The sequence below is a fragment of the Pyrus communis genome, chromosome 8, assembly GCF_041283825.1.
Source record: "Pyrus communis isolate YQ-2024b chromosome 8, ASM4128382v1, whole genome shotgun sequence".
NCBI lineage: Eukaryota > Viridiplantae > Streptophyta > Magnoliopsida > Rosales > Rosaceae > Pyrus > Pyrus communis.
Window position 1 is genome coordinate 4,521,577 of NC_142572.1, and position 144,179 is coordinate 4,665,755.

The window sequence follows — 144,179 nt, forward strand, 5'->3', positions numbered from 1 at the left end:
TGGCTTTCCTATCTTACTTGTGATTTTCTCGTATAATCGGTGATACCACGTAACAACTATTTAACAAGTGATGTTTGTATTATTTACATACATGTCAATCATCTGTGTCATCTATGGTGCTACCCGAACAACATATTAATTGTATGACAGTTTCTCTCCTGATTCTTGCCCATGGGTTCACTAAACAGTGACATCCTCAGGGGATCAAATGGCCTTCAAATAGATCCTAGCATATCAGAATTTTCAAGGGCCGTTCGATGAGTTTGATCAGACAGATTTGCCAACTCGAGGAACATAGGCCTTTTTAGATGCATGATTTGTAATAGACAGGGAGGGAATTTTCAAATCAATACTCCTCTAGAATTCTTTTTAAATATTTCCCTACCTCTACTTCTTCTTTAGAGCAAGCCCAGCGTGGGCAGTTGCTTGGGGGACGGGGGAGAGAACAGGGGCCCGAGGCCCAGTGGACCGGCTCCAGTGTGGGCAAGCCCGAGCAAAGGTGGAGGCCCAAGCTCTGGGCCCGTGGAGAATTGTCAGCCCGAGAGCCTGAGGCCCTGTGACGTCAGCGCTGACGTCAGCCTGGCGTTAGGCATTATTAAATTTTTTTTGTGTTAGGCGCGTCCACCTCACTCGCGCGTGGGGGCGCGTCGCCGACACAAAATCAGAAAAAAAAAATTTACTTTTGCAGTTACCGTTGGGAAGCCACGTGGCTTCCCATGGTCCATTCGATCTCAATGGATATTTAATTTGGACCGTTCGATCTCAACGGAAAAAAAAAAAGTCTTATTTAATATCCACCGTTCGATCTGAGATCAACGGTGGATATTAATATGCTTTATAAATAAAAAAATAAAAGAAAAAATAGTTTTAAAATTAAGAAAAGTTACCGTTGTGACACGTGGCACAATCTGGAGTGTTGGAATTCAAATTTTTTTATATCCAACGGCAGAGATTAATTAATTGAATAAAAATTTTAAAAAAAAATTGTAAAAAATTCAAAAAAATTCAAAAAAAAAATCTGAAATTTTTTTTAAAAAAATTGTTTTTACTTTTCTATAAATACCTTCTTATTATCATCTACCTTACACAACAATTTCATATTTTCTCAACTACTTTCAATCACATTCCTTTCTTTGTCTCAAAGTTTGAATCCATTTTTTTTCAACAAAATGACCACTGGTGAAGGTACGAATTGGTCGCTTCTTGAAGATGTTGCGTTGTGTACTAGCTGGGTTGAAGTTACTCATAGTTCGCTTACGGGTAATGATATGCAATTGCGAGAAATGTGGAGTCTTATTCATACCAATTATCTTGAGAAAATTGGTGGGAAAAGAACTAAAGAATCGATGTCCAGTCGTTGGAAATTACTTAGCCAATCGTTTAGTACGTGGAGAGACGCCTTGGCACAAGTTAGTAGTAATATTCGAAGTGGGGAAAATTACTCGGATCAGGTAACAATATATTATTTATTTGATACCCAAATTTACATTATAATTATTTGTTTGTATTATTTATTTGTTACCTACATAATTTATTATTTATTTGTTACCTACATAATTTATTATTTATTGTTTGTATTATTTATTTGTTACCTACTTACATTATAATTATGTTGTTTGTATTATTTATTTGTTACTTATTTTCATTATAATTATTTCTTCTCTCGCATTGTGTAGGAACTTCAAGCGTAAGCTTGGTACGCTGCCAAAACCAAAAGCAAAAATAAATCATTCAACCGGTGGGAATGTTGGAATATTGTCAAAGATTGTCCTAAATTTAGAGTTGTGCCAGTCGGTCCAGAAGTGCACATGAACAACACCCCTCTTCACTCTACACCCGATCATGTTTCACATGTTCATGAAGATGATGCAGAAGAAGTGCCCGAAACGCCCCTCCCTGAACAAGTGTCGGGTTTGACCCGTCATCCAATTAGGCCTCAAGGTAAGAAGGCTTCAAAGAGAAAAGGGAGTGCTTCCAAGAATGATTATGCAAAGTTCGTGGAAGAACTTACTCACCGAGGTGAATTGACTTTGACGAGGGAACTGGCAAAATATGAGGCTGATAAGGCTAGAGAGGACGCAAAAGTTGTAGCTATTGAGAGAGAATTTCAGGCTAATGAGAGAGAAAGAGAGCTACTTAGGCAAGAAAGGGAACATGTTAAAGAAGAAAGACGGGCTCAACAAGATCGTGAGATTATGAACACGCCTTTAGAAGGGAAGTCTCCAAATTCTAAATTTTTTTGGAAGTCAGAGAAAGCGGACGTGGTGCGAATGAGGCGTGCAAGAGACCCATAGCACCAAAAGCATCTTTCTTTTGCACAAAGTAAGAATCATGGTTGCAAACAACAATCATGATTTTGTTGAACAAATGTCGTTCCATTCTAAAACGACGTCTAAAGTACGTATCAGGGAATGCACTATTAGGAACAAAATAATCATCCAAGAGTTTCATACCTCGTCGTTGCCTGCTTCTATCGAGGTTTCCAGAACGGTTGGGCCTGCAGATCTGAGCCATAGCTTGGATGACTCGACAAGAATGTGAGGCTCTGCCCATTCTTACTTCGTCATCTCTCCTTCTACGCTCCTCATCCTCTTCCCTCTCATTTTTTGACCCTGGTGATTGAACATTGCTTCTGATTGGTTAAACAATTCTTCCTCTTCCTGATTGAGTTCCCACATCATCCTTGAGGAAGAAGAAGACATTGTAAGAAAGAAACAGAAACTATGAATAATGATACAAATTTTTATGAAGAATGAAGCAGAAACTATGAATAATGATAGAGATCTTGAGAAAATTGGTGTGAGATTTGTGAGGATGGATGGTGGATTATATGAAGGATTCAGAAAGGATTAGGTTGTACATAATGCCACGTGGCATGCTGTCATTCGTTAAAAATCTGATGGAAATCTATCCTTAAAGATTGTGAACAGATTATGACACGTGGCATGCCGTCATTCGTTAAAAACTTGATGGAAATCTATCCTCAAAGATTGTGAACAGATTATGACACGTGGTGCGACATGATTAGTTAATAATCTTATCAGAAATCCATCACCAATAATTGTATTTTCGGATAATGACACGTGACATAACGAGTACGATTAAAAAATTTATTAGAAATCCATCCCTAATAATTGTCTTTTCAGATTTTATGACAAGTGACGCAACGACAACGATTAAAAATCTTATCCGAAATTACAAATAAAATTATTTTGTATTATTTAATAATACTTCAGATAATGACACGTGGCGCAACGAGAACGATTAAAAATCTTATCCGATATTACAATTAAAATTATTTTGTGTTATTTTATAAATAAAAAAAATACTAATATTTTATTGCCTATTGCCAGGGTTATTGAAGTGTAACAATGGAGATGCAAATGCTATTGCCAAGGCTATTACTATTCATTAAGGGCAGTTACTGTTCATTAGGTGGATTGAATAGTGCATAGCCTGGGGGGAGGGCTCCAACGCTGAAGTTACTCTTAGGATCTTTCTGATACGAGCGATGGGTAACGTGCCACATGGACGAGAAATCTTTTGTGTCGTCCAGATATATCTACTTGTATATACACCCTTTGATTTACTCTTCCATTCAATAAATATATACATGATAGCAAAACTTTTACTATATTACGATATGTGACATGTATCGTAGCAATTAATAATTATAATGTAAAATCTAACGAATAAGAATTAACCAATACATCTGACGAATAAAAATTGAACAACCAGAAATTCCGATGCAGTCCCCTACATTATAGAGAAGGAAAATCCACAACCCTCTTAAAAGCTAAAGTGAGTGGTGTGGTCATCTTCCATCAAATTGACCCTTGAAAGATGATCAAAAGATCCATGGAAAGAAATTTGAGTTTCTTTTTTGAAAATTTTTCATGGTGGAACCCAATTTGGTCATGAATCGTGATCATTAAATCTATAAGCAATATTAATTAATTTATATGATGAAGAGAAGCATGGGTTAAAGAAACCTACAAATTAAAGGTCGGAAGCTTTTAAGCATTTTTCAAGTGTTTAAGCTTGAGAAATCTCAATAATTCATTGTCCACTATTTCACAAACTAATAAAAAGTTTTTGCCAAATAAGTGTCCAACTTTAGAAAAGCATGATTATAAATGTAATTAAAGAATTTAGAAGAAGCATGCATTAAATAAACATTATAAAAAAAGAAGTTTCAGGTTGAGCAAAAAGAAGCTCAACTTTCTTTTGGTATAGTTTAAAAAAAAAGATATTAAAATGGGAGGTGATTTTCATATTATTTTTTACTATCCTTATTTAATTTTTATTGTCAGATTCAATAAATTATACATAATCAACGGACATAATTAAACAAAGGGGTGTGATAAAAAAAGGTGTGCGCTTTAAAATTAACAAGTTTATTAACTTATTATGCCCTATGTACTTGTGGATAGGCCTGACAATTCTTGCCTCACCTGTTAATCCAACACAAAATGAAATGAAAATAATAGGTTCTGGGTTAATTTGTTAACGAATTGGGTCGTTATCCGGTCTTCCGTTAAGGACTCGTTAAGATAATGGTATGAAACGTAAACAACTTGACCCATTTACTAGGTCTAGATATTAGGCATGACAATAATTTGCATGACCCGTTAACCAGTTCCGGGTCAACTAGTTAACAAGTCGAGCCATTATCGAGTCACTATTAAGAACCCATTAAGATAATGGGTTTGACACGACTCAATATGCTAAGATAACGGATATGACACAGAAAAGGAGACAACCAAGACAAACATGATCCGTTGCCAAGTCTACTAGTGAATGTCAAACGAAAATTTGTTAGCCAATTATGAAAACAGTACAACTTTTTGATCCACTAACAAAAGCAATTTCTATCTTTGCATGTGACAAAGTGTCACACTTCGAACTCCTACTACACAACTGCTGCCCGAAGGAAGGGTGGTAGTGTTCAATGATGGCCACCACATCTAAACCTCGACAAACCTTTGTGAGGAGACAATAGAAAAGTTGAAACTCTCTCACAGATTCCGTCGCTGCGCATGCTCGCCTTATCCTACAAATTTTCTACATAAGACAGCTTACAGTTCCGGTAATTCCAATGACAGCGACAATTTACCCTACACTTAAGCTCGAACCTACTCTTTCCCTTTCAGCCTCCTTTATCTGAAAAACAAGGGTCTACCAACCATTCAGAACTTAGATACCCTTCCTGCATCCCATCCCACGATCGCCCTTTTAATTTTCATATAACAGGAACAAAAAGTTGAGCTGCGGCTTAAACTGATCCAGAATTTACATGTAGTGCTTTGAATAAGGCGCTAGACGAAAGAATATCAGGAGAGGAAACATGAACTTTAGCTACGACTGGGAGATATAGGGAATACTACGACCCTAGCACAAAAGGGTTTATCTGAAGAACATAAACTCAGCTGTTTCTTCCAATAATATTCATTATTACATGGAAAGATTACAAATGTTCGGGTGGTTGTTTTGACACTGCCTGCCTGCCAAAGCAATGCCATTATATCACAGATTTTGACATCACTTTCCATATTGACCCGTAACAAATGTATTTCACTAAAAAGGGGAAGTGGTATACTAGAGCACAGTATGGCAGTGCAAAAAGATTCAATTGCATGTGGATTTTGAATCGTACATGACAACTGACAAGCTATGCACCGTGTGCCAAACATTTATGTTGGTTGCCAATATAAGGAGAACAATAATGAACTAACAGGGCAAGTAATTATGTAGTATACAATACCCTGAATGATGGAACTTCACGATGAAGATGCTGAAAGTACTTGTCAGGGCGCCAACCGCTCAATTTTCCACACTTGTTGTCCATTGATCTCTTCAGGAGAATATCGTAACCTATTAAGAAAAAATACGTTGAGACGTTTGAGCAAAATATGTTATGTTCCTTTCAGTTGCACATCCATATAGTTAACTCTTATTCCATCACATCATTGTTCAAAACACAACTAAGAAAAATTCTTTTATTAACAGACTAAAAAACCAATAGTTGCTAGTACCAAGTCAATCCGTCAACCAAACTTATATCTGAGCTAAAGTTCATATCCAAGCCAGTGGAAGGAAAATAGTACAGATTTCTACACAGTTATACGTGTCCAGGATCCAGAACCAATTTTTTTTTAATTTTTCCTTTTTCAGCCCATATCTGCTCCATGCACTTGTTACAGGCTATCTGTCGACACTCAAGCAAAAGAAATGGAAGAACGAGCCATCATAAAGGGGATAGAAACCACCTGTCATGCAAACGAGATTTTTGGCCTTGCCAAAATTCAAACATCTCTGGCTTAAGTCTGTATCCTCCCCAGTTTTTAGGTTTTGGAATTAAACTTCTGCACCAAGAAAAAACAAATGGAATCTAATTTCAGAGTACATAAATAGAATGCAAGTTAGTTTCCAATCTATTTTAAGGTTGTTCGGAGAAGACTGTAAACTTATTGCAAACAGCTGCACCTATGATCCATGCGGCATATAAGATGGTTATAGGGATTGGGGCAAGGACAATTATCTGTGAATATTTGCATAAAGCTCTTAGATATCCATATTACTTACCCATCAGAGAACTTTTCTTCTAGGTCTTTGTATTGGTCATACAGAACATGCCTTCCGGGAACAACAGTGCTCTGGGTAAGAATATACCAATTATTTAGATTCCTTAGAGAAAATTTATACTATCGGTAAAATAGAGAAAGAAAATGGAATAGTAGTACAAATGATAATCAAACTGTAAATCTTTCACCTTTTACTTCCCATAAATTGTATAAACTTTTTCTACTTTTCAAGTGATTTTACAATTTAGTCTAGCTCGTAGTTTAAGATTCCACCAAACAACTAATCTACCACTGGCCATGCAGTTACACTAATTTGGTTTGATAATATAGGTAAATTTATATTGGAAAATGGAAAGCAAAAAATGAAGAAACCTACAGTGAAAGAAGTTACTTATCAAAAATTATTTCCTCACACCCCTTTTCTCCTTATGCACACCCATGTTTATTTATGTCCCTTGACTCACCCTTAATCTATTCAATCCAAAGACCAGAAATATACAGGGTATGCAGGGGGTGACAATAGGTGCAAGGAAATTACTTCCCATATTATAACTTCCACTGATTCTGGAGGAAAATTTGCGAGCCTTCAAATTCTATACAAAATTTATGCGGCAATCGAGAAAGAACGTGTGTCCTATCAAGGGTAGTGAATTCATTAACTATAAGAGAAGATAGAGGTGAAACAAACCTGCTTGCTAACTATTGCTCCAATCTGACTGCCTCGAGGACGGCTATGGAAGTATTGATCAGATTCCTCATCAGAAACTTTCTGCACAGACCCTTCTACTCTTACCTATAAACCAAAGATGATGTTATGAGACGATCTTCATACATGAAGATCATCAAAACAGAAGCCCCTCATCTAGTTTTTCTGATGTCAGAAGCTAAAATATTTATTAGGAAGCCACCAAGTACAAACCAATGTAAGGCCAAAAAAAAGTAGGTTAACCTAGGCACACAAGCACTATAGGCTAATTCTAAAAGCATTAGCCTCAAAGTGAAAAAATAAAAAAAAAAAATTTACCTGCCGATTAAGACTATCCCAGTAGAAAAGAAGAGATGCATGAGGATTTTCAGACAATTCATGTGCCTTTCGACTTTCATAGTTTGTGTACCTGTACAAATTAATACCATTGAATTGAGAATATTATAAGCATTTTCATTAATAACATCATATCTTCCTTGTTGATATATGTACAGCCTCAATAATAACAGTCAGATACTAACCAGACAAAACCGTTCTTATCAAATCCTTTGAGCAATACCATTCGTGACGAGCTGTAGAAGAAACTAATTTATGTTGAGTAAACTATTAACAGGTTATAATACATGTATGAGAAAAATCATTTTAATATCCAAAACGAAAAATGCAAAGAACGAAACTTAAGGACCTATGGTGAAAGCTATAAAATAGTCATGTCCAACATGTAAGAACATATGAAACTTAAGTTACTGTTGATAAAAGATACATAGTAACAAAGGAAACAGATATCACATTTTTCCGTTCTTGGCAGCCGTTGACAATGCCATAGCATTTGGTTCCCTCAAACCAGCAGCCACTACATCGTCGAACCATTTGCGGAACTGTAAAATAATTAAAGGCTTACTGTAAAAAATGAGGGACACCTTTTGCAACTAAATCTGACATAATTGAAACCAGCTAGACTTGGACATTGAATCTGTACCTGATCAAAGGGGTCAGCCTCCACCTGTTCCTCAAGAAACTCAGGCGAAATATAGTTCTCTCTTAGAGCTGATATATCAACTTGTGGAGACCTTCCAATACGGACACACATAGAAGTGCCTGGATATGGTGGAAGGCGAAGCTTATATTTATCGGCAATAGATGGTGGGACAAATCTACCACCCAGAAAATGGTGTGGACCAAAAAATTTCTTCGCACACAACTTTGGAGCAGTCAGAGAAACCTGGAAAGTAGCAAGTTTGCATCAACAGGATGGCTTATTGTATATAAAGAAATACACATGTACATATAAATAGATGTAAATTTAAAAAACGAATCACAAAGCGCAATTATTTGTAGCCAAGACTACATTGAGAGTTATTACAACATACCAACATGTCAGGCTTAATGCCTTCAACACCACCATCCCCTTCGACATGCCACCCAGATGGAATATCTATGGAAACAATGACAGACGACTTTTCGCAAGTTTGGTCATATTTATTTACACAAACAAGCTTTTGGATCAGGTTATCAAAAGGAGGCCTTGGGGAACCTAAAGTATTACAAAAGTATTGCAGTTAGATATATCATATAACCCAACGAAAAATAAACCACAATCATCAACAAGTTAAGAAACTCTAATCAGGATGATAATTATTAAGTGGTTTGATGTCAGGGTCCTGCACATATAAAAAGGAGAAAAGACTGATAAATCAATTGTTGAGTTAAGATTGTGTTGAAGGCCTATAACTTATCTGAGAAAATTGAGCAGTCAGATTTAATCCTAACATTTTCAGAAATTTTAATGGACCCCATCATGAAAACCACAACTAACTTTTGCACTGAATTCTTATAAAGTTGTCATAATTGTGGCAACATGTGATTTGAACATGAATGAACTAAAGAAGTGGGAATTGACTATGACCAATAAATTCATAGAAAAGAACCTAGTCTGTTCTTGGTCGGAGAAAAGTACTTATGTTTGATTCCAATATAATGATCCAATAGCAACATAACTGAGATGCCATCAAGCTGAACGGCCATAGAATGGTATAGTTTATCCTACTGGATGAGGTCTGTTAAGTCTTCCTATCCAGTTGAGCAAATTTGATATTGACACTTTATGAGAGAAATAACAACCCAGACATTCCTTTGACAGACAACAGAGCAAAGTAATCTTAGGTGCCACTATTCATATGTTTAGGATGTAAATTATTTCCGACTTACCATGTCAGTTTCCTATACTTGGGACAACAATTGAAGGAGAATCAGAATGATTGTGTCAACAAATTTGTATTGGCATGCTTTCTAATTACAGAAAAATCGATTTGCCCAGAACGAAATAAGTAATAATTACCATGGAATGAGAAACCAAACATTGCATCTACAATAATGTCAAAGTCCTTTGACAAGTCCAACGGCAGATCTTCCACTGAGATGAAAGGGACTGAGAGTGATTCCAGCTGCAAAATTATGCCATCATATAAGAACATCTTCCAAAATAATGATTATGAGACGAATCCAACAGCCCCCATACATCTGTATGTATAATATAACCCCGCATTCAAGAGTTTTCAACTTTAAGTTGTATTCCATACTTGCGTAACAAGACCAGCATAAAGAGGCTTGGCAGTACGCCTTGGATAACAAACAGACGGCTTATATCCAAAGTGATGCAGGTGACGAGCAGCCACAAGACCATCACCACCGTTGTTTCCAGGGCCACAAATTGCGAGGACACGGTTATACTCACTCGGTTTATAGACCTGTCAAATAAAATATATAGAAACAAATATAAACCATCATGTAACCCGACTGCAGTTCCTCAGCACTCCACTAAATGAACATTTTTAACACCTAGAAGCATCATGAAATAGTCGATGAAATAAAAAAAAACAAGTGGGATACTTATATCCGAAAAAAAATGAGTTCAATTCAATTGGTAGTACATGTGCATGATCATCGTCAAGAACAGCAACAATCAAAAAATGTAACAAACAAGAAGACAAGTGGGATGCGAATATCCGAAACCCGAAAACAATTAGTTCATTCAATTGGTCACACAATACATAGCAAACTGTAAAGAAAGAGAAAAGCATTTACCTCTGCGATGGAAGTGGCGACGCTCAAACCAGCCAATTCCTACAAAATTGAACAAAAACCCAGAAATGAGATCGTCAACAATTCACTATTAACCGAACCCATCATACAAAAATTACGAAAAAAAAAAGGAAAAAGAAGAGTGACTGACCATTAACTGGTCGACGCTGAAGCCGAGAGGACCCATGAGAACCTCATCGATCTCAGCAGCTTCACGCTGCGTCAGGTACGATATATCCTCCGGATACTGCATGCTGGGTGCTGTGTGTACTGACCCAACTCCCGCTGCACCGCTGGGGTTCGAACAAAACGCACGAATTGCAGGGCTCCGAACTGGTTGAAGAAATGCCTGGAAATTTAACGATACAACATATAAATTCACTGAATTTCTGGTTCGAGAGAGACAGAGAGAGTTGGAAGCTTACAGAGGTAGAAAGACTGGAGGGAGGGATGTGGAAAGAGGTGTAAGCGTTGTAAATGGTGGGTTTGGGAATGGGATTGGACGAGAGTGATTGGGTCAGGATGAGGAGACGTGTCATTTTTCTGGTTTTTCGTGCCAATGACCACATTGGTCTGCGACTGCGAGCAGAGCTTGCTTTCTTTGCATCACTGATTCGCCTCTTCTTCTTCTTCTTCTTATTCTTCTTCAAGTTGTGTGTGAGGTTGTGACGATTGGCAAAGATCGGGTAGCCGGCAAAGTTCACATTAGTGTCAACTGAATGTGACACAGTGAAGAACTACTGTCGCTAATGATACATTTCCAGTAAAAAAAAAAAAAACACTACATAAACTATGTGTCAAGCATTTATCAGACGAGTAGTGCATTTTTTAGAGACGGGTCGAATGCGTTTTTCCAACAACATTAATATTGTCATCAACTTGTCAATCATCACATGCACAATACTTTAGGTATGAAGTTTTATCATAAAATGTCTCACTGTTCGTTAAAGTGGAATTAGGATATTTAAACTATTACTTATCTTTTTATTACAACCGATGTGAGATTCAACATGTGGTACATCCACAACTTCCAAGGTTTAGTGTTTGTGAGCATAAAATTTTCAGGTTGGTTGGATTTCGGTCATCCGTCGCTAAAGAATTGTGTCATATTGCTGGCAAGTTTGTAATTAAAATTGTAGTGTATCAGCGATTGTAGCCTCAATTGAGTTCTGTATGAATATTGAGTTCAAACTTAATTATCGAGTCAAAACATAATACAATTCTCCACTAATTTTTCTTGTTAAAAACATTTGACACAATTTAGAAACTAAATTGGCTTTTAAATCACGCCAATATTATAATATCAACAAAAATAAATACGACGTCGTTTAAATTGAACACGTATCCGCTAGTGTTGGTCTTTCTCTGCCAATATCTTTTGAATCTTGTCAATGAAGCTCATCATCGTCTCTAAACCCTTTTCGTCAAGTCTCGGAACAGTGTGGCCTTTCGGATGATGAATCACCGAAGCATCTTCACAATGTTCCAACAGTTCAAGCCCGTACGGTTTCAAGAAGTCCATCTCTCCTGCAACACATACATAACACACTGGTAAATAATCAAGTCCAATGCATAACATGCCTAATTGGGATATGAATTTGAAGTCACTCCAACACCAACGATTCTGAACTGCTAACTGAAATGAGTCGTGAAATATGTAATCCACGAACGAACATCTCAAGGCCGTAGATGATTCTGGATATTAACAAGGTTTAACAATGCGGAACTCTCGAGTGGAAGGTAGACCATCAACACTAATAGATGATTTTGTATCGTTGATTAGAACAAGTCATTGTCCTCCTGTGTTGAACCAATTAAGCAAAGATCTACTCCTTTTGCAGTTTGACTAAACAATGGAAACGGAAAATGCAACCAACCAAATACTTAAATCCACTTAATAACAATACAAATTTGACCAGGATTGCAATAATATGGCTTGCAGCTTGCAGATTACGCATGCTAATTGTTAGGTAAGGAAATAATGCGTCACACTAAGTCAACAACCGAGCTCTAAAGTATCAGAATTATGACATGTAAGAATTGACAATCACCCACACTTGAACGACTGTTAATCGTTAATTGAATGAGTCCTATAACATATAAGAATTGACAAATGAATATAGTTCCGACTCCAAATCCACACACCTACCCGGTTCTATATGATTAAGAACTCAGTTGGTGACTTGGTGTGGGTGTGATGAAATCATAATAGAATGACTAATTGATGTTTAACGTTCAAAATCAGGGACCACATTTATTGATTTTCGTTGTTAGGGACCAAAATAAGACGTTAGGTCAATTTCAAGAACCATTTTGACTAAAAAAACCTATACTTAATGTCCTACAATATAAAACTCGTTGAACCAAAAGACTTGAACAACTTTGAATCGTCGATTGATTGTGCACCTAACAAAGTTATTTTGTGCATTTGGAAATTGACCAAAGAAAGGAAACGGAAAATACCTAAAAAGTGAAGGGAGGGGCACTGAATGGAAGAGGAATAAGCATCGTCAGCCACTGCCTGTGACTTGAATTTTGCTCCTCCAATTATTATCAAGAATTTAATTTTGGGAACTTTGGTCAATGCCGCACCCTGCAAGCAAACCGAAACGACCGCACTTCAATTCCATCGTCACCTTTCATTTCATTAAATTAAATTATACTAAACACTTGAAATATCTGCTCTTTTCTTTGTACCTTCGCTTGCAGCCCCGGCAGCCCCGCCGATATTATTGCTCCCTGCATTCATCAAAACCATATTAAGGGATAAAAGAAATTATAATTGCTTATAGAACAGGTGGTTAAACACATTCCGCAGTAAATTATTGTAAATTATAAGCGACTTATAACTCAAACAGCTAAAAACGTTTTGCTTTTGATTAAAACACGAAAAAATGTTATATTTACTCACAACGGACGAGAATGCAGAACGTTAGTTATATTACGTGTTACTAACACATAAAGAACGAAAAGTAATGCAAACCTCAATTTCATGGATTTCCGAAACGAAAATGACATCTCAAATTTCACTACAATAGTTACAAATTTTTGTGACCGTTCAGAGGATTAAAGTGGTAAGGTAAAATAAATACCTGGGAAAAACCAACAAGGCCATCGAACGGTCCCTGTTTAATCATGTAATCCTCTATGTATTCCAGACACTTATCAAAGTTTGTGTACTCTGTAAATTCCTGTGGGAAAAAAAAAATACAGTCCACGAAAAAGTAAAAAAAAACCCAAAAAGCAAGAACAGATTCTGGGATTTGGTTTTGTTTTTGTTTTTGTTTTTTCACCTTGTTGAATTGGAACCACTCGTAATAAGGAGGATCAAAAATGCCTTCAACTTCGGATTTACCTTGGGCCGGAAAGGGCGCATCGAGATAAACCATGTCGAAATTCTCCAGCACCGATTCCGGCCACTTTCCCACTTGTTTCCTCATGATTTCTCCGTTCGTCCGGAACCCATGGAGGCACAGAAACTTGGGTTTCCTCGAACACCCGCCGCCGCCTCCTTCGCTTCCTTGGCTTCCCATGTTCTCTTTTTCTCCTGTTTTTCGGAGATAATAAGGAGAATAAGAATATTCCGATCGGTCGACGAGGTTGTTCTTCTTCTTCTCGGGAGCTCCGGTAGTGTGGGAGGAGCGATGGAATGCGTGTGGAATTTGGTTGGATTTAACAGGTGCAAGTTTGAGGGCGAGTTTGGCCTTGACGACGTCGTGTGGGGCTCTCCCTCGTTCCATGTGAATAACGGTGTTTGAGGCGAGGGATGACGTCATCGTCAGGGAAATTTGAGAACGCAAGCTTTGACCCCGCATGTGTTCTCTCCATGTGCGCGCCATTGAAAAAATGGATCGATTTAAATTATAAATTGGTCCTTAACATTTGGTTGGATTTCTATTAAAGTACCCATTTAATAAAATTTATTTTTACAATTTGACCCCTATAGTTGTCCAATGTTTGCAATCCGGTCTAATGATTGAACAACGAGGAAGAACGCTGCATGTGCTTATGAAAGATTGTGCTACTCTCTATATTGCCAATTAATTTTATAGTGGAACCTCAACTTTCTTCATGGTATCAAAACAAGTTATCTCATGTGTGAAACTTAAGGATCACATATGATTCACGTCACCCAATTTATGTTGTATACGTGAAAGACTTGAAAATGAATCTCATATCTAGGAAAGAAATGATCCACATAGAATAAAAAGAGTTCTTTCTTTTTTGACAAAAAAAAAAAAAAAAAAAGGGCACTTTCTGAATTTTTGGCTATTACATTCAGGTTATGTAAATAAATAAAAAGGTGAGCTTAGTGGTATTAATCCTTTTAACTTTGATAGAGTAAATGATTCCATGTGGTTTGAAGAACCCCAACATCCAAACGATCAAAGGGTTTTTGTCTAGCGTTTTTTCCTAAGATATTCCCAGAATATCCTCACAAGCGTTTTTTCCAAACTCCGGAAGGTCTTGAGACCACCCAAGTTCCTGTCTAGATCTGCTTACTTCTAAAAAGATGACTAAAAGAGATGGACCACAAGGATGGCTCCGAAAGAGATACCACAAAGATGCAATGTTGTTTGCCTCCATAATCTGGACAAGAAAATGTACCGCGTTGGCTTCCAAAAGTTGGACCAAAAAAGGTTCCAAGTTGGCTTCAAAATAGCCATCTAGCAAACCACGGTCGGTCAACAAGATCATCTAAGTCTCAGCCGTATTAGATCTGAACACAATTTGGAGCCGCCCAAACACTAGGTTTACAGCCACAACAATCGATATTGGGGAATTCACATGTTAAATCTTTACAAACCTTGTTCATGTCTTTGCCACGATATGTAGTGTATTTTAAGGTCCTTCTTTTAATCCATTATGGTCTATTTGTAGACTATTGTTTCAGTTAAGGTTTTTCAGCCAAAATGATCAAATTGGCAATTTTTCATTTTGGTTCCTGAGTTTGAAATTGATAAGTGGTCTCTAAATTTGTCCATCATCAACCATTCAAAATGATTTGACAAAAGTTTAACGTATTTTTTGTTATTTTATCCTTATTTAATGAAGATTTTCATGAAAGACCAAAATAATTGAAGTAGGACAAACTCAGAGATCATTCCTATTAATTTTAAATTTTAAGGACTAAAATAAATAAGAGTGCCAATTTCATGAATTATTTTAACTTCAAAGCCACCAATTAATTATTTAAACCACATGTCATGTTGTGATTCGTAGACATGCGTAAGCAGCCAAACACTATTCTATTCGAAAAGATTTGGATCCTCTCTGGAGCAGGGGTCCGAATCCTCCTGACCAGATAACATGGATTGTTGGATTTTAATCCAACAGTTACAATTATTATAACTTTTAAAAGGATTCTCTATTTGTAACCGTTGAATCAAAATTCAACTATCTATGCTATCTGGTCAAGAGAATTCGGACCATTTACTCATGAGGATCCAAATCCTATTCGAAATGCTATTACCAATAAAAAAAGAAAAAGAAAGGGAAATACCCAAATGGTTTCCAGACTCGTTCCTCGAAATAACAGCTTGTATACTTGGTCCGACGCGAGGTTGCCGATTTTTCCATTTCTCTGGCTCCTCCAACTTGTCCAGGAACCTCTTTGCTATCATCATTCGCCGCCAGCGTGTCTAATCGCCGACGAAGGTACTGCCATTCCCCTCTTTTCCTTCGTTTCTTCTGTAAATTATGTCATTTTTCTTTCTCCGTCAGATTCCATTGCCAGTTTCCCAATTTGAATTTCATTTGTGATTAGTTACAAATTATGTTGCAATTTCGGTAGTAATTTTGGTTAGGAATTGTTGGTGGGGGGGGGGGGAGGAGGGGAGATTTGATTGAAACAGAGCTCTAGTTTTTTGGGGGTTTTGATCAGCCTTTGTTTGGGTAATAAGTCTGATTAGCGTTTCCGATGGGAGATTTGTTGTGGAGGTATTGGGTTCAGTCATCCAAATTGGGGGTTTTCTGGTTCAGTCAAATTATCATTATGTTATATAAGAAATTATGTGACTTACCTCTTAACCTAATGGTTTTGTTATTGGGTAATTTAAATTGGTACCCTGTTTAGAGATTAATTCTAATGATGGAATTTAGGTGCAAACTCCGGGCTGGATTCCGGTTGACCTGGACCTTGCGATTTATGCACATCATGGTTTTTATGCACACTTAAATACTTCTTGAATTTTATCTACAATTTTGTAGTTGAAGCTTCATTGTTCATGATATTATCAGAGAGATTTTGGGGAAATTCTTTTTTTTGGCGTATTATAAATCTCTTAAAGATGAAAGTAACATGTATTTTGAGGCAGTCCATCTTCCTAAAATTATGGTTTATAACAAAAATCCTTGTGTGTCAGATATTGAAGACTCAAAATCTAACAGTGGGCAATCATCAAGACAACATATTTACCCATTGAATTTGAAATAAAAGACGATTGCTTACGCGAGCTCACCAAACACAAACTCTAGGGTTTCTAATGGCAGGCTATGGAAATGCTGTCCCCTACAGATCAAGGTATTAATTTCACACAGGTTTCCTATTTTGTCTGAATTTGTTCAGTGTAAATGTATTAATGATGATTCTTCAGGGAGGGTCTTAACCCAAGACCAGCGGCTAACATGGACGAAATCCAATTGAGGATTGATCCAATGCATGCTGACTTGGATGAAGACATCAACGGCCTCCACAACCAAGTGAGAAGATTGAGAAATGTACGCACTCCAAATTTCTTTTTACTTTTGAGTATTTTGTTTGGGCATTTGAATTCATGTTGGCGCACCTTGGAAATGTTAATATATATTGGTTTGGTCCGTCATTGTTATATATTGGCATTCCTGCTATGTGGAACAGATTCATGTATCTTTCTTAATGGTCTAGGACAGGTCTGAATTTAAATACTTGCACTTAACCTTTTACCACGGTTTGGCTCTTACTTTCAGTCTTTGTTGCTATTAGCTGAAGGATGTAATGTTGGGCCATATGTTTCTCATTTGGATTTTTAGTCGCAATTATTCACTTGCATTGCACCTGTTATCATGGTCATAAATTAATTGGTGCTTGCTGAATGATAGCTATGATATGGTAGATCCAATGACCTGGTTATTGATTTTTTTACTTATTTGGAATCAATGTTTTAAAAAACTAGCCTCGGGGTGTGCCTAGGGCGCCTTTGAGGCTGGGCGCTAAGGCTAACGCCTCTGTTTTACTGGAGTGGGCGAAAGGCTTCGCCGGAGACGCCGAGGCAGTGGAGGCGCGCCTCAAGGCATCCCAGGCGCCTTGTCTGCCCTTTTTTTAAAAAAAGAAAAAAAACCACCCCAATCCAAAATGACGCCGTTTGGGTAAGGGTTTTTAGTCTAGATTCCACTTTTAATCCACATTCCACCATACCTTCGATCCTTTGCCTTCTTCACCCACTTCTCCCGTGTGCCAGAACACACAGCCACTGTCACCCCAGTCGATCGTCCTTTCCCAGTCGCCACACTGCCGTCATCACCCTGCCACCGTCAGCAAGCCTACAAATCCCCAATTTTAAAGGTTAAGGTTTCTGAAATTCTGAAAAAGTTAGGGATTTGATTTTTTGATTTTTTTTTTTTTTTTTTTAAACTGGTGAACTGTGGAGCATTCTGGGATAGGGCTGGGTGCGATATAAATCTGGAGCAGTGGACTAGGGAAGCTTTTCTGGAGTAGGAAATAAATCTGGGCGATAAACTTTTCTGGGGAAAGCAGAAAAACAGAGAGGAGGGAGGAGGCTAAAGGCTCAAGGGGATGAGAGAAGGATACCTATTTAATGTGGGTTTGATATTGGAATGTGGGACCCGAGTCGGGACTTGTTTGGAAAGTTGTCTAATGAGGGAGAGGAGATGAAACTGACAAATGAGGTTGCCTATTTAATGGAAAATGGGATATAGGTCTTTTCGTTTCAGATTTATAGTAAGGTTTCCAATTTTAAATTTGGATGATATTACCTTTGAATGATGAATTTAGATGATATTATCTTTTGAATGACTGTGGATTTGAATGATAAAATTGAGAATGGATGTTTATTTTACGTAGTATTATTTTTTATACACTTATATGTATAATATATAAAACATATATATATAAAAAAATTTAATCCTATAAGGCTTCACCTCACGCCTCACCCTCACGCCTAGGCCGGGCTTCGCCTCCGACGCCTCGTCCATGCCTCACGTTTTTAATACATTGCTTATTACATAATTCCTCTATTCTGAGGAGGGCTTCAGTGCAGTGCATTCCTTTTCTCAATCTGGAATCTGGTCTATGGTTTCAGCGACCGGTGTTAGATTTGTGACAGCCTTAAAATTATTATAGAAGTATTTATGGAACCTTGTTAAAGTATCTATTGTGTATAGTGTTGTGTCCTCTATTTTGATTTTTAGAGGATGGTTTTCATGCGGGGTGGGCTTGTAATCTACTTCTTTGCTTGGTTATAGATATCTAATTTAGTGGTTGAAGCCTGTTCAATATCGGCGTCTGATTAAACTAACTGAGTTTTGCATAAATTCGAATGCCTTCATGTTTGGCCTCTGTACATTTGTTTGTTTCATAATTCATCTTATAGGCTAATTGTGGTGCATCATGACTTTTAAAATTGATTTCAGCAGTTCGATTGCAATAGAAATCTACGTAGAATAAAGAAATGTTCTCTTATCTTGGTGCAGGTAGCTCAAGTTATAGGTACGGAAGCTAAATTCCAGAATGAATTTCTGGATCAGCTGGTATGCCATCATACTCTAGACATTGTTGCTTGCATATTTCACTTTATTTTGAATTGCAAAATTTCTGAATAATAACGAAATCTAATGGCAGTATGATGGGTGGTACGTGCACAGCTTTCTGAAACATATCTTTGTCTCTTTTGTTACAGCATATGACGTTGTTGAAAGGTCAAGCAGGGCTGAAGAACAATGTCAGGAGATTGAACAGAAGCATCGTCCGGAGTGGATCAAACCATGTTGTCCACGTAGTGGCTTTTGGACTACTTTGTTTCTTTGTGGTATACTTTTGGTCCAAACTGTTCAGATGAAGATCAGATACTTCGGATACTTCATGCCTTACAGACATCTGTGTTTTAAGGCTAAAAGAGGTTTCATCGACAACACAAATACTTGTTTCATTGTAAAGCTATCGTCGTGTTCATGTTCACTAAACAAGTTGAACATCTTAACAATCTTGGTTCGAGTTTCTCAAAGGATTGTGCTTAGAGCGTCATTGTGCAACAACCCCACTAATCATGTAAGCAGTATGTGGCATTTTTTTTTTATCTTGGTCTCTCTATACCATATTCAATTTTTGTGTGGAGAATGAAACGATGCGATTCTTCTCGTCAAAAGTTTGTTACAGATTATATGGTTACAAAATAGTGAAATCTTTCGGCTTGTTTATTGGTAAATATCTGATTCAGCCAGCTAGCATTGGCAAACATTTGAATTTCTCTGCAAACTCTCAATGTCTCGTTTTAGCTTGCTTGTTCGTACTTGTTCGAGGACATTTCTTGCCCAGTCTGCAAAGAAGGTTTCATTGTGACCGACTTTCCCATCTTTGTAAAACAGAAAGCATTCCAGTTCTTTTTTAGGGTCCGGGCATTCTTTTTCGGCATAGGGATCCCACCAAGCACCCCGGTGCTTCATACCGGACAGGTCGGCCATCCAGTGATTAGCATACTGACCTACCCCTGCAAGCTCCAGCCATCCTTTGGGGAAGAACTCCATTACGCTACTGTTTCTATCCATGAAGAGCATGTTTGTTAGCTGCGCTCCATGTGGGGATGCAAGGATATCTGTGTTTGTCATCAGTCTAACCTGTTCAAGAACACCAAGTTTGGTACGTTAAGCCACAAAGTTTGACTAGGAAGTGCGTCGAATTGGATATGGGCGAATGTCGCTCTCTTAACATGTCATGCACTTACACACGATTGATTAACGCTAACACTCTTCTAACTTGAAATATAGAATTCTCACTTATAACAGTATATGTAATTACAACAAGTAATCTTAGTCAAACCTAATCTTGAAATAGCTGTCATCTATCCCATCTAAGTTCACCTAATTCTTGCCAACGCAACACGTTTGACCCTAGAACTTCGGCTCTTCAGAATAAAGAAAAGAAAAAAAGAAAGAAAAGGAAGCAAACCTGATCACAGAAGTTTAGATCTTCAGACTGAACCACCTCTAATGTGCACCCATCCACCATTGCACACTCCCTTGAGAACACATTAATCACAGCCGTCGGATTCTTGAACGATCTTGATCCATTCCTCATTAGCAATGTCAACGTTATGCTTGGCTCCCCTCTCAGATTGACCTCTCTGCCTCTGCCATTAGGGTTAATGCCACAATACTGTCTTGCTTTACATCTCAACAAGTCAGACACTTGAAGCTTCTTCTGCTTCCCCATTTTCCCAACATTATGCCTCATCACAACCGCCTTCTCGAAGCAATAAGGCCCTTCTCCTTTCTCGAATTCTTCGACCGGAACTTGCCCGAAATTCGCTTGCATCACGTTCTGAATCCACAGCCCCATGTTCTCTCTAACTCTAAGCTCTCCCCAATGGAAAAGCACCAACCTTGCCGGCTTTGCGCATCCGTTTTTCATAGACCAACCGACAAAAGGCATCATGGCCGTTAACCCGTGCCACAAGTTTCCGTAGTCATAGAATGTGTCGGACACGAACGCGAGACCCTTCAAGAATGTGGTGGAGTTTGGTAGGCCTTCAGGATATGCCAAGGCATATGAGTTTCTGGTGCCGTCGCTTATGTCATTCCCTTTGATGCACAATAGCCTTCCGTTGGACGCCTCCGAAGGGAAATAAAGGTATTCGGATTCATTTTCTTCATATGTGTCGCTCAAGGACCTCATAAACCAAGTGTTTTCCTTCATTGCAGTGTTGGCAAACCTTGTGTCTTTGAGAGGAAGAAATGTAACCGAGTTTCGGAGTTTCAAGGCGGGAGAGAAGGAAGGAGAGGGTTGTGCAAGATATAGGATAAGAATCAGAAAGAGTGAAGAGATGCAAATGGCGATGAGAACGGTTGAGTGAGAAAAGCTCTTCTTTTTGTTTAATAGCTTGGCCTTGCTTTCCACTTCCATGGTTTCTTTTCTTGTGTTCAAAGCGAATGACCAGAAAGGGGCACATTTAGAGGAGTTAAATAACAATTGGATCTAGAGATTGAGATTTTGGTATTGATTTATATTTAAATAGAAAGACAAGCAACAAATGACTGCCATTATATTATTTGGGGCCAATGGTGGAGATGCATACAATCATGTGGTTGTACTTAATGGTTGAGTCAAAGAACTGCCCGAAACTTCTTGTGAGTTGATAAATTGTCTCAGGCTTAACATGGTCAACCACTAACATCAATTAGATCGTTGAAATTGTTCCAACTTATATTAGTTGGGTTTTATCACAAAAGGTTTTGATGATGTTAGTGGTAGAATCGCCTATGTATTAATTATATATTTTGACATATGGTTGATGTGGGATCCTATTCTCCAACACGCTCCTCATGAGTGACCTCACATAGGGTTATAAGGGAAACGGATTCCCACATAAGGAATTGGTCAAGTTATTATATCGAATCTAACACCAATCTTTTTGAGAGCTTAGTCTGTCAGTATTTTCAGTCACTAGAGCCAACGCTAATATTTTCGAAAGCCTCATTCAATACCTTAAGTTGGAGCTAGCACATCTTTATGAAAACCCAACTTAAGGAAGCAGATTCAAGCTAAATAAGTCAGACTAGAACATGTTGGGAGAATAACCTACTATAATATCATGATAAACTTTTTTAGGCCCATCATGGTCCATCACCAACATCACTGATATTCTCTTACTTGATTAACTATTACTAGGTGTTGGATTTTATCACCAAATGTCTTGGGGATATTAGGTGGAATCTCCCATATATTAACTGTATATTATTTTATCCTCCAATAATGAATCTATAAATGAAGATTTCAAAGCAATAGTTATGACCTATAAAATGCTTACCCACCTTGATGTTTCTAGTTTATTGACTGAAAAAAGCTCAGAGGCACCCATAAAAAGATCTCTCTCTCCTTTCTTTATCCTAAAGCTCTATCTTAACAAAACCCTAGCCGGCTACCTCCATCATCGTCGGCCTCTAGCTATGGCTGGTTGCCAATGGCAGCTTCTCCCTTTCTCCTCATAGCCCTTCCTCCCTTCCTCTTTTCCCTTCTTCCCTATCCCAACCTTTTTTTCTCTCACCATACATGACCTCTTTCCTTCCTAACCTTACGCTGACCACTCATTCCTGGCTTTTACCTACCTTATCTCCCCTTTCGTGCTTTTCTCCCATCATTTTATGAGCAGCTTCCATGAGTTTATGCCTTATACCCTGATCCAGGCCATGCTTTTTCAAGATTTTTTTGATTTGGAGCTCATTTATCTTGGTGTGGGGTTGGATTCATGCTGCAGATGGGTTGAATCCACCTTCGCCAACTCGTTCCCATGGTGGTGTCACCTTTCTCACCTGGTTCTTGTGGCTGCATTGACATATACACTGAGATCTAGCGGCTCGGTGCAGCTCGGCTTGATCTGGCGATTCGAATTGTGCGTCTTGGACCTAGCGGCTTCGCTGCCTATTGTAGCTAGCTTTTATGGTGTTCAATGTGGATGCCAGTACCTCATTGTCCAGTGAACAATTAGGTGGCCTTGGCCTAAATGCCTCGTCCTCTACTATGAAAAGTTGACCAACGAATCCCTTATCGGAGTAGTGTAGTTATGTTTCACTAGCTTTACGTGCACCGTGGTGGCACTGTTGTTTTAGCTAGATTGGTCTTCGCCTTTGTGCAATGCGTTATATAGTCTCATCTATCAACGATGACTTGATATGGTCTTGTTCTATATGTGGCCTCACTAGTGACCATTGTGGTTGCCCATATTTCTTTGTTGCATCTATCGTTTATTGTGACAAATCTATACTGGTGGCACTTGTGCGCTTGGCGATTATGTGTTTGTGCTTGTGGTAGTTTATTAGGGGTTATTTGTCTGTTTGTGCAAATTCACTCCAGATCAATTTATTGGTCACTAGAGCTATGTACCCAATGGCACTCTTGTAATTGTTTGTGTTGATTAATAAAATACCATGTTATCGCTTCTTGTTAAAAAAAACAAAAAGTTTATTGACTGATCGATGTTTTAACAACATTGGACAATATGGACATTGGTTCAAACTCTTTCAGTTATCTTTGCCGGTTACAATGATACAAGGCTAAAATATGTGCATAAAGGTTGCCCTCAATTACAAAAAGCTTAAAATATGGGATAACTTGTTGAGGGATTACAACATTGCGCTTTGGTTTGCATTATTATTACAATTTGCATCATTTTGTGCTTGGCTTACTCTTCGGGCTGGATCTTGGATCTGGTCCCTCGCACAGCTCTCCAGGGCTCTTGCTTTTTCTTGCCTGTCGGGCAAGATGTGTTGCAATACAAGTTTACCGTTAGTTTGAAAGGTGCCTTTGTAGGGCTTTTATTTAGGCCTTGAGCCACAATCAAAGCTAACATAAATCTGAGCGTGCCACTGTTATCTTTGTATAACATATTGTTGTACAAGTGTAAATTAAGTTGAGTACTTGCGTCCCAAGTTATTTAGACTTCTTGTTTATCAATGGATTGTCATAGATCGGTTAAGTCTGTATAAGGTTCTTTTCTTCCCTTGTAAACAAGGACTTTTACTCATGATATTGTATGTCCAAAATGAAGGGAGTTCAAGGCCCTTCTAACTATTTCCTTGATCAAAGTTTGCTTTAATGAAAACAGGTTCATTAACTTATCCAGATTTGATTACAAATGAGATTTTTGAGTGGAGAAATAGTCGAAAATGAATTAAAACATGATGGAAAATGCATTAAACAACATATCTACTATATGTAAGTACAAACAAAAGAGACTCGAGCAAAATATAACCTTGTCAGGCAAGGTTCAACTTCTTGCAACCACTTCTCTTTGTGTTTTACAAAGGTTGTAGTCATTGGGGAATGAAAAGTAAATAAGTTTCACTAGAGTGAATCGATACTACAACACCAGGAGAAGGTAGAAAAGCTTCTAAACTAGACAAATAGGGCTTTCTATGAGGATTCTACAACTAAAGGGGAAATCGGGAAAAAATGCAACTTTTTGGGTACGAACTTGTCTGAGAGCAAAGTTTGGATGTCTTTTGATTGATTGGTTGAGTGTCCTTGTCTTTGGTGTCCCTCTCTACTTTTATAAATAATTTGGCCTGACTGTCCAAGCTTTGCTTTTACCTGATGGCTTTCAGAGGGCAGTGAGTCATCACTTATTTATTCATCCATGCCCTTGAAAACTGCTTTTCGCTAATGGTGAGGTGCCATTTGTTACCCATCACTTCAAACATAGGCAAGTGGCCTATACCTTACTGAAATGACTTCCAATCCCTTTCGGGCCTATCGACTTATCCGAGCCCAGCCTTCTTTTTGCCTTTGTATTTTTGGGCCTCCATTGTTACAAAGCCCGGTGTCAAATATAAGCCCAAACACCTACTTTAAGAGCAATGCTCATAGACTGTATAGACCGGCACAACCTGTTGTACACTTCTAATTCCAAGAAAAAAATGTTGGAGCGAAATTAGGGCTATCAATAACTCGCATGAAGAATAGTTTTTCATCTGAGCAATAGAATTTTATGTTTTTGCCAACATATTGAGGCTGGCCAAGAAGAATAGCCCCACTGTACATCAATTACTTAAATTGAAGTCACAATATAGATCGGATAATGGTGATTTTTTAATATGTTATAGAAGAGATGATAAGCAATACACTAAAATTTAGTTGTGATAAACAAATCATAATCTCAATAGACAACACCAACACATTCGAAGGGCTAACAGTTGCCAAATTATACCTAAATAAAGAAATGATCATATTTTACTACTACTAACTTAAGATACAACAGAAACATAAACCTGATACAAAACTAGCTATATTTTCAAATAACTGGACATCCTTTAACCACAATACCAGGTGCAGTAGGGCATGTTGCAAGAGGACAATGGTCAAGTTCAGAGCCCCACCAGTTAATACTTTTGTGTCGATTCTCAAAGGCAAAGAAGATTAGGATACCCATGAAAGCTGTGCCAGCATCTAATGCTGCAGATAGAATATAATTGTACTTCTGCCACCAGCGTTTACGATATCTGAACACAAAATAGTTGAAGATGGTTCCAGTGACAAGCCAACTTGCTATATTTGTAGGAGTAGCTGGCGGCATCCCAGCACAACCATAAGTAATGACCGGGATATTTATCAATGAAATCCACTTCTTTTCTGGGAATCTTTTGGTCAATATCCAAATGGGAACTGGCAAAATAGCTCCAACAAGAAATAACCATAACAAGTTTCTGTACAATCCTCCAGGTCCAAATAGTCGCCTTGGTCCAATAAGGCCCCATAGAATAGAAACACTAAAGGTGAATTTGTGTTTCGGGCAAGTCCATGGGCTGTTAGGATTAAGCCCTTCAATGTCGCATATGTTCTCGATACCTTCCATCATCCACCATGCAACTGCAAGGTTGACAGTACCAGCAACTAGAGTTCCCACTAGCTGGAGAATTCCATGCATTAGTTTAGTTCTACTACACTGGAAAAAGACCTTGTTTAACATAATAGATAAAATGTGAACTAACTTGAGCTATGAACATGGAGCGAGGTGGAATCTTCATGTAGTGCCCAAGTTTAAGGTCAGCTAAGAAAGATAGAGCTTGGACAGTGGTGATTCGTCCATAGAATTTGAAAACTATGTTTGCAATGGGTTTTCCTGGTAGCATATACCCCATAATGAATTGAAATATGATGTCAAATCCAGGTTGCTGCACAAAAAAAAAAGCCTTAAGAATTTGAAATATGATGTAAAATTAATTTAGACATGCAAACGTCACAATGCATGATATTTTTTTGCAAATAAATTGTTGTGCACCCTCTCACAAGTACCAAATGGAGATGAAAGAACCATCGAGAAGATAGAAAACTACATACTTGGTTGGTGGTTGCTAGAATGACACCAATTGGGAGGGTGATAACAAAAGACAAGGCAAAGCCAAATAGCATCCCCCACCAAGGCAGCTGCACAACATCTTTCCATATAAAAGCCGTTAATAGGGACAATGCAACACTCACTATAAACAAAACGAGGAACCACCATTGAGGTACTTTTTTGTAACGTTTCATCAGTTTTTCATGGATATCCACTTTCACATTCTTCATCGCCGATCTGCTTCGTGCTAACACAGCACTAGGAAAAGAAAATCAATGGTCACTTTGTTAGCATGTAACTTCTCGTTTTCAATTTGTAGGTTCAAATTTTAAGTGTCATTGCTATGTAAAATTGAAAGTATGTACCCGCCATGAAATAGTGCCACATGACTAAGGGTTGCTGTGAATCTTGCAAATCCTATTCCGAGGGATAAAGCGAAAAGAGGGCTAAGATAGAGCTTGCCATAATTGTTGTAGGCATCAATGTTAAGATCGTACTGGGGTGTCAGTACCCGTTCAGTATCATATTTTTGCCCACTGGAGGTGAAGAGATCATTGGAAAATATGGGGAATTTTCTAGCATTGAATGTGTTAAACCTCCAATAACAAATAGGGACAATGACATAGATGAACAAGACAAATCCGATGCCAGTGTTGAGAATGGAAGACCAAGGTGCAATGAGGGGGCTGCCGTGATAAGCTGAAATCCCAGCCCAGTCAAAGGAGAAGGTGCCAAGTCCGAGTCCATGGTAACCTGAGCCGATCTGTTGAGCCGTGACATTGTGCGGCCAAGCCCAACACACCCAAGAGAAGAATGTCAATATCCGGAACAGATAACCAGGGAGTGCGTAATAGGTGAAGCTCGCTGCCAAGGCTATGAGGAAAAACTTCATCCGTGTAAGGCCTTTGGATCCGTGGTCCTTTTCATGCAGTGCTCTGGAACACCAACAACAAACAATTTTAGAAAATCATAAAATCCATAATTATAGTTAGCATATTATACGTTATGACGGAATTAATCACTCCATTTGGTTGGAAAATAAATGTACTTATTCGTAGAAGAACAAAAAAATTAGATAAACAAAGTATAGTAAGCAGTGAAATGTTATTTGTTGTCTTTTTGTTTGGAAATGTTTTGACTAGTTTTGTGAGTGTATTTTTTTAACCAAAAAATGTCAACGTATATATCATTTTTTTTTTCAACGTCAACGTATATATTATAGAAAGTAAAATCAATTAAAATCTGAATTAAATGTAAAGATGCGTAATATGGGTTGGAATAAAATTTTCTATATATTACTTGTATGTGTTGTCAAGAATCTCAACATGGGAAACCTTAAACTGAACTAAAAGCAAAATACCTGAACAGAGAAACCTGAGCGAGGTTGGAAGGCCACCACATCTCCATAGGGTCAACCAGGTATTTCCTAAGTATTCCGGCCCACCCATATCCCAATATCTGCAATTAAAATCGAGAAAATCCAGAAATTAAGATAAATGAAAACCCTTGTAATATTTACGCACACACAAAAATACACACACAGAAGACAACCTTTATGGTTAATTCCATGAAGAGGGCGCAAAGAAAAGTCACGCTCTGCTTGTAATACAATTTCATAGCAGTAATGGCTCCGATAGGATAGGCGTCACCTCCACCGGGAGAAAACCCGCAGTTGGCGAAGATGGTGGCGATTACGTGCTCCTTCATGTTGAACGGCCCAGGATTCAGGGTGAACTTCCAATTCAGGAGGGGGAGGTTGTACTCCCGCGTCGGGAGAGTGGAAGCCATCAACTTTCCCAAGGGTAAAATGATGATTTGCATTAAGATGGGGGCGATGGTCAGTGGCTGCGTACGGAATGTGAAGAATGTGTTGAGAACGATCAATAGAGTGCATGTCGATATGCCGAGGAAAACCGCCCGGAATGTCATCACCGGTAGGGTTGGGTCGTCAGTTTCCGGCACCACCAACGCCACCTCTTCTATAGCGGTTGGGCAAACTTCTTCTTCTTGTTCCGACAAAGTCCCATGAGCAATTTTCTCGGGATCCATGACGACTAGGTTCTTCAAAAACAGACAGTGACAGAAGTGGTGGCGGCGGCCAGCTTTTAAACGCACAAAACTATACAAATTTAGTGCGCATGTGGCAATTACTGCCGTCGAGCGGCTCTGCGCACAAATGCGAGTGCCTTGCTTGTGCTTATGGTCCCGACTGGCAAAATATGGACGACTAATTTCAGGGTGCATTACCAAGTAGGATTAATGCCATGGCCACGTCAATAAATAATGTAATTTCACAGGGTCATTACACGTTCAAAGTCCATATATAGCAGGATTAAAGTGCGTGAGCTGCACGATTAACACGCTTATTGCACAATTAGCACTAATATTTTTTTATTTCTCAATGGCCACTACGCACCAGTAGTAACCTCTTTTAGGAAACTATTTACTGTAGTCTCATAGGAAATACGTATTTACTTTTTTTATTTATGGAATATACATATTTACTAAAACAATCTTTTTTACCTTGTTTGGATTAGAGGTGCAATTTGAATTAGGTCAATCCGAATTTGTCTATTTCCAACTTGAATTTAAATTTTAACAAGCGGGTTTTTTTTTTTTAGAGTTATAATGCGGTCAAACCCAACCCAACTTTAACTTGATCATATATTGAATTGGGTTGGATTGATCTGTTGTCTGTCCATGCCCAACCTGATTTACCAACCCACTCTAACATGATCATAACCCAAATGAACTAATGCACATATTATACCCAGGTCATACAACCAACAACCTTTATAATATTTGGTACAATTTCATTTATATGTATAGTTGATAGTCAATTTTATAATAGGACAATACCTCCGCCATAGTCTAAATTTTATAAATAGAACAATTCCCTAGCCATAATCTAAAACTTTATAAAAGGACGATCCACTTTGACTTACTCTTTAGACATCACAAAGAGGTGAACATGTACAAATACACAAACACAGTACTATATGGTGTGAATATCCTACGAAAACCCGAATACATTTAGCCGAAAACAAATCTCCCAAACCGGTTTGGGCAACCAAAATCTTACCCTTGATATGTCTTAGAGTCAAAAGATCCAGTTCCATCAGAACAAAAATCAAATTTTAACAAGTTATATAGAAAGAGAAAAAAAAAAACAAAAAAAATAAAATAAAATAAAGAAACAGAGCGAAGATTTACACATTGCTTAATCATCAATTACAAATAATAGATTACATAGTATTACCAACAAAATATATGAAACTGCAAAACTATTATGCTTCGTTTCGAAATCCATTGTCTAACCAAAGCAATAAGTGATAGAACTCATACAGTCAACCTCACTTAGTACGATATGGCTTGGTTGTTGTTGTAAGCTCAATCAGTTTGATGGGGTTTTATGATAAAAACACAAGCCAAATTTCAAACTTTGATTAAGCTCATTAAACACAGGTCTTATTATAATCCACCAGTCCGAACCACCAAGTTACAATATACAAAATGAACATAAACTGAATCAAAGTTTTGACATCGTAAGAAAACCAAGTGATCAAAAATATGTAAATAAAAAAAAAACAATAGCGTTGCTCCTCTAGTCCGTACCTGGTAATAGAGAATAATCTGAAGGAAATGGTAGAAGAAAGAATGTGAGAGAAACCTTGAATGCTTGAGCTTCTTACTCCAATTATATATATACACACACACATGTGTGTGTGTGTGTGAATATATATCTTGTGTGAGAGTCTTTGTTTTTCCGAGCAAAAGCGAGGAATTAAAGTGTGATGTGAACGGAAAGCTAAGTGCTTTCCTGGGAAGAGAGACTTCAAGAGTATTTGTAGAAATTCTTGCAAAAAGATAAAAGCTACATTATTGGTCTGCTGAGCTGCAAAGCAGAGAGAGGAAAGAAAAAGCCAACGACTGGGACAAATCTTGTCCGTGTACATGTGATCCATTTATTATGAAAGCAACTATATCGAACGAGTTCATCGTCACCGTTACAATGGCATTCAAAGAGTTCATTGTTATTGTCATTGCGGTGGTATACAATTCAAATAATAAACCAATAATATGTATGTCTTTTTACACATATGACACCTTATAATTAGATCAAAAATAGTAAATTCCTTGCGTATAAGCTGAATGACAGTTTTAGAGACAAATTAATTACATTAAATCTTCTCTATTTAAAATGAGTGTGGCCTTTCTGTAGCTCGAATAAATTTTACATTATTGCCAACATAAAAAACCAGTGTCAGATTTTTATTTATTTTTTAAAAAGTATAAAAAAAATAAAAATGATATCGCTATCATGGGCAGTACTGACGCGACATTTGAGCAACTCCAGCGTTACAAAGTCCTCCTAGGGCAACTCACTATTGAATAGCCTCCAGTGAACAGTAATTGCCTTTTGCATCTCCACCCCTAAACTGAATAGCCATGGCAATAAGCAATAAAATATTAGTATTTTTTATTTTATAAAATAATAAAAAATATTTTAATTGTAATTTTAGATATAATTTTTAATCGGTATCGTTATACCATGTGTTATTATATAAGAAATTACAATCCAAAGTATTTGAGAAAATATAAAATTATGGTGTAAGTTGGAAGATAATGATAACATATTTATAGAAAAATTGAATCTTTCTTTTTTTTAATTTTTAATTTTTTTTCGGATTTTTTTATTAATTTTTTACATTTTTTTTATTAATATTTTACATTTTTATTAATTTTATATTGTGGCTAACATCACATTGTCGTCAACCATTCATCACTTGGGCCTCAGGCTCTCGAGCGATGGATTCCAGCCTGGCCTATCCACCGGGCCTCCCCCGAGCCCCATTGCCTATATGGGCTGGAGCCAATTGTTGGAGCAATTGGGTGATTGGAATCACTGGTCCATCGGGCTAAAGAGCACGCTGGACTTGCTCTTATCCTGCACAAGAGTGAAGCCCCTAGTTTTTTACTAGTTTACTGTTAGACGCGTATCTTGTTTTGGATAACAACTCATGCCTAACGAATTTACTATTTTTGATCTAATAATAAGATGTTTAGGGAACTATTATTAGCATATCAAAAATCTTATCCTACACTCCTCACAAGTGTATTGTTCTTTCTAATTATAAAAATTTGGAGTGGAGAGCGAGATTTTTGGAGTGCCAGTAACAATTCCCTTATTTTATCCTATAAAATTGATTTTGTCCCGCTTTGCCCTATGAAACTGTCGTATCTGTCATATTTGGTCTTAGTTCACTTAATTCTCGTCCATTTCATCGAATGAATAAACGTCAAGTTAAAGTGTGCAAATTTTCTTTGCTTTCAAATTTTATGTTAAAACAATCCCAATTCTATTTTCGATAACTAATTCAAACTCGTTTGGCTCTATTGTGGAGGAGTGTGCAGCTAGAGTTGTAGCCATTTGCAAAAGAAAATAATGGTTTGTGTTTCAAAATCTAATTCAACACACTCATTGATCCAACGACTGCAAGTACAGCTACGCATCAATCCGCAAGTGACACAGATAGAGGTTTGGGTTATCAAAAATGGAATTGAGATTGTTTTAGCAAGTAAGTTGGAGACAAAAAATTGTGTCAAAATAAAATGTGGTGAATTGAGACTACATGAGACGAAAATGACAATTTTATTGTACAAAGTGAGACAACCATTTTAGATATAAGTGAGATTTTTTTTTTTTTAATCAGATATATAAGTGAGATTAAATGACACTTCTAGGGCAAATCAATTAGCCATAGTGTAAATTATTCGTTTACAATGAGAGAGAATCGAATCCTCTGCATGTTTTTTACGTACAAGACTATACACGCGTTGTCATATCGTTTAAAATAATCCAAAGGTTATAAATGTGCCACGTATTTAGTGTTTCAGTTTTATAACTTTTTTTCTCAGCTTTAATGATAGAGTAATTAGGAAGACCAAATTTTTTAAACTAAATTGCAAACAAAATGATGTGTTACTAATAAGAAACGACCACGTTAATCGACATTTAATTAATAATCCAATCATCTCCAACCACATCATTCAGTTTGCAAATTTGGTTTAAAAAATTTGGACTCTCTAACATTACTCTTAATGATAACCTTTCCCAGCCCAAGCCCCTGGCTTCTCTGAGGTGCGACAAGATCGCGTATGGCTGTCGCCGCCTCCACCGACCCCTTCTTCCCTCCTCCGTCGTCAATCGTCACTCACACCACCATTCCTGTTGCTCCTCATCCTTCAAACCCATGTGATTGACCCAGCTTGGTAACAAATTAACAATACTTTGAACTTTCCGTCATGGTTGTGCGATTGATTTATCCATGGATGACTCATAAATTTCTTCAATAACTATACATGAAGTAGGGATGGAGGAAAGATGAGGAAGGAGGGGTGGGAATCAAAATTGGAATATTAAATACGTTGCACATTGATAACCTTTCGATTCTTTTGGACAGTGTGGATTATAAGTCACTAGCCTTTAAGCACGCGCTCAAGAGCGTGCATAAGATATTTTTTGAATCACGGCATGCTATGCGTGACTTACACGTTTTAAATGTATTTCTATGCGTAAAATTGACAAAAGAAAAGTCAAATATTCGAAGTAAATGAATAATCTTAGATTATGCTAGAAGAAACCCCTCATAAACCAATCAAAGTAGCTGAATTCATATAATAAAATCGGTCTCTATTGAATTTACATTAAAAATAGAGAAAATAATATTTAATAAACAACTGATTGAATCACATTATTGTTAGCCCATTGTAAGGCTAAGCCTACCCCCTCCCCCTTAGTGTAGATAATATCGTTTGTTAAAAAAAAAAAAAAATAATCATTTGACAACTAATTTAATCATATTATTATGTGCATGCGAAAGACCTTTTTTATAACCAGCATTACACGCCTCTTAAGATGTTTTGAACTTGTTCAAAAATAGAGAAATTAATATTTAATGAACAACTGATTGAATTACATTGCTGCTAGTTTATTGTGAAGTACTAATTATAATAAAAATAAAATAATAAAAAAGTTGTACAAAAAAATTAATTATTAAAAAAACACTATTAAAACAACGAAAATACCACTGCCACATTTGATGCATTATTTTGGGCTGCTTTTGAAGTTTTTTGTTTGAGGGGCATTTATGTCCACTTATTTTTTGGTGAAGCTTGTGACCCCAAAAGGGGTTGTGTGGCTTTATATGGAAATATGTATAGTCTTCTAGGTAAAACATGCAGAGGGATCCAAATTCATTGAGTCAACTCATATATGTTGGGGACGAATTTCAAGTCTGTATTTCACGCAGCACGTCCTAGTTCAATTTCTGACTTTGATGAATCGCACGATGATGCCTAGAGGAGGTTGAAATGCCTTTGTAAATTTTTCAGCTCTCAAACTAGTAGACTGTCACAATAAAGTCACCAATAGATTTAAAAAAAAAAATGTATGTTGAATATTGTAGTGTTTGCTTTGGTCCATTATAAAATCTTATTTATTTCTGTTAGTGGACAAAAATTCTCGCACAATGATCAAAATGATGTAGGCCTAATTTACTGAATCATATAAAGGACAGAGAGAAACCGAGGGTACGACAATAGTAGAGAGAAAGAGAGAGATGTGTAATTGTGAGGTGTGTGTTATCTCACCTCATTGTGCCTTTATTTATAGTAGTATGGAAGGTTAATTCCTTACCCTAATAGGATTACAACTTTAATGGGATAATATCTAACCCTAGAGAATATTCCAAGATATCCCTGATACACTAGGATTTACACAATCACATTCCTAATCTAATAGGATTGCAACAATCCTCCTTGAGTGTGTAAATACTCAAACAAATGGCGCATCAGGTCTTCAGCGATGAAGTAAGTACAGTTGATGAAGTCGTTGACACAATGAGCGAATGCGAGTCTCAAAACAACGGAAATAATGCATAAAAGGTAAAACTTATAAAACCTCGTTATGGTAAAACACAAGGTGGGAGAAAAACCCATAGGCTAAGGAGAAAAGTGAGAAGTTGCATTAAGTCAAAACTATACATCTTCTGGATGCAAGTAGAAGAACTTACAAGGGTATGATTAGCCCAAGATGGGTGCCTCGTCGAAACCTAGTTAGGTAGCAGAAACCCAGTGGGAAAAATGCTCCTAATCGTAGGGAAAAATAGTACATTAAGATCAAGTAAGTACACTTCTGGATACTCCCCCTGAGTTTGACAGAACTTCCAAATGAGAACTACAAGCATTGCATATGAATAGTTAGGCATAACAATTCCTCGAACAAGCTTCTGGAAGGTTGACTTCGGCAGTGACGTCATGTAAAGATCGGCAAGGTTGTCTGGGATCGACTTGCATGACTTTAATCTCTTTATGCTTTGCTAATGTAGATGTTGACACAATATGTCTTGGTGTTGACTTCGTTGATGTATCATGTCTTGGTCAGGTTGATACATGCAGCATAGTCTTCATGGATCGTCATCGGGACTTAACGATGGATGAAAACACAGCAAGTACTTCGAATATACTCAACAAGAACTCCTAACCATGTCTCATGTGTGGCGTAGTGAAGTGAGGTGAGTCTTGGAATGATTCAAAGATTTCGCAACTAAGGTCATATCGTGGACCTCCAAGATATTGCGATATCCCTAATGGTAAAGACATAACCATTCGGGGATTTTGCCTTGTGCGGGTTTGATAAGTAACCAATGTCAGCATAACAATAAAGTAAGCATCACTTCGAGGATCATAAGGGTCGGATCAGCTCGAGATGTGTTAGGATTAGCCTAAATTCGTAGTACCTTCAGGAAACGTCTTTAATACCAATGCAGTGGTTACATGTAGGAGCGGTGCTACATCTTTACCAATAGATCAATAGCAAAGGAGGTGTCTTGTCTAATATAATGAGCTAAATACAACGAAGCGCAAAGTTGAACTCAGACAACGGCGGGAAGACTGTCTCATTGAAGTGACAACCTGCAAATAAGCAATAAAGAGATCACATGCAAGGGCTCTAAGAGAACTAGTGTGAAGGAGAATCGTAATCGACAAAGATTCACATCTTTCTTTGAGAACCCATATTGGTACATTGCGGTGGTGTAACTTAGCACATGGAATCCACACCCAAATGCGTAAATACGAAGCATCAGGTTCGTCCCCAGTAACCAACTGTAATGTTGAATAGGTTGGGTGGCAATAGGCCTCAAGGCAGACCAATTAACTACGTACAAGATTGCATAGCCCTAGGCAGAAATTGAAAACTTGGTACGTTCACCAAGGTCCTGGTGATCATTTAAATTTCGCTTTATGATCACTATGTGAGGCTTGGGGTGAACATGGGAATTCGATGTTCCATTATAACCCACAAGACATACAATACTTTATCGAAAATCATCGATATAAACTCTCCGACATTATCCAGTATTCCAGACTTTAAGGGATAAGTAGGGTGGTGAACCCTTAAAATCGGCTAGGAGGTTTAGCACCATTGTGTATGGACAAACATGTGACTAGTTTGTCGATTCATTAACCAAAACCATAAGTATTTATATAGTCCGCATTTTGGTTGGATTAGTTCATATATATTCCCGTGAATCCATTGTGAAAAAGGGTGATTTTGTATCTTTGTGAGCGATGATTTAGAAAATCAATTTCCCCAATGAGCAGGCTTGGCAAAGTGTGCTTGTATGCATTAAATCCTTACTTCGGGTAAAGAGATGCGTCGTTGCGTCATAGCCTCATTGTTCAACCTAAGTGTCTTAAATGGCCATGCCAAGGCAAGTAAACTACTCAATCTTTGACATGGTAATTTAGTACCATTCATACAACGAGGAGCGTGCCAATGCTCTTAATCAAGTTGGATAGATCTGAAGTCGTTGCTAGAGATGTGATTTAGGTGTAAAGTTAGTGTGCGTTGTATCGCATTCATCCATACAACTAACCTTCCTACATTCCTACCTAATCACGTCTTTAATTGAATTCGGTCACATGTATACAAGAAACATGATTCAATTAACTCATATTCAAGGAAAATGTCACTAAGATTATCCATAACAAAAAACAAACACCAAACTTGAATCCCAGAACATGGAAAAATGTTCACAAAGTAAATGGTTTACTAAGGGGATTCGGCCAACAAGTCTATCCATGTCAAAATTCTACTCTTCTAATGATGTTTGGTGGAGCAAAATTAGTTTCACATATTGACTACTAAAATGGTATTCATCAACAACAATGGTAGGGGCACGAACAGGTGCATAACCAATGATCTTTTCCATCGAAACAGAAGTAGGTTTTGTAAGGTAAAGGTTCGGGAACATTATCCCTTATTCTTGAAGTTTTAGGTCTTAGGTGCCAAGGATCATGTGTCGGGCATGATGCCTTACCTTGGCAGGCCCTGATTCTACCATATGTTGTAAAAATAAACTCGAAATTGGATTATGAGAGACAAACCCAAAATTGGATTCGGTAGGCTCTAACCGAATGAGGGGTTTATTTGCTAGGCTTTTTCCGAAGCAAATCAATACCATTTGATGCATCCCTGCCAAAGTAGGGCATTACCATTCGATAGGCTTTGACCGAATTAGGTTAATCCATTCGATAAACTCCAGCTGAACTAGATATATACCATTCGATAGATTCCAGCCGAACTTGGGTCTATACCTTTTTCTCATGTTTGTGGTATTAATCAGAATCCAGAATTTAGTAAACTTCCGTTTTCCACACTGCTGCTTCAGAAGCGAGTTAAAAACATGGAAAGACGAGAAAAGTATTCTCCTGTCAAAATTCAATCGGATTTATAAACTTCAGAATCGTACTTATTCATGGACGTAATCATGGTGTGCTTTAGGCAATGTCTTTCATGAATAGACAGTTTGTAGGAGCGAGCCATAGAGCCATGAAATCCTTGTTCAGGAGCTACTTCTGTTTGTAATGCTTCGGGTATAAGTCTTCAAATAAAGAACATAGTGAGGGGTTATTCAGCTCTTTCATGCCATTGTTGGCTTCAATGGTTTCTCAGCTTCTTGATAGTCAATTGGAGATTCACATCTTGTACCCACATAAAGTGATTTCTTTTAGAAACAACCAAATTAGTGAGATTAAACTTGTGATCGTTCGACAATCCACTGAATTGGAGGGAACAAGATTTTGATTTGTGTTATAAGAATGAATGATCCATAAGCATCAAAGTTAGAACATTCGAGTTCTAAGTCATGGTTTTCATGAAAAACGTCGGGTTTTCATGGATGTATTTGTTTTATGCAAAACTTCGGGTTTCAAAGGCACTAAATTCGAAACTATAAGTTCAATTTAGTTTATGAATGGTTAGTTCATAAAAGAGAAGTTCTTGCAAGAACACATAATATAATATGCTGATTTAAGTGTAGTGGATTTGAGTTGCTTCAGGAACTCAAGTGTGAGCGCTTCGGGACTACGAAAGGGTGTCAATGGTTCAAAGAAAAGAAATAAATTATTGAATCGTTAATGTCCAAAAGTGATCTCCAGGTCAATAATTTTGGATGTCTTGTCAGATTAATGGATTGCTGGTCACTTTTAATTAATTCAATAGATCGGGACCATTTAGGGTCGATCGTGAAAGCAAAATAATGACATGCGGGTCATATTAGCTTTAATTGTCGGGGACCAAGTGATAAGTGAATTATACTTTTTTAGCGTTAACCAAAAACGTCCCAAAATATTTGGGTATGGTTAAGAAGCAGAGGATGCCAAAAATTAACATTGGGTTGAAAAAACAACGCATCCTGGCTTGATTGGGTTGGTTGCAGTGCACGGGGCAAGGCCTTGTAACATGGCTACAGACCTTTAGGGGCCATGGGAGGGCTGCAAGTCTTTGGGCCATGGGTTGGGATAAGCCCAGCAGCATGGGCTGCTGGTTTGGGCCAAAACAAGGCACGATGGTAGAGGCCTAGCAAAGGGTTGGCCTGGGTGTGAAGGGAAGCCCAGTTGAAGCTGGCTTTTGATTTTTAGACCGCGGTGGGAGGGGGGAATGCAAGCTTATAAACATAGGTTGCTGGCAAGTTAGGCCAAAGGCTTGGGTGAAGCCCTACAAGCTTTTAGCTTACTGCAGGCAGGTTTGAGAACGAAGGCCCAACAACATAAGGCTATTGGTTGTTAGGCCACGGACACGGTAGGACAGATCTAAGAGAGTTGTAGGCATCTTTAAAGTTGGGTTGGCTTGGGCTGGAGGCCTAAGGAAACCCTACAAGGCCGAAGGCCTAGTGTGTCTTGCATGCGCAGCAAAGCCCAAAGGGCTTCTGCCGTGTGGTCCAAACGTTAAACGACATTGTCCCAAGGTCCTTCATACGGCTAGATTGCAGGCCAACTGATAGGAGCATATTCATGCGACTTAAATAGCTTGTTCTCGTACATTTACGTTATGTTTCTTTAGTTATTTTAGTACTTTAAGCTATTTTCGTGTGTTTGTAGGTCCAAAGGGCTAAAGGAGCAAAAAGATGCATTTTGGAGACTTTTGGAGCACTTTTGGGCTAAGGACGGATAGCTTATGCTTGAAGCCAAAGTGTTGGACGAAATTGAAGACCTAATTGGAGCCAAAGTGTTGGAACCTTGTTCTCTTTAGTTTTAGGACATTTAAACCTTTCCTAATCCCAATCATGCCATGCATAACACACATCCATTCTAACACATTGTCATTGAACATGCATTTCCTTCATTAGTTAACCCACATGCACTTATCACTTATCATCACCACATATCATATCACTTAATCACTTATCACTTATCATCACCACTTAACCACTTATCATATCATAACCACATATCATATCACTTATCACTTATCACTTAACACAACATCCACCCACTTCACCTACAACATCCACCTACTTCACCTACAAATGACATAGCCATATGTTCCCTCCACTACTCCTATAAATACCCTTGCATTCATTCATTCATGAACATCTCATTTCATACACAACACACCACAAACACATCCCTTTCTCTCTTAGCCGTGAGTCTCCCTTAGAATCCAAAAACCATCTTTCCATTTCCATCACTCCTCACTCCATTCCACACTTCCATTCCCCCAAACCAACTATCCTTAGACCTTATGCTACAATAAAGAGGAAGAGAAGAGGGCCTAAACGTTCATACAATTCAAGTTTGAGTTGTTGGAATGTTTAGGTGTTTCTTTGATTTCAATGTTTAATTTTAATTCTCTTTGTTTTGTATGAGGAACTAAACCCCCCTTTAGCTAGGGGGTGATTCGAAATATATGTTTATGCTTGCATTTTGATTTGATTACTTCTAATTACGTTTCATAAGTTGTGAATTCAATTTGTTTAACTGTTTTATTGATAACCTATTTATGTATGTTTATTGAGAGTGCACACTTAATTTTCATGCATGAATTTGACGCTAGAATATAAGTGAATTTCACCTAATCGTTATGAACTTATATTCACAAGTAGTGGAGGTTGCTTATAAACAATCGCGTTAAACGAATTCTTGGCATAAGTTTCATGTGTATTCCATAGTAACGAATGTCTCGTCAAAACTTATAATCTTCATAGAGCGTAATGATTCTTGCTTGTATCTCTATTATGCAATCATGTAGGGGACTTGTGGGGAATGTTTTGGGTTGTCGTATGCAATCATCCAATTCAATAACGTTAGGAAGATTTGAAGGTTAATTTAAGCGGATCTAATTAACTTGGAGTGTTGAGAATTAATGATTTATTGAAATGCAATTGGAAATCATTTTATTATGCAAGTGTAACATGTGTGGAGATGAACCCCTTGGCTAGCATCCATTCATCCATACTTTCATCATATTCATATTTACATTCTGTCTAGTTTATTAACTTGTTTCGTTATTTCAATTTTTGTCAAGTCCTAAACCCCCCTCTACTTTCTTGTTCTTTAATGCTTAGAATCTGTTTAGTTTATGTTTTAAAGTATTTTTGAATTCTTTGAGTCTAGTATAGTGTTTTATATTGTGTTTTTACATTTTTGAGTCAAATCCAAGTGATTAACAATCCCTCCTAATCCCCGGTCCAGAACGATCCCTACTTATATACTTACTACAATTTGACGAAAAGAGGGTTTAATTTGTGTGCGTATAAATCACGCATCACCAACAGTGAGACTCGACTTGGTGGTGCTAGCGGCGATGAGCCTGGCCTCTGCTATAAAAATCCCTTCTTTTTTTTTCGACTTTTGCTAGGGTTTGAAAAACCCTAATTGTTTCTTTGACTCACAAATTCCACATAGCAAAAAAAAAAATTTGTAATGCATTAACGTCTATATATATGTATGTTTATATATGTATGTCTATATATATATATGTGTGTGTGTATATATATGTATATATATATATATATATGTATATGACAAATACATGAAACATATACAATATATATATCTCGAAAGGTAAATATAAATGTAGAAGGTTCATGTATCATGGGGAATGTTTCATGCTTCATGGTCATTTCAAATATCTTCCTTTATTTTAAGCGTACCTGATAGACAAAAAACAACAAAAGCCTTTGTAAAAGGTCCTTCTCGGAAAGCCAGAATTGCATCTCCAATGCGTTGTATCACGTTCAACACAGAAAAATTAAATTGAATCAATAACATGTAGATTGATTCAATAAAATAATAAATTAATTATAAAAAAGAATGATTTAAACGTAATATTCCCCTAATTGAATAATAAACTCTCTTTAGCGCAACGTCAAGAGCGTGCTGATAACGTGTTGTAAGCCTAATTTACTAAATAATATAAAGGACAGAGAGAGGGTGCGGCAATAGTAGAGAGAAAGAGAGAGATGTGTAATTGTAAGGTGTGTTATCTCATCCCATTATGCATTTATTTATAGTAGTAGAGAAGGTTAATTCCTTACTCTAATAGGATTATAACTCTAATATTATAATTCTAACCCTAGAGAATATTCCAAGATATCCTTAGATACACTAAGATTTACACAATCAAATTTCTAATCTAATAGAACTGCAACACAAAATACTTTTTTTCTCCATTTTTTTGGTATGATTGGAAATACCACCAACTACTAAAGTATGTGCCCATATCGTGCTGCCATGATGTTAGAGATTGGAGGACAACCGATTGGACTCCTCTCCAAACCCAATTTGTAGGCCGAACTGTGAGAAGCCTAATTCGGCAGTCACATGGAGTCGCGCAATAATGAAACGGATATGGGGGTTTCGGGTAGCCTCCAACCTAATGCATGTCTCAAGCTGGTTAGTGATGCTGCTTGTTCGGTACCAAACTTCATATTTTTTGTAGGTTACAATTTCAAAATACCCTTCTGCTTGGTAGGCCTCGATACCTTATTTCCAGGTCAAGATTATCAATGAAAAGGGGGTCGCCTATGTACGTTCAGAGATTGAACCAACGACAAACAAAAATCTCAAGTTATAAACATGGAAACATAATAAACATGCATGTGGCCTAATGTTCTAATGGACAGGGTGTTGGGTTTTCAACCATGTATTTCATATTCGAAACTCCCCTCTTCTTTAAATTATTATAATAGTTTCGAACTCTACTCCTTTTCCCAATAATAATAATAAAACTTTTCAAAATGAAAAAAAAGGGAAAATGTCTAAGTATCAAAAATTAATATAGGCAAGTGATTTCCATAAAAACGAAACCAAATCATTCAACTTAGTTGTGATGTGGATCAGTTCCATGTGATGCCTGTAGGATTGGTTTAGCCTATTGAGAAAGACAAGTCCATAGCTAATGGCAACTTAGTTGGATAGTGGGACATCATCGGTGCGGAGTCTCCCAATCGTTTTGAGTATTCACCATGTGTTTATACCCCAATTTACAAATTCCTGTCCAACAAATTATAAGTTATGATTGATCTAGCGGTCCAAATCAAGGTGAACAAGATATCACATAAAATCATATCTACGATTTGAGTGATCCAAAACATTTTTGGTGTTTATTTTTTTTCAACCGTTAAGCGTTTTGGTGTTCATGTGGACGCGAATTCTCTTAATAATTAAGTGTTCACCATGTGTTTGTAACTGAATTTACAAATTCTGGTTTAATTAATCATAAACTATAATCTAACTGTCCAAATTAAAGTGAAAAAGACATCACATAAAATTATACCTACAATTTAAGTGATTCAAAATATTTTGTGTTTTAACTTTTTCTAAATGATAAGTGCGTTTGGTGTTTATTTGGTCACTAATGCTATACCCAAAAAAACATATCCCTATAATCCTAAAACCATGAATTCACGTTATTTTGTGAACGGTTAATCGAAAATAATCAGCCACTCAGTACTACGGTCTGGTGATATTCTTTTTCACTTAAAAGTAAGAGATCTTAGGTTCAAATCTTGTGGATGACGATTTCAATGCTAAATTATGTTGCCCATTATGTGGCTTAGCTGAACTCCCCTTTTTTTAGTGTAAAAATATCGATGTACTAAAAAAAGTCGAAAATAATCAAATAGTCATAAGATATATTTTGTAATTGGATAGATGTAACATATATGCCTTTAGTTATAAATAGGGGTATTAATATGTAGGTCCAAAAAATTGACATACTATTGGCTTTAGTCCAAGTTTTTGAAATTTATGATTCAGGCCCATTAACTATTTTTAAAACCTATTTTACCCTTTGTTTTTAAATTTTGAATATTTAAACATCTGCAATCTACTAAATATTTAAAAAACCTTTCAATTCTTTACCTTCTAAGAAAATAAAAAAATATTTTTACCATATGTTAATTTGCAAAAATATACAACCTAACTAAAGCACTAGTACATAAACAAAGAAAATTTATCTAATCAAACCAACTGAAAGGTACAAATACAAAATTTACTTACTTATAAGCAAGATCCTAATAATATTTGGTACAATTTCATTTATATGTATAGTTGATACCCGTGTCATACTCAATTTTATAAATAGGACAACACCTCTGCCATAGTCTAAATTTTATAAATAGAACAATCCCCTAGCCATAATCTAAAACTTTATAATAGGACGATCCACTTTGGCTTACTCTTTAGACACCACAAAGAGGTGAACATGTTCAGAGAAGATTTTTTATGCCTACGCAATCTTTCATTTCAAGAAACAAATTTATAATCCTAAGGACCCGTGAGGTCTTTTTTAAATGAGTCTTAAGATTAATCTTATGGTAAATTAAGTTATCAATTTAAATAATTTTTGTTACATCGAAATACAATATTTTTGTAAAATGATTAAATTGAAAAATATTATCGCATGAAACCTTTCGTCTTATTTTCCTACCATCTCTCTCCTCCACATCCCCTTCTTCTCTCCAACTCTCTCTCTCTCTCTCTCTCTCTCTCTCTCTCTCTCTCTCTCTCTCTCTCTCTCTCTCTCTCTCTCTCTCTCTCTCTCTCTCTCTCCCTCCTTTTTTCCTTCACATTTTTTTTTGTTTTTTCTTTCGCGTATGGAAAAGGGAGAGGGCCATGTTTCAAAATCTTCATCGTTGTCGAAAAGTTTTATATAAAAAAGGGTTCACTCATTTAAGAAGAAAGAAATCCCAATTTTTTACACCACACAATCTCAATTTTTTTGGTGCTTTGTAACTAACTGGGTTAGAATTATTATTTATAAAAGATGGGATGGAATTGGATGTGTAAAGCTTATAGGGTTTTATACAATTGAATTTGTTTCGACATGACGCAAAACCTCTTCTCTTTTTTTTTTCTTTTTTTATTATTATTAGTTAGTATTTTATTTCCGTGTAACAAGGATTATTTAAGTTAATAACTTAATTTTCTATAAGATTAATTTGAGAGATCATATAAAAAAGGTCCTCACAGGTCCTCAAAATGAGGACCTTAGGAGAGCAGCTCTGTCCTAAAGAAACCTTTCATCTAAGGAAATTTTTTTCATTTTAAGAATATTCCTGAAACCAATAATGTCTCTAACTTGTACACCCACACAATTCCAAAATATCGTCTCGCATATGCAATGTGTGCTAAGTAAGTTGGTTAGGTGTAGAGCCGGTGTTGTTGCAATGTAAAAAATAAAACATTAACATGAAATTAAATATTTCTCTAAAGTTATTCAGGAAATGATTTATTCTTTAAAGTTGATGTCATGTCTTTCAACTTGCGAGTATGGAATAACTTATCAATATGGACACCTTGCTGCTAAAGCTTAGCCAAATTGTTTCGGAACATGTTTACAGCTTCTTGTATAGAAACTTTTGGCATTAAAGAGAGAATTACATACATACGCATGCACTAGCTATTGGACATTGACATGCTCCACTAATAATGTCGTTCTTTTTATGCATCCTACTATGTTACAGGTGCTGGGTCCTCTGTTCGTGAAGGATCCTTGTAGAAATTTGGAGCAAGGATAATGTTCCCCTGATTTATTTTGTTCCGAATCCACGACTTCAAAGTGTAGCAGATCTTGAGAATGTGAAGAGGTTTTAATAAAAAATACAAGGAAGTATGAAATTTTCCAATGTTCGACCGGGAAGAATATTTTAAATTTACTTATGTGAAGCTTGGAAGTGATGTTCGGTAGATATCTCGTCTTACTTTTCCTTCTACCTTGCACACCGTCGGTGCCTTTATTTCATAACCGCACCCAGACGTCAAAAATATTGAGTGAGATAAGCGCACTAGCATCTAGTCGCACCAAGTGTTTGACTACAGAGCGGAGCAAGCCCCTACCCGTCTACTCATAGAACCTGGGCCCGAGTCTACTAACGAGGATTATTGAACTTTCATGAGGATAACTAAATCAAAAAATAATTTTTTTAATTATCCCTCTACTTGGTAATAACCTCCTTCTAGTAATAAAATTAGTTTGGTCCCAATACTATTATCATATTGACACATGCCGACCCAGAATGTCCACTAGAATTTCAAATCGAGCTGTGCTGGCCGACACCTGAAAGGTGACGAAGCCATAAAGTGTAGTGATGTGGAAAATGTGAATAAATTTAAACCTAAAAGTACCATTGGAGGTAGTCTCTAATACCATATTTGCTAAGAATCCTCGTCGATACGAAGGTTCAGTTGTTAAGCCTAGAAGGGCGAAAAAACAAAGGTGAGTGGGCATTTGTTTTCAGATATATATATATATATATATATATATATATATATATATTTATATATTTTATAGTTTCCAAATGCTTTTGGATTGATTGATGCCTATTATGTCATGATTTAATAATATTATAAGAAATGTTGTACTATTGTGAAATGCTAAAATAATACTACGGGATGCGCATGTAAGTTTACTATGTTGATTAGAATTATTGAATCGTTATGGCATGATTGTATTTATGTAGTCTGTTCATCATTGCTGCACCCCGATGTTAGTACTAGCCCAGGGCCAGGGCCAATCTTTCACGTGTATGTTCACATCTACACCGCACGCTCACCTTGGATCCAAGTAGGTGCCAATCCTGTCGTACAGGTTGCAATAGGCAACTCTGACTCATATGTGACAGCGAATAGTGCCAGTCTTCACGTGATTGTAGCACTAGAGCACATATTATTGTTATACCCAGTCCTGTTCATGTCAGAATACCTTTGCATGAACTCGTGTGTCAACATGTGTCGATGAGCACCCAATATGATATGTTTGCTTAGGCAAGATTATGTGTTATTGGTTGTTATATGTTCATTTACGCAATGTTGCTACGTATGGCATTCTTGTGATTTTGCAGGCTATGGTAGGTATTTTCATACCATGCGTAGTATGTATATTTTGGAAACTATACTTATGTTATGGCCAGGAGTTATAACGCTTTCAAAAAGATTTTTATAAAACTTTATTGAATATTCCAGTAATATTCCTCTGGGGTTGAGTCAACGCGGGTCAATGGATCCAGGGTTTGGGTCACGGGCTGGGGTTTGGGTCTAGTGGATTTTTGGGGTCGATGGGTTGAGCTGAAGGTTCGTGGGTAGTTTAATAGGGCGAAGACCTGTGTCAGTAAGGCCTAACAGTCTGGGGTCTTAAGGGTTTAAACTAGGGCTTAGGTTGCCCAAATGGGCTAGGTTACTTGGGCTGGCTTTTGGCTCGTTTGTTAGATGGGTCATCAGAACCAAAGAGAAAGAAGACAGGTTTTCGGCCGGGAAAGGTTTAAACTAGGGCTTAGGCTGCCCAAATGGGCTAGGCTACTTGGGCTAGCTTTTGGCTTATTTGTTAGATGGGTCGCCGGAACCAAAGAAAGAGAAGCAGGTTTTCGGCCGGGAAATTCCGGAGCTCAAAACTTAACCAAAACATGTCATTCCATATACCAAAATGAAGCCCAGAAAATAAGGAATCAAACCATACCTTTGGTTTCCACAAACGTGGTCGGAGTTGGCCGGAAAATGGCTCAAAGCCATCGGATATTCGCTGGAAAATATGGAGAAAGCTCCCCAAGCAGTTTTCACGTTTAAACCTTCACCAAAAACTATTTTTAACAACCACTAAGCCTTCTAGACTACTAAGAAGGAAGATTGAAGAATGGTTTGACTTACCTTCGTTGAAGACGACGGTAACTCGTAGGGAAGATGCTTGCATAATGATGAGGAGAAGTAAGAGGTCCATTCCAAGTGGTAGGTGTTGGTGTGATCGTGGTGATGGCTACCTGTGTGTAAGTCTGTAAAGGTGTGTGTGTGTGTGTTTGGTGCTCGGGGGAAGAGGGAGGTTGCAGCGAGGGAGAGGGAGAGAGTTGTGAGGGGAGACCGAGAGAAAGAGAGAGAGAGAGAGAGAGGCAACCGGGAGAAGTGAGGGAGAGAGAGATGTTGGGCCCGGGGACAAAGAAATCAGGGGTGGGCCCCTTGGCACTCCCATTAAGACCCAAAAACAATTTTTAAAAGAAAAATATCCCACACTAAGTGAAATTACAAAAACGCCCTTTCGTTCTGTAAATTACGGAACGGGTTGTTACAATGTATTGTCTATATATCTAACTTGTGATTTCAATACAATTACACAATTTAATGTTAGCCTTATATGGTTATATAATTAAAACACAAACAAAGTAGTGGCAAACATGATTCCCGTGGTAACCATGGTAGTCTAGTTGAGCAAGGAAGATGAAGGCTGCGGTAACACCAAAGTTAATTATTCCTCCCTAAAATCATGTCAAAATTACTAGCAAATAAGATTTTTTTTTCTTAAATTTAAATTGTATGAAATTTGATAACAGTTTTTACGTGTTAAAAATAAATATTTTAGTTTATTTTTTAACATGGGTACATTATAGATGAAAATTTTGGTATATTTCATATATAACAAAGTGGTACATTTATATATATAATTGTACATTGTATATTTTACATAAAAAGTTGGTACGTTGCACATTTTACCTAAAAAAAGGGTATATTAGTACTTAAAAGAAATTGGTACATTTTATAATAAAAACCTGGTACATTGGTACATAATACATTCAATAAAAATTGGTACATTTTGTTGTGTATTTTTACATTGTACAATATATAATGGTACATTGTGCATATTAACAGAACATTTCCAATAAGATAATTAATAGTTACAATTTTTATTGCCATAACTATATATTGTGGAATATCAACCCAACCAATATAATTATAGATTTTACGGATAACCAATTTTTTATGTAATGCACAATGTACCAATGTACATTGCACAATGGACAAATACACAATACACAATATAATATATCTTCTTTTTTTGTATGAATGTACCAATGTACAATGTACCAAATTTTTTTATGTACAATGTACAATATACTAACTTTTTATGCAAATTGTACAATGTACAATTTTTTAGTATAAAATGTACCAATTTTTTATGTATCATACTACGTAAAATGTACCAATTTTTAATGTGAAAATGTACCAATTTTTTAATGTAAAATGTACCCATTGATTTAATGCGGAACCACCACTTTTTTTATATTTTTTAATCTATAATTTACTCATATTCAAAAATAAAAATAAACTTTCAACACTGGCATTGGATTTGTCTTGTTAGATTATGCTACAGATAGAATATAGTTGTACTTCTACCACCAGTGCTTACGATATATGAACACGATAGTTGAAGATGGTTCCAGTGACAAGCCAACTCGCTATGCTAGTAGGAGTAGTTGGGGGTATTCCTGCATAACCATAAGTAATGACCAGGATATTTATCAATGAAATCCACTTCTTTTCTAGAAATCTTTTGGTCAATATCCAAATGGGAACTAGCAAAATAGTCCAACAAGAAATAACCATATCAAGTTTCGGTACAATCCTTAAGATCCAAATAGTCCCCTTGTTTCAACAAGGCCCCATAATACAGAAACACTAAAGTTGAATTTGTGTTTCAGGCAAGTCCATGGGCTATTAGGATGATGCCCTCCATCATCTACCACGGAATTGCAAGGTTGACAGGACCAGCAACCAAACTTCCCACAAGCTGGAAAATTCAGCATGCATTAGTTTAGTTTTACTACACTGTAAAAATATCTTGTTTAACAAAATAACATAATATGTGAACCAACCTGAGCTATGAACATGGAGCGAGGTGGAATCTTCATGTAGTGGCCAAGTTTAAGGTTAGCTAAGAAAGAAAGAGCTTAGACAGTGGTGATTGGTCCATGGAATTTGAAAACTATGTTTGCAATGGGTTTTCCTGGTAGCATATACCTCATAATGAATTGAAATATGATGTCAAATCCAGGTTGCTGCATAGAAAAAAGCCATAAGAATTTGAAACATGATGTAAAATTAATTTAGATGTACGAATGTCAAAATGCAGGAGGAGGATTTTCTCCCCTCCTAATCCCTCTCTCCTTCCTTCCCCTCCTACTTGAACGGTTACGATTAAACCACGTCAACATCTTATACTAATTTTTATAGAGACAATAAGACAAATGGCAAAGTGTGAAAGGATGGGAGGGAAGGGGATGGAAATAGGAAGGGAGAGAATCCTACTCCCACAACACATGATATTGTTTTGCAAATAAATTTTTGTGCACCCTCATAAGTACTAAATCAAGATGAAGAAAGAACAATTGAGAAGATAGAAAACTACATACTTGGTTGATGGTTGGTAGAATGACACCAATTGGGAGGTGATAATGAAGGACAAGGCAAAGCCTAATAGCATCCCCCACTGAGGCAACTACAGAGCGTCTTTCGATATAAAAGCTGTTAATAAAAACAGTGCAACATTCATTATAAACACAATGAGGAACCACCACTGAGTCATTTTTTGGTAACGTTTCATAGTTTTTCATGGATATCCATTTTCACATTGTTCATCGTCGATCTGGTTCGCGCTAACACAGCACTAGGAAAAGAAAATCAATGATCACTTTGTCAATATGTAACTCACTCCTAGTTTTCAATTTGTAAGTTCAAATTTTAAGTGTCATTGCTATGTAAAATTAAAAGTACGTACTTGTCATGAAATAGTGCCACGTGACTAAGGGTTGATGTGAACCTTGCAAATCCTATTCCGAGGGATAAAGCGAAAAAGGTAGACCTAGCATTCATGTCGTATTTCTTGTTTTTGTGTCATACCCGATAGCTTAACGGGTTGTGTTGTGTAATATCCGTTAAAGTAAACGGGTAATATGACCCAACCCATTACCCGTTAAGAAAAATATATTTTAAATCAATAAAAATGAAAACAAAAAACATAATTTGACCCAAAAAAATGTAAAACATAATACTAAATTAGTATATACATACCAAATTTCGGAGTTGACCCCTTCATGAAAGTTGTAAAGCTTTTCATTATGAGTGATTACATTTTTCACACTTCTACAATAATTATTATTAATTTTATTAATTTTGAACTCAAATAAAAAACATTGTTCAATAGATTTGGAGGGTTTTAAAAATTTAAACGACCATGTAACCATTGTCTAAGTGTTGAGGATGCAATTATGAACATTTATTATGCTTTCACATCTTTCAGACTTATAAATTAATGATTATAAATTTTGTTTATTTTGAACTCCCTTAAAAATATTATTCATAAGAGTTTTTATGGTTTTAAAAATTCAAATGATCATATACCCATCCTCAAAGAGTAGAGGATGCGACTACGAGTGATTGCAAATTTTTTTCATATTTTTCGTACATGTAAATTAATTACTATAATTTTTTTTAATGTGTTTGGGATTTTTAAATTTCTTGATATTTTTATTTTTAATGTGTTTTATGATTTTTAATCTTAACCTTTGACTGTAATATACTAGAAAAATAAATAAATAAATAAAATTTAAATTTTAAATTTATATAGAATAATAATTAATAAACAATATATACATATTCATTATATCTATTGTATTTTATAGTAAGTTTTTTTTAGTATTTTAAAAAATTAATGTGACATCCCGTCCCGGAGATATCGAAACGCACGTGTGAAATTACCTTATTGCCCCTAGTTCATTTTCGTCACGTGTGTTGGTTGTTTTGTGTGTTGTGGCAGGTGTTGGGCCACACACACACACCTGCACACTCTCTGTCCTCCCCTTTCCCTCTGTCTTTCTCTCCCGTGTCTCTCTCTCCCCCGAGCTCCCATTTCCACTGTAAACGTACGGACACACACCAAGGACCATTATACCGTAGCAGATCGAGGAAACCAAGGGTGCAGTCGTGATCGTGAGGTCGAGGGGAGCACGAATATATCATTTCAGGTAGGAACCTCGACGTTTTCACGTCGAATTCACAAGCTCCGATTTGTGTACTGTTCATGCAAAATTTATACATTGAGTTTTTGAGATTTCTAAGCTCGTAGGTAGCTTGGTGGTGTCACGAGGAGCCCATGAGTGTTTCGTTGGAAGTGTTTTGACGTCGGGAAGGCTTGGTTCGAAGTTGGCCGAGTTTTGAGTTTTGAGACAGGTATGATCGCGTGGTTTTTAGCTTTTAAAAGTTGTATAATGTGATTCTACTAGTTTAGGGCTTTCTTTTGGTCCAAGAATCATAGAAAATGGTTGAGAAACGAAGGAGAATAGTGAGTTTAAACCTTTCCCAGTTTTCCGGTGACCGGAGTCCGGCGAGGGTAGGCCGGAGAAGAAACTAGAATATTCCGTTAAGTTTAACGGAATATTCCTAACGGCAGTAACGGTATCCGGTTAAGTTTAACGGAATATTCCTGACGGCGTCAACTGACGCCGTCAGTGTGCAGGGCACGTGGCCGCGCATGGGGGCGCGTAGGTCCGTGCCTATTTTGGCGCGTGGGGGCGCGTGAGGGGTCCAAAAATTATTTTAAAAATATGGTTGTGATCCTGAGGTTGTGTAGAGCACGTTGGTATATTCATTTGTCCATTTTGAGCAATGTATGAGAAGTTATTACGAGAAGTTGGTAATGTGCTTTAAAGTTAACGTTTTTATAGCTATTTCGCATATAGGTGACACGTACCCCGAGGACGAGCGTGCACACGCGAGGCAGGGGGCTACGACCCTTCTACATACCAGTGAGTGGGCTTTTGTTTTCCGTATATACCTATATACAATTATATTCCCAGAAATTGATTTAAAAAGGGTTAATTATGTTATGCCATGCACCATTTATTTTCGTTTATGCATAATCACATGCATTAGTAGTGGCATACGTATACATATGCATATTGGGTGCTGTGGACGCACAGGTAAGTGCCAGGTAAGCGTTATTCACGTTTATGTTTCAGTAGTGGTTAGAGATGCTTAGAGAGCTCATAACCTGCACCCCCGGTGTTAGTGCTCCCGCCCAGAGTAGGGCACAGTCCTTCACGTGATGTTCACCTCCCGCACCACACGCTCAGCTTGGATCCAAGTTAGGTGCATAGGCCTGTCGTACAGACCACATTAGGTGGTTCCGACTCGTAGGTGACCCGCGATTATTCGCACAGTCTTCACGTGATCGTAGCACTAGAGCGTATATATATATATATATATATATTACACCCAGGCCTGTCGTACAGACCACTTTAGGTGGTTCCGACTCGTGGGCAGGTTCAGTTATTGAGTTTGAGATTTGAGCTCTATATGCAGCCGTACAGGTCACGTTAGGTGACTCCGGCTGCCAGATGTTATGCTATTGATATGATTCATACCTGAGCACATACATTTCATTATGAGGCTTTGACATGGCATATATTGAGCATGATTGACATACCCTTGAGCATGTTTGGCATATTTATACATACGTATATATGTTTATTTTTTTTCTGGGAAGTATACAGGTTTTACGGCGAGGGGTTAGAATGTATTTTGCTAAATGGTTTTCAAAGAGCTTTGTTTTTGCCCACTCACGCTTTTGTTTTGCGCCCCTCCAGGTTCTAGTTGCTTAGCCGTTGCGGTGGTTTCCCATGAGGGCTTTCCGGCGTTTCTGATAGACCCTCCCCATTGTAGGGTCGCCTTCGGGCGTACTACTATTATCGTTTTCGTTTGGGCTGCTATAGACCTGCTCTGAAATTGTATCTCACTTACTAGCACTTGTTTTAGTACTTTGTATGCTAGTTTTTAATTATTCATACCTTTTTATTATTACTTTATTAGCTTCCGCACGTGCACATGGCTACGTCACCTTCGTGTAACGGCCAGCACGCTCCGATCTCGGTCGGGGTGTGTCAATTAAGATCATCAAAATAACTTTTTTCTTATCGTGTATAAAACTGGGTAATTTCTTTTATTTTTTAAAAATAAATATATTTATTTTATTCTTAAATATGGGTACGTTATAGATTAAAAAGGGGAAGAAATTTAAAATTAAAAAAAATGTATACATTGCACATAAAAAATATTGCACGTAAAAAATTTGGTACATTTTATATATATCGAAGTTGTACATTTCATATAAACAAAATTGTACATTGCATGTTTTACATAAAAAGTTGTTACATTTTACATTTTATATAAAAAAATTTGGTACATTGTATTGTGTAGTCGTACCATTGTACTTTATACATTGTGACATCCCACATCGCCCAGGGGAATGATCCTTAAATGTATATTCTTATCCCTACCTAGCACGAGGCCTTTTGGGAGCTCACTGGCTTCGGGTTCCATAGGAACTCCGAAGTTAAGCGAGAAGGGGGCTAGAGCAATCCCATGATGGGTGACCCACTGGGAAGTTGCTCGTGAGTTCCCAAAAACAAAACCGTGAGGGAATGGTAAGCCCAAAGCGGACAATATCGTGCTACGGTGGTGGAGCGGGCCTGGGAAGTGGTCCCCCCCTGGCCGGGATGTGACATACATTGTATAATGATAGATTGTGCATATTAGTAGAACATTTCCAACAAGATAATTATTAGTTACAATTTTAATGGCTATAGTTATATTTTGTGGAATATCAACTCTACGAATATATTTATATGTCTTATGGATAACCAATTTTTTATGTAAATGTACAATGTATCAATGTACAATTCACATTGCACAAATACACAATATACAATATAATGTACCATTGTTTTGTGAATGTACCAATGTTTTTGTGAATGTACCAATGTACAATGTACCAATTTTTTTTGTAAAATGTATCAATGTTCCAATTTTTTACGTAAAATGTACAGTACCATTTTTTTTTTTTAATGTAAAATGTACAATGTACCAACTTTTTATGCAAATTGTACAATGTACAATATTTTTATGTAAAATATACCATGTTTTTATGTACCGTGTTGTTATAGGTAAATCTACCTATTTTTTTTATGTGAAAATGTACCAATTTTTTTTATGTAAAATGTACCTTTTTTTTAATGAGAATCCACAACTTTTTTTATCCATAATATATCCATAAAAATAAAAGATTTTATTTATATAAAAAAAATTAAAAAAAAAAACCCAGAAACCACCACTTTTTGATAACGTTTAATTAGTTTTTCAATGGATATCCACTTTCACTTTCTTTATTGTCGGTCTGCTTCGCACTAACAAAGCACTAGGACAATAAAATCAATGTCACTTTGTCAGCATGTATGAACATTTACTCCTAGTTTCAATTTGTAAGTTCAAATTTTAAGTGCCATTGCTACATAAAATTGAAAGTACATACCCGCAATGAAATAGTGCCATATGACTAAGGGTTGCTATGAATCTTTCAAATCATATTCCCAGGGATAAAGCGTAAAGAGGGCTAAGATAGAGTTTTTCATAACTATTGTAGGCTTCAATGTTAAGGTCATGTTGGGGTGTCAAGACTCGTTCAATATCATATTTTTGTCCGCTGGAGGTGAAAATATCGTTGGAAAATATGGGGAATTTTCTAGCATTGAAAGTGTTAAACCTCCATTAACAAATAGGGACAATGACATAGATGAACATAACAAATCTGATGCCAGTGTTGAGAACGGAAGGCCTAGGTGCAATGAGCTGAAATCCCAGCCCAGTTAAACGAGAAGGTGCCAACTCCAGTCCATGATATCCTGAGCCGATTTGTTGATCAGTGACACTATGCGGCCAAGCCCAACAGACCCAGAAGAAGAATGTCAATATTGGGAACAGATAGCTAGGAGAAGTGCATAATATATATAGGTGAAGCTCACTGCCAAGGCCATGAGAAAAAACTTCATTTGTGTAAAGTCATCTCCAATAGAGAGGGTTGAAGGTCCAAAAGCCAAAAAATGGCCTGCTTTGTCAAAAAATTCATCTTCAACCGATGACTAAGCTATAATTCTATAGAGCCCACATGCCATTATTTGGCCAAAGGGGCGCTAGACTAGCCAAATGTAGCCCCCTTCTTAGCCTTTTTTTTTTTTTGGGCCTAGCTTCTCAGTTGCAATGATTGATTCAAATCTAATGGCTACATTTGAAAACATCCAAATGTAGTTTAACCAAAATAACCAATAAATTTAAGGGAACTTTAACGAAAAGCTTCAGATACTGTTCACTTTAATGAAAAACCACATTTTTATACTAAAAACTCAATCCTGGTACTATTCACTTTACCCTTTATTTCGTCCTTATCGTTAAAACTCAATTTTTAAGCTCTTTTCATTAGTTTTCCTTAAATTTAAAGTATAAACTTAAAATTAATGAGTATGATTTAACATTGTTTATTTGAAAATAATTTTTTGTAGGGCTCTAATTCTGGACGTGACTATTTAGCCCTTTCGATGACAGATGACCTAAATTTTTTGGATCTAGATGCTCTAGTTAAGTGGCGTAGTATTCAATATTCTAGAACCGTTGTACGCATCACCCCATATATACACCTCTATCAGAGACGTGGTTAATGAACATTGTACAAATAGCACTATTCTACTTTTATATACTTGCCGTAACGTGGGAAATATATAAGGCCAGGATGGTGGGATACCGATCCCAGCTGGATTCTACAACAACTGCCACTATGAGTGGCAGCATAAAGTTGAAGCCGATCCAGTTGTTGACCGTCTTGGCAGCAGCAGAATAAATTGTCATCTGCATAACCATCGTTAAGTTGATGATTGATGAATCATGGCCGGGGCATATGTGACGATAAATTCATTGAAAACTTTAATAAGTCTTACTCTAACCTAGTGTGATCATCATAACTAACTATTTTTGTCATCTCCAATTACACAAAACTTAATTTTGGTCGATTAAAGCCCCACAAAATGGTCATATAATGCCCGACAAATAATAGGTTTGCACTTTGCATTGATCTTCACAAGTCCATATTCCCGACGAAAACAAAAAGACGACTAAACCCACAACTTATCTCCTCTTTAATAACATATTAAACGAAGAAATGCAAATTTAAGATGTAAAAGTTATATTTACATCTTTGTTTTTTCTAGTCGAAGCATTATATTTATATCTTATTTATATTTCCTCAAAAATGTAATTAAATGGGAGGTTTATTCAAACGGAGGAAATGTAAACTTTGGGGTTCAGTTATATGTTTCTATTTCTCTCTTTAACTGAATGGACTCACTTGAAGATGTAAATTTGTAGTTTTATAACATTTCCGGCAAAAATGAGTATATTTATCATGTTTTGGTTCAAGACAAACTTGTAAGTTAATATGTATAATCCTGCTCTTATACGCATAATAACATACAAACTTGTCATTAAAGAATAAGCTTTAATGCTGCGTTCTGTGTATATATCACCCGGCTTGATAAAGAGTACGTACGTAGGTTATACTATTTTTCTACAACAAAAAACTCTCGTCAATTAGACCAAAAGAAAGTAATGCCATGTCCACGTTGCTTTTGAAGTATTGTTGTAATCAATCTGTGGACTGTATGGTGCTCCTTTCCCAAAGTTGGTCTCCAAAACCTTTTGTCATAGGTTCCCGACATATTTCCAACTTGGATGTTCCATCCACTGATCGGCACCAGTCATAATTTAGCTGCAACAAACATTTTTTTGTTTTTCTTTCTGTTACAACGAGATAATGTTGAGAAGATGTGATCAGGGCTAAAGCGCTTGTCTAGCTCAAAAACGATAGTCTAATTAATATATCTTAAACTATAGAAGAGAAATTCAAACTTGAGTGCATAAGAATGACATGTAACGTAATGCTCTACCTAAAGTTATAAAAGACGATAGGCGCTAGTCTGGTGGTAAGTTGAGGTCTAGCGCCTATGCGGTTAGGCAAAGCCTAGGTGGGGGCCTAAGCAGACTAGGCAGATTTAAGTAAGTTTATTAGATATTTTATAAATAAGTGTCTATTTATGCTTACAAAAATACATAATTGTGGTGTGATACATAAATTAGAAAATAAAATGATATATAAATTAAAGGAATATAACATATTTAAAATATGGGGAACAAGCATATAATGAACATTCATCTAAGTATTCAACAATCCTCTTAAATTTTATTGAACAAAAATAAAATCCAAAATAAAAATTATCCATTTTCTGCCTAAATGAAAGTCCCAACCTAAACGGGTGCCTGGTGGGCTAAGCGAGAGCCTAGGCAAGCTAGTAGATGCCTAAGGAGGTCTCGGCACCTTTTCTTAATTTTCAAACGTTTAGAAATTAATTGGACGGTGACCACCATCTAGGCACTAGGCGGGGAGTTTTAGAACAGCGGCTCTAACCCTGGCTAACCCAAATTGTCATTTCCTTAGTTTATGTTCATTCTTTCTCAATCATGTCCTTACACGTTACAAACCCATAGGAATATGATGTAAATCAATGATTATACAAACAAGAAAGATAGTAGACAATGGGTGACTTCATCACCAGATCTCAATGACAACATGCCTTGCAATTTAATCTTCCTGGTGGCATTAAATCAATGGTTTCTTGTACCGCCACCTTGGCATTCCCGTTCCATACTAATAATAACATAAAGAAAATGAGATCTTTTAACTACAATCTGTGAACAATTCACAGGGTGGAAGGCCATTGCTCAAGAAAAACACACCTTTTCAAACACCAAGAATATAAAGCAGCATTCTATTTACACATTCATTCTGTACATGGATTCTCTCACTTCATCGGGTTTTAATCATTATTAGATTGAAGGAACGAAATATGAAACGAGAACGAAGAGTTGCAGCGAGATTTTCACAGGCTATATGTAAACGACACCCAAACTACCATCTCGATCCAGCCGGTATATGTCAAGTGGTTATCTTTGCTCACTGAAAATTACCAGGGAGGTTAGTTTCAATTCCCCAGCTTAAAAACAGTTGAGGTAAAGATATTGAAGGTGTCAGCTTGTCAGCAGGATCAAAATGCTTTACAGAGGTTGTTAGCTTTCATGTTAGATGAACACTGCTGCTTGATTGGACGACCTGTTGGACCGCATACCCTGCTCCGTTTAGGTTCAGAAATTCTCACATGTGAAACTGCAGTGGCAAGTGCATCCACTAAACCAGAATCGTCATCATCTTCTGACTTGCAGCTATCAGAAGACGAAAGGAGACCTGAAGTTTCACTGAGAGAGCCATCTTCTGACTGGTTTAGACACGCCTTAAGTCTAGGTGGAATGACAAGCTGGCGAGATGGTTCTCCTGCTTGGTTCTTCAATCTTGATTTAATGGGTAGTGCCTTGAGTGTTCGCTCAGTATAAAACAATATCCATGGATGCCCTGTAAAAAAGCCAAATATACGTCATTTCGTTGCACCTATAAAACCTGCAAAAGAAACCCATAACTTAAAATCACCAGAAAAAACAAAACTGTATGCGCACACTGTCGCGATGACAAAGTATAGACATCTTGAGTAATCAGGGATGGCTTAACACTTCAGGGTTTAGTCCCTTAACTCGTACTGATAAGAATTTTAGTCCACGAGAAAATGTGAAAAAAGCTGCCGAATTGAAGTATTTAAACAAAATGAACAATGAATACTTTGCAAGTGAGAAGAAATAGGCACAATCAATATAGTAATAACAAGTAATATAATGATTTCTAACTATATTTATAATGAAAAATTGCCATAAACTATTTCATTTCAGTCTGCTAGGGTCATTCCTTCAAAACTCCAAAAGTACTACTGTAACTGATCAACCAGCACGTGTGGGATTGTGAAAAATAGAGGTGGGAAAGAAAGGCATCATAAGATATTTCAAAAATAATGCATGTCTGAGCACAAGCATCATATAGAAGACGATGTTGACAAGTTATAAAAGTAAACATCAATCGACATGCTAATTAGTTGTACTTTCTCTCCAACACCAAAAGAGATCACATATAAGCAACTCCCCGAGAATGAAGATGATACTTTTTACAAACATGTGAAGGGGGTTGCATACACCTAATAAAAGAGGTTGCACATTGTTAACAGTTCTCCTATTAGGCAGGACCAGAAACTTACTTAGTACTTCATCTGCTGTTATCCGTACAGAAACATCCCTTGTCAGCATTCTCCCAATAAGATCCCGCGCAGGTTTCGAAATTGACTCCCATATCCCTGAATGGAAATCAAGTTTCACGTTTTTTATTGCCTCAAAAACTGCTTCCAAGGAGTCTCCTTGAAATGGAAGAACACCAACCAAGAGTGCATGTAGGAGAACACCAGCGCTCCAGATATCCACCTTCTCAGTATACTTTCCTAGCAAAACTTCTGGTGCAACATAAGCTGGACTGCCAGCCAAACCAGTCAGATTTTGACCTGCAGAAAGCATGAGAAACCATTTTGATTAACTAATCTATATACAAAACAGAAGATAAGAACCTGTATATGAGCACTAAAAGTCTCACAGAACTTCTTTGTCTAACATGATACAGTCATATGGCCAGCTCAAGCACAGTTACGGATCTTGCATAGATACTTAATATAAAGGTTGAAGTTTAGTTTATCCTCGGGAAGGATACATATGCTGATTTAATATCTCATTATTGAGTCATGTTAAATGTAACTGGAAGCTACTCTTCCTTGGAGATCATACTGCTATTGAGCAGGATCCCTGACTAATCTGTCCTTACACCCTTACAATCTGTGTTCATGATAGTTGTTGATGCTACGATGCACTTAAAACATTTTATAGAAACATGATGCTCTACAATCAGTAAACAGGAAAGAAAAACAAAAACATGTAGTAACAGCATGGATAAAATCCTTGAAAGTTGGGGTAAGGTATTCACCGTTTGATATTCTCATGGCCAGCCCAAAATCTGCGAGCTTTAACTTTCCTGCTTTTGTGAGAAGTATGTTCTCAGGCTTTATGTCTCTGTGTACAACCCCCATATCATGACAATACTTGATAACCAGCATCACTTCCTTGAATATATTAGCAGCCCGTTGCTCCGAATACTGAACCTCCTGAATCATTTGATCAATTAGGCGCCCTCCAGAGCACAGCTCCATCACAAGATGAAAACAATTCGACTCCTCATACACAGCCTGCAATGTCACAACCCCTGGATGACCAGACAAATGCTGCATTATCTCCACTTCCCTGTGAACAGTCTCCTCTCCTTTCTTCAGAGTCTTACATGCATACTCTGAGCCACTAACCCGGGACTGACACAACCAAACTGACCCAAACTTTCCATGCCCAAGTGTTTCACCCGAAGCATAATCTTCTTCAATCTTATTCTTCCTACCCATCTGGGTGGCAACATCTATACAACCTATCTTCCTCTTGATACCTCTTCCGGGTGCAACCAAAGACGAAGTCCCACATGGTGGAGCAGTGGCAATTCCAGCAAGCCTACTTGTATGCGAAACCACAGGTTCAGTGCTCGTATCATCTTCTTTGCACCGCTTCTTCAACCTTGTAAAATCCTCTAGCGAATAATGCGATTTAAGGGCCGATGATCTTGAATTGCACGCCTTTGATGTCTCATCTTCCGCCTTTGATGCGACATCTTCTGGAAGATCTGGGCACGGGTCCTCACCGCCTTTCCTCTTCTTCCTCATCATTCAGAGTAACCAACCACTTTAATCCAGAAGCACACTATCAGTACATTGAAATGGCAATTCACACTTTAGGTTTTGTTCCTTCAGAATCAAAATTCCATTTTTTTTCCTCAATACAAAATTCAGTGCAATCAACTAAATTACAAAATTTTTGGCTACCCAGAAAAGAAATCCAACAGCTAAAGAATTCCACTATCTTAGCACCAAATTTCGAGTAAAATCAGATGAAAAACTCACTAAACTCCGCGACTACATCATACCCAGTAAATCCAACAAATAAACCTCATTCACGAAGCAAAAAAAAAAAAAAAAAACTCCGAGCAAATAAACCAAAACCCGAACCCACGATTTTCATCAAATGACCAACAAATCGAAAAAAAAAATTAACCACAGGGAAAAGAACGAAGCTTTGAGTTAACTCACCCAATATCCCTCACATTTCAGAGCTGTACAGCGAGATCGGAACGAAACCAACAAATCGGAGACAGCCAGCGGCGTTCGCCAACGAGTAGCAGCGAACCCCCGCGAATGCAAATGGAGAACTCGATCGAACCAGAAACCCTAGAAATCCCCGATTGCAAAATTTGATGAGGGAAAATTCCCAATTGTTTTATTTATTACGGTAACAAAATAAGAAGAAGAGAGAAGATTGATTTGTGTTTTATTTTACAATTATTGACGTCGAAAGGTTTGGTCGGGGTTTTAGTGTTTTGCGCCCTTTCACCTGCCGACGTGTCCTCTTTCTTTCTTTCTTTTTTTCTTTTTTTATCAACACGTGTCCTCTTTCTATACGACTGATTTCGGAACCCGAAACGGAGTTGGACGCTGGGAAATCAGGCGGTGGAACTTTGGTGCCACCGTGTGTCTTTGACGACACTTTGGGAAAGACTGGCAGTGAACTTTTGACGCATGTGATGTGAAGTGTCGTTTGCCATGGTTGCGTAATCGTGGCCCTGAATAGTAGATGTTGCTTGTGCAAGTCCATAGAAAGCTAAGGACAAAGAACTAAGAACTCATTTATATGTGTTTTTTAAAAGATTAAAAATATTTTCAGTGAAAATATTTTTAAAACCAATTCTTGGTAAAAATGCAAGAAAATCCTGAAAAAACACTTAATATGCTTCCTGAAGAAAGTACATAACTTGTACTTCTTGCATAAAGCACTTCAAGTGCTTTTGGAATCCAAAAAGATTTTTTATAAACGTGTTTTCAGTCATTTTAAAAACACATCCAAACAAACCTTAAAATTTTCTATACATTACTCTTTTCTAAAAGCTATCTCACATTATTACTAATTAAGTTAATTCTGGTCAAAGAAAGCTTGTTAAAGGTTCTTAATTTGGTCCCGATGTTTCTCACCTTTTTCGCAGATGATCTTATGCTCTTTGCAGATGCAACACCAAAACAAGCTAGGGTGATGAAGAGATGTATTGGCAAATTCTGCTTAGCATCTGGCCAAGCAGTTAACTTTGAGAAATCTATGTTGTATTGTTCTCCTAATACTTGTGTAAATGAGGCTAGAAAAACTAGTGCTATTTGTGGATCTCCTTTATCTGATAAGCTTGCAAATTATTTGGGGATGCCATTGATCCAATGTAGAGTCTCTAAGTCAACTTACAAGGGTGTGATTGATAAAGTTCAAAGTAGACTTTCTTCTTGGAAGAGTAATATCCTTTCAGTCGCTGGAAGAGCCACCTTAATCCAAGCAATCACCTCTGCAATACCGATGTATGCTATGCAAACTACTAAGCTTCCAATTAGTGTTTGCAAGCATATGGATAAGTTGAACGGAAACTTCTTTTAGGGGGACTCTCAGCAGAAAAAAAAATCCATTTATATCAACGGAACCTTGTTTGCAGGCCTAAATGCGTTGGAGGTGTAGGATTAAGAAAACGGCAGAAATGAATCAAGCTTTGTTGGATAAAATTGGATTGAGAATTCATGCTAAGAATACAGGTCTTTGAGCAAAAATCTATGAGGCGAAATACTTGCAAAGGAGCTCTATTTTGGATACTAAATTACATGAGAAGTCTGATTACTTCTACACTTGGAAAGGAATTCTTTATGAAACTGACTTGTTGCGCAAAGGAATGAAATGGAGAATTGGGAAAGGTGATGGTGTCAAGCTTTGGAAAGAACCTTGGGTGTTAAGGGATCCTTTAATTAATTATATTGATGCTACTAACTTTATTGAGGAGGACTTTCCAATTTCTTATAGTAAAAAAACTAAGAGTGTATAGTAAGCTTCTCCTGCTGCAATTTAACAGTTTTTTAGTTACTACATTCAATGAATGGCTCTTCAGTATCCATTTTGAAATCACCATGACTAATCTAGAGCTACTTTCATATTGATTCGCAATCATTGATAAGGTTTCTTTGGGCTCAAAAGAAGTCATAATTAACTATTTGCTAATCTACTGCTTTATTGTCATTGACTCTTTAGATTGGGAAGCACTTGCTTTTTTTCTTTTTTCTTTTTTTGTGTAAAAGATTAATTACATCGATGATAACTATTATGATTAAGAATCAATATGTTGTAAACATACCTCAATTTGCTTGCTTTTAACGTCAAAATTGTGGTGTGACATCTCACATCACCCAGGGGAGTGATCCTTAAATGTATATTCTCATCTCTACTAGCACGAGGCCTTTTGGGAGCTCACTGGCTTTGGGTTCCATGGGAACTCCGAAGTTAAGCGAGTAGCGCGCGAGAGCAATCCCATGATGAGTGACCCACTGGGAAGTTGCTCGTGAGTTCCCAAAAACAAAACCGTGAGGGAATGGTAAGCCCAAAGCGAACAATATCGTGCTACGGTGGTGGAGCGGGCCCGGGAAGTGATCCGCCCCGGGCCGGGATGTGACAATTGGTATTAGAGCCTAACCCTGGCTGCGTGTGTGCCAACGAAGACGTCGGGCCCCTAAGGGGGGTGGATTGTGACATCTCACATCGCCCAGGGGAGTGATCCTTAAATGTATATTCTCATCTCTACCTAGCACGAGGCCTTTTGGGAGCTCACTGGCTTTGGGTTCTATGGGAACTCCGAAGTTAAGCGAGTAGCGCGCGAGAGCAATCCCATGATGGGTGACCCACTGGGAAGTTGCTCGTGAGTTCCCAAAAACAAAACCGTGAGGGAATGGTAAGCCCAAAGCGGACAATATCGTGCTACGGTGGTGGAGCGGGCCCGGGAAGTGATCCGCCCCGGGCCGGGATGTAACATGTGGTTTGTGAGTGAGGTTTTAATTTATTCTACAATTGATAAATTGGTGATTATTCTTTGTTTCCCCTTTTTTTTTTTTTTTCGAATTTGGTTGTTTGTTTTGATCTTTCCTTTTTAGAAAATTTGTAGATTTCCTATTATTGTATCATGGATTCATTTTTATGTTTATTTTGTGGCTGTGTTGTTGTGGTGGATAAGTCATGTGAAGCATAATTTAAAGTCTTCGGATAAAACCAGAGGCAAGTAATTGTGTTTGGTTTGTTCGCGTCCAGTTATGTTTGATCTAATCTATGATTGAGTGTGTAACTATATTATTGTTGTGGTTTAATTGAGTGTAATGTAGGTTAATGGGGATGGCTAATTGTCTTTTGCTTCTTTGTATAAACACATAGTTTAGTTTGTCCTATAATCGATAAATCAATTATGGTTTAGATTTCACTAGGCTGTCAATATTTACATTTGTTGGTGTTGTTGATCTTTGTTTTTTCCAATCTTTGCTATTGTTATATGGCATGTATGTTTTTTATTTGGCTCTCTGACTATATTATTGTGGTAGTTAAATTTGGTGTGGTGTAAATTAAAGTGTCTAGATAAAACTAGGGACAACTGATGATCATTGTTTCCTTAGATGCAATCATGGATTAGTTTAGCTTATGAGTCATCAATTTTTAATTATAATTTGTTTGTTAGTTTGCTTGGATCAAAGTTGATAAGATTTAGTATCCTTTGCCAATTCGTTTATAAAGTGTGAAAATACTTTTTATCTTGGTTTTAATGACATGAATGAATTCCATCTACTAATTAAATGGTGTTGTTATTTGGTTATAGGAAAAACTAACAAGTCTTTCCTTTATCTCTCCGGTTCTTAATGGGAAATTTGGAAAAGTAACCATATTTTATACTCCATATAGAATTATAACCACCATTTTAGTTTTATGATAATTCTAACCAAAATTTGATGTAAAAGTATTAATATATCCTTAATGACAAAAAATTCTTCATTGCTCTTAACCCTAAAAAAACAACAATTAGTTGAGATTCTAAATTCACTCGGACTAATACGAAGACATTTATAAGATCTTGATGAGTAACTTTGGTTGACACTACCATTGCTTTCGCTTAACCATTTGTGTATTGGCTATAAACCCTTCTCCATCTGTAGTGGACCACGATCACAAATTGAGTCATATTCTGAAGGAAAAAAAAAATTAATTAGCGCATCTAACCTGCAAATATATTAAAATTAGGAAAAAGTTTTAGACAAAAATTAATTAGCACATATAACTAACCTACTTATGCAAAGTGCCGAAGAAACACTGAAATGGTTGCTTTATCGGAGCTTCTAATTCTTAAATCAACTTGTTGATTTGTCAAAGGATTCATAATATATTCACTTGCATTGGATCATGAAAATGGATATTATGGCGTGGTTGGTATTTTAAGCTTTTTCTATGGGCCATTTATAAATTTATAAATTTATAAATTTTGTATTTCATTTGTATAGATTAAATGGAAGATGAAGGTCCAACACCACTTGATCAATTGATGGCATATAAAAAAGTTGTCAAAATTAAAGTGCGTGTTTGTAGAATATGGAGACCGAAGTATCCAGGCATGGGCGATGAATATACAGGCCTACATTGTATATTGGTTGATGAAAAGATTAGTGATCATTTTTTGATAAAATTAGTTTATAAACATTTGATCTTCCGTCTTAACAATGAGTTATTTGTTTTAATTCACATGACATAGTTTTTATACTCTCCATAGTAAATATTGTATACAGTTTATTTCTAAACACTTTATTCTCCAATTTTATGTTGTCAAATGATACATTTGTTTTTGCGTTTACTATGTGTACTACATAGTTTTTTTTATATGTATCCATCTCCTTTAAACTGTTAGCTACATCTGTTAATTTACTATCCATGTTGCTGTTTAATATTTGTCATCTATGCCTATTTTCATGTTATTTCAACTATAAAACTTAGCGATTTACTTATCCACAGTGTTTTCAATGTTTTTTTCTCTTTAATTGTCAAGCAACAAGCTATCGAAGCGTCTTTTGATGAAATGGACTATGAAATAATAGTTCCAAAGATTGAAGCGGTTGCTTGCTATGAAATCATGAATTTTTGTACTAACAAGACAAGAGCTCAATACATAGTTGTTCTGCATGACACCCACATCATGTTTACTTCCAAGACAGTTTTTAAGAAGTTGGCAAGTGTCTTTCTGCCTATTGCACAACATTTTTCTTGCAAGCTTATAACATATTGTATCCTCGATTAAACAAGCTTGATATCTTAACAGGTATTGATATACATAAATAAGCAAAATAATATGCGTTGATGCTTATTTTATTCAACGTTTTCCTATGAACTTATCAATTTGTTTTTTTTCAAATTTAAAGATGTCATTAGCCACCTGGTTGCGGTCCAGCCTTTAAAACCAATACAGATCAATAAGAGAATTAATCACAAATGTGATTTGGTCATACAAAATATCAAGTCATTTCATCTCCATAATAAAATTAAAATTTTTTTTGCATCTCAAATCCATCTGAGTTGTCTAATAGTCATATTCTTTACTTAAAAATAATTTAAACAATTTTAAATAAAAATTAAGATTTTCATGAGTTTAAATTTTTTTTTTTTTTGGGCTTTTGATTTTTTACAGAAATAAAGTGTCTCATATTACACTGGTTAGATGTTATAAATGGCTTTTCTGCTCTCTCATTAGAACAGCCTCCCCAGCCAATCATTATTTTTTTTACAAGCTTGAGGGTTAAATTGTTTGCAGGTATTTACTTTAATAAAAAAACTTATTCATTTTCTATTTTCTTTCTAATCTATTTAGCTATTAAATTGGCTTTTATTATGTTTCTCTACGATTGCAAAACGATGTTAGGTGATTTTATTTTATGTTAAAGTGTTTCTAGAAATGTGTTAAAACATTGACTGCATTAATGACTCGTGTTGAGACTGATGAACAACAAAAAAAATGTTATCTTATGATATTGTATTAACACAAATTATCATTTGTGTATCTAATTTGTTGATTTTCTATTAATTTCATTTTTGAAGATTATTACAAGTATAAATTAGTAGTTTTTCTAGACATTAATAAATATATTTTAGTTAATCATAATCATCAAAAGTAGTTTCTGAGATAAAAGAGTAATACAACTTATGAGAAATCCACATCACCTTCACAAAAAAGATGTTATTGCCATACTAAACATATTACACATGTTGTTTTTGATACATGAAACTTAATTTTCATCCTGTTCTTTTTGAATTAGATATCATTTATTGTGATGCACAATATCTGAAATCTATAGAGCTATCCTAAAGTCTATAATTTACAATTTACAATTTTTTGTTTGGCTAGATGGAAAACTATTTGAAATGTCAGTTAATACATCATTTTTACATTTTTCTGTCTTTACTTTTGTTTAATGCACAAACAACATCATCTTGAATATCACTGGTTCAATACTTTTTTTAATAGATTTAGACATTCTAGAATTGAATACGTACAAATCAGTGTGAGTCCATTCATTCTCATAGAATGAGAATCATCGTGTGGTAATTTTTTTTTTAAACTATTATTTTTCTCTCCCTATTTTACCGATGTTCAATCTAAATTATTACAGGTTTTCAAGCTGGCCTCATTCTATTAGAACACTACTTCCTTCTTCCAAGCAAGCCAATGAGGAAGAGATTTTGCAAACTGGAAAAAATGTGACAATTGAGGAGTTAAGGTATTTGGATCCTTTATTTATATAAGGCGTATGTAATACTTTTTTATTTTATTGTGTTCCACAAAACCCTTTCAATTGTTTTTGACTCATTTGATAAAAGTTATTTATTTAATAATTGGTGTTTGTGCAAATATAATTTTTTTAAACATTTTGCAAAATGATACGTTTTTTGTGCAAAGTGTCAATCAAGCAATATAACACGAGGTATGAATGATGGTACACCGTTTGCCCTACATGCACAAAACAAATATACAAAGATCCAACAAGTGGTAAACTAATTTGCCAGAAGCATCCAAATCAGATTCCCACTTCGTGATAATAACTCTAACAATGTGTTTCAATTTTTGTGTCTTCTGAATCCTTGCAAGCTTAGATTGCATTAAATCCAAACTTTTTAAGGAACACAAAGTTAGAAAATTATTCGCTGTTGTTTAGTACTTCGATAGATGATGCTTGTTTAACGGATTATTATGTGTCTTTTGAATATTCCCAGGCTTAGATTATATTAAATCCAAACTTTCTTATATATACAAAGTTGGAAAATAATTCGCTGTTGTTTATTACTTTGATAGATGGTGATTTTTTAAGGTATTATTGTATTGTCGGGCACTTTCATAGATGAGAACTTTTTTAAATGTCTATTTGATGTACATTTTATGTTAAAAAATAATGTAATGATTATAACTTCGTGAAAGAAAAGGTGGTAAAAAAGAATTAGACATAATGAGGACACTGAAATAAAGAATCATAGTATACTTCAATTTTATCATATGATTAATCTTAACATTAAAGTACAACATTTAAAAATTTAATACGAATCAAGCTTGAAACTCATTAAACAATTCATGGTTTCTAATTTATGCAGTATGTTTTTAAATGAAGGTACAAAGTGTTCTTCGTCCTTGAAGATGAAACAAACGAGACCAATGCTCTAATTATTGGCAAATTGGGTGAAAAAGTTTTTGGCATGCCCCGTAAAAACTTGGTTTTCAATAAAAAATCAGCAGATCAAAAACAGTTGCCAAGTTCTTAGGCTTATAGGGCAGAGAAAATTTTTTAACCTTCAATTTGGAAACAGGAGAAATTCATTGAACTCGAATGATTTTCTCATCTACAGCGTTTCTGAGGACCTGACTATTTAGCTAGCAACTCCACAATCTCTGATAGAGAAATTACAGTCTCTTCTACAATAGTTTCATCTTCCACTATCCCTGTTGACACAACTAAGGAATTGCATAAAAGAAAGAGAGAATCAATTAGAAGAGCCCTTTTTATACCATCTGAAGAAAAAAAAGGTTGTACTTTGTATAACAATATTTTTAATTCCATCACAAATTGATCTCAATCTAATCTAAATTTATGTTTTCAATGTTTTTAATATCTTTGACACAGTGAAGGCGAACAAATATTTGAAACAGATACACAAGATCCTGATCAGGTTTCGATCAGTTGTTGAAAAGAAAATCCTGGCTAACTAGCTCAAAAATAGACCTTGCTCCGGACAAAAAAAAAAAAAAATAGATAACTCTGGTTTATTACTGGTTATTCCATGCTATAAATCTTTTCATCTCCAAAATTTATTACAAATGTATTAACATTTTCTTTCAGTTTTAACTTCCTTCTTTTTTTCTAATTATCCAAATTGCTTCGAGGAAAAAACTTTTGCTCATTTGTTAAAGGATGTTGTCATGTGTTATCCAAAACAGACAAGTGTTGGTTAATATTTTGTGTATGTAAATAGTTGATCCTAACATGAATATAAACAATGTGCTCTTTTGGATATTTTATGTTCAAGTAGTCATACCAATGGAGGACAAGGATGTTTGTCAAGGGGAATACTAGGCTACCCATTTTTGTATATCAATGATAAGGCATTTGATAATGTCTTTCCGTAAGTTATATAAACTTAGATAGCTTTATAAAAATATTTGCTCCATTTTTTGCTTAATGTTTATCTCACTCTTTGCATATTTATATGCCAAAAATATAATATATGGTTATATTTTCGCTCCCGCAACAACATGCGGGTAAAATTTACTAGTTAACTCTAAATTGTGCTTGTCTATATGCAAGTTTACTCGTTTGAAAAGAATAAGAGTAAGGCGATTACTATTTACAAATCTAAATTTTTTTTTTTTTTGATGTTTTCTTGGCCTTATCCTCAGAATTGGATTTGCTTCGGACCTTAGTGTCTGGAGCCTAAGGATCAACTAATTTGGGCCGCACAAATTGAATCTAATGGTCTCCATAAACTCATTTTCCTGGTTCATCACACACAAACCAACAACTTTGATTTCTTTTACACACCAATCAGCGATCCAGATGGATTGATGCTTAGGCTCCGGACACTAAGGTCCGGAGTGGATCCAATTCCCTTATCGTCCATTATAACTATTGCCTTAGCTTTTCGATGAAATTTTTAACCACTCTCATTGCACCACGTGTCATTATTGATTAATAATATATGCACATATTTTTATAAGATTTGCAGCCATTCATGTAGTTTCATGAGCCCTTATCCAATCTTCTGATTTCCTCATATTTCTCCATAAAAAAAACTCTTTAAACCACCACATCTACTCACACCAAGCCTCTTCCATCTTCCCTGCACACAATTCATATATTTTTAGAAAAGAAAGTTCTTTCAACAATGGATAACCTGACGCAATTGCAAGGACAAGAAGGGCGAGAAACGAGTGAGAAGATGAACAACAAAGAAAGAGGCGTGTCTAACATCATAGGAAGAGAAGCATCAATTCATCAAGTGGTGCAAGAGGTTGCATCAATCAATCAACACAACAAAGAAGAAGTTAGTTCAAGCACCAGCTGTGCATCTAATCTCAAACTACGTAGGGGAAACCAATGTGATGTTCTATTGGAAGATCATCTTATTCCATATAGTTTGTACGCGGCAAATTATTTTCGTAGAGGATTTAGAATGCGATGACATTTGTTCAATAAAATCATCTTGTTATTTGAAATCGTGACAATTACTTTGTTCAAAAGAAGGATGTTGAGAATGCTTTAGGTCTTTTTCTTGAGCAAAAAATCACGGTTGCCTTGTGGATGCTGCTTATGGGGCATCTGCAAACCGTACATTCGACTTACATCTACAAAGAACGTCACCGTCACTTGACTGAGCAATTGTGGGCGTTGAAACTTGCTCAAAATAACTGAAGCTAATTCTTATACTTTCAATAAATGACAAAGATACGTATTATGTTGAAGTATGCTCTGTAGTGTGTTTCAATTTTTTTTTAACCGTGTTGAACTTTGTAAGTTTGTTAGTGTGTTAACTTTGTAAAATTGTTTTAGTGGTGAACTTTATAAATTTTGTTTAATGTGAACTTTGTAAGATGATTGAGGAATGAAGAAAATGGTTAACTATTTATAGGACTTTGTAATTTTTAGTTTTGGTATTTTTTTTATCGTTGTATTAATTCTGACATTTGATTTTGGAAATTATAAGAGTTGAATGTGCCAGATCGCGTCATGTGGATGCACCAGATTGTGCCTCGTGGATATGCCACGTGGCAAGCTTTTTCAATGGAATTTATTCGGTTTTTTCCTCCAAATTTTCTGATCCGTTAGATCAAAACATGCAAATCTAACCGTTGAATACGAACGGCCGATGTTTCACGCAATTAAAAAGTGAAAAACCAACGACAGTATATATAGGCGCCAACAGCTGAATCAGCGGCCACCGTGAGGCTCCAATTTCAACCGCCGCAAATGGCCCAGTATACACCAACCTTAAACCCTCCCAAAACCCTAATCCCCAAGCTCTCAAATCCTAATCCCTCGTTCTCTTCATTCTCTACCTTCACAATCCCAAAACCCAAATCCATAAACTTCCCAAAATTCTCCATTTCGGTCACGGCGGCCCAAAACCAGCAGCACCAGCAGCAACCGCCATCCTTGGAAGCTCTGATCAACAGTGATCGCAAAGAAGAGGTGCTTGGAGTTATCAAGAGTTCGTCGTCGCACTGCCTCTCCGAAACCAACCTCCACCTGACAGTTCCTGGCCTCAAATCCAAAAGCAGAGGCAAGGTATGAAAAAAGAACACGTTATTATTTTCGGTTTTAATTAATTTTTTTTCCCAATACGTTTAGTGAATTTTGATTGACAACCAAGTTGGAGCTTTTTTTCTCAAGAAACAACTTGTGGGTTTTTAATTTGACTGGAGAAGGACTTGCAATTTTCTGTGTTTTGCAGGTTAGAGATGTTTACGACAGTGGGGATTATCTAGTTATGGTTACGACGGATAGGCAGAGTGCATTTGACAGAATTCTTGCGTCTATTCCCTTCAAAGGCCAGGTTTGTCCTCAGTTCTTACCCCAAAGGAAGTAAATTTCTTAATATCAGTTTTCTGTATTGTGTTTAGTTGAATTTCTTACTAAATCTAGAAAAAGAACGGTCACAAATCACGATATCGAAAAAATACAGTATTCATTACATGGTTGATGGATAATTAGTAGTAGTATCTGAAATCATGATCATTGTTTCTATGATATTTAGGTCCTTAATGAGACAAGTTTATGGTGGTTTGACAAAACTCGACATATAACTTCAAATGCAGTTGTTTCGGCTCCGGATGAAAATGTAACAATTGCAAAGAAATGCTCTGTTTTTCCCGTTGAGTTTGTGGGTAAGAGATTCCATTCATTGTGTTTAGCATTTTTCTTTAACTGGCTAGTGAGCTATTTCACTGTCAATGTGATTCATGTTTCTTAGAGTTTTCATTGTAATTCATAATCTTTCAATTTTGAGTAAGGGAAGATGTTACGAGGTTTAGTAAAAGAAATAACTTTTGTATTAATTTTTTTTTTTTTTCATAATCAACGCAATGGTCAAAAACAATAAAAAGAACTGGTGGAAGATGGACTTTCTGATATATTCATTTTGTATCCTAGCGAGCAATTGCTTAATGTTCCAGCATTGTACTTGGGGCGTTGGTTCATGGATTCAACTTTCTGTAAAAGAAATTATTCACCCACATTTTTCTTATTTTCTGAATTTTGGCGTTGGAAGCCTCCATTTTACTTAAAGAATTTATGTTTTGGTAGCTTGTTTTGCTGTTACCTACACTGCTTCTTCGTTTAAGAAAAATTAGATATTTATGCATCTACCTGGTCTTTTGAGAGGATAACGTAGCTGTATATTATGCAAATGGAAGTTTTGAGAGGAAACAATTATATAGAGAGGTATCCTATATTTTCTTCTCATAACTATGGAGGAAAAGTATGATAGCTTAAATCTTTTTATTTTCTTCTTCTCATATTCACGAAGGAAAGTAGATTAACTGGTACTGTAGATAAAATTTTGACCATGAAGATTTCATAATAAGCGTATGACAGAAAGGCAGAGTAAATTATGAAACCTAATGTTACAATCCATCTTTTCATGAGTTTATTGGCTTGCTCTCTTTTCTTTCCTGATCACGGAAAGTCAGTAGTTGTTGTTGAGTAAAAAAATTTCATAGTCCACAGTATTTAATATTTTCATTGTCCATCGTATTTCTTGTTGTAAAAGATGGAATTTTATCTTCGAAGATAATGGTTTATTTGAATGAGGGTACTTGCAGCATTCATAAGTTCATTAAGTATAAAATCTTTACGCTACTTTTGCTGCTCATTTTGTAGTCAGAGGTTTTGTGACGGGAAGCACTGATACATCATTATGGACGGTCTACAAAAATGGTGTTCGAAATTACTGTGGCAATGTACTCCCAGATGGTGTGCTTTCTAATTAATAAGTTGGTTTTGTAAACCATTTTTAAAAGTCAAACCAATTTTTGTCTAATGGTCTATTCATGTTCTAGGCTTGGTAAAAAGCCAAAAGCTGCCTGCAAATATACTCACACCAACAACTAAGGCTGCAGATCATGATGTTCCTGTTACCCCAGACGAGGTTTGCTAACTTTGATGTCATTTGCTACCTAACAGGGGAAAAATAGGGAAGGAGAAAAGGGTAGCGATAATCAGTCTGTGTTGTAGACGGAATTAGGTCATTACGTTGTGCTGGATTTCCTAGTGGGTTGGAATGTATTAATATTGCTTCATGCAATTTTCTCGCAGATAATTGAACGTGGACTAATGACTCAAGCCGAGTATGATGAAGTAAGCAGGAAAGCACTGAGCTTGTTTGAGTATGGACAGGTAACTTGACTTTATTCTTATTGTCTTATTGCAATGAACATTTTAAAATGTAATTATCTGAAAACATATTGGGAAATTGGGACTACTTGATAAATATATAGGCTTCTGAACGAGATTACTATTTTAGCATAAAAGTGGAATATAAGAAGGGCTACAATGATGAAAAGTTGGAAAAGCCTGAACAAATTCTTTTGAACGGTTGAAAAGTGTGATTTTGTTTTCTCTTTTTGCTTCAATTTTTATTGGTTTCCTGTATATCATTTAGGGTCACAAGTCTGTATCCAATGCTTTGATCTTGGACATTAACTTTGTATACGTGGACACGACCAAGGATTTGTGTGTGTATAAGTTTATCGAGCATACATAGTTGAGCAATCCAAATAAATATATTTGCCAACGTAACCAGCTGTATATGTTTGTGGGGAGATTATCATAATTGACTTGAGTTCGGGTACTGACCGAATCAACTTCTTATTTAAATAGTAACCATCACCCAAACTTACCGGTTTTACCATTTCTTTCATGTTGCAGTGTGTGGCTTTGGAACATGGCTTGATATTGGTAGACACAAAATATGAATTTGGAAAAGGCCAGGATGGTTCCATTCTTTTGATTGATGAGGTTTAGCATTCTCATCTGTAAAAATTTAATAGTTCTTTCTGACTCATAATAATACACTTTTTCAAATAATGTAATGAGAGTTGATTTCCACTCCTTTCCATTCCAGGTGCATACACCTGATTCAAGCAGATATTGGATTGCACATACTTATGAGGAGCGATTTCAGAATGGTCTTGAACCCGAAAATGTTGATAAAGTATGCAATGCATTTATACTGTTATGTTCTTTTCGCCCTTTTAATCTTATGTTCTTATAGACAAATTACGTTTTATCTGACATTTATATCTTTAATTCTTAGGAGTTCTTGAGGTTGTGGTTCAAAGATCACTGCAATCCTTACAAAGATGAGGTAGTTCACATGAAGTTCAATATATTTTCTTTTTTGCGTTTGAGCATGTGTAAACTTCAAATCTCACTCTGATGCTTAAAACTGTTAGGTCCTCCCTGATGCTCCTGAGGAACTCGTTTGTGAACTAGCTTGGCGGTATGCCACTTCTTTACTGTGCCTTACATAATTTATTGTATACTATATTATAATGCCTTCAACATGCTTCATGGATCTAAACAAGGAGTGTTAACCTGGCCACCCGACTCAGCAGGTCAGGGGCGGGTCACCGTAGGCACATTTTGAGCTGCTCGAAACCTAAATACTTGATAATAAACTGCCAATTGACTTGTTAGAAATTTGTACTTGGTAGTGCGTTTTATGATGGAACATCGTATTTGAAAGACATCTGGCTTTCCCACCTTGGTTATGATGCGGTTTGTTAGGATATTCTGTCTAAAGAAAAACATGGCAATGGGGTATCTGGAGATGCAATGTTAATGTGTCTTTCCATCCTTCGTTTCCTTCGGTTCATATTGTGATTAGGAATACTTCGCTGATGACAACTCATCCTTCATTCCCTCCTCCCTCGCTTTCCTGGGTTCCCCCTCCCCCTCCTCTCCCCTATCTGCCTTCCCCTTGTATCTAAATAGAACTACCCTTGCCCTTAACGTGTTATTGTTTGATAAGATCCGTACAGAAGCGACCAGGCTTGAAGATTTTTGTATCTACCACTACTTGGACTGAGATTATTCTTTGATGACAGATACATTTTCCTGTACGAGACAATAACAAAATCAAAATTCAAGCTGCCCTCCACGGAGGTAAGACTTAGAGATAAAAATACGTCATTGACATATTGCGAGTATTGTGTAGAGATTGTTGTAACATAATTTTCTGCTTTTTCATTCAGGAACCAATACATGATCGGATATCACGCAATGTTGCACAGGCGCTGTCATCTCTGACTCGATAACTTTGTACTGTGAAGCACAAATTTTATGCTGGAATTTAGTTAACCCTTCCTTTCCACCCGAAAGAGGAAAGCATCCGAAATGATTGGAATGCAGTTTGTTGTGCTGTTTTTGGGATATTGTCTCTAGGTTAGGTGTTTAAACAGTGGCTTGTATGCAACACCAGGTTAGGTGGTACTTGGTATAATTAAGCCAAAAGCGTTTTAAGCTGCCATTTTGCTTAAAGTGTGCTTGCGTGCAAATGTAATCAGACCACATTACATCGGCAGATGCCTGATGGTGTGCTTATAACTATTATTTGAAAGGATATGAAATTTTATTTACTTTTAAAACAATGATGGGTGTAAGATTTTTAACACATGACATTGTATTATTGGATCGGAATTCTAAGTGACGGTGAACATGTTCTATGTAAGTTGATCCCTTTTTTATGAATGCTATGGTCTAGTTTATGTTTTATTCTCTAAAATTTCATCCGTTAGTCTTAACTACCAAGTTAACCTTTGTTTTTCTGACCGTACAGAGTTGACGTTATACATCTGTACATTGTTCAATAACAAAAAATGAATCCTATAAATGGATGGATTAGGAACTTATTGCCTATAAAACTTGTGTTCATATCAAGTTTGGAAAAGAAATAGGGAATTTTAATGAAAAGGGCTTCTCAAAACTTTTAATTAATCAAAAACTATCTACTAACTTTATTTAATAAAAAAGACTTAAACTTTAATAAAAATGACTCAAATTTTAATGAAAATGACAAAAGTTTTACGTAACAACAAAACAGAAAAACACAAAAAATAAAAAAAAACATATACTAATGTGCGGGACCGCGCGTCACATCACACACACACACTCTTCCTCACTTAACCGTGCAACCTCTTTCTCTCTATCTCTCCCTCTTTCGTATGTTCACATCCATTTTTTTTCTCCCCTTTCACCTCACCTATCCACATCAACTTTTTCACTTTTATTTTTTATTTTTTCACCTCACTCCATAAACATTTTATTTTTATTTTATTATTTTATTATTTGTTTATTTGATTATTCTTTCAATTGTTTTGGAACAAAGTAAGTAATAATATTACAAAATCAAAAATAAAGAAAAATTTCATTATTTAGTTTATGAACATTAATACTGTGACAATTTCTTAAACAAAATATTGACTACTTCTTAAACTGAACACTATTTCTTAAACTGAACATTGACTACTTCTTAAACCAAACACTATTTTGTAAACTAAACATTGACTACTTCTTAAACTGAATAGTATTTCTTAAACTGAACATTGACTACTTCTTAAACCAAACACTATTTTGTAAACTAAACATTGATTATTTCTTAAACTGAACAGTATTTCTTAAACTAAACACTAACTATATCTTAAACGGAACACTAATACTATCATTACTTCTTGAACTAAACACTGACTATTTTGTAAACTGAATACTGACTATTTCTTAAACTGAACGCTAGTATTATTACTATTTCGTAAACTAAACACTGACTATTTCTTAAACCGAACACAATGGACTATATATATTAAACCAAGTAATAGTACTATCACTATTTCGTAAACTAAGCACTGACTATTTTTCAAACCAAACACTAGTATTATCACTGTTTTGTAAACTAGTATTGTCACTATTTCGTAAACTAAGCACTGACTATTTCTTAAACAAAAAGCTAACTATTTCGTAAACTAAACACTGACTATTTCTTAAAATCGAACACTAGCACTATCACTATTTTTTAAGCTATTTCCTTACAAATTACTGTCATGTATTGATGTCAGCAATATATTTTTTTATCTCAAATTTCTATCTCTTTTTAAATTTTTTTAGAGTTTGTTGATGTCAGTTTGAAAGGATTTGGCTGTTCCTTACACACTCCCTCTCTTCCTTCCCGATGAAATATTTAAAAAGTAATTTGGGTGTTGCTTTTGCACCGTTGATTTTCTGTTGAAAATTACTACTTTTCTTTTCTTTCTTTCTGTAAATAAACAAATTTCTCTCTCTCCCTCTCTAAAAGAAAAAGGAGTTATTGAAACTTCATTCTCACGTTTTCCTTGCCAATGAAATGTTTTAAAAATAATTTATTTCATCCATCCATTTCATCTCATCATTCATTGTACTACTCCCACTACTTATTTTGCATTGCACGTTAGTCTTCTTATCAGTTCTATCTGCTCATAGTTACAGCAAATGCTTGATTTGATATTTGAATTGGTTGGCCCGTGCTTACGCGCGGTTTGGTTGGATTATTTTTTTATTTTTTGTTTTTATCGTTAAATAAAGTTTGTATATGGTTTTTGGTTAAAATTTAAAATTTTGAAGCCCTTTTGGTTAGTTTTCCTAAAGAAATAAGCATGTTCATATCCAATTTGAGAGAGAATGTCCAAAAACAAAGGCTTAAATGTCAAAATGGTCCTTGTGTTTTACGTGTTTGGTCAATTTAGTTCCTAAGTTTTCAATTTGGCAGATTTGTCTTTGTGTTACTGTTAGCCAATATGGTCAATTTCGTTATTTTATTGTTAAATATTTCATTTTGAATTATTAAAAACCATGTTTATTTTAAGAAATATGAAAAGATCAATGCAAAATAAAATAAATTAAATTAAAATTAAAATTAAACACTCCAGGCAACATCTGCAACTTCGACGTTGCGTTGCTCTGCACCAATGGTATACATCTTACTCCCTTTCCTCTTATAGAAATGTCATTTAAAGTAGATGCATCAACTATTAATTGCGTTTGTTCCCTTGCTTTAGTTTTGAAGTACATATATTTACTTTTATACACTTCTATCAATTTTCTGCTGTTAGATCGAATGAATTAAAAATAATTAACGACAAAAAATTAATAAGAGCGTGTGAGAGATAAAAAATGAATGCATGAAAGATAAAAATGATACGTAAAAAGCACTAATTCTAAACACATGGGAAAATGATTTTGATATTCCTTCTTTATCCTTTTGTTTTTATAGCCATCAAATTATACAATTCAACGGTGAATCGAGACAATAACAAACAAAAGAAGTGAAACAGGACATAAAGGAGTGTGAAAATAGTTTTAAACATATGGCATATATTAGTAAATAAGTAGTGTTTCTTTTTCTTTTCAAAATGAATATCTAGACTTACATGGGAAACCAATCTACGACTCATGTATGAAAAATTGCATAGGAGAGTTGGGGCATTCAAATTAAAGCCGGAAGAACGCGGACTTTGAAGGACCGCATATACTTTTATTGTGTCGTTCTGATTTATAACACAATGACAAATAAGTAAAATTAAATCTGAAAGAACAAGGATTTTGATGGACCGCATATACTTCGATGGTTGCATCCTGCTTTAATAACACAATGATATGTGAGTAAATTTAAAGCATCACCTTACCTTATTGAACTGTTAACTACATTGAGAAGAATTAAAGAACAGACAAGATGGAGGAAAATGAAGAACTAGAGAGAGAAATTTTTTTGGGAAAAACGAAAGTTCTGTATATTTAAGGAAAACGACAACTTATATTTGTAAGTTGAAGTACGTTATAAGTAGAAGAATACAAACTTAATTAACCACAAAGTAACTAACAATTCAACTAACAACTCATTCAACCATCTAACAACCATACTAAAACTTTGACTGATGTAACATTGATTACACAACAACCAACGACCAAAAGACATCTATCTACATAAACTGGACCACTGCAATAATAATATATCCGAAGAACACGATAGAAGAAGCTAGAAGACAAAAGTCGCTTACGACAAGTCAAAGCCGTCTCCATCTCAAACGTTGCAGGTCAAACTCAAAGTTCTAAATGCAAGAAAATTCGTCTGGTCAAAAAAGAAGGAAAATGTAAAAAATAAAAAAAAAACAAAAAAGAAAAGTCAAGCATTGGCTTCCGTGACATCAGCAATGACGTCATCATTGAATTCTGTCTATAAATTGGCATGCGGAATTGGGAATAGGATGCCATAAAACTCGAACAATGTCTGGAGAGTCAGTGAAATTGCTTGGGTACTGGGCAAGTCCTCTAGCTCTCAGAGTAAAATGGGCCTTGAAACTCAAGGAGATTGAGTACCAGTATGTTGAAGAGGACCTCCAAAACAAGAGTCCCTTGCTCCTCCGTTACAACCCCGTCCACAAAAAAGTACCCGTTCTTGTGCACGACGGCAAGCCGGTCGCAGAATCGCTCATTATACTCGAATACATCGATGAGACGTGGAAGCACAATCCGATCCTGCCGCAAGATCCCTACGAAAGGGCACAGGCACGCTTCTGGGCCGGATTCATCGATGAAAAGGTAATCGAATGAGCTATCTTGATCAAGTAATAATCTTTCATTCATAATATTCACAAGCACCAACTGGGTGAATTAGCATTCAAACGGACCATTTGTTGTTGTTTGTTTCAGTGCGTGCCGGCAATTATGAGTGCATTCACCAACCAAGGGGAGGAGAAAGAGAAGGCGGCAAAAGAAGCGCGAGAGAACCTTAAGACGTTGGAAAGTGCACTTGGGGGAAAGGACTTCTTCGGAGGAGAAACCGTTGGCTTTGTGGACATAGCTGCTGGGTGGATTGGATTGTGGGCTAGAATCGTCGAGGAGATAGCAGACGTAAACCTGATTGATGCCGAGACCATGCCTCTGCTCAACGCTTGGTTTGGAAGAGTTCTCGAGGCTCCTGTTCTCAAAGAATGCGTGCCCCCTCGAGATAAATTGCTGGAGCACAGCAGAGGGTTTCACAAGATTTTGACTGCAGCATCAAGTTGAAGTGTTTCGGTGCCATCTCTCGATGGTCCCTGCATATTTTTATCATCATTTCATTCATAAAAATGCTTGTGTACGAGGAATAAAGTGAGCATCAGCTCAATTCATGATATCATAGATCAACAAATTGGTAAAATACAATTAAAATGTTTGCATTTCAGCAGCGCTTTAAAGAAATAGTATCAGGGAAAAATTACCTTAAAAATCATGACCAAACATTTCATCTGTTGATTGCTCGGTCGCAGTGAAGGAAAATGACCCAAGATGCAGCGATCTTCCTTAACAATCCACACACTGACACAGGTGCTGCGTCCCTTACTGTATGGATTAGAAAACTGGAGGAGGAGAGACTATTGGATAAATATTTCTCTCCCACTTTAAGTAACAAAGAAGCAACTTCCCCGAATCATGGACCTATATCTTTCATGAACAATTGCTCCTTCGAGTCATTGATTCACCAACCAACAGTCAGAGAAGCATTAACCTGTCCTGTGAGCCTTCATAGGAAGCCTAAGTTACCATGCACAACTGTTCCATAGTTAGTAAATCGCGTATACTATGCGTATTATACAAGCACTTGTACGAATTAAAAAAAAAATGCCGTCTTTCATACACGTATTAATGATTCGTTAAATTGTACAATTTTTAAAACTCTAACGTACGATACACGTAAGCACATGCTTTTCACGTTTAAAACACGCCATTTACAAACATTTTTCAAGAATACATATAAAATTCATGCATTCTACCCGTATTTTTACCATATTTTTGAATAAAATAACATAAATGAATACGTTAAATCAATAAATATTAAAATTCAAATTAATTAGTCACACCTTGAAGGCTTGAACCAGGGCATAAATATCTTCAACTATCTCGACTTTGTCCTCCTCCATCATCTTCAGGATGTCAGAGGCTGATCTCTGAGCAGAAAGGCGCATTCTAAGCAGTGATTTGTATAATGTCAAACTTGCAAAACCAAATAAATGGATAACTCTGATATACCAATTTGCATCCTCAATGTTCCTATGCTTTTCGAAATAATCAGCAAAGGCGATTACAGTATCATCTGATGGCCTCCAATGACAATCTTGCAACACACTAAACCCTTTTTTCATCGCTTCAATGGCTTTGTCCATGTTGCTTTTCAACCTTCCTTCCATAAGGATCTCCCATGTCTTATAATTTGGTTGACCGCCTTTCTCCAATGTGTGCAGAAGCAAGGCCTCAGCTTTCTCAGTCATTCCATTCCGCATATATGCACCAAGAAGGATACTGGAGACTCGAATATCATACCTAAAGCAATTGGATTCCCACTCCATAAAAATCCTCTCGGCTTCTACAATATCACCTAACTTCGCCAACCACAACAGTATCTGCATGTAATTGGTATATGGAATTCTCCCTGCAACCGCTTTACTAGCTTTCCAAAGTCGCAGAATGTCCTCTTTACTCATTACAGGCGCATATTGTGTAATGAGGAAAAAACAACCAAGGCGAATGCAATTACACGGTTTTATCAGCAATTCTCAGGGCGAAACTGCCTTTCTCAACAAGGCCTGCTTTCGTATAGATACCAGCTAAAGAAGACAAAGTGCTCCATCCAACCTTGACATTCTTATCATTCAACATTTCTTTATAAACCATCTCCACCAAACCAAACCAGGATAGCTTGGCATTCGCATTCATCCAAAGGTTATAGGATAAACCAGTTAAGGGTATCTTGTTTTTCTTCATCTGCTGTACAACAAGGGGCACATTCCCAAATTCAGATGTGGACATATACAGGTTCATCATCTCATTATACGGGTTAGAGTTCACAATGAGCCCCAAACCACCAAGCTTCAGCATAAGCGCCTCGGCTTTCTCTGTGTCCCTCCCCACAACATAGCCACAAAGAAGAGGGAGACAAGCAGCTTTTTTTTAAAGCAGTGCAAAGTTGCTCAAAATACTCTTCAGCTTCCAACATACCATTCACATTTATGGTTGACTGCAACCTCATTGCATGATCACCTGGCGAAAATCGCTTCGGCTTTCCATCCATGTTAGCACCTGATATCAACAGAAACACAATCTACAAATTCAAAACTAACCCCATCAACCATTGCATTACGGAGATGAGCAATCTATTACCCCTCTCTTTCTAAATTCACTAAATTTCCAAACTTTTATTTGAAATTGAGAACTTTAATCTTAAAAAAAAAACTCTGCAGAATGTCCTAATTTACAAATTTTAAGAACATTTTTGAGCAAACAGAACAAGAATTGAAACCTGGAGAGCGTGGCCGAAGCGTTTAGACTTCAAGAGCTGAACGGAGACGCCGCGGAGTTAGAAAACGCAGACCTTGCGACCTCCGTCGACCCAATTCTGAATCACGGTGGTCGCGCTGCAAACCGGTTTTCTCAGCCCCAAAATCTTGCTCTGAAGCTCGTCGTCCCTGCGACCATCATTTCAAAAGCAGAGAGATGACAGATGCCTCCGCCTTGCCGAGCTTGCGAAATGCGGGACCACCATCTCAGGCCGGCCACGAGTACACGGCCAAGCCATGGAAGTCCAGGACGGCGGAGTTCACAGCAGGGTTTAAGGAAGATCCAGGAGTGTACCCGGTGGGTCCCAGTCCCAGAATATCTGAAATGAATATGTAACACTAAAACGGCACCGTTTGTGATCGTTAAAGACTTAAACCCCCGGGGCACGCAAAGGACTGAAACAAAACCCAGTCGGCGGCGGGTGAAATTACCGGATTGCTACTTCTGGAGCTTCATCGATCACGGTAGCCGAATCAAACACCTCTGTAAAAAAACATGCGAAAATGGAGCTTCCTCGGCCTGGTGAGCGACGCGAAGCTCGAAGACTGATTCTGTTTTCTTCATGAATTTTGCTTTATTCATAGAATTTATGTATTGGAATGCAGCTGCGGAGGCGTTTGGTGTCGTCGGTGGCGGTGGCGGCAGAGTCGCCTATTGTTCAAGCTGATTGGCATAGGGGCCTCTCCTCGTTCAATAAGGCATTGTATCCAACACCTGGTGAGCTTATTTGCTGCTGCTTTCACTGCTCGTGCCTGACTGTTTTGTAGGTATTGTAGGAGAAGTTGGAACCGTTCTTAATTTCTATAGTGTTTGAACTTAGGTTCGAGCTCTGGCGGTGCGGTGGCTGGTTTGGCTAGCTCATTGGGAAATCGTTATTTCCATGCCTCAGGTTTTCACACGTTATAGGTCTGTTGGTTCGAGCTCTGGAGTGGTGGCAACCAGAATTTTGTGGGTTTATGGCTTAAAGTTCTTATCTTTGCAGGGTTTTGCCGCGCACCTGAACGAGATTATTACAAGACTCTCGGTGTTTCGAAAAATGCAAGCGGAGAAGAGATTGAAAGTGCTTTTCGCACGGTCAGTTTTCGGATTTTCAGTTGCATGTATGAAGGATTTTGGGTGTGATTTTGAGGTCTAGTTTGTATAGAAAGAATGTCGTGGCTAAGGCTATTGCATTGCATATAGGATTCACCATATACAATGAAACTTAATATGTTAGTTCAGCGTCTGGTTCAGTTTAAAATGAGTTTGCTTGTTTGAAAGAAAAATTTCTGGTTGGTTGTGGACTGTGAGAGGAACTTTTTCGATGCGAATGGATATTGTACGAAGTATTAAGTTGGAATGCGAAATGTGCAATAATGCTGGTCATGTCCTTTCCCTATTCGTGTTTCTTTGCCCTCGTATCTGATTATAGAGCAACTTGTTGAGGAATGCTCCATAATAAACAGTATGGTAATTTTTGACACTGTTATGAATGCAGCTTGCCAAGAAATACCATCCAGATGCAAATAGGGACAATCCTTCTTCTAAAAGAAAATTTCAAGAGATAAGAGATGCCTATGAGGTTTGACTTGTGGCCGGGTCGCATTTTACCAAACTTCTATTTCTGTATGAATTTTAAGGGAGCTGTTGCCAAGCAATCATAAATTTTGGTGTGTAGGGTTTGCGTTAATCTTCTTTTTTTTCATTGTTAATTCCAGACTTTGCAAGATCCTGAAAAGAGGGCACAATATGACAGGGTAATAACTTCGTTTCACTCTCTCTCTCTCATACACACACAAACACCTCCACATTGTTTTAGCTAGTTTTTGTAGTTTAAAAGTTAAATCTATTTGGTAAGTACTCAGTTGTGATTACTCCCTTTTTCACTTTTTATTTTGCTTCTACTTGGAAGAATGTGGTGTGCATGTTCTACTAGTGCCATCAAAAGTTTAATAGTTTCTTTGCAATCAAAATCCTTAATCCCATATACTGTTTTTTAATCTGACTCAGTTGTTCTTTTTGTTCAATGAAGGTGCGCTCAAGTGGGTCAGAAAATGTAGGATATACTGCTGGAGGTGCAGAGGGGTTTAGAAATGAGAATCAAAGTCACGGTAGTGCTGGGGCAGAGGGGTTTAGATATGGTTTTGAAACTAATTTTTCCAGTTCATTCCATAAAATATTTCAAGAGGTATTTCAGTGCCTGTTCTATCATAAAACTTAATGCAGCTTGTTACTGCAGCTTGTTGAAATCCTTAATCAATTTAATCTTACTCTGATAGACATTTGATACTGCAGATCTTTGAACATGAGTTCGATCAAGCTGGATCAAATATCCAGGTAAACTTGGTTCGCTTATGGTTACATTTGTCATGTGGTTCGCGTTCTGTACTTCCAAGCTGAAATGATTAATGTTTTTAATGTGTTTCGTAGGTGGAGTTGTCACTTTCTTTCACTGAAGCTGCTAAAGGATGCACAAAGCATCTCTCTGTCATTTCACATGTTCACTGTGATTCATGCTGTGAGTAGATTAAATGTTTGAAGATCTGATTGTGATTTTTAATAGGAAATCTCTTAAATATAACATATATCTAAAAAATTAAAACCATTGTGTGTTTTGGAAACCCTTGACCATAATATAGATGACTATCCATTTATTTTCTCTTTTATATGACAATGGATTTCTTTTTATACTCTTTTTTTATTTTATTTTATATAATTTGGTTGTATAGAAATTAAGAATCATGACTAATGTTTAGTATAAATTCTGTTGGTTAGTCGTATAAGGAACCACTTTTTGGACTCTGATTTTTTCATGTGTGACTATGATATTTCACGTTGGGAATTGTGGAATTTCTCGTTCTTGTTAGGGTCCAGGTTACGGGGTTTAGAATATGTGTTCCAGTTCAGGGGTCTGTGGCTGGACGTCGGGGTTTGTATCTGAAGTACTGTTTGGGCCTGGTCAGAGTCCAAGGTTGGGTCTGGTCAGAGTTCAAGGTTCTGGCTTTTGAAGTTCTATTATCTTTGATTCCGGATTAACACCAAGATTTTGGACTCTGGAATCCATTTTAAGGTTCCCTCCCCAAATCACAATTCTGATAAGTTCCCAAACAAAGTACGCTAGCAGCATGCTATCACTTAGGACAGAAAAGAACACGAGTGAAAGAAGAAATGACTGTAGATTAGAACCATTATGACAAAGAATTGTATTTGGATGGCATTAAGCAAAACCCTGCTGTCAGGAGAGTGATGAATAACTCCACTCTATAATCCCAATGAGAAACAATAGTTCAAACAAGATTATTGTCGAAAAGTTTGCACACATTTTGGATTCATTATTTTGCATTGTTCGTTTTCATGATTTCCATGTAACAATTTGTCCCCTTTTATAAGTAATTTCTCTAGTACCTTATATTTCATAATGCAGATGGGCGTGGCTATCCACTAATGATGATTATGGAAATATTTCTTCTAAAAGGAGTCAGTTTGAGCAGATGATTTTTATGTTATTTTATATTTGTCATTCTACAAGTGTGACAAATTATTAACTACAATAGTCTGTTCTGAATTTTAATCTCCTACCAGGTTACAGTTCCTCCATTCACATCAACATGCAGTACGTGTAAAGGATCGGGCCAAATAATCAAGGTTTAACTTGATTCCCAATGAGAAAACTATTTTGGTTCATAGATGGATGCAAGTAATACTGTTGGTGTTTAATTTATCTACCTGTTGCAGGAATATTGCTTGTCATGCAGAGGATTAGGGATTATTGAAGGTGTTAGACAGGTTGAAGTTTCGATACCAGAAGGTTGGTAATAGATTGTTTGAATTGATTAATGGGGATTGAACAATGGGCTTTCTGATATCAGTATACTCTCCTATTTGTGTTACATAAATATAATTTGGCTCTAGAAAACTTGTATTGTATATTTATATAGGGAGACAGAGTTAAAAGGTCAATTGAATACAAGTTCAGAAAACATGACAATCTTGTCAAGAGTTTATACGAAAGAAGCTACTTTGCTATGCTTGTTTGCCATTATGTATTGTACTTTCGAGTCATTACAAGAAGCTTCTCTCGCTTTACTGTTCAGATATTATCATATGTTGTGATTTCAAATTGAACTTTCATTATTTACCTAAGTTCTCTCTCTCTCTCTCTCTCTCTCTCTCTCTCTCTCTCTCTCTCAAAAGGTGTGGATTCTGGAGATACAATCAGTGTTCCAGAGGCTGGGAATAGTGGGGCACGAGGAAGCGCGGCAGGCTGGCTATACATTAAACTAAAGGCACAACTTACTCTTTCTTTTATAGCATGTTCTAATAATCTAAGTGTTGTGGAGGACTTAATCCTTTGCTCGCCCTAAAAAAGAGGACAAACTGGAATTGTGTCAAGCTTCTGGAATTTTTTCACAGCATATGAGAATTTAAACTTGACCCAATTGCATTCAAGTGACTCATTGTATAGAAGCTAGTATGGTTGTGAATGCGTATCCTGATATGCCCTGTCAAATTCTGTTTCTCTTTGGTGTAGGTTGACGAAGATCCTATCTTTGCTAGAGACGGTGCAGATCTTTATGTGGACTCGAATATTAGCTTTACACAAGTGAGGATGATTCCTTGCATTCATATGACTAATAGCCATCTTGTTTCTACTCTACATGATGAGATATTTTCTTTTGGCAATGTCTGGTGCTTTCCTTTTTGTACCATATGATATTATCTCTGTCTTTATCTTTTCCAACATTCTTTTAGCATCCTCATTATTGTTTTCTTTTTGTCTTTCTAAAACTTAGTACTATCTGTTTCTTTTGGGGACTTCCATGTTTGCTCTAATTATTTTATTTGTACTTCAAAAAAAAATAATGGATAAAGTATCTGATGCAAGTTATTTTCCAGTAGGCATCCTGTGTAAATATTTTTTTTTACAGGCGTTAAATATTACTTTTGATGGTGAATGTTTGAATATTTCAGGCTATTCTTGGTGGTACGGTTGAGGTACCAGCTTTATCTGGGAAGATTGAAGTAAAAGTAAGAGTTTTCTCTTTATTTTAAGCCTCCAGTATCTAATTAACTTGAAACTTTGTTGCGAATACTTTTCTGTGTAGCCACTCGAATAAGTGGTCTTTGTTAGTTCTGTTAGGCAACTTGCATAGTTTATGAAGTACGCTCAACTACATCGCATGAGTTTGGGGTTCAGGGATCTTGACTACTTTATCAAGTACGATATGGTATAAGCTAAGTATAAGATGCAGTATAGCTCTGTAGTCCTATGTTGCACAGACAAGGATACAGATACGGCGAACCAGCAAATCTCAAAAAGTAAGGAACGAATATGGCTAGGACACGGCAATTAAAATATAGTAAAAATATTACATATATTAAAAACAATGCTTTGAATTCATAGATAACAAGTACTTGTGTTCATCAAATTTATTCACCATACATAATAATTAAAATAACACAAACATAATAATTAAACAACACAGGATTCAAGTCTCAATGATCTTCAAGTCTCTCTTTCAATTTTCTCGTGAACTTCATTGTCGTCCTTACTAAAGATCATGGCCTCTAATTGGAGAGAAAGAGGACTGAAGAGGAGGTCGGCAAACTTTAGGTTTTAGAAGTTTCTATATTTACAAAACTGCCCAAAAATGTCTTTTACATTTACAAAAAAGCCCCTGCCGTGTCTTGACCGTGTCGGGGTGTCTGAAACTTCAGGGTTTCGGAGTGTCCATGCAACATAGCTGGAGTCTCTCCATCCTGCTGATTTGAAAATAAAATAAAATATTGTTAAGGTCAGGAATCTAATATGTTGTATGTCAGTCTCAGCAGCTTTTTATGTTCTTTGCTTCTTCAGAAGGGGCGTTTATTGAATTTTATATGAGGATTGAAGTACTAAAACAAATACTAAAGAATGAGAGTAAAACTCAGTATGCTGTATGTTAAAAGAAACAAATGTAGTTAAATTGGGAAACTGATCATCCATTCATTGCCTAATATTACCACCGCCCAGTTCCCACTATGATGACGTTCATTGTGGTGACATTCTTATTTGTTTAGGGGCAGATGATTGAGTGTGAATTAGGCTGAATATTTATTTTAGTGAGTTAGTTATTGGTGCTTCCTAATAAGACTTTATTAGCTGACTTACCATATAGATTGGCTCCTTCTTGTGATTGGATTTCTGTTTTGCCTCTTGAGTACTTTTCTCTTTCAATTCTGCTTGTCTTCATATTTCTCTCTGTTCCACTTTCTTCTTGATCCTACATCGAATTGACTCTTCCTTGTAATTATGGACCTGTTAGATACCAAAGCGGGTTCAGCCTGGACAACATCTGGTACTCAGAGGCAAACGTAACTATATCATTCTTTTTAATGCTTAAAATCTAGTACCCTTTTTTTATTGAAATTTGCTTAGCCAGAAGGTTGTTGCAGGACTGCCAAAACATGGTTTTCTAGTTAAGCATGGAGATCAATATGTGCAATTCCGGGTTAAATTTCCCACGTAAGCTCTCTTTGTAATTATGTATATCATACGTTTACGTCTTAATACTTTCCTTTTTTGTTGTTTGCACATTTGTTTTTGGCACTGTTTACTCACATATTACATTGTAATATGATTATTACTTGAGTCCTTCAGATCATTTAGACCAAACATTTGTTTAATTGGTGTTTGTTTATTCTTGGACTTATCCTTTTTTTCCCCTAAAGAACTGTTTAAATTTATGAAAATGCGCATTGGTCTGATCAATTGAAAACTGTTCTACTTGCTGGTTTACCCCCGTGCTCAGAAACCTAAGTTGGACTAAAGTTAACAACCAACACTGGTTTGCTCTGTGAATGATTTGTGTTATTATCTGGCAGAGACGACTGACTAGCATACTCTTTTTTGTTTTAGTGAATGACTAGCATACTCTTGGTTAAACTTGTAACTGATATATTACAAATTTAAATTTTTAATGTCAAAATCTTACTGGCCCACAGGCTAAGGCCTCACTGGAACTTGTACCCATTTTTTCGGTCAATTTCTTTTCCTGGTGTTGGCTGTCGTAGGGCTTCTAGATTAATTTCTACACAGCTGTATACATAGTCATTACAGACATGTAGAGGAAGCCCTATTGTTGCATGGTGATTACCTTTTAAGACTGATATCATGTTCTATATTACTGTACTTTAACGAACTGCAGTTCTAGGTTTAATGGTTTTTTTGACATTGCAGTTAGTTCTACATTTGTGAGCTACAAGAATGCTTTTATCCCATTCATCTTTTTTTATTTTTTTTACGAAGTGAACTCAACGAACGGCAAAATGCAATATTAGAAGACTTCGTGGATGGGGAAATTATTCATGGAGACGGTACTTCCAATTCCAACAAAAGAGATTGGTAGGCCATTTACTCGTAAAATGCTTGTTATGTGATGCTTTTTTTTCCCTCTCAGAAACATAAACATGTATAACAGTACTTGGTTGCTTGTGTAATGTGATAGTGTTTAAGCCACGTATAAGATTCTAGGGTAAGATACACTTATCACCCCCTTAGTTTCTTAACTGTTTCAAAATTCCTGCTTCTCTAATATGAAGAATTTTAACCTCATGTCCTTAATTTGTGTCAATCGGAATCCTGTATTCATGTTCGTTAAATGTGACTGGTGGAAGGCATTGTAAAATGCTCGACATGTGAATTTTATGTTCAAAACGGCTTGGTGAAGTCAAATGAGCATACATCAATTAACTGAAATACGGGCTAAGTCTTGGTGAATCTTTTAGTCACTTTCTGATAATGATGATTATCTTTAACTGGATAACAGGCTTTATCAGCAGCTATCTACTGGTTGAACTTACAGGTTTCAGAGAATCCTTGAACGTATTTCGGAGCCTAGGTTAATGCTTCAACTCTCGATATTCGTATTGATCCTTTTGTTGCTGAACAAATCCATGGGCTGAATGCTGGCCCCAGGCAATTTTGATCGAGATACATAGACCACTTTACAGTGATATAGAGAATGCTATCTTTCCCATTCTTAGGAGTTCTGTTAATTAAAGGTACCAATCTTCTCACGACTAGTCAATATATTCCCCACCCTTTTACTGCTGTCCTTTTTAATCTTACTTCTCAATTGGTTATATAGAAGTGCAACTTCTCAATGTAAAAGTTTGAAAATAATGGTTGTCTAATTATTGGCTCTGTACTTCTTTTCAATCTTCACACTGAAATTTTTTCTTTTAGTGGTCACTTTTATTGTATATTAACATTTTTATTATTGGTTAGATAATTATCAAGCCAGATAAGGAGCTATCGAGATTGGTAACAAGCATTTAAGATACTTCGGTGTTGATATTGGTAGTAAGCTTCAGGCCCTTTTGTTAACCATTTCGTTTTTTTGTTTTCACTTTTTGTTTAGTGATAGAGGGGGACTACACGGGGATAAGCAGGAATAAAGAAGAATGGAATAAGGGATGATGGTAGAGATGAAGAAATGAACAAGGAAAGGCACAGAAAACGAACACTAGAAACTAAAAACCAACAACTATTTTAAGTTGTTCTTACTTTTCAATGATTTGTTTTCTTTCACTCTTCCTTTTTCTCCCCCTCTCTCCCGTCATTCTTCGTCTATCCCTTCTTCTTAGCCCATATCTCAAGTAGAAAAAGTGAAAACCAAAAACTATAAACGTAATTGTTATCAAATGGGCCCTTGGCTTAAAATTAGGTTTTTGAACCAGTCTCTCCAATGCCAATGAGGCTAAGTAATTTACTTAGCCGGTATCTTCATTGTCAAACGGGCCCTGGTATGTATGCTTTCACCATCTGTTGAAGTGCTTCTTTGTCCTACCAATTCCCTTTAGCCAATTATGCAGGTCAAAATATGTTCGTATAGGTCTTACTATGTTCTTTGAACTTTCATTGATGCTGAAGTGTTTCCATGTTTACTGAAGATTAGTATTTGTAGTCATTATTATTACTACTTGTGTAGCAGCTTTCTGTGGTTGACATGTCAGCCACTTTCGCAGTGGTCTATTGGTTACTTGTGTCGTCAACGTCTTGAAAACGTGTTAAAAAGGCTAGCATCGACTTAGTGTCTTCGTCGTAGTGAGAGCTCACGGTCGGATTGGGCTGGATGATTATGAAAGCAGTTAAGTTGATCGTTAACTTGCTTTCTTTCTTTTTTCTTTCTCTTTTTGCAGGATGAAAGTTCGTACAAGTTAATTAGAGTTGTTGAGGATTACGTAAAGGAGTTGTTGAGGATTTACGTAAAGGAAATGTATATTGCAAAATATTTTGGTGACCTATAATTGAAAAACGATATGCCCTGTTTTAAATGTTTAACATACGTTTACACAAGTTCGGGCAGTATATATGAGCCCTTGACGAAAAAAAAGTTATTGAATAAGAGTGGTTCATGTGTTTATTTTCGCCATTGATTGTAGCTTCTAAGAACCCGTTTGGGAATGCTTATGTAAGAAATACACGCTCATAAACGCCATTTCTAGATGCACAACAAAATGATACTAAAACTTGAAATAGTCTCTTTGCAAGACGCCCATTACTTAAACTTTAGGGCATTGTAAAAAATCAGTTTTATGTTTTAGACAAACCTCCCTATTCGACCAAAAAAAAAGGAACACGGAGAAAAAAAACAAAGAGACTAGCGCTCATTGTAGATATCTATGTATCATTGTATCATTGACAGTTAATACTTGGACAATAGTGACAAACATTAATATGAAAAATGAACGGTTCAAATTACAAGATTGAATCCTTTCTGGTGTTGTATTGGTATGCATTAATATTGTTTGGGTTAATATTTGAACATTGGACTGCAAGTGTGTGGAAGTCCAGAAATGCCAATTAAAAGGAAGACTTGCCTGAAGCCCAAGCATCAAACCCAAAGATAAATTGGCACCTTCTCATTAATGCATAGGCCATATGCCTATGATTTAAATGTCAAGTGATGGGGACTAACTCACAATCAGCCAAAATGTACTTTTCCATGGCAATACAAGTAAAAAGCTGATGACTCACTACCCTCCAAGTGCTTTTGGGCAAGAGTAAAGTCACTGCAGTCGGGCTAATTTGCCTTTAAAAGGAGGAAAAGGGCCCAAAGACAAGGACACTCAACTAATCAAACAAACAAACATACAAACTTTGCTCTCAAGCCAGATTTGCATCTAAAAGCTGTAATCAGCCCAAATCTTAGTCCTTTTTCAGGATATCTCCCTCACAAAAGCTATCTTTTGTCTTGCCTGAAGCTCTTTGTTTACTTTCTGAATTTGTAGATCTATTAATTAATGCGTTCTCCAGTATGTATTCAAGTCATATTTGCCTATTTCCTACTTTAAAAGTCTTATTTGTATCTGGATCTGGTCAGTTTAATGGATATGCTTTCATTTAAAACCAATCTAGAACCAAACTAATGACTTAAGGGATTTGGACTGCCCTCATTCGAATATACAAGACTATGAATTGAAAGTCCTTGGTCACAAGGCAAGAAAAAGAACTTAATGTGGACTTAACCCATCCACGACAATCTTTTGATAACAAGAAGTCTGAGTAACTTGGGGTGCAAGTAATCGACTAAACACAATCTTGTTTTACATCTGCTATATTGAGATAGTAGTGTTACGTCTAGCACTTAGTTGGTTTTGATTGCGAGTCTTAAGGTCTACACCTAAGGCCCCACAAGGGCACCTTATGTCCTCCTCTTGCAGCATATTAGCAGGCAAGAGCTCAACTATACATCTAAAATGTCAATCCCCCTTAGGGAGCTGTGTTGAGTGCCGATGAGCCATCTCCGGAGAAATCTTGGCCCGAACTAATACATTATTGTATGGAGATGGGGATCTATGCTTTTTGTATTAGTTATATTAAAACCTAGAAGTGATCCTTCAGCGACTATAGCTAGCTGGATCTTAACTTAGAATATAGGGCCTATTTCAGATCTATTTAGTGGTACATCCTATCGTTTGTCAAAAAATTTTATAAAATTGTTATCACTAAACTAAAATACTAACTACTGATTTGGTAGCTAACTTAAATAAATGTCTTAAGCAATTTGAAGACTTGACCTTAGTCATCCTAAGATTAGAGAGGAAAAGTAAGTGAAAAGATAAAGAATCAAAACATGGCATTACTCTTTTGAGAAATTATTGAGGATACGGCCGGCAAAGAAAATTTTTATTTTTTTTTCATAATTAATCAAAACTTGTACACATAAGTAAAGCTTAAAAAGTTGACAGTTTTTCCATGTTCTTTAACGCATACAACGCTCACTAATAATTTACAATTTATAATGAAAACTATTATTGGCATTTTAAAAATCTTATTTTGTATTCTAAATTTTCTATAATTCGAAAGAAAAATATACTTGTGAAGAGTAGATAATGAGATTTTTAGAGTGCTAATAACAGTTTTATTTACAATCAACTAATATATAAACACCACTGTAGGAAAATGATTCAAACAAAGCGAAATATAGACGAATTTGTAAATGCCAAACGGCAGAGGTGGCCTTTCCCTCGTTCTCAAACTCCAACTAGGGTTTGTGACTACAGACTAGCTAGGGTTCAAGCTAGGGTTCCAGTTGATGAGGAACCTGTGTTGCTTCTGGTGTATCTTTCTTTTTCTCTGAAATTTCGGCTTCCTTTCCCTTTTCCTCTTGCTTGCTGTGTTTTATCTCACCATAGAAGTAAGAGACAAATCCCCAGAGAGAGAGTGCAAGAGAGACTCCCTTTACTGCTTGGAATTTTTCTTGGTAAAAAATAACTGCTAGGACCTCAGTTACGGGGAGCAAAACGGCAATTAGAATTCCAGAAAGCAAAGATGAGGCGCAGAAGATGACTCCTACGGCTCCCAGAAAAAAACCTTGCCACACTATAGCACTAAATACCAGCACCACATAGTAACTGGTTTCCCCCAGACCGAAGTTTCTTCCTTCTCTTGGAATAACCTGAAAAAAAGTAGTAAATAAATTAGACCATTTAGACCAACTCCCATGGTGGGCTAAAAGCCAAATTACCCCTCAAACCCACTCCAACCCAAGGAGAAATTTTGGGCTAAATGCTGAATGCTAAACCAATGCCAAATTCCCCCCAAAATTTAGCCCAGAAATCAAAGTGGACTCCACTCAATATTTATCGAAATTTAAATTTTTTTAGATTAAAATGTTCATAAAATTAATTTACGATAGTTTACATATTTATTTAAAAAAAAAATTTAATTTAACAAAAAAAAAAGTCTAAATTCATTCTTTAATAATCCCAGGCTAAAATTTTAGACTAGAACGGTTGGAGCAGAAAAACTATTTCTGGGCTAAAAGCTAAATTTTTCGGACTCAAAAATTTGGCTTTTAGCCCAACCATTGGAAATGATCTTACCAAGCAAATATCTGTTTTATATACCACTGATTTTCTACGCTCATTCATCCCTTTATTAATTTTTTTTTATGAGATTAAATTGTACAAAAACGTAAGTAAGATCTCATGTGCAATAAAAATATTTTATAAATAATGATAAAATAATTAAAAATACCAAAATTTTCACAATTTTATGACATGGCTGATACTACAGTTCGTCGAAAATATATGGTATCTAGTGCGAAATCAATACATATGAACCAATAAAGTAGAATAAAGTCACACTTATTAGTTGGTAGTTGGTACAATAACTTCTTAGATTAATTCAAATCATGAAGTAATCGAGTTTTAGGAGGTGTATTCAATTGTTAATTTGAAAGACTTTAATGAATTTATAAATTTATAAATTTTTATAGAGTTTATTAATTGATTTGTAAAGATTTCATATAAAATTTTGATTCAATTCATTCGAAATCTTATGAAGAGATGTGAGATTTGTAGATGCTTAAAATACACACAAAATCTCTCAAATTCCCTCAAATTCCTCAACTTTCTAAAATTCTTTAAAATCAATTTTTAATTGAATACATATGGAATGTTATAAATTTCTTTAAAATCCTAATTGAATACATCCGGACTTTTAAGAATTTTAATAAACTATCTTAAAATTCTAATTGAATACAACTTTAATTTCAATAATCGGTTAAAATTATGATTGAATACTTCTAGATTCATTAAAAGAATTAAAATTGTTTAAAATGCCAATTGAATACACCGACTGAGGATATAGGCCTAGGAAAAGTAAAAAAACCTGGTGGATTTTCTGGACTTTATAAACATGAAAGCTGGCCAGCCAAAGTTGATCTCCTCGAAATTCTAAATAAAAGCCACTTTATATATTTGATGTTCTATTGGCTCTACGAGGATAAGTACTTTTACTTCTGCCATTGGCAAAGGAGTGCTGGTATTTTAAAGATATTTACTAATTATTATGTGTCGCTTTTCTTTTACATTTTTAAGATTCTACAACTTTACTTGGATGATCTCTTTTTATAGACCGTTCAAATCATCAAGTCTTTATTTTTACAGAAAGTGTAACTAATGTTTTTTAAAGATAAAGATTCAAAAGTGACTAAGAAGGCAGTTCAAATCATCACGTAGAATCTTAAAAATAAAAGATGAAGAAAAGATCAATAGAAAGTATGTTTGATTTACTGAATAATATAAAAATAAAGAAAGAAGATGTGCACAACAGTAGAGACAAAGAGAGACATATGTAATTATAAAGTGTGTGACACTTGCATTTACTTATAATAAACTCTTTACCCCCAATAAAATTACAATTCTAATAAAATAATATTTTAATATGATAATATCTAGTTTAAAAAATATGGTAAAAGCTACAAGGATATTTCAAACACGATATGATTTACACAACTGTATTCCTAAACTACTAGGTTCTGCAAAAAATAACTAGCATTCTTCTTATTATATTGTATTGATCATCGTTTTGTTACAAGTTGGTCTCACATAGGAGTGATCTACCCCAATTAAACGGGGTCCAGATAGCTAGTGAAGAGAGAAACGTTACCTGCCAACTCTTTACCCATATCTGGAAATTACATTAGCACTTGTTTTTTTTTTTCGGTCGAAAATAATATTTCTTGTTAGACTGTCTATTTGTACGACTGTTAAGTAGGTTGTTGTGAAAATTTGGGGTCTAAAAACTCACACAAGAGAAGCATATGTGACTAATTAACAAGCAAGATACCATTAACATGTGAAGTAGAATTGGATGATGATAATTAAGCAGAGGCCGGATACAACTAACCTTGAAGTCGTTGTCGATAAGCATTCCCACAGTGCAAAACAGAGTAGCAAACAAACACATAACCAATTGAATCTCCATAACCAAAGCATATGTAATGGTCTGCTTGGCCTTCTTGTATGTCAACTCTATCAACGGCAGCACAAATCCATACAAAGCAGCCGCCGCCACCGTCATCAAAAACCCGGCAATATACTCCTTATTCGATTCCCCCTCTGGTCGATCAGAGCTGGTGTTCAACCCCAAAACAGCCGCACCAATAGTCAACAGCACGACGGCGTTTATGGAGAATGAGGTGAACTTCTGCTTCACAAGAATAAAGGCAAAAAGGGCAGTGAAGGCTAGCTGGCCAGCGATGATTAGGGCTGACGTGGAGACCGGAAGTCGGGCAACGCCGTAGGCGTAAAGGTAGTCATCCAGGCCGGTGAGGACGCCGATGACGGCAGAGGCTATAAAGAGTGGGAGCTTCATGAAGATGATTTTTGTTGATGGCCCTTCAGTCTTGCGGCGGTGGTAATAAGCCATGACTAAGGGGATGAAGATGATCGGCCAGCCGCCGGTTTCGAGCCAGCTCGAAAGCCAGACGCGTTTGCCTCCATGGATGAAGTAGAGGCGCATAACCAATGGACCTCCAGCTGTGCCTATGGATAAAAGTATGCAGCTTATAATGAGAAGGAGCTTTTTCATGGCAGCGTTACGTTTTTCAACATGATCGGTTTCCATTGGTATCTACGTGAGGGCCGGAATCTCAGGACCGGCCCGGTAATGAATATGTGTTTCTCTGTGATGTTAAGTCGTAGGGCAGGAGAGAGCAAGAAATGAACCGGCTGTGTCGGACTGAAATAATGGAGCAGTGGACAGCGACACCGAGGGTATGACAAAAGAAAGGGCGTCGAGCACCGTTTACATCAAGAGTAGTGGAGGTGCCAATCATGAAGTGTAAGATTATTGAATAGTCAATGGTATACATAGACATCTTTAACTTGTCGTATTGAAAATTGGTTCTCATTTGTGTAATTTTTTTTTTCCTCAATTTTAACTATGAAAGTTAAAGAGAGATTTTGTATTTGATCCATCAATTCGGGATCATGGAAATGTGGACGATTCTAACGTTCTTGTGAAATAAAGGTCAATCTTGGTTTCCAGCCTTTATTTATTAGAAGTGTGAGCAATTGAAACGACACAAAGTATTATTCTTAACATTTTAGTTGTAGTAGTATGTTAACGTATAATGATATTACAATATGACGTTAAAATTAAACATATCAATTACAAAATTATATGCATTATAATTTTTCAAATTTACAATTAAAGGTTACACAATAGCATATATTATAATTAATTACTTATAATGACGTTGATATTACTATGACAAAATGGACCTTTACCCTATTGTTATTAAAAGGTACTGTAGACTAATCCTTATACTTTTATGAAAATTCAAAAGAAATAGGAAGAAATTATTCATTTGGTTGGAACTTCTGGAATTTATATTTGTTTTTCTATTTGAGAAAAAACTAATATATTATAGGGAGACTTTGGATGCGGTTCATAGCCACTAATATTCTTTGATTGAAATTTTATTGGTTTTCAATTTTTCATAAATTAGTATTAATAGATTTCCATGTCAGCTTTTTCATTTTTTTAAATAAAAAAAGCCAAACTTTCAAGATAATTAATTTTCTCACTTAATTGGCATATTAATTGTCACATCCCGCCCCAGATCCCCACCACATCCCAGACTCGACTCTGCCGTAGCACGATATTGTCCGCTTTGTGTCCTGACCACGCCTTCATGGTTTTGTTTCTGGGAACTCACACGAGAACTTCCTAGTGGGTCACCTATCCTGGAATTGCTCTCGCGCGAACTCGCTTAATTTCGGAGTTCTTACGGAATCCGAAACCACATCTCGCGCGAATTAGCTTAACTTCGGAGTTCTTATGGAATCCGAAACCAGTGAGCTCCCAAAAAGTTTCGTGCTAGGTAGAGATGGAAATATACATATAAGACTTACAAGATCCACTTCCCTGGGCGATGTGGGATGTTACAATCCACCCCCCTTAGGGGCCTAATGTCCTCATCGGCACACTTCCGACCAAGGATTGGCTTTGATACCAAATTGTCACATCCCGGACTTGACTCCGCCGTAGCACGATATTGTTTGCTTTGCCCCGACCACATCCTCACGGTTTTGTTTCTAGGAACTCACACGAGAGCTTCCCAGTGGGTCACCCATCCTGGGATTTCTCTCGCGCGAACTCGCTTAACTTCAGAGTTCCTACGAAATTCGAAGCCAGTGAGCTCGCAAATGACCTTGTGCTAAGTAGAGATGAGAATATACATATAAGGCTTACAAGATCCACTCTCTTGGGCGATGTGAGATGTTACATTAATTGCCTGGATTCAATGTAATCATGGAAATTCAAAATTCTTATCTCCATCGTCTAAATTCAAAGAAGACCAAATTGTAAACAAATAAGGTTTTTCAGTCCAACTAATTTGAAATTCTTAACCACAGAGTAGGTTAGGAAATGGACCCATAAGGAAAAGGAAAAATTACACTAGAGTATACTTTTAATACTTAATTTTATATTGAGATAACACTTTTTAAACATTTTAAGGAAGGATAAAACTATACATCTGGAAGATGACATCATTGCCTTCTTTTTCTCTGGAGTTTAAGTTACGAAGATACCCTTTATAGTTGTGAAGGCTTTTCACACTGTGCTCCCTTCTTTCTCTTTCTCTTTTCACACTTCTATTAACAGTCTAGGTTGTATTACAACCACCAAGAAAATACAGAGAAGAAGATGAAGAAAGAAAGGAAGAAGAAGAACGAAAATACAACGAAACTCTTAAAGAAAGGTCTGAATATTCTTTGATTACATGATCAACTCACAGTCTCACACTCTCTTCTTTTATACACGAGTAACCACACCTCTACAATCTTAGCTAACTAGACCAATCTTATCCCAACAGATCCTAACTATTTTAACAGATTCTAACAACCTTTTCTATGACATGGCACTTCATATTTGATGACGTGGCACTTCAGATTTTCTAAATCAATATATGTCAACATCCCCCCTCAATCTCAACTAGGGTAACCTAGCTTGAGATTGAAGCAATGCCGAGTAAAGGTAGGACTGTGAAGGCCTTTTGTTAACACATCTGCAGTTTGATCATCAGTGGACAGATACTGAACCAACAAGTCTCCCTTGTGAACTCTTTCCCGAATGAAGTGATAATCTGTATCGAGATGCTTGATTCGAGAATGAAACACCGGATTGGCACTTAAAGCAATAGCGGACATGTTATCACAATAAATGGTTGGTGGCTCAGGTAACTCAACCCCAATATCTTTGAACAACAACCTGATCCAGGTCACATCAGCCGCCGTATGTGCCAGGGCTTTGTATTCAGCTTCGGTGGAACTCCGAGAGACTGAGGTTTGTTTCTTGGACTGCCAGGATATAGGGTTATTGCCTAGATATACAACATACCCAGTCACTGACCTTCTTGTATTTAAATCAGCAGCCCAATCTGAGTCTGAGTATGCAGTCAACTGAATAGATGTATCAGATGTAAATGTAAGGCCACACTCTGAAGTTCCTTGAAGATACCTCAAAATCCGCTTAACAGAATTGAAATGAACATCCGTTGGTGCTTTCATGAATTGACATACCGAGTTGACAGCAAATGCTATATCGAGTCTAGTAAATGTTAAGTATTGTAATGATCCAACCAAGCTCCTATACAATGTAGCATCTTTCAACAGGGTACCCTCAGTGAGCAACATCTGACAGTGAGGTTTACATGGTGTAGAGGCAGGTTTACAAGACTCCATACCAGCTTTGTGAATGAGATCCTTGACATACTTGGATTGATTAACAAATATGTCACCATTAGCTTTGTAATGAATCTGCAAGCCCAGAAAATATGTAAGTCTTCCCATGTCCTTTAATTCAAATACCCCAGCCAAATCTTGAATCACAGCTTGTAGTTTGGTACCATTGGATCCAGTGAGGATGATATCATCCACATATAAGAGCAAAATAAGTACATCCACCCCATCAGTTTTCACAAATAAACTGGTGTCAGAAGAGGATGCACTGAATCCCAATGTTGGCAAATAGCTAGTAAATTTGGAGTTCCAGGCCCTTGGTGCTTGCTTGAGACCATACAGAGACTTGACTAGTTGACAGACATAATTCGGATGAGACGGATCAACAAAACCCTGAGGTTGTTTCATATAAACCTCCTCTTGCAACTCCCCATGTAAAAAAGCATTTTTGATGTCTAACTGCCTTAATTCCCACTTGTGAATCGCTGCCAAGGACAAAATAAGTCTCACAGTTGTGTGTCGCACTACTGGACTAAAAGTTTCAGAGTAATCAATACCCTGTTCTTGAGAAAAACCTTGAGCTACAAGGCGAGCTTTGTACCGAGACACGCTGCCATCAGGATTTTTCTTGATTTTATAGACCCATTTACTGCCAATAATCATTCTGTCAGGAGGAGGAGGTACTAATCTCCAAGTTCCTTGAGATTTAAGAGCATTATACTCTTCTTGCATTGCTGATTGCCATTGAGGTATAGCAGATGCTTTTCTAAAACTAGATGGCTCATTTGAATCATGAATAGAAGCAACAAAAGAAAAACCTCCACTAAAGGTGTGATTATCATCCAGCATTAAAGAATGAAGCTCAGGACATGAAGCAATCAAAGCAGCATATGACTTCTGAGTAATAGTACCAGACTTCAATCGTGTAACCATTGGATGGCCAGATGGTTCAGAAGACATGGGATCAGCTACAGAAGGAGAGAGAGGAAGATGTACCTCTAACTGTGATGGACTCTGGACAGGCAACAGGGATATTGTATGTGGAGACAGTGTTGGAGTAGAGGAGACAGACCCTGGAGGAGTAGTAATGAGATCCTGTGCAGTGTTACTGGGCATTTGCAGATTCTGTAAACCATGCTCAGTACTGTCTTCAACACCCTGTGGACGTCCAGATTGACCTGTAGCAGGGACCTGAGAAGTGTGATGACCTTGATGTTTATAATCATGCACATGAATAACCACTGGAGAGACAGTCGATATTCGAGAACCATGCAAATTCCCAGCTTGAGATAATGAGGATAACTCAAATGGAAAAACCTTCTCATCATGAATTACATGCCGTGACAATACTAGCTTTCTTGTAGACAAATCATAGCATACTACACCCTTATATCCAGAAGCAAACCCCAGAAAAGCGCATTGTTTAGTCCTGGATTGTAATTTATGCTGATTATATGGTCTCAAGAATGGATAAACAGCAGTACCAAAGATTTTCAGAGTATGAATGGTTGGTTCTTGAGCAAACAGAACTTGATAAGGAGATTTCATGGCTAAAGTCTTACAAGGCATTCTGTTAATGAGAAAGGCAGCATGTAAACAAGCATAATTCCAGAACATCAATGGAACATGAGCTTCTGTCAATAAAGAAATAGCTGTCTCTATTAAATGTCTATGTTTCCTTTCTGCAATACCATTCTGCTGCGGGGTATATGGACAGGAAATAGAATGAATAATCCCCTTAGTGTCCAAAAACTTGGTGAAATTGTGACTCATGTACTCACCCCCACCATCAGTTTGCAGACATTTAATGGCACAATTAAATTGAGTTGTAATAAAGGAATGGAACTTGATGAACACTTGGAAAACATCAGATTTATTCATAACAGGGAATAACCAGAGAAATCTGGAATACTCATCTATGAAACTAACATAATACCTATATCCTTCCAATGACTTAACAGGAGATGGACCCCATACATCCGAATGGACTTTTTCAAACATGAAACTAGCTCGAGTATCTCTTACTACAAATGGTTGTCTACACATTTTTCCAGACAAACAAGAAGTACACACAGAAGGACTAGAATCAATACTAACAGATTTACTGAACCCTTTGATCATGAGAGACAAAACCTCCTCTGATGGGTGACCAAGTCTCTTATGCCAAGTGGAGACTCTGACAGCTTTGCCCAGAAAAGCAGCACCTTTCCATGACTGAGCAGCAAATCTTCTAGAAAACACACTCACAGGAATCTCATATAACTCCCCTCTACTCATGCCGTGGTACAACATCACCCCTGTTGCCTTGTCCTGTATGAAAAACACACGATCATCACAGGTAAACCAGCAACCATTATCCTTACATAACTGTTTAACAGATAGAAGATTGACTGTAATGGTTGGAACATGTAATATATTCTTTAGAAGTAATGAATGATTAGGAGTAGAAATGATGGATGAACCAATATGTTTAATCGCCAAACCTTCACCATTGCCAATGGTAATTTTATGATCCCCATTATATGGAGCAGGCTGATTCAAATTCTCAAGATTTGATGTCATATGGTGTGAAGCTCCTGTGTCAAGAACCCAAGTATCTGCTGCAGAAACACCTTGTACATTCTGGCCAAAATCAGCTGCTGACTGATTCTGTGCAGTAAAGGCAGTAAGTGAAGGAGGTGGTGGTGGTCCTTGATAAGAAAAATTGTTCCTGTGCCTGCATTCCAGTGCACTATGACCTTTCTTGCCACAAATTTGACACATAAGAATCTGATAAGTCTGCGACAATGAGCCAACATCAACTCTGCTCAAACAGTTTGGAGCAGTATGACCCCTCTTGGAACAAATCTGACACTCAATTACTACTGGAGCACTAACATTTGTATTGCCATTCCAGCCATTTCGAGAACCATTATTGGAGTAAGAATGTCCAAAGAAAGTCCCCCCTCTTTGTCTGTTATTATAATAAGGCCGAGAATTGTTCCAAGAGCCATTCCCATTTCTGTTCGAAGGATAGAAATTTGAAGCATTCCCAAAATTCCTGTTGTAAGACCTGTTCCCATTTCCTCTATAACCAGAACCTCCTCGATATCCTTGAGTACCTCCACTTCTTTGACTACTGTTAGAATTATCTCCTTGTGAGTAATTATCACCTTGATATCCCCCTTTATGTCTTCCAACTGAATTCTCAGAGTTTTCCCCTTGAACATACATTGCAGCCATACCGGCAGTCAGAGATGTAATTCTGGATTCAACAGTAGCTTCAGCACTAAGCAACTGTGCTCGAAAATCCTTCAAATTAATGGGTGTATCTCTGCCCAAAATGACAGTCTTGACCACTTCAAACTCCGGAGGCAAACCAGATAGAGCCGCAATAACTACATCATTATCTGTAACCCTTTCTCCAGTAGACATTAACTGATCTTTAATTGCCTTCAATCGCAACAGATACTTGTCTATAGAATCACCCCCCTTCTGGATTGTATGAAATTCCGTCTTGAGTTGGTTAACTCTGGCCATTGACATAGAAGCATACCTCTCTTGTAAACAATTCCAAGCTTCACAAGAAGTTTTACAGCCAATGACATACTCCATGGCATCATCAGATAAAGTGGCAATCAACAAACTCAACAATGCCATATCTTGTTTAACCCATGATTTATAAGCCTCAGTAATTTCTTTAGTGACACCCACTTCAGTATCAATCACAAACTTAGGTGGACATTGAGACTCTCCAGTAAAGAAATCAAAGAAATCATATCCTCGTAACACAGATTGAAATTGGTAACTCCATTTCACAAAATTATCATCTTGGAGTTTTACAGTCAACATCCCAAGCAAACTTTCAATTCTCACAGCCTTATCCGACATCTTGATTAAACTTCCAAACTTCAACGTTAACAATCTACACCTCAATCAATTTCCTTAACCAAACAGATAACCACAATTTCAAGAATTCTTCCAAAAAACAACACGACTGTAATTCACAAATCTTCAACAATGGCATCAGCCGTTGGACACTCAATTATCAAAATACCTCAGCAACCACTCAAGAAAAAAATATATTTCATCAGACTGCAACACTTAGTAATAACCTTCATAATCGATCATGTATGAAATCTCACCCTTTGCCTTCAGCGACATTTCCACAAACACCATATGTGCATAAAACATCAAGACAGATAAAGGAGCCAACCTGACAAATCGCACGACCCCAACTTCAAAGCAGCAACGCAACACAAATCAGCAACGAACCAAGATTAGCACAGCGGACACAATCACCAAGAATCGACGCTCGGCTCTGATACCATATTAACAGTCTAGGTTGTATTACAACCACCAAGAAAATACAGAGAAGAAGATGAAGAAAGAAAGGAAGAAGAAGAACGAAAATACAACGAAACTCTTAAAGAAAGGTCTGAATATTCTTTGATTACATGATCAACTCACAGTCTCACACTCTCTTCTTTTATACACGAGTAACCACACCTCTACAATCTTAGCTAACTAGACCAATCTTATCCCAACAGATCCTAACTATTTTAACAGATTCTAACAACCTTTTCTATGACATGGCACTTCATATTTGATGACGTGGCACTTCAGATTTTCTAAATCAATATATGTCAACAACTTCTACCTTATTCACTAGATTCGGTTGGCTGAACAAAGGAAAGATTAGGCAGAGAAACAAGTTTTTGTCTTGGGAGATCAGAAGAAAGCCGGGCAGCCACAAGCAAGAGATCATCGCTGAGTTTGCAATGGAAGTAAGGAAATCTCAGAAACGTAACTTTTAGGATTCCCAAAATTCGACACACCTAGTTTTCTTATTTGTATACAAAGTTTGCCATTTTTTCTCAAATGTATATCAACCTGTTTCTTATTTATTTTAATTTTATTATATCTTACAATATATTAAATTGTTAATTAAGATAAAAAAAAAAAAAAGGCTTCTTGAAATCCCCAATTTGATGTTTAAGTCAACAAATTAACCTATCTCTTATTCACTCTATAAGACAACTCAAAGCTCATTAATTTGTAGCCACCAATAACCTGTTCATAATTTAATAACTCAATTTGAATGTTGTGAATGTGGGGGGAAAATGTCATTCGTTCTCTTATTATTTTCTTTTTTCTCTTACTCGCATCCCATCTGAATGGTCTAAGTTTGTTAGTTTCAGAAGTCTATAATTGCGTCACAAGTCCAAGCTAGTTTGATCTTTTGCATCAAATGTATGTTTCTGCCATCTAGTATTAAAAAATGAAACAAGTTTTTAGTGTTCTTCCTGATGAATCTGTGAATCCAAGTTAGCAAATAGGCAGGCTTTGGACCAGGCAATGTTAAATCAGGAACTCTTTTTTTCCCTCTCATCTCGAGTACGACGGACTTCATGCTTCCAGGAGAACAATGGATACAAAACTGATTCTACATGTTTTTGACACTAATTTTGCAAAAATGATCGAGAACGGGTTGGACCGATGGCACATATGTAGTTTTATTGAAAATGTACAAACTGATTACTAAAATTATACCAACTGATTATGCATAAAGGTCGAGAAGGGGTTGAACTGATGACTTGTATGTAGTTTTGTTGTAACCTTTGTAGTTTAGTTAGCATGAGAAAAGCATGGAGACTTTAAATAACAAAGCTAGTCGCAAATCTTCTTTTCTATTAAATTATTGAATATTATCATTATTTCTCAATGTCATACATAATACCATTCAAATGCATAAAGTATTATGCATGGTGAAGAAAGGTAAAAGTCTAATGACACAGTATGGTGGTGGCATCAGTATTTTGGCTTGGAATAGAAATCAAATTTTCATCATCCAGGGCGGTGAGGATGTCGTTGATGGTAGAGGCTATAAAGAGTGGGAGCTTCATGAAAATGTTTTTGTTAATAAGCCTTCAGTCTTGCAATAGTGGTAATAAGCCATGACTAAGAGGATGAAGATGATCAGCCAGTTGCCAGTTTCAAGCCAGCACAAAAGCCACACACGTTTGCCTCCATGGCTGAAGTAGAGGTGCATAACCAATGGACCTTCACATGTGCCTATAGATAAAAGTATGCAGCTTATAATGAGAATGAGCTTTTTCATGGTAGCGTTACGTTTTTCAACATGATCGGTTTCCATTTGCATCCACGTGAGGTCTTCACACAGATGCTGAAATCACAGGACCGGCCCGATAATGAATATGTGTTTCGTTGTTACGTTAAGTGTTGTAGGGCAGGAGAGAGCAAGAAATGAACTAGCTGTGTCAGAGTGAAATAATGGAGCAATGGATAGCGACGCCGAGGGTGTGACAAAAGAAAGGGCGTCGAGCAACATTTACATCAAGAGTAATGGAGGTGCCAATCAAGACGCGTAAGATTATTCAATAGTTAATGGTATACATAGACATCTTTAACTTGTTGTATTCACTACTAAGCATAATTGCTTGGGCGACGAAAGGACAACCTTTGCGCAAAGGCAAATACGGTTGCTGGAAATATTGGACAGCGAAGAGGATGTCGGCAAATTTTGTTGTGCAAAGCTGATGACGTCAGACATTGCGTGATGGAGGAAAGTGCTTCGTCGTGCGAAATGAATGTTGTGCGACGAAATTGGTGGTTGTTGCACATGATACTTCGAGCGACAAAAATAGTGTTTGACCTCTAGAACCTTATGCGACGGAAATAAGGCATCGCAGTATGATTTAAAATTAATTTTTTTAAATAATTTTTATTTATTTGTTTATTATTTATTATTTCCTTTTAAATGTTGATAATATTGTTTTATGTATAAATTAATTTAATGAAATTAAAAACAGAAAATGTAAAGAAGAATATTGAATTAAAAAATTATTGAAAGTGTACATACAACGAAAAGAAATATTTTAAAATTTAAAAATAATTTAAAAAAAACTAGAATATGTAGTTGTCTACGTCACAATCGCCTGCTGATGGTGTTGCTGCTGCGTTGGGGGAGCTGGGAGGTCGTAGCTGCTGCGGCGGGGGAGCTGGAGGTGGTTCAACATCAGAGAACCGAATGTTAGAGATTTGAAGGGCGAGACGAATTTGGTTCATCAAACTGCTTTGGGCCGCAAGCTGAGACTGCTAGGTGGCAATCTACTCCTTTAGGTCTGCCACTTCAGATGTCAGTGATTCGACTTCTTCTGTTCTCTGCCTGGAGGATAAGGCAGACGGGTGCTGAAGGTGGGCTTTCCCAAGCCCCCGGTGAACATTCTCCTGCCTACGACTAAGGGTCTGATCGAGTGTGTCCGTCATTATCTGAAAACTCGCCTCCTTAGGGGGAAACACCTCATCGATCAGTGTCTTTAGGGGAAGTTGGGAAGCCACATCCTCTAGAACGGTCTGGCCTTTCTCCACCATGGTGGACTAGAAAAACGAAAACAAACAAATTAATTTTAATATACATGTAATTAATATTAATACTAATTGAATATTAAAAATTTGAAATAACTTACATGAAGTTGCTCCGTCAGCTCATCCTCGAGCTGAATGTACACCTCCTTGAACATGTCAATCTTAGGAAACTTTGACCCTTTAAATAAAAAAAAAATATTAACACATAAATTAGCAATTGTGTAATAAAGAGTAAAAAAATCAAAACTTAAAATAAATATACGGTTACCTTACGTCGCTCCTCCAACCTATAAGAGAAGCATCGTGAGCCAGAGCGGTGAAGAAGTTTCTTCTTCGACCGATTGATCGAGTTTGCCTTCACTTTTTTCTGCTAAATTAAAATAAAATATATTAGTTTAGATATTTATAAAAAATTAATGAAAATATTAAAATATTATTAAAAAATATAAAAAATTTTGATTAAATATTATTGAAATATATATTACACTTATGAGGTGTTTCTCGTATTAAAAATAGTCATAGAGCCACTCCCATTCATCCTAGCGGTCCACCAACTCTATAGGGCACCCAACTGCTAGAGTGACTTCTGGACCATCATATTTCTCATAATGCTTGTGGAGGTCGCTCTTCCATTGAGTGAACCTACTGGCGCAAAGCTCGTTGATGTACTGGTTTTGATTGGTATCGAGGTTCGTGAGCTCATAATGATGCTGCAAAACTCAACAAATAAATAGTAGTTAAATTTTTTTATATTTGTATACCTTAATAAAAATTAGTATTTGAGGTTTAAAATACTCACCGATAATTCATGAAGAATGACTTCTTTGACTTCAGGTGGGACAACTTTCCATGACTCCCACAGGAGGGGGCAATGATTCCTATTAATCGAGCCAATGTCGCTGCCCAATGCACTGTGCTACTCCTTTGTTGCAGCCGCACGATGTTGAGGATCCCACGTAATGGTGGTGGTGCGAGTGGTCTATGACATCTTTAGAAGTCTGAATGGGCTCTTGGGTTTTTTTTATATTTTATTTTATTTTATTTTTGAACTACCAAATAAACAAACAAAGTAAACATTAGACAAATTCTATTTTCTATCGAAAATTTGGCAGAACCTCCCCTAAAACTATAACATTTCCTAAAACTTGCGGACAATATAACAACAAAAACAACACATCCACCCAACAATTCAAACATTTTATAATGGGGACTTCAAAACAAAATTTACAACTTGTATCAAGTGTTTTCACTTCTAATTGCATCACTGGTTGTGAATCTGTGAAGAAACTACACACATATTGGATTGCACATGTAATTAAGTAAGTTAAGAACAATATCGATGTGAACCTCGTCTCTTTGAAATTTTAACAAACCATATTCATAACTTGAAAAATATACTAAAGATTTTCACTAATGAGAAAATAAAAGAATAATAAAGACTTTGACAAACACTAGAAATTTGTCTTCAAAACTTCCCTTTGATATTGTTGAGTGTACTTTGATTGTAGCTCTCCTTAGAAATCTTAAGGAGATTTTCATTGTAATTTTGTTCAAAAAAACCCCAAATATTTAATTTAATTTGTCTTTGGTGAATTTTGCTATTTGATCAGTACTCACCTAAGTAAGTTTGGATTGGTAATATTGGAGTCTAATGTAGAAACGAGGCTTACAAAAATAATATAGGGTAAATTACAAAAAACTACTTCAATTATTGGTGTCACGACACTTTCATACCTCATCTTTTAAAATTGACAATGTCATACCTCATCTTTAGAATTTGGTCCAATGTTATACCTTCCGTTACTTGGCCGTTTACTTTTCAGTTAAATGCTGATGTGGCTTGATTCGGAACCCACTTTCTATTAAAAAATTAATAAAATAGTAACTAAAACTAAAAAAAAATATTTAATATTTTTTAAAAATAATAAAGAAAAGAAAAAAAATTAAAAAAAATCCCTCGTTCGTCCCTTCTCCCCCCCCCCCCCCCCCCCCCCACAAAAAAACTCTCTCCCCATCCCCCCACAGAAGAAGAAGAAAGAGGAAGAAGAATAAGAGGAAAAAAAAGGAGAAGGAGGAAGAAGAAGAAAAGGAAGAAAAAATAAAAAATAAAAAATCCAACCCAGCCCAGTTCGCCCCCTGCAACCCAGAAAGAAGAAGAAAGAGGAAGAAGAAGGAAAAAAAAACCCAACCCAACCCAGTTCGTCCACCCCCACCCCCCCCCCCCCCCCCGGGCGCAACCCAGAAAGAAAAAGAAGAAGGAGAAGGGGAAGAAAAAGAAAAAAAAAACAAATCCAAAGCGAACCCAGTTCGTGCCCCCTCCCAAACTCAACCCCCTGCCAACCCCAAATCCACCACATCCATTCTCCACATCCTCTTCCGCACCCATCCTCCACTGAGGTTGGGTGTGGGGGGAAGAAAAATTGGAATTTTTTTTTCTTTTTGGGGGGTTGCAAGTGGGGGGAAGAAGATGAAGATTGAAAGAAGAGAGAGGAGGGGGAGGGAGGGAGAGGGACGAACTGAGGGTTGCTTTTTTTTTATTTTTTATTATTATTTTAATAATATTTTAATGATTTTTTAATAGAAAGTGAGCTCTGAATCAAGCCACGTCAGCATTTAACTGAAAAGTAAACGGTCAAGTAACGGAAGGTATAATATTGGACCAAATTCTAAAGATAAGGTATGACATTGTCAATTTTAAAAAATGAGGTATGAAAGTGTTATGACACCAATAGTTGAGGTAGTCTTTTGTACTTTACCCGATAATATAATGATGGGTACGTTTTTATAAAGATATTGACTATTACAGCTATCTAGGAGACCAAACGGCTAGCTAGTTTGTCTTTGTAGCGAAATAACAACGTAGATAGTTGCGACAAAAGAAAGAGTTAGAGTAATCTATATATATTGTAGATGGTTGCGACAAAAGAAAGAGTTAGACGAAGTGTTTTCATTTTATACACATCGACTTAGTTGCATTTAAAATAGAGTAGCAATGAGCAAATATGCCAGGGGTAGTGACACAGAGAGTGTGACAAAAGGAAGGCGTCTAGCAACGTTTGAGGTGGCCATCATCATGAGGCGTACGATTATTATTATTTTTATTTAATTTTTTTAATACAACAATATTTTTATATTACCACAAGATTATTGAATAGTCAATGGCATACATATACATCTTTAACAGTCGTATTGAAAATTGGTTCTCATTTGTGTAATTTTCATTACTCAATTTTAACTATCAAAGTTAAAGAGAGATTTTGTATTTGACTCATTAATTTGGGATCATGAAAATGTGGACGTTTCTAATTTTCTTGGGAAATAAAGGTCAATCTTGGTTTCCAGCCTTTATTTACTAGAAGTGTGAGCAATTGAGACGATATAAGGAATTAATTCTTAAAATCCTGATCGTAGTTCACTTATGATCTATTTGCATTAACGTACAATAGTGTTATATCAGATTAAACGTGTGAATTACAAAAGTTACACAGCATCGTAATAGCATAATTAATTACACATAATGATATTGATATTACTATAACAAAATTGACCTTTACATTGTGAACGTCAAATTATATTGTAGATATAATATAGATTATACGTGTACGTAAGTGCATTCAATCATGGAGACACCTTTGCCCTCACCATGTTTTTTTTATTTGGAAAAAATATACATATTGCATATGCAAACCCACGTGATAGACACAACAACAACATTAACTCTTTCAGTTGTTACTATCATCGTTGAAAGAGCATTTTTTTGTCATGAAATTTATGAAGAATCAAGTGAGAAATGGGATGATCAATGGATGAATGATAACATGGTTATTTTTTATAAAGAAAGGTATTTGATGGTAATGGTTATGAAATTGTCATGTAACGCTTTCAAAATATAAGAACGCATCGTGTGGTATTGTAACATGTATGAAAAACCTATAATGGGATTAATATATATCAGTGTTCTAAAAATCCCCACGTAGCGCCGCCTAGGACTCGCATAGGTGTTAGGTGGCTGGCCATGGCCCAATTACTACCTAGGTGTTTGAAAAAAAAAAAAAAGTGCCTAGACTTGCTGAGGCACCCAGCTAGACCACTTAGGCACCCGCCTAACCCACCCAAACCTGCTTAGGCACCTGCCTAGATGGCATCTCACTTAGACAGAAAATAGATAACTTTCATTTTGCAATTTATTTTTTTAGTAAATTGTAAGAGACTTGTTGAATACTTAAAAGAACATACATTATATGCTTGTTCTCCATGTTTTCATTATGTTCTAATACTACATAATATATATGTCATTTATTTTGTAGTTTATGATGAAATTTTATATATTTTAAGTATAAACAGACACTTATTACACGAAATATATTAGATTCAGGTAAATCTGCTTCATCTGCCTAGGCGCTAGGCCCCAGCCCGCCGCCCGACTAACGCCTAGCGTCTTTTAGAACATTGATATTTATGTAGGATGAACCCATCCATAGTCCATACAGATCTCTAGGTTCGTCCTTGATTGCATTACATCAAAATCAAATTCACTTAGTACTATGGTCTAGTGGTATCCCTCTTTACTTGTAAGCGAGAGGTTTTAGGTTCGATTCTTGCTAAAGGAAAATTTGAACCACATTATTGCTATACCATTGTGAGGCTTAACCCACTTCCCCACCCACTAGTGTGGATATCATTGTTTGTTCAAAAAAAAAAAAAAAAAATGTCCCGATACCCTATTATTATTAGGTTTTTTAGCCAAAATGGTCTTGAGATTGACATAACTTCTCACTTTGGTCCCTGAGATTTGAAATCAATAGAGGTTGTCTCTGAGTTTGTCCACCAGTAATCATTTTGATCATTTTGTGAAATATTCTGTTAAATAAGGACCACATGACAAAAATACCCTCAACTTAATAAACAATTGGCCAAAATGATTTGACAAAATATGAGAGTAGTTTTATCATTTATCGTTATTTAATGGAGATTTTTTATGGAATGACCAAAATGATTGATAATGGACAAACTCAAGGATTACTTCTTTCGATTTCAAATCTCAAGGACCAAAGTGAAATGTTATGCCAATCTCATGGACCATTTTAGCTAAAAAGCCTTATTATTAAAAGGTATTGTAGACTAATCCTTATACTTTTATAAAAATTCAAAAGAAATGGGAAGAAATTATTGGTATACATATTTTTCTTCTAGTTGGAGAAAAAGCTAATATTCTATATTGTGTAATTTAGCTTTTGACTACTAGTCCTCACCTAAACAAGCTCTAATATTTAGGTTGATATCCTAGTGTAGAAATGAGAAAATCTTGCTAGTAAGGGTCAACATTGGATCACAAACACTAAAATTTTGTCTTCAACGTTTCCCTCTTATAATGTTAAGTGTTATTTGATTGTAGCTCTCTTTAGAAAATTTAAGGAGATTTTCGTCGTAATTTTGTTCATAAAAAACCCTAATATTTTATGTCTGTGGTGAATTTTGGATGAAGATCCTCTTTGGATTCTCTTTATGAGGATTCATTGGTTCTTCACATCATATCCGTTCATCGTACATCGTGCGGCCAATTTTTATCAGGTACTATTTGTGTTTAATTTTAAATAAAAAATTCAAAATAATTTATGACTGCAGAATGTATGATGAATGGATAGAATATCAGGAATGAGACTTACAAAGAGAATCCTGAATCCAAATCCATGAATTTTTCCTTTTGACTAGTCCTCACCTAAGTAAAATATTTAGGGTGATAATACTGTTAGGAGTATTAAGATCCTATGGCTATGGAATTGACATGTGTCAAGAGATTAAGAAGTTAGTTAAGTTTGTTGTGATTGTAGCTTAGAGTGCAAGCTACTATAGCTATTATATATAGCTTGTAATACATAGTTGTAACTAACAAGAAAGATCAATACCTTTCCAAAGATTTCTTCTCTCTCTAAACGCTCTCAATCTTCTTCTTCTCTTTCTACATAACAGTTCTTACCAAATCCTTCGTTTACATGGTATCATCACCGGAACAAACATAGAAGCTTGACGGTTCTTCGATCTTGGTTTCATCTACTTTTGCTACATCTCAAGTTTCCTCTGTAATATTGTGATTCTTTCTGGTAAATTTGGATGCTTCGTCTTCACCTTTTCTTTTGATTTTGCATTCTACAAAGTGTACACACCAAGCGTTTGTGGTTTGCACCCTGTCAAGATTACTTCATGATTTCGTCGCAATCTGGAACAATGTTGACAACTTCTCAATTATAGATTCTTTAATCTCCAATCACTTCATTGCTTTCATCTGTTTCCAGCTTGGTAAACATGAAATTGGATGATACGAATTATTTGGCCTGGCATTTCCAGATGCAATTACTTCCTAAAGGTCATAGCATCATTGGGTTTGTTGATGGCTCAAAACCCTGTCCTGCCCAGTTTAGTCAAGAATCTTCTGATAACTCTGCAATCGTATCTGGTGATTCCTCCACAAGGGTACCATCAAATGAATACAAGATTTGGAAGATGCATGATCAAGCATTAATGCAGTTAATCACTGCAACTTTGTCTCATGCTGCAATTTCTTGTGCAATTGGCAGTATCAGTTCCAAAGATTTGTGGACTCAACTTAAAGAATAGTTCTCTACAATCACAAGAAGAAGCATTTTTCAACTCAAATTCAAGCTTTAGACTATAAAGAAGGGCAATGATTCCATCACACTATATTTGCAGAAAATTAAATAAGCAAGAAATTTCTTGACTGCTGCTGGTGTATTCTTTGAGGATGATGATATTGTGATTCTTACACTAAATAGTTTGCATGCTAACTTCAATACAATAAGATATGTGATTAGGGGTCGTGAAACTGTTATATCATTGAAAGATTTTCGATCTCAACTACTTGCTAAAGAAACTTTGCTTGAAAATGTAACTAAATCACATGTGTTATTTGCATTCATGGCACAAAACAATGGTTTTACTTCCAAGAATCAATCTTTTTCCAACTCTGGTGGCAACCGTGTTAGTCCCAACTCTAATGCATACAAGTCTTTCAACAACTGCAACACAGGCAGAAATTAGTTCAATTCAAATTTCAATTCGAAATTTGGCAACAACAAAAATTTTCAGTCAAATCCTGCTCCTGGAATTCTTGGTACATCACCACCAAGATCACAAAACTATGACTTTCAGACTAAAACTTGCCAAATTTGTGGGAAAAACAATCATTTGGCCTCTACTTGTCGATTTAGGAATACAAATCATCGTAGGGATATCAAATTTGTGGCAAGAACAACCATCTTGCTAATACTTGCAGATATAGAAATATAGATGTTTCTTCAGGTTGTCAAATATATGGGAATCCCTATCACAGTGTAGAAACATGTTTTCAGAAGACTTCTACTTCTCTAATGAATGTTATGCATACTGCCAACCTAATGGTCATTACTCTCAATTCTCAATGTCATCTGCACCATCACAGCAAAATATTTGGCTTACTGATTCAGATGCCAATAATCACATGACTTCAGAATTGAGTAATATTTCATTGGCAACCCCATATCCATCAAATGAGACAATCCAAATAGCTAATGGTGAAGGTTTAGCTATCTCTCACATTGGTTCATCTCTCACAACTCCAATGAAACATATTAAGCTTAATTCTATTCTTTATGTACCAAAACTGTCTCAAAGCCTATTGTCAGTGCATAGGATCTGTTTGGATTAACTATTGGTTGATTTTCGATGCATTTTCGTTTTGGATTTAAGACAAGGCCATAGGGAGAATATTCTACAAAGGGCTGTGTAACAATGGATTGTACATCATCATCTCACCAAGTTCTCATGCAGTCGTCAATAAAGGGCAACCTGTAGCTTTTCTTGGGAAACAAGTTACAATCAGCATTTATCATAAGAGACTAGGTCATCCTTCTAATTCAATTGTCTCTCAAGTTTTAAGAACTTCAAATGTCTCATATGTTGCTGATAGTATACCTTCACTGTGTCAAATATGTTTAGAGGGTAAATTTAGTAAACTGCCATTTTCTCCTTCAGTTGCAAAGTGTGTAAAACCTTTTGATATTGTACATAGTGATGTGTGGGGCCCTACTTCTTTTGTGTCTTTAGAAGGATTCAAATACTATGTGACCTTCATTGATCATTGCACCAAGTATTGTTGGATTTTCCCCATGTGCAATAAAAGTGATATTTCTGCAACATTTGTTTTCTTTTACAATTTCATTTTAAACCAGTTTCATACATCCATAAAAACTCTCCAAAGTGATGGTGGTGGTGAATATATAAGTAAAGCATTTCAAAAGTTTTCTTTTTGATAAAGGAACGAACCATCAAATGTCATGTCCTCATACACCAAAACAAAATGGGATAGCAAAGAGAAAACATAGACATATTATTGAAACATCCATCACTTTGTTACAATCTGCTTCATTACCATCCTTGTTTTGGTTATTTGCTTGTCAAACTTCAGTATACTTAATCAATAGAATGTCATCCCCTATATTAGACAATAAATCACCATTTGAATTGCTACATAATTCAATACCTGAGATCCAACATTTGAAAGTATTTGGTTGTTCTTGTTACCCTTGGTTAAGACAATACAACAACACCAAATTAGAACCCAGAACAACAAAGTGTGTCTTTTTGCGGTATGCATCCATGTACAAAGGGTATCTCTGCTATGATGTATCTAGAAAGAAAATTTATATCTCTAGACATGTAATATTTGATGAGATAGAGTTTTCTTACCAATTTTTGGTTCCCAAACATCACTATGTCACTACTAGACCACCACCATCACTCATACAAACACCAATTCCAATACCAGATCACAATAATGTCCTTGTTTTGCCAAAACTACAAAATCACTCCACATTGAGTTCCTTACCAGGTCCCACACAATTAGGTTCAGCTCATATACCTAGTTCCATGGTCAATACTGTTATCAATCAAGCTTCATAAGACTCCACTTCAATTTCAGTTATAGTTTTAAGTTCAAATTCAAAAGATTCAAATTCCAGTCAATCCATTGCTGCACCAACAACACAGCCCTTGTCTTTTACACTCTATGTGTTACCTGAATTTCAACCTGAACAACTACAAGTGGTTCTATCTATTACTCCAATCAATCTTTACCCTATGCAGAGAAGGTCAGAAAGTGGCATCTCAAAGAAAATTCTCTACTTGCTGCTATATATGAAAATGGAGGAGTTGATTTGAATCAAGTTGAACCTACAACATATAAGTCTTCATTAAAATTCCCAATATGGTATGAGTCTATGAAAGATGAGATTTCAGCTTTACATAACCAAGATACATGGTCATTGGTTGCTCTTCCACAGCATAAGAATTTAGAAGGTCGTAAATGGGTCTTTAAGATCAAGATTAGGAGATATAAAGCAAGATTGGTGGCTAAAGGGTTTAATCTAGAAGAAGGTATTGACTATGGAGAGACTTTTATCCCAGTTGTTAAACCTACAACTGTGAGATAAGTTCTAGCCTAATCTACACACTTTGGTTGGACATTGAGACAACTGGATTTGAAAAATGTATTTCTACATGGCATCTTGCAAGAAGAGGTATACATGGCACAACCACCTGGATTTGTTGATACCAAACATGGAGACTATGTTTGCATATTACATAAATCCTTATATGGATTGAAACAAACACCAAGGGCCTGGAATGAGAGATTCACTAGTTTTCTACCATTTGTGGGGTTCAAATCCATATATGCATATTCATCATTGTTTGTGAAAACTGTTGCAGTTCTGTGGTAATTTTGCTATTATATGTTGATGACATCATTATAACAGGAAGTGCAACACAAGCAATCGCTGAGGTTATTCAATCTCTCACTCAGGAATTTGATATAAAAGACTTGGGACCACTTCACTACTTTTTAGGGATCCAAATTATGCAGAAGAAGGATGGTTTATTCCCATCTCAAAACAAGCATGTCACATATTTGTTAACCAAGTCTGAAATGTTGATGTCTAAACCATGTGCTACTTCATGCTTGCCCTACAACATATTGCTCAAAGATGATGGAAAGCCTTACAATAACCGTGCACTATATAGAAGTTTGGTTGATGCCTTCCAATACTTAACATTCACTAAGCCTGACATTGCTTTTACAGTGCATCAGGTATGTCAATTTATGCAAACCCTATGGAGTCACATTTAATGGCTGCTAAAAGAATTCTCAGATACTTAAGAGCTACTCAAGGCTGTGGTAATCATTATGTCAAAGGTTCACTGGATGTCACTGCATATAGTGATGCAGATTGGGCAGGGGACCCTAATGATAGAAGATCAACCATTGGAATGGTTATGTTTCTCGATCATTAACTGAAGCTGAATATCGAGCTTGGTGAACTACAGCAGCTGAAATCAATTGGATCAAACAACTGTTGGTTTTTTTGCATGTTCCATTTTCTGATAAACCACTCCTCTTTTGTGATAACTTATCTGCAATAACTCTTATTTGCAATCCAATTCAGCATCAACGCACTAAGGACATTGAGATTAATGTGCATTTTGTTCAAGAAGGGGTAGCAAAACAGCAATTGCAGGTGCATTTCATGTCTTCGAATGAACAATTTGTTAATATACTTAAGTGACTCTCTACACCACTATTTCAGACACATTGTGCCAATTTCAGGCTCAATTTCTCTGCCCCTGAGCTTAAGGGGGGATGTTAGGAGTATTAAGATCCTATGACTATGAAATTGACATGTGTCAGGAGATTAAGAAGTTAGTTAAGTTTGTTGTGATTGTAACTTAGAGTGCAAGCTAATATAGTTATTATATATAACTTGTACTAAACAGTTGTAACTAACAAGAAAGATCAATACATTTCCAATAACTATTATATATAACTTGTAATAAACAGTTGTAACTAACAAGAAAGATCAATACATTTCCAAAGATTTCTTCTCTCCCTAAACTCTCCCAATCTTCTTCTTCTCTTTCTGCATAACAGTTCTTACCAAATCTTTCAATGGTTTACAAATACATGAGTCAAATGTAGAAACGAGACTTACAATGATGGATATGTTTTTATAAAAATATCGAATATTACAGCTATCTAGAGACCAAACGGCTTGCCTGTCTTTGTTGAAATAACAAAGTTAATAGATGTGACAAAAGAAAGAGTTAAAGCAATGGATGTATATTGTAATATTTAAATTGGACGAGATTACTGAATATTCAAACTATCTGCAATTTGTTATGGATGTATGTTGTTGTCATGCATTGCTGACTAATGTTAGCAATTAAGATAATGTGCAGCATCTCAACTTCAACCAAAATACGGTACAAGAGGAACATATAATTAGATGATTTAGATCGTCTCGTCTAGATATTATCATCTTTGCACGCACTTCCATACATTGAAAAGCTTCCTTTGTTAGCAAATCAGGCGAGTTCCACAGTGTGAATCTATTCCAATAAATGATGTGCTTTTGCTCGTCCGAGTTTTGTTTAAAAATCATTTTTCGCACTCCTTATCTCTTGTATTGCGCGCGCGCATATATATATATATGTTTGTTTTATGCAAAGCGAGAAATAAAAATATTGTATAAAGTTACAATGATAATTAAACTTGAGGAGTTAAAATATAATTTACTCATCTTTTTAGTCATAAGAAAAGTAAGTAAATCATGCACAAAGAAATACAATTAAACAAAGAATCTGAATTAAGTGGGATAGTTATTAACTAACTTGTCATCTATTTATTTTTTCGGAAAGTAGCCTCTTACCCTTCGTGTGCCCAAAAGCCCGCCCGCCCGGTTTATGAGCCCCTTTCCGATTACAATTTTTGTTCTAAAAAAATAATATTACACATTGTTCTCGAATTAACCATTAGAACGCATATTCAGTACTAAGATATTTTGGTTCTAAAATGAATAAGATTGGATACATCACTAAATTAAATGCATAAAAACAGCTACATAAAAATTAAAAAAACAATTTACACGAAACGAATTCATTATTATATGAAAAAATATTTATTTATAACATTACATTATTGAATGAGATGTGATAATGACAGGACATGGTCTTCATGAGTCCTCTTTTTTATGAGTCCTCTTTGTTTTGTATTTTCTTATATTATTCTTTTCCTGTTTCCTTATCTCATTGCAGGCGGCCATAATGATCTCCTGGTTTGGCTATATTAGATATATGAAAGACAACAGCGACCTGCATCACGGGCTTTGATCAACTTGTATTCAAATGGAATAAGATTGCAAAATTTGGAATGTCATGCATGTCTAGTCAAGATGACTTTCCGGACCATTTGGTAGACAATACAAGTTAGCTAGAAGGTGACAAATTACACATCTATGTAGAGTTAAATCACTATATATGCAACGTGGTAAATTATCTCGGTAATTAATATTGCTGAGATAATAAAACATAACGATAGACATATAGATCGTAAGATTGTTGTTATTCTTAGTAATATTAGCAACATATGTATGCATGGGTGTGCTTAGAAGGAAGTAGTTTTTGTTATTATAAGGTCAGGCATTAACTTCAAGGTCAGTGTCATCATAATTTTTTCAGAGCATCTCTAAATAATATGTTAAAACTGATACATAGACATACAACAGTAAAAAATAGCAGCAAAGTCTCTCCAACCGAATCTTCAGTTTCTTACGTGGCATTGAGACAATTGAAGGCAAAGTCTTTTGCTGTCAAATCAAGATTTTTTTTAATAGATGTGACGCAATATATAATAATTGTTCTTGTGTGTTCCAAGTATATGATTAGTTGTCTCCATAATGGACCACATAAAGAGATGAAAAAAATTATAGGATGACATTGTTATTTAACAATCGAGTAGAGCAAAAAATTGTACAAAATGTCAAAATGCCATATAAGCTATCAAATATAATGTGGTTTAAATTCGCTTTTGGTGAGAATTAAACCTAAAATCTATCACTTACTAGTGAAAAAGAATACCACTAGATCGTAATACTAAACTATATTTTTTGAAGTTTAAAATTTAACATCTCATTTGAAGATGCTCTTAAAGACCCCTAAAAAATGCATATAAAAGAAAAAAATGGTTGCATAAATGGAAATAGTTTATGTTGTTGCAGTCCTATTAGAATAGGAACGTGATTGTGTAAATCGTAGTGTATCTAGATATATCTTTGAATATTCCCCTTACTAGTTAATATCCTATTAGAGTTGTAATCCTAAAAGGGTAAGGAATTAATCTTCCCTACTACTATGAATAAAGGCATAATGGGATGGAACAGAACACACTTCACAATTACACATCTCTTCCTTTCTCTCTACTATTGCCGCACCCCTCTCTCTAAAACCTCCATAATTATTCAGTAAATTATGCCTATAACATATGTATATTTTTTTCTATTTCTTACACACAATCGTTCTCTCCTCCCCCACCCCTCTCTCTCTCCCCAACCACACAAAAACTATTCAGTTAAAAATCAAGTTACATTCAAGCGCCATGACTAAGTCATGTGTATAGAAAATAAAAAAAGTGTACAAAATCACTCTTAAAAAGACAATTGAAAAGGTAATGATAAAATAGTAAACTGAAAATATATAACAGGAGTAATACTAGAAATATTAAATTTATACACTACATTTAAATACAAAATAACGTGGTGCATGCACATCATAAAAATTTAATTATTAAATTTCAAGTTTGAATATAATCTAGTTAATTTAAATAATCAAATTTATGTGACAAATTAATTAGAACATACACATACACAAACAAACTAGTGGATGTAACCCTATTAAGGGGAAGCAATAGCACCGTGTTCATTCTACCGTCCATCACACTCATTTCACACGTTAATAATCATCAAGGTCCTTTGTTTACTTACCGCTATTTGGAGTTAACAAGGCCAGATCTGGAAGACTACATGTTGCCTAAGTCCTGGTTTGGTACTGTTTAATTTTTTTAAAAGCTGAGATGAAAAAAAGTTGAACCCAATATTGTGTTTGGTAATTCAGCAACAAAGCACTTATTTCCAAAAATTGCAGTGAAAAACAGCTAGAAAGTGGAAGCAGCTATTTGCTGCTTTCAAAAACCGACCTTTTATTACAGCAACACGGGTGAACAGTAACGTTTAATGAAAGTTTTCAAATGGCGATCCAACCCTCACCCCTCATGTCACATTTCTCTACCTTGCTCAACACTGACCACCACCACTGCACCAACATTCATCCCTATTCTCCTTACAGATCCTCCAAATACACAAATAAGAAAAAGATTCAATCTTTTTGAGAAACCATTTTTGAAAATTTGCCGATTGGATCGAATCCTAGAATCCGAGTGAGAATCAACCTAGAATCCGAGTAAGAACCAGTCCAGAATCCGAGTGAGAATCGCCCCCTCCACCCATCTGCCACACCCATCCACCCCAAGCCAGTCACACCCCATTGACAAAATTGGTGAGGAGGGAGCTTGGAGCAAATTCTGAGCTACCCAGAATTGGTTGGTGCAACTGGGTTGGTGGATATTTGAATCCATTAATGGCGTGCTCTGTTTGGCAGTGTGGGGATTTGAATTATAGGCATGAATTATCTGCAAATTGGGCTTAGCTCCCTTGAGACCTTCAAGCTTCAATCTTAAATCTTAAATCTTAAATCTTCAATCTTTTACAGCAGAATGGTAAAATGAAAGAAATTGAGGTGGTTGTGGCGACTGGGTGGCAGTTGTGGAGGTGGTGATGGAGAAAATGGAAGTGAGTACGGAGAAATTGAGGGAGGAGAGGTTGCATGAGAATCGGATGGTGAAAATGATGGAGAGGATAGGTCAGATTATAAACAGAAAGTCTGATGCTTCTAGAATTCTAAGACTATCTTCAATGGTGACCTAAAACCTAAAAATATTTAGCCCAGAAAATTTAGGTTTTAGCCCAGAAACAGCTTTTCTACTCCAACCCTTCTGGCTTAAAATTTTAGCCCCAGATTATCAAAGAATGAATTAAGGTTTTTTTTTTTTAAATTAACTTTAAAAAAAAAAATTTATGTAGACTATCCTAAATTAATTTTATGAACATTTTAACCTAAAAATATTTAAATTCCGATAAATTTTGAAAAATCACTAAATCAGTACATGAAAATCAAGATAAACCACATAAACTTAAAAAATAAAAAAGACAATTAATAAACCACATAAACTTAAAAAATAAAAAAAACAATTAATAAACTACATAAACTTAATACAACCGAAAACTCATAGACTATATAAACTTAATAATGATATTCACCATCTTCACTTGGTGATGGACTTGGGTGATAGTCTTGAGATGAATCATCATCTTGAAATATACTCCTTGTGACATTCCTTCGTAAAATTTCCTTTTGCTTACCACGTAAGTATCTCTTCCTCTCTGGAGTGTATTTGTCGAGGTCCTCCATTATCAAATTAGTTTCGTACCTTTCTTGCTCCCTATCCCCTTGTTCCTCCATGGCCAAAAGTATTTGGGCCGATTCTTCTTGCCGACGGCACTGGATTTCGTTCATTATTGCCATTTCGCTAGCAAATTATGCACGTGTCGGATCTTGGGACTTCCCTTTTCTCTTTGCTTCCTTTTGCTTATCTCTACCTGGGGGCCTTGCAAAAGAAGAAGTTGGGGTCATTTGTTCGACACCTTCATTGTCGGCAAAATTCACGCACCTTCATTGACATCATTTGGGGGTGGGGCTTCATTATGAAATAATCTTCCACATTGTTGGTTTGCATCGGTTCCCCATCTCGGACAATCCTTGAGGATGTTCCAAGCATGATGCAACTTAAAAGCTTGATTTTTTGGTGTAGTTCTTGTCTTGTAAATTGCCATTGCTTTGTCACCCTATGCAACAAATACATAAAAACAATTAGTTGCAAAATACTATTATGTACATGACAACTAAAATATCAACAAATAAACTCACAATTTCTGAGGCGCCCCTTCCACTAGGCATGTCAACCATGGCTTTCTCCAAGCTTCATTTCCACGAAGTGCATGCTTTGTTGATAATCTTCCACCGATCATAAACACCACCAACTTCCCTTCGACCGGCGTTGGAGTTTTCATGGAACTTATCAACGATTTTACCCCATAAAACCTTTCTATTTTGATTGGTGCCGACGGCACCATCTTCGCTAATCGAAATCCATGCCAAACATAAAGCAATATCTTCGTCAAAGGTCCAATTACGACCTCTAACATGCTCTTTTGCCATCTTGAGAATTCTACAAATGAGAATAAATGGTATAAAGAAAAATTGGAAGAATTGTAGGAGAAAAGTGAGTTTTGTGTGGATGTTTGAACAAATACATAGGTATTTATAGAGTTTTTGGTTGAATTTTAAGTTAAATAGTTTTTTAAAATTATTCTAGCCGTTGAATTTAAATTTGGACCGTTAGATCTTTTTTTTTTTACCGTTATATTTAATTATATTTAATCTAAACCGTTGGATTCAATAAATACATAAATATAAAACTAAAAAAAAAAAAAATTGAACTTGGACCGTTGGATTAACCAACGGCCCAGTTAAATGTCACCGTTAGATATAAAAAGTAGCCGTTGGGCTGCTTTTTGGAATGATTGCTCAGGGAACACCCCACGTGGGGTTGTCGGCTGGGCAAAAATGCTGGCGCGTGCGGCGCGTGGGAGAGTGGCGGAAAGGAAACTGGGCTTCACAACCCGTGTTTCACTCACAACAGGTAGGGCCCATAATGACTTTTGGCCTAAAAATGGGCTGGTATTTGGCCTTCTTTTAAGTTTTGGGTTTTAGGTTTTATTTAGCACATGGGTTGGAGTGGGTTTTGGGGGGGAAAAAAAGGGGAATTTTAGGTTATAAGCCATTGTTGGAGATGGTCTAAAGAGAGATTAAAATAAAAAATTATAAATGAATAAAATAAGTTATATTAGATATTGAATTATATTTCCAATCATTTATTTGTTAAAAAAATTAAAATAATGGTACATATAATATTATATCTTTTTTGATCATTTTACACAGTCACTGTTGTTTTACATAAGAGTTTACCAAACAATATAACACTGCTTTTTTCTTCTTCTTTTTTTCCCAAAATCACTTTTACAAAAAAATTTAACAAACACTCTGTTGCTTTATTTCACAGCTGTTTATTCTCACAGCACAGCAGAAGTAGTTTTTTTTCAAAGCATAGCAAAACCAAATCAGCCTTAGGCCATCTCCAACCGAAGGGTCCAGAGGGCCAGAGGGCCGAAAATAGTCCAAAAACTGTCTCCAACCGAGGGCTAGGCCAGAGGGCTGTGGAATCTGAGAGGGCCCCACGGAATCAAAGAGGGCTAGAGGGCTAGCCTGAAAATATAGCTTTCCTGTCGATTATAACCGACAGGATTGCTTAAAAAAATTTTTGAATACAACGACTAGTCAACTAGCTGTTGTATTCAATTTTTTTTTTTTAATTCTAAAAAGTTCTAATTTTTTTTTTTCTTATAAATACCTAAATCATTCATTAAATTTAAATTCTAACTTTTTTTTGGTTTTTTAGGCCAGCTATCGTTGTAATTTTTAAATTTAAGTTGTTGGATTTGAATTTAAGTTGTTGTAGTTTTTAAATTTAAATAATAAATTATGTTTGGCCCTATGACCCTTTGGCCCTCGGTAGGAGACGGTTTTTTGTGGCAGGGCTAAAACGAGCCCTCTAACCCTCGATTGAAGACGAAGGCAAATATGGCCATGTACTGTTCATTAAAATATTAATATATTGGAGAATCTTGGAGGGCCAGAGGGCTAAAACGAGCCCTCTGGCCAGACCTCGGTTGGAGATGGCCTTAAGTATCCCAAAATAAGCCCGAGAGCCGACCTGACCTTTATGAACCATAAAGGAAGTACGTGTCTTGATGAAGGACACGAATCCCACGCACTACTACTGTACAACATGGTTTGATCATTTAGAAGTGTCGACCTCATTAAACTAGAGATAACAACTGAATGTCCGAAGAACATCATGTCGGCTCAGAACTTCATCCCCTGTCCAGCCAGCTAAAATTAACTCATGGTTGGTTAGAATATCAGGAAATCGGATAATGGGACCATGAATTTTCTTGAACCAAAATAAGGCGGATCAGAATATTAGTGTGTCTGTTGTCTGGACTTGGACTTAACGTCAGTACAAATGTAGATCCTATATTTTCCACGTCATCACTTAATAGTTAACTTAACAAATTTTCTAACGTATATATGAAATTTAAATAAATAATAAGTAATGAAGTTGAAATAAATAATAAGTAAATGTATGATTTGAAATATTTTAAAGGTGTATGAGGCTGTAATTGATTCCAAACCTAAGGCGATAAAATGTAATTTACCCAATAATAATTTACACAATCAAATTGCTTACAGTATAGAGAGGGATAGATAAAGAGATGATATGGAGATGGAGATTGAGTTAGAGCTGAAATTCCTAAAGAAGATGGGGATGGACAAACTTGATGTGAGAGGGAGAGGGGATAAAGAGAAAGGGAGATGGAAACAGAGATATGAACACATATGAAGAAGATGGAGAGAGATTGGGAGAGGCAGCAATTGCAAAGTATGAAACTTGCAATTTCGCCTCTCATGGATGGGTATTCTGATTATAATCATGAAACCTTTGTGCAATGAAGCCTTTGTTGCCTAAGGTAACTGGCGTCGACTATACCAAACATAACCCTAATTGCATTTAGGCGTCGAAGTGCTCAACGCGTAAAGAAGCTTTGCGAGACAAATGTGTAGTTCAATACGTAAAGGCTCTTTGCATGACAAATGGGTAGTTTGTTGCGTAAAGACTCTTTCTGTGACAACCAACCTTCGTCGAGTGTATCTGTGTAATTTAAAAAAATAAAAATAAAAATTATTGACTATTTGTTTTTATTAAAGTAAGAAAATAAAATATTTAAAGAAGATATTTAAAACGTCCATATATACGGTAGATCAAATTAAGCAAATAAATACTTAAAGTAAATATTTAATCCGGATACAAATTAAGAAAATATTTAAAGCGTCCATCACTATTAAATAATATATTATTGTAATCCGCTTACATACTAAGAAAATATTTAAAGATGATGTTTAAAACGTCCATATAAGGTAGATCAAATTAAGCAAACAAATACTTAAAGTAAATATTTAATCCGGATACAAATTAAGAACATATTTTAAGCGTCCATAACTGTTAAATAATATATTATTGTAATCCGCTTACATACTAAGAAAATATTTTATTCGTCCATAACAGCTAAATAAAATAGCAACTGTTGTGGTGCTTGTGCATCTTGGTCAGCGTAATGCTTCCACTCCCATAACGTGTAACAACCAATCCCTAATTTTCCGTTTTATTGATTTAAAAGAGTGAATTGATGAAAATGCCCTTGGAGGTGAGATTGTTGACTTTCATTGACCATCGTTTCGTGACACGTATAAGCTATTATTTTATCGTATTCTCGAATTACTCAATGGTATGAATGTGTGGGCGCAAGCGGATTCAAATTTGGAGTTACGATGGAGATATTACGGAACTACAAACATGAAGGGCATTTTGGTAATTTCATGTCACCTACTACCATGATTTCCTCTCCCTCATCTCACTCTGCGTCCCTCGAATCTAGGAACTAGCACCAGCGCCCATTTTCTGGCGATCTCGTGACAACTCCACCACGATGAGCTTGGGGACCACCCTCAACCTAAAAAATGTTCTTACTTTGAAATCTTAATGTTTTTAACCTTAAAATCGTGATTGGGGGTGATTTAGTGCAGGAAACAAGTCGGAGAAGATTTCCCCAGATTTTTGGAATGAAGGAACCATGGCCATCGAGCCACTTTCATATGCTTTTTCCAACCATCTCCAACCTCCGTTGGGCCTCAACTTTGGTATGGTTTTGTTCCCTACATTTCTATCTTTAAATTAGTTTTTGAACCATCGATTTTGGTGGTGAATTGAGCTAGATATTAGCTCTGGAAGTTAGCCCAAAAATCAGGCCGAACCTGTGCTTTGCAAGGAAGACAAGTACAGGTGTACTCACGGGAACGTGGGCACGTGTGGACACGTGAGGGTGGTCGGCGCGTGGTTGCCTGTGTAGCCACCTTATGGTGGCGTGTGACGGCGCGTGAAGGAACCCAATGTCTTTCCTTAGGTTTCTCGACGTGTCGATCTGAATCCGTCGTCTATTTTGCGAAATTGACCGTTTTAATAGTTTCTTTTTTAGTCGTACTTTGTACGAAAACGCGTATATATTTACATAAATGGTTTCCTTTCTAGGTGAAATGCATCGCAAGGATCTTCGATACCCACGAGGCAGGTTTGACCCAATGACATGATTTGTGAGTGGGTATTTTCTTTGATATAGTATATATATTTGTTCAGTTTCCATATATACATCTAATAACAAATTTTCTATGTGATGCCATAATTAAATTAACGTTTATAGGAAATGACGTAACGATGAGAATTAGGAAATTAAAATTCGTTTTTAATATTCTAGGTCATAAAATCAACCTCTTCCAAACTTTGTTTTCAAATAATTAATTAAGATTTGGTATTTACATAAATTATTCATTCAGTCCTTGTGGAAAACGACTTTGCTTGAGTTACTATACTACGATAACCTTATAAATTTGCATATGGTAAAAACCTATCACGAAATTGGTGCCGTTGCTTGGAATTGTTTTAAATAATTTGTGTTTATCATATTCTTAGTTGATTATTTGTGTATATAAATTTTAATTTTAATATTTTATTAGTTTTCGTTTTTCTTGCTGGGTTTTGACTTTGTGAACAGCGATAGGATGGCTTTTTTCATACATGAAGCTGGCAGACCCATGAGAGAGTCATTACCTGCAAGGGATTGGTTTGGATTCTCACAAGAAAACACCTTGTTACAATCTGTTGATTTTGGAAGCAATTCAACAATAGGCTGGGGCCTACCACCAGGAGGACCACCTTTATGAGTTTCTTTTGCAAAACAGGGTTTCTATGAATTTAAACCTACAGTTTGTGCCCTTTGTTGTTCAAATACCCATGAAATTTTGCAATACCCTGATAGGAAATATTTTTCAAACTATGTGAAGGAGCATATTATTATGAGGAACGACTCACTAAGACGTTGGGACAATCCCACTTTTGATTACTATGCTCCAGATTTGAAAAAGCATCATAATTTTAGATGGGCAGGTAGGTACTCAACAACCTTTTGAGCAGCCAAGTGTGCCACAAGATTCAAAGGAATGGTGTGTAATTCAAACACCCCAATGTGCAGCGAGTTATGACTATACGCAGGATGACGTTAGAATTGAAAAATCACCAGGCGATGACTCTAGCACAATGGAGGAAATTACCGATCCTGAAATCCCACCAGAACCTATAGCTACCTAATTTTGTGTGCCACCAGCACCTTTTCCACAAAGACTGCAGGAAGACATCAGTGTTAGGCCCTGTTTGGCAGATCGGATAAAGGATCGGATAGGATTAGTTATACGGACCCGGGTGTTTGGCGTTCACTCGTACTAAATAAGCACCGGATTAATTTAACCGGTCGGATAGGATAATACGGTATACACCCGCTTAATAAAACCAACCAAAACGTCCGGATTATTTAGTCGGGGAAGAAGAATATTGGAGAGAAAGGGAGGGAGTTTGGGGGGTGTGGCGGAGAGAGCTGGGGAACAATTATTTGGGATTCTTCTATCGTTGGGGAAGAAGAAGGGAGAGAGAGGGAGGGTGTTTGGGGGGTGCGGAGAGACCTGGGAACAAAAAAATGATTTCATTTTAAATTTTTTTTTTTTAAAGTTTGATGCCTCCTATCTAGTATAATATCAAACACAGTATAAATAATACGATCGCTAGTCCGATACTGCACCAAACACCCGACTAATTTAGTCAGTACTATCCGATGGCTATTTATCCTATCCGACAGAAATAGTCAGTACAGTCCGAGCTGCCAAACGAGGCCTTAATGTGTTGGGGGAGGTTAATACAAAGTCAGCATTAAGCATGTTACATGGTCAACTTTTCAGCCAGCTGAACGATTTGGATGCAGGGCAAATGGTTGTTGATGGGAAAATTTTAGTTGCTGTACTGGGCAGTGCGCCAACACAGCCGATCATACTTGACGGTATTCTGTGCAAGTCACACAAGCAGACTATGATCCGAAACAAAGAAAAAGCTTAATGGCAACCCAGTTCTTTGTCAAGAATTTTGACCAAAGCAGAAATTGTGGGTGTTAAATACACGATTTAAATGAGTTCCGCGGAGACATTAGCATCTTTGTAAACAGCCTTATTTGAATATAAAAATTCTTTCACCCAAGGTGGACATCAAGGCCTCAACCAATGAATTCAGATGCACAGTTGTTAACCATCTAGTCACTCCATACCTACTGTTAGTCTTTGATGCTTGTCAAAGAGTGGTCGACTCTAAAAGAACAAATTATGTGATCACAAGTTTCTTTCAAATTCATCTAGCTATGGTCGTTAACTAAAATGCTAATTGGGAGGCAATTCAATTTTTCTAACTCTTTTCTTCTTATTTGCATTTATTTTATTTTCTTCCTTATATTTTTTTTCACAAAAAAAAAAAAAAAAAATAAATGTAAAACACAATTTTTTTTAGTTAATAAGTATTTTATTTGGAATTCATTCTAGTGCAATTTTAATATTGTGATTTTATGCAGGTTGAATTTGAATCAAATACGGGAATCGACTGAATCATGCATTTAGCTGCATTCATCCACTCACCTCAGAACGCATTCAACCATCCATTCATCACAGCTTTGCATTCAACATCAACATTACGGTGTAGAAATTTAAAAGGAAAGCTAATTGGAGTTCGAGAAACGTTACAGTGGGTTTGCAAAGAAGACTCTGTACTACTTGGACCCACTCCACTCATTCGCTCTCATTTCAATTAAAAATATATATATATATATGTATATATATACTACAATACAAGTTTGGGGGTGGACCGAGTAGCACAGAGGAGACCAGTACTCAAGCTAAGTTCAGATCCAGATTTTTGCACGAATTTTCCTTGGCATTCATCATCAGGAGACATGCACAACGCAAAGTAGAGATTCATGAGCATGCATGTATTATGGTAAAGCCATAGAGACTAACACGAAGGAGTTTGAGGGTTTTACCTTTGGAATCTCCAGTTTGCCCGTTAGATAGGAGTAAGGGGCTGCAACCCCTTTTGCAGGCATGGCGAATTTCGTTGTGTGTGAGGTTTCAGAGAGATAGGCATCTCTCACATTCTGCAGCCACGGAGGTTTCGGTTCCTGATTTTTGACAGAGAGAGATGAAGGACTTGATGGAGATGCAACTAGGGTTTCAGTTATGTGAGAAATGAAGACAGCTCTCACGGCTCTGGTCTCGAGATGGATGACAGTTAGGTCTCAGAAATGTAACGGAAATGGCTGTGTTTTAAGTTACATAGGGGAGCTCTAGGGTTTCAGTCACACATGTGCCAGGCGTGGGCTGTTTTTCACACAAGGTGCATGGCTCGTTTCAGGGCCCAGTTTCTTTTGGTTCTCAGGGCTGCCAGTCATGCTCCATGTTTCTTTGCATCGGGCCCCATGTCCAATGCCAAGTCCAAATTTTTAAAACTGCACCCTTTTCTTTTCTTTACTTATTTATTTATTTTGTTCCCTTTCTTTGTGTTTTTGCTGTTTTTCTTTTGTGTCTTTTGATTATTTGTTATGTTTAGTTCAGGTTTCTTTTTAGTATTTTATTTTATTTTTGTTGTCTTTTATATTGTATTTACTTTCCACACCTTGAGGACAAAGTGTGAAATAAGTTTTGGGGTGGGAGAGTAAAATTTTAGATTTTTAATTTTTGGGACAAATAAAAATTTTCAAATTTTAAGTTAATATCCATAGATTATTTTAAACATTAGAACAAATGGACATGGTCAAGGTTAATTCTATAGTAGAGTTTTTTCTATTTATGGTTGCTTAGACACTAATTCATGAGTTATACTTTGAAAATTTGCACATTCATATCAACATGGTTTGTGGGGAGTGAGATTGGAAACACTTACTTTTCGTCTGAGTGTATTTTAATTTTTTTTCAAAGTAAAGTAAAGTTATAAAGTAATAATTGTTCCACCTAAGACTTTGCTTAGTAACCGGGCTAGTCCTACCTGATCAGTAGTGATTTTCGCGTCAAACGGTATAGTCTTGGCATGGGGCAGGGTGGTTAGTTGGTTTCGTAGCCCTTTCAGCTCGAGTTAATAAGTCCTTAGGGGTGTTCTACACCTAGTGCCGTAAAGCCTTATGGTTTGGGAGTCATTGACCTAAAACTTGCTACATGGGTTGGATTGAAAGTTTAAGAAAATTGGCATTGTACGACCACTACTGTTACTAAAAAAAAAAAAAAAAAAGAAACATTCGCAAAAGAAAAAAGAAATAGTTATGTTTGAAGTTAGGATGTGTGAATAAATGGACGAGTGGTTACGATTTTCAGTCGAGTCTTTTTAACTGTGTTGGTTCATTTTACACCAAAGGAAGCTTATGAATTCTTTTCTAATTGTTTCTAAATGACTTAGACTCTATAGTGGGATTAGTTGGAACTTTTGAAAAGATGTTCTAATTTTTAACGTTTTCTATGGATTGCAACTTGAAAATGAAATTGTTATGTCTTAATTAGTTTTGTTTAAGTTTCTGGTTTGTTAGTTTTTATATTTGTTTTTGAGTTTTGTTTTGGTTGAGGACAAGTAAAAAGCTAAGTTTGGGGGTATTTGATAAGTCGATAATATACTATATATTTTGATGTTTGACATTCAATTTCATCTGGAGCAAAAAGTGATCAAACGGATGAATTTTGGAGTGATTTCAATTGGAGGATGTTCGTGACTCTTTCAATATGATTGTATCAAAGTTTTAGATTTCTTTACTAAGTTGTTTGACCATGGTGATGAAAAGAAGGCTTAGCGTGCAACTTTCCCAGATTGACATTTATGGACGTTTTGGGTATTTTGAAGGTCAAGATGGCATATTTTGAGGAAGATTCTTCTTGAAGATTTGTTGGGGACAACTTAAGCTTTAAAAAGAGACCTTTTGGGACCAAATCGGAGTTGATTTGGTTGATCAAAAGTCTGATTTTATGAGAAGTCCGAATTTTAGTTTAAATAGGAAACCTTTTATTTCCTAGTTATCTTATTCTATTATGTTTTCTAGTTTTTAGAAGACTTTTTCTAGTAAGGATTTTATTTTGTAGTAGTATAAATAAGACGCATTAGCCATTAGGGTGAGGGAGGCCATCAATTTGGAGAAATTAGCTAGGCTTTGATGTTTTGTATTTCAAGGTGTTTTCTATCATTTTTCTATTTTAATAAAATTCTTTTGTTTTATGGTTGTTTGTAACTAATTTCCATTTGCTAGGGCGATGCCTTGAGCCTTAGCATGAATATGTAGTTTTTATTTAATTGCTTATGATATTATGCATGCATACTTTGAATTATTAATCACTATGCTTTAAACTGTCTTTGTATCATAATGATTCGTGACCATTACGATGTTTAGATAAATAATTGGATGCAATTCGATCGGAATGGCATTGGGGAATTGAGTATTGCTTCTTGTGATTGATAGTTGTAATTTCACCTAGGGCGAACGCCATGTCGTAAGGGTTGCATGGTTAATCAAAGGGTTTTCACAAAGCGTAATGAGTCATGAATGTTTATATTTGATTTGAATGCCACAGACGGATTGTATGTTTGATATACGTTCTAGTTTGAATGCCACAAGTAGAATATGTATAAGGAAAACCTAACATTCAAAGTTGCATGGGTAATTCATAAGTAATTAGTAAATCTACATAGAATTGTTAAGGGGACGGCGGAACCTTAGGCTTTTACAATTTGGTTTTCAAAATATTTTCTCTTTTTTTCTTTACTTTGCTAATTTCTTTAATTGTTTGAATTTAAAATTCGTTTTTAATATTCTTGGTCATAAAATCAACCTCTTCCAAACTTTGTTTTCAAATAATTAATTAAGATTTGGTATTAACATAAATTATTCATTCAATCCTTACGGAAAACTACCTTGCTTGAGCTGCTGTACTACGATAACCTTGTACTCTTGTAAGTATTTTTAAGTGTTTTTATCCATACTTTTACAGGTGGTAAAAATCCTATAATTTTACACGACACCTTTTGTACTCTAATCAAAATCGTGAGATTGTTTTATAAGGTTAAGGGGGAGAGACAAAAGGTTGTTAGGTTCCTAGATTTATCTAGGTAATAGTCTGAGAGCATAACACATCATTCATTCATCATGGAACTTTGTGTAAGCTTTGCCTGTGAAGAAGATCATCAACCTGCATGAATCAGTGTTCATCCAAGAGAATCTGAAGAGGGCGTGTTCTACAAGACAAGAGTATTTGATCAAGCTTCTTTTGTGATGTAAGAAAGTATCAATTGAGTCTTGTATAAGTCCTTAAGTTTTCTAGTGAAATTTGCTATGTGCCTTGAGGTTTTTCTCTCCTATGTGAAAGGTTTGTTTCCTTGTGCAAGATTTCAATCATGTCCTAAACAATCACATTTGACTGTTGTTAAAAGAACAATACGATATGTAAGTGGCACTTTACACTTTGGAATTCATTACTCATTTGACTCAAATGTGAAAATTGCAGGATTTTTGGATGCAAATTGGGCTGGTATTATAGATGATAGAAACAGCATTTCAGGAGGTTGTTTTTATCTGGGAAACAACTTAGTCACGTGGCATAGTAAGAAACAAAAGTGAGTCTCACTCTCCACCGCCGAGGCTGAATACATAGCTGCTGGAAGCTGCTGCACACAACTGTTATGGATGAAGCAGATGTTGTGTGACTATGGTATAGTGCAAGGCAAATTGATCATTTTTTGCGATAACCAAAGTGCAATTAATATCTCAAAGAATCCTGTTGAGTACTCTCGCACTAAACACATTGAAAAAGATGATCTTCTTGCATTGGAATATATTCCCACTGATAAACAACTTGCTGATATCTTCACAAAACCACTGGATAATAATCGATATGAACATCTCAGACAATCCATTGGTGTGTGCTCCATTGCCTGATTGTGTAGTTTTCAAAATGCCAGTAATGCATGTCTTTCATTTGCATATGTGTCTTTATTTTTTTTTTTCAATCCCTATGTGCTGCTATGATTCTTTTGATCTCAGATTGGATTTCTATTATGTTTTCACCACTCCTTTAGATAGAAGGTGGTATTTGGACTATCGAGAACCTGATATTGCTGTTTCCTATTTTGTTTGTTCTTTTCGTGTCTAAGTTTCTCACTATCTCAAGTGTTTGTGGGGGATACGAATTCATGATCAATCATACCTTTCTAATTAGTGGAGCACTTACGCTAGTTTTTTTATTTTTTTATTTTTTTTCTTTCCCACTCTGACTATAAGCACTTTGCTCAAAAGAAAATAAAAAGAGTGCATGTACTGCAATTACAATAATATTCAATTGGTCTTTTCTCTAAGACATGCGGTAGAAAGTTCATTGTTGCAAGGCACACAACGAAGATATGTAAACGTCTCACTGTTGTGATAACCGCTAGCAATAATTTGTCTCAAATAAACGATGCAAGGCACACAACAAGGATATGCAAACGTCTAAACGTTGTGACAACTAATAGCATCTGTGTAAATTATTAGTTTGGTACTCTTGTTTCATTGCTTTAATAGAAATTTTCAATGCCCAGAGTTTGGACAAAACAGTTGGTTTATACGGGCCTTTTTGGTTTGTAAGGGGTGTTGACTATGATTCCTTAATCCCACACTCTTGAGACACTTACACTACCTCACACAAGCTGTTTAAAATTCCCATACTCTTCCATTGGTTTTCTAGTTTTTAATTTTCATCTTATCTCCTGTGGTTTTAGTTAAACTAAATGGACTATACTGTATGATGTGCCTAAGAGGAACTAGTACTGCACTTTGGGATTGGCATTATATTTTATTTCTATTTATCTCATGCATATCTTTCTCTTTATCTATATACTGGCAATTTGAACTACCATTTATTGGCATGACATACCTTAGCTAAGTGATTACTGATCCGCTGCATTTGATCTTTGTTGTTGGTTATTTTTATTTCTCGTCCATTTTTTTCCTCTCTTTCTTTGGATTTCCCTTCGACAAAAAGAGGGAGTAGTAATATGTTTTATGTTTGTTAGATTCAGTGGAAGAATATGTTCTGTCAATCTTCTCCTATCTTCTGCAAATATATCTTTTGTGCTTCACCGGTAGTTTGTGCTTGTGCAGATAAATGAAGTCCTCTGGAACGATTGTTATATTTTTTTCATTGGGAATTTTGTCTAGGAAATGCCAGGGGGGGAGATTGAAAGTGTAATTAAGTTGGCTATTTCCTAGCAAATGCAAAGAGTCTGTAAGTTGGTTATTACTAATCTTAGGATTAATTGTAACATGCAAAGGTTGGAGCTTGCATTAAATGAGCGTGATTGACTAATGTTACACGGCAAAGTTCTTTTCTAGTAAGAATCATTTGCATTCATATAGGATTTGTTTTCCCTATTACAGACTGTCCATACAAATTTGCATAGAGTCTTAAATAAGGAAGAGGTTTAAATAAGGCCAATCTCTTTGTTTATTAGGTAAAAGAGTTAACCTCGTATATAAAGGGTTCTGCTGGGAGTTTTAAACGACACCCTTTGCACTCTAATCAAAATCGTGAGATTGTTTTATAAGGTCAAGGGGGAGACACAAAAGGTTGTTAGGTTCCTAGATTTATCTAGGTAATAGTCTGAGACCATAACACATCATTCATTCATCATGGAACTTTGTGTACGCTTTTCCTGTGAGGAAGATCATCAACCTGCATGAATCGGTGTTCATCTAAGAGAAGGTGAAGAGGGTGTGTTCTACAAGACAAAAGTATTTGATCAAGCTTCTTATGTGGTGTAAGAAAGTATCAATTGAGTCTTGTATAAGTCCTTAAGTTTTTTAGTGAAATTGGTTGTGTGCCTTGAGGTTTTTCTCTCCTGTGTGGAAGGTTTTTTCCTCGTGCGAGATTTCATACAAATACTCTATCTTTGTTTATTTTCTCAATTTGTTGTGAAGAACCAGGGTTGAATCACATATCAATCCTGCATATTGCATTTTAACATTGATCCGTCCAGGTTTACAATTACATTTTTCATACATGGGTTGAAATCCAATTCGACTTGGAAACACATGAAATGACCCTAGATTTGTCGGAACCCTAAAATTGGGTGAGCTTCGATTCTTCTAACTCATTGCTCTGCCACCCCTAAACTGGTTTGAGGTTTGTTCTTGTGCTAAAAAGGAGCCTTTTGGTGGTGGTGGTCGAAGGGGAACATTTCAGAAATGATGGATCGCCGGCGAGGGACCATTGCACCCACTGGTGCGGTTCTTCTTGAAGTCTAGGCCAAATTGACTCGAGTTTTGGATGAAAATGCCAGAGGAATGGATACTAGGTGGTGAGTGGCTTCAATTCACCAAAAAACCACAGTGAAAGGCGTCGTAAATCATGAATACCGTCGGGTTGGGTCTCGGGTCAAAGGGAAGGAATCGGGTCGGTCGGTTCTCCCTTTCTTTCATTTCCTTCCTTTCCCGCCTTTCTCCTTTTGTCTCTCCATCCTAGCAACACACGTAGCACCCAGGTCACTGTTCCAACAAATCTGGAGCCTTCCAGATCAATGGTCAAATGACCATTTTTCCCTTACTTTTGTTCGTTACACGCTTGTGGGATCTAGCTCTTTCCAAATATGTCAGGAAATACAATGAAGCATATAAGGAATACGTCCTCGTACAATTATGTTGAGCCAATTAAGGGCATTTTTGTCTTTTTCGCTTATCAAACAAATATACTCCTTAAACGTAAATGTGTCGTAACTATGAATGCGACTACAAAATACTTAATTTAATAATGAAATCCAGGAATGGGATTTCACATTTCTCCCACTTGAATTTCATAACCATAAATCGATTTATTTCTCGATTTCCTCCATATATTCTTAAACATGAATATCTAATTCATCTATCTAAAATTTTTCAAGGTATTACACAAAATGCAGGTTTCAACAGTGCAGCTACCTTACACCAAAAGGGGAATAATAGGATAGCTAGGGAGAAAAGAAGGGAATACCAAGTCACAAAGGGAGATTCCCTTGAAGCCTAGAGAATAACCATTCATTTACATAAAGAAGGGGAAGCCATTACAGATAGGGGGTGGAAGACTACATATGAGATTAGAGTAACATATAAAGATAGAGAAGAAACACATGAAGAGAGAACCACGCAGGATATAAGCCTAGAGAGTTCCAATTAGCCCAAAAGCATACTCCAAGCCTCAAGCACCATCATTCAAACAACCTTAGCAATTTCCACAGCTTTCCATCAAACATCATAGCCATTAGAAGCCTTGCTATCACCCTAGTAAAGCCGGGATCATGCAGCTAAGAATGCCATTCAACCATGCAAACCTTTTCTCTCTCGAGTAAACTGATAATCTTCTAGCTTCCACACCACGCTTCACTTGAACAAGTTATTATCTTGATCAATCATGCTATCTTCGAGTCGTTGATATTACTAGGATATTTCCTAAAATAAGCTAACTCTCTTGAGACATCCTGAGACTTATTACGAATCCGTATCAAGGGAGACAAGTTGACGTTCTTAAAGCCTAAGTCCACCTCAACCTAAAAATCCCCTAACATAAATTGACGACTCTACTAGAGACAGGTTGCGATCTTGATTCAATGGCTCCAAGATCAAGAAAGAACACTACCAGAAATGGCAACGCCTTAGACGCAAGCAAGGTTGCTTCCCAGCTTAACGAGTCTCAATATGAAGCCAATGTTATGAGAGCTAAGAAAACTTGGACGAATATGACATGCCAGACATCATCGTAACCATTTATTCCTTGGGTGAAGCCCAAAAAAAAATTGCTGTATCTGTGAAGGAGTTGAAAAACTCAATCTCGAAGCCAAGTGAGAAAGTCAGTGACAAGGACTGCACGCCCAGGGAAAAGGCTTTTCAGGATGAATCAGCTGCTGCTGCTGGTAAGGGTCCTAAGAAGGTGTTATAGCTATGCTCGAAAAAGAGATGCACATGAGTTTGGAGGATTGAAAATATGTTCCTAAGCCAGTATACCCAACTAGGTTGCACCATATGCCATATCCTAAGGGATATGAGACTCCCAACCTTGTTCTCTTTGATGGGATGAAAGGTAGCCCTAAGGAACATATAAGTTGTTTCATTAACACTTTGGATCCTCATGTCGATGACTGCAACCTCTGCCTCAAGGAGTTATTGAAAAGCCTAATTGATTGTTCTTATACTTGGTATACCACCCTCGCACCAGGTTCCATCTGGACCTGGAAAGAGCTGGCATGCAAGTTCTGTAAAAAGTATTCCAGCATGAAAAAATGGTTAAGACACTTCAGCTCAACAACACGTGACAAAAACATGGGGAAGATATGGTGACTTTTGTCAAACGTTTTTGAGACCTCGCCATTTACTATTATGACGAGAAGGACGAAGAAGCGTTTGTGGAGATCTGCATCAGCAACATTGTAGCTGACTACATGATGTACTTGGAGAACATTGGTATCAGCTAGTTCTCGAGGCTTTTAGAAGTAATGAGGAAGACCAGCTTGTGAGTCAAGCTTTTCATGGGAAGATCTTGGAAAACTAACAAGAAGGAAACTCATCATACCCTAGCCGTGGATTATAGATCAGACTATAACCCATAAAAAAGGAATGAAAGAGAAAGTGATACGAAAACCTATCCTCCACTAGTTCACAGATGGGGTAATCAAGCTACCCTGGCCGTACAAAACCCCTTCCAAGGAAGATAAAAGGGATCCTAGGTACTGACACTATCATCAGTATGTGGGACATCCCTCTATTATATGCCAAACTTTGTGGAAAATTCTTCATGCGAAAAACCATGAAGGGACACTACATCTTTCATGCAAGATGTAAGCCATAGACACTGACCCTTTGCCGAAACGCTGAAGGAAAAAGGTAGCAGCATTTATCATATGCTTTTGAGATGATGATGGCTATCACCCGTGGATCAATGACCCCAAGTCACCGAAAGCTATCTGGGAATCTTCCAGGAACATGGAGAAGGCTTATTGGTGCAAAATACCCCAACTCGCAGAGCTACGATACTTCATGGCTTCATGCTGAGGGATGGGGAGATATTGATACAAATTAGTGACCAAGCCTTCACCATCGATATGCCACAAGAATACAACAAGAGAACATTGGAAGAGCAACTGTTTAATTAGGAAATGATGGCTGTAACTCTGTATAGCCTTCCTGACGTGGAAGCCGACGCAGTTGAGCGTTATCTTTCCTCAAGGCAAGAGCCCACTGCAACGCAGGTCTTCCACGAAAAAAGGAAGTTCAAATCCCTCATTGACTAGCTTAAATATGGCCCAGAAGCAAGGATATCTGCTACTAAAGCTCTCAAACATGTTTCTAAAGACTATGGCTCTCAATGCTATGCTGCCTAACCATAGAGGGCATTCATTAAGAAAAACAACGCCATCATCTTCATTGATGAAGACATGGAAGTGGCTTTCCCTGACCACTGAAGGCCACTCTACCTGGAAAGACAAATCAATGACGTTTTCATTAGGCGAGCTTTGGTTGACACTGGTTCATCCGTTAATATTCTACCTTTGGCAATGCTCATTGCAGCAAGCGTCCTAATGTCAAAGGTGATAAGATCTCAAATCTCTATCAATGGTTTGGAAACATTAGTAAGGAAACTATTGGATACATGGAGATCGACTTGAAGATTGCCTCTAATAGGTTATTTACTAAGTTTTATGTGATTGACATTAATGTGGCTTACCATACTCTGCTCAGAAGGCCATAGATAAATAAACATAGACTCGTGGCCTTCACCTACCACCGGTGCATCAAGAGAATGATTGGTCTAAGGCCTATTTGTATCCCATGAAACTAGATGCCATTCAACCTAGACGAGGTTCACTATTTTGATGCCAAGTTCTACAATGATTTCTCAAGTGTTGGAAGTGGGATATCACAAGCCTTAAGATACCTTTATCCCCTTAGGAAGAAGTTTGAGATCTCAATGACCAAAAATTCCTAGCCATTATGGGAAAAGGAAAATGCATACAACCAGAGGCCAATGTCCTGGCCTACACTCCACCTCAATACTCCAGGGTCGTGCTTCCTGAAGGCCGTGTCATATACCGCTTATAATGCGATGGGGGGGCCTGACCACATTGTGTGGGAAAACCCTAAGTATAGAGGCGCTGCATACCAAGCAAGTGAAGTTCCCAAGGAAACTGAAGACATGCTTGCATCTGTTGTCGAGGACAAATCCCTAGAGAAAATCATGCCTCCACCAAAATGCATGCAAGATGGATACATTGCAGTGATGGAAAAACTTAAAGAGGTAAACCTAAGTGATGAACCCTCTGTGTAAAAAATAATTTCTATTAGTGTTTACTTAACTGTTGAGGAAAAGAAAGAACTAGTCAACTTGTTGAAGAAGTTCAAAGACGTCTTTGCCTAAAGCTATGAAGAGATGCCAAGTATTGATATGAATTTAGTATGCCACATGCTAAATACACAACTTGAGATCAAGCCTATTATACAGCAAAGAGGAATTTCCATCTGGAAATAGAGGCTACAATCAAAGTGAGGTAGAAAAGCTCATGGTGGCTGGATTTATCAAGCCTATCAAGCACCCTTTTTGGCTAGTCAACATCGTCCAGTAAAGAAGAACACTGTCTAAATCTGGATATGCATCGATTATCGAGATCTTAATGCAACATGCCTGAATAACAATTTTCCACTGCCCAACATAGACATCATAATCGATTTAACCTCAAGGCAAAGCTTGATGTCATTCATGGATGGCTTCAACGGGTACAAATAAATCAAGATGTTTGCCAAAGATGCTGAGAAGACGGCTTTCCATGCCATTTGGAAATTTATACTACAAAGTCCTGCTATTTCGACTAAAAAATGCCAGTGCCACCTATCAGCGAGTAATGACGGCAATCATTCACGACATGATGGGGAAGGAAGTAGATGAATATATGGACGACCTCGTCGTGAGATTTTAGAACAAGGAAAGGACATTGAGAAGTGTTAAGGAGATACCAAGTATATGGGTTGAAGGTGAACCCCAAGAAATGTGCATTTGATGTTTCCTTAGGCAAGTTCCTAGGCTTCCTAGTGCATCAGCGCAACATTGATGTAGATCTAGATAAAGTGCGTGTCATAGGAGCCCTCATGCCACCGACAAATGCAAAAGAGTTGAAAAGCTTGATGGGGACGCTGTTCTACATTCAATGCTTCATCCTAGAATTAGCAGTAGCAATAGAAGCCTTCACCCTACTACTTAGGAATGAGAATGAATGTGGACCAAGGAATGCATAGAAGCCTATCAACGAGTCTAGCAGCTAGTCACCAACCTTCTTACCACGAAGGCACTAGTCTCAGGCATTCCGCTCAAGCTTTACTTGGTCGCAACAAACACTACGTAAGAGCTCTGCTTGTCCAGGAGTCCATCCGGGGAAGAAGCACCAATCTACCATGTTAGCAGATAGCTAAGAGGCGTCGAAACTCACTATAAGAAGACGAAATACCTTTACCTAGCTTTCGTTTATACATCACAATGACTACACCACTATTTCCTAGCCTACAAGATGTACCTTATGGTAAAGTTTGACTTGGTAAAGTACTTGCTCACTAAACTATACTATCTGGTCGTTTGGCTTGTTGGTTGCTCAAACTTTTCAAATTTGATATTATATGTGTGATGCCTAAGGTTATTAAAGGCCAAGCTATGATAAATATACTAGCATTGTTTCACGAAGAATAAGAGGCCACTATTTCCAAAGAAGTCCTTGGTACGCTACCAAAGACAACTGACATTGATGTGGAAAAAGAGTCATGGGTCATGCATTTCGATAGTTCTTCCACAGTCATAGAATGAGGAGTTGGCATTATACTTGTTAATGTAGAGGGCCAAGCTACTGCCCTATCCTTCAAGCTTAGCTTTCTATGTATAAAACACGTAGCTGAGTATGAAGTTTTCGTCATAGGCCTTTCCACAGCTAGGGAAATGAGCCCAAGAAAGATATAAGTTGTAGGGGACTGAAATTTAGTCCTGAGCCAGGTCCAAGGAAGCTTCGCAGTGAAGAAAATAACTTTGGCCCCATATCGCACTATGACCGAGAAACTCATGACAAGCTTCAAGCAAGTGGTATTGGAACATATTTCTATCACAACCAACAGATATGTGGATGCCCTAGCCACACTTGGCTCCAAGCTTACCTTCATCAAAGAATAACCCGATATTGCTTTGATTAGCAGCCATTGATGCAACCTTCCCAGTTAAAGTGTCAGAAGATGAAGACTAGAGGGAAACTGTCAAAAGATGACAAATGAAAGGAAACCATCAAAAGTGAACTTTCCAAGCCAAGCGGATAGCTTAGCATCAAATACCTTAAGGAGTACATCAATGTTACTAGGATACTCTACAAATGTCTGCTCGAATGAATGCTAAACCAATGCTTTGAACCAAAAGAAACACAAAGGTAATTGCACGAGATCCATGAGACCATATGAGGAGTCGACCAAGTTGTGAGTGTCCCAAATGTAGCAGAATGCTTTCCTCAGGAAAGGCATTTGCAGTTTTTATCATTGATGACTACAGGTCTGCATACCTTACATTCTTCATTGATGGGAAGGAAGAAACTGCACAAGCAGCTATTGAGCCTAGGATATTATTGGCCAACCATGAGGGATGACATGCACAACATTGTCAAGCGATGCCATGCATGCCAAGTTCATGGAAACTTAGTCCACAAGCCTCTAATGTTACTGCAAGACATGCGTATTCCATGGCCATTCCATACTTGGGGGCTTGATTTGATAGGAACAATTAATCCAACTTCCGAAGGCCACATATGGATCCTAATGAGTCTATATTATACCATGTATTTTACCCTAAGTATTAATTTATTGGTTATTTTGGT

At 36.5% G+C, this 144,179-nt stretch overlaps 10 protein-coding genes and 2 pseudogenes across 13 annotated transcripts; 4 read left to right on the forward strand and 8 right to left on the reverse strand.

Annotated features, from left to right (window-relative positions):
- Positions 1-5,405: 5,405 nt before the first annotated feature.
- On the reverse strand, positions 5,406-11,168 carry LOC137718307 (pyridoxine/pyridoxamine 5'-phosphate oxidase 1, chloroplastic). Its single transcript, XM_068457829.2, has 14 exons — positions 10,797-11,168; positions 10,523-10,720; positions 10,375-10,413; positions 9,870-10,037; positions 9,629-9,734; positions 8,661-8,824; positions 8,270-8,512; positions 8,080-8,168; positions 7,812-7,862; positions 7,609-7,699; positions 7,273-7,377; positions 6,586-6,656; positions 6,270-6,365; positions 5,406-5,874 (listed from the first exon to the last, which is right to left on the reverse strand). The coding sequence occupies exons 1-14, from the start codon at positions 10,938-10,940 to the stop codon at positions 5,808-5,810; spliced, it is 1,632 nt and encodes a 543-aa protein (XP_068313930.2). The 5' UTR covers positions 10,941-11,168; the 3' UTR covers positions 5,406-5,807.
- A 353-nt stretch (positions 11,169-11,521) lies between these two features.
- LOC137718298 (uncharacterized) lies at positions 11,522-14,221 on the reverse strand. The gene is made up of 5 exons (XM_068457816.2): positions 13,665-14,221; positions 13,464-13,562; positions 13,069-13,110; positions 12,835-12,964; positions 11,522-11,898 (listed from the first exon to the last, which is right to left on the reverse strand). The coding sequence occupies exons 1-5, from the start codon at positions 14,208-14,210 to the stop codon at positions 11,720-11,722; spliced, it is 996 nt and encodes a 331-aa protein (XP_068313917.2). The 5' UTR covers positions 14,211-14,221; the 3' UTR covers positions 11,522-11,719.
- A 1,462-nt stretch (positions 14,222-15,683) lies between these two features.
- Positions 15,684-19,793, forward strand: LOC137716740 (bet1-like protein At4g14600). Its single transcript, XM_068456118.2, has 5 exons — positions 15,684-16,029; positions 16,737-16,894; positions 16,968-17,091; positions 19,063-19,119; positions 19,269-19,793. Exons 2-5 carry the CDS (start codon positions 16,857-16,859, stop codon positions 19,425-19,427), a joined length of 378 nt encoding a protein of 125 aa, XP_068312219.1. The 5' UTR covers positions 15,684-16,029; positions 16,737-16,856; the 3' UTR covers positions 19,428-19,793.
- On the reverse strand, positions 19,691-21,599 carry LOC137716739 (uncharacterized). The gene is made up of 2 exons (XM_068456117.2): positions 20,534-21,599; positions 19,691-20,202 (listed from the first exon to the last, which is right to left on the reverse strand). The coding sequence occupies exons 1-2, from the start codon at positions 21,485-21,487 to the stop codon at positions 19,810-19,812; spliced, it is 1,347 nt and encodes a 448-aa protein (XP_068312218.2). The 5' UTR covers positions 21,488-21,599; the 3' UTR covers positions 19,691-19,809.
- Positions 21,600-25,148: 3,549 nt separating this feature from the next.
- Positions 25,149-30,346, reverse strand: LOC137717781 (oligopeptide transporter 3). Of its 2 annotated transcripts, XM_068457268.2 has the most exons (7): positions 30,030-30,346; positions 27,966-28,623; positions 27,775-27,872; positions 26,780-27,349; positions 26,417-26,672; positions 26,068-26,250; positions 25,149-25,985 (listed from the first exon to the last, which is right to left on the reverse strand). In XM_068457268.2, exons 1-7 carry the CDS (start codon positions 30,131-30,133, stop codon positions 25,371-25,373), a joined length of 2,484 nt encoding a protein of 827 aa, XP_068313369.2. In that variant the 5' UTR covers positions 30,134-30,346; the 3' UTR covers positions 25,149-25,370. The 2 variants fall into 2 exon arrangements, with proteins under 2 accessions (XP_068313369.2, XP_068313368.2); XM_068457267.2 differs by lacking the exon at positions 30,030-30,346 and having other exon boundaries at positions 27,966-29,759.
- An 18,042-nt stretch (positions 30,347-48,388) lies between these two features.
- On the reverse strand, positions 48,389-55,769 carry LOC137717149 (oligopeptide transporter 3-like; annotated as a pseudogene).
- A 1,910-nt stretch (positions 55,770-57,679) lies between these two features.
- Positions 57,680-61,320, reverse strand: LOC137717703 (serine/threonine-protein kinase PEPKR2). Of its 2 annotated transcripts, none has more exons than XM_068457152.2 (4): positions 61,067-61,320; positions 59,866-60,662; positions 59,096-59,392; positions 57,680-58,368 (listed from the first exon to the last, which is right to left on the reverse strand). In XM_068457152.2, exons 2-4 carry the CDS (start codon positions 60,644-60,646, stop codon positions 58,007-58,009), a joined length of 1,440 nt encoding a protein of 479 aa, XP_068313253.2. In that variant the 5' UTR covers positions 60,647-60,662; positions 61,067-61,320; the 3' UTR covers positions 57,680-58,006. The 2 variants fall into 2 exon arrangements, with proteins under 2 accessions (XP_068313253.2, XP_068313254.2); XM_068457153.2 differs by having other exon boundaries at positions 59,866-60,680.
- Positions 61,321-71,305: 9,985 nt separating this feature from the next.
- On the forward strand, positions 71,306-76,041 carry LOC137717746 (phosphoribosylaminoimidazole-succinocarboxamide synthase, chloroplastic). Its single transcript, XM_068457209.2, has 12 exons — positions 71,306-71,677; positions 71,844-71,945; positions 72,147-72,276; positions 73,271-73,363; positions 73,450-73,538; positions 73,706-73,786; positions 74,318-74,407; positions 74,514-74,603; positions 74,706-74,756; positions 74,845-74,891; positions 75,499-75,556; positions 75,646-76,041. The coding sequence occupies exons 1-12, from the start codon at positions 71,360-71,362 to the stop codon at positions 75,706-75,708; spliced, it is 1,212 nt and encodes a 403-aa protein (XP_068313310.2). The 5' UTR covers positions 71,306-71,359; the 3' UTR covers positions 75,709-76,041.
- A 3,293-nt stretch (positions 76,042-79,334) lies between these two features.
- LOC137717868 (glutathione transferase GST 23) lies at positions 79,335-80,642 on the forward strand. The gene is made up of 2 exons (XM_068457364.2): positions 79,335-80,017; positions 80,129-80,642. The coding sequence occupies exons 1-2, from the start codon at positions 79,703-79,705 to the stop codon at positions 80,483-80,485; spliced, it is 672 nt and encodes a 223-aa protein (XP_068313465.2). The 5' UTR covers positions 79,335-79,702; the 3' UTR covers positions 80,486-80,642.
- Positions 80,643-81,312: 670 nt separating this feature from the next.
- LOC137717148 (pentatricopeptide repeat-containing protein At5g27460-like) lies at positions 81,313-83,118 on the reverse strand (annotated as a pseudogene). Its single transcript, XR_015965245.1, has 2 exons — positions 82,755-83,118; positions 81,313-82,534 (listed from the first exon to the last, which is right to left on the reverse strand). The product of XR_015965245.1 is annotated as a pentatricopeptide repeat-containing protein At5g27460-like (transcript).
- A 54-nt stretch (positions 83,119-83,172) lies between these two features.
- LOC137717869 (chaperone protein dnaJ 1, mitochondrial-like) lies at positions 83,173-91,095 on the forward strand. The gene is made up of 19 exons (XM_088698508.1): positions 83,173-83,314; positions 83,398-83,509; positions 83,613-83,681; positions 83,775-83,866; positions 84,270-84,353; positions 84,490-84,528; positions 84,804-84,959; positions 85,067-85,108; positions 85,202-85,289; positions 86,196-86,248; positions 86,354-86,416; positions 86,507-86,579; positions 86,966-87,057; positions 87,303-87,374; positions 87,743-87,799; positions 89,077-89,125; positions 89,207-89,276; positions 90,060-90,155; positions 90,616-91,095. The coding sequence occupies exons 1-19, from the start codon at positions 83,288-83,290 to the stop codon at positions 90,713-90,715; spliced, it is 1,434 nt and encodes a 477-aa protein (XP_088554634.1). The 5' UTR covers positions 83,173-83,287; the 3' UTR covers positions 90,716-91,095.
- A 3,036-nt stretch (positions 91,096-94,131) lies between these two features.
- Positions 94,132-97,891, reverse strand: LOC137718367 (purine permease 3). Its single transcript, XM_068457902.2, has 2 exons — positions 96,954-97,891; positions 94,132-94,716 (listed from the first exon to the last, which is right to left on the reverse strand). The coding sequence occupies exons 1-2, from the start codon at positions 97,671-97,673 to the stop codon at positions 94,339-94,341; spliced, it is 1,098 nt and encodes a 365-aa protein (XP_068314003.2). The 5' UTR covers positions 97,674-97,891; the 3' UTR covers positions 94,132-94,338.
- Between the last annotated feature and the right edge of the window lie 46,288 nt (positions 97,892-144,179).

Bases quoted from the DNA above. Each gene is read 5' to 3' on its own strand.
- LOC137718307 (XM_068457829.2), bottom strand. From the start codon at position 10,940: ATGTGGTCATTGGCACGAAAAACCAGAAAAATGACACGTCTCCTCATC. The intron at 9,735-9,869 runs GTATGGAATACA...ATAATTTTGCAG, and splicing joins ATGCTGGTCTTGTTACGCAA to CTGGAATCACTCTCAGTCCC. The intron at 8,513-8,660 runs GTATGTTGTAAT...GCTACTTTCCAG, and splicing joins GCATTAAGCCTGACATGTTG to GTTTCTCTGACTGCTCCAAA.
- LOC137718298 (XM_068457816.2), bottom strand. From the start codon at position 14,210: ATGGCGCGCACATGGAGAGAACACATGCGGGGTCAAAGCTTGCGTTCT. The intron at 13,563-13,664 runs GTGAAAAAACAA...TTTTTCCCACAG, and splicing joins AGTGGTTCCAATTCAACAAG to GAATTTACAGAGTACACAAA. The intron at 11,899-12,834 runs GTATTTTCCGTT...TATGTGTTGCAG, and splicing joins CCCCTCCCTTCACTTTTTAG to GAGAGATGGACTTCTTGAAA.
- LOC137716740 (XM_068456118.2), top strand. From the start codon at position 16,857: ATGGCAGGCTATGGAAATGCTGTCCCCTACAGATCAAG. The intron at 16,895-16,967 runs GTATTAATTTCA...ATGATTCTTCAG, and splicing joins GCTGTCCCCTACAGATCAAG to GGAGGGTCTTAACCCAAGAC. The intron at 17,092-19,062 runs GTACGCACTCCA...ATCTTGGTGCAG, and splicing joins AAGTGAGAAGATTGAGAAAT to GTAGCTCAAGTTATAGGTAC.
- LOC137716739 (XM_068456117.2), bottom strand. From the start codon at position 21,487: ATGGAAGTGGAAAGCAAGGCCAAGCTATTAAACAAAAAGAAGAGCTTT. The intron at 20,203-20,533 runs GTTTGCTTCCTT...GTTCTTGAACAG, and splicing joins ATCTAAACTTCTGTGATCAG to GTTAGACTGATGACAAACAC.
- LOC137717781 (XM_068457268.2), bottom strand. From the start codon at position 30,133: ATGTGTGTGTGTATATATATAATTGGAGTAAGAAGCTCAAGCATTCAA. The intron at 28,624-30,029 runs GTACGGACTAGA...ATATTTTGCCAG, and splicing joins AGATTATTCTCTATTACCAG to TCGGGACCATAAGCACAAGC. The intron at 26,673-26,779 runs GTACATACTTTC...TTCTTTTCCTAG, and splicing joins GTGGCACTATTTCATGGCGG to TGCTGTGTTAGCACGAAGCA.
- LOC137717703 (XM_068457152.2), bottom strand. From the start codon at position 60,646: ATGATGAGGAAGAAGAGGAAAGGCGGTGAGGACCCGTGCCCAGATCTT. The intron at 59,393-59,865 runs GTGAATACCTTA...TGCTTTCTGCAG, and splicing joins GGCCATGAGAATATCAAACG to GTCAAAATCTGACTGGTTTG. The intron at 58,369-59,095 runs GTAAGTTTCTGG...GCTTTTTTACAG, and splicing joins AACAGCAGATGAAGTACTAA to GGCATCCATGGATATTGTTT.
- LOC137717746 (XM_068457209.2), top strand. From the start codon at position 71,360: ATGGCCCAGTATACACCAACCTTAAACCCTCCCAAAACCCTAATCCCC. The intron at 71,678-71,843 runs GTATGAAAAAAG...TGTGTTTTGCAG, and splicing joins AATCCAAAAGCAGAGGCAAG to GTTAGAGATGTTTACGACAG. The intron at 75,557-75,645 runs GTAAGACTTAGA...TTTTTCATTCAG, and splicing joins TCAAGCTGCCCTCCACGGAG to GAACCAATACATGATCGGAT.
- LOC137717868 (XM_068457364.2), top strand. From the start codon at position 79,703: ATGTCTGGAGAGTCAGTGAAATTGCTTGGGTACTGGGCAAGTCCTCTA. The intron at 80,018-80,128 runs GTAATCGAATGA...TGTTTGTTTCAG, and splicing joins CCGGATTCATCGATGAAAAG to TGCGTGCCGGCAATTATGAG.
- LOC137717869 (XM_088698508.1), top strand. From the start codon at position 83,288: ATGCGAAAATGGAGCTTCCTCGGCCTG. The intron at 83,682-83,774 runs GTTTTCACACGT...TTATCTTTGCAG, and splicing joins TCGTTATTTCCATGCCTCAG to GGTTTTGCCGCGCACCTGAA. The intron at 86,249-86,353 runs GTCAGTTTGAGC...ATCTCCTACCAG, and splicing joins AAATATTTCTTCTAAAAGGA to GTTACAGTTCCTCCATTCAC.
- LOC137718367 (XM_068457902.2), bottom strand. From the start codon at position 97,673: ATGGAAACCGATCATGTTGAAAAACGTAACGCTGCCATGAAAAAGCTC. The intron at 94,717-96,953 runs GTTAGTTGTATC...ACTTTTTTTCAG, and splicing joins TTATCGACAACGACTTCAAG to GTTATTCCAAGAGAAGGAAG.